This window comes from Cryptomeria japonica, chromosome 8 (genome assembly GCF_030272615.1).
Source record: "Cryptomeria japonica chromosome 8, Sugi_1.0, whole genome shotgun sequence".
Lineage (NCBI taxonomy): Eukaryota > Viridiplantae > Streptophyta > Pinopsida > Cupressales > Cupressaceae > Cryptomeria > Cryptomeria japonica.
Genome location: NC_081412.1, coordinates 98,702,213 through 98,846,391, shown reverse-complemented (window position 1 = coordinate 98,846,391; position 144,179 = coordinate 98,702,213). Strand labels below are relative to the sequence as shown.

At 36.7% G+C, this 144,179-nt stretch overlaps 1 protein-coding gene across 3 annotated transcripts; it reads left to right on the top strand.

The window, feature by feature from the left end:
* Positions 1-24,818: 24,818 nt before the first annotated feature.
* On the top strand, positions 24,819-119,944 carry LOC131063810 (histone-lysine N-methyltransferase ASHH3). Of its 3 annotated transcripts, none has more exons than XM_057997754.2 (16): positions 24,820-25,491; positions 27,768-28,097; positions 42,335-42,464; positions 44,705-44,813; positions 45,045-45,144; positions 52,434-52,512; positions 52,627-52,798; positions 52,938-53,018; positions 53,203-53,383; positions 83,731-83,761; positions 83,874-83,967; positions 84,229-84,280; positions 84,377-84,460; positions 84,598-84,650; positions 119,027-119,081; positions 119,237-119,944. In XM_057997754.2, exons 1-15 carry the CDS (start codon positions 25,216-25,218, stop codon positions 119,040-119,042), a joined length of 1,788 nt encoding a protein of 595 aa, XP_057853737.1. In that variant the 5' UTR covers positions 24,820-25,215; the 3' UTR covers positions 119,043-119,081; positions 119,237-119,944. The 3 variants fall into 3 exon arrangements, with proteins under 3 accessions (XP_057853735.1, XP_057853737.1, XP_057853736.1); XM_057997753.2 differs by having other exon boundaries at positions 119,220-119,944; XM_057997752.2 differs by lacking the exons at positions 119,027-119,081; positions 119,237-119,944 and adding an exon at positions 118,130-118,178 and having other exon boundaries at positions 24,819-25,491.
* Positions 119,945-144,179: the final 24,235 nt, after the last annotated feature.

The window sequence follows — 144,179 nt, the reverse complement described above, 5'->3', positions numbered from 1 at the left end:
ATCCAATCCCACACAATGCAAGATTGGATGCTAAATGCGTTTCAAGGGTTAAGAAAGAAAGGCTACCCTCTTTTGTAAAGAATGTTGATAGAAGAATTAAACTAGGCATGCATAGAAAGTGACAAAGGTTCGCTTATAAACTGAGATAGGGATATAGGATGAAGCTGCGGACCTGGAATTAGCAGTAAAATGTCGATACGACGCTGTCTTGCAAATTTGAGCAAAAGTTGACGGGACGATGGCGCCCGACGTGCACACGGTCCTCCGAAAAATCCGCGAAATGAAGGGGGATCTGTTCGTCTCTGCACAAGGATTCCAGATCCTCAATTTCAGCCGCGTACCTGCAACCTACACACAGAAAAGCGAAGATGATTGGGGGGTTAGGGATTAGGGGTTTGCCTTTAGGTCAAACCCCGGTTTTGGAATTAACCAAGAAATGAGAAATTGCTGTAAATGTAATGTAAAACAAGTACTAATACCTTGTTGTAAGGATGTTTGTATCCTTATGTGCGAAGGTATAGATGTTGTTGTTTGTTATATGTTGTATGTTGTATGTAGCATGTAGTATGTGATCTCCTCTTCAATGGTTGAATCCTTGTCTTGAATGCAACACTTAGCCTTGAATGGAGACTTGAAATGATCAATTACTTGAAGGAATGCTTGAATGCTTGAATGCTTGAGTATAGTTTCCATGCTTTTTCCATCATATCGAATGAAAGAGGAAAATGTAGTTTATATACTTGTCAATTAGGGTTAATAGACTGATTTTCCCGACCTTAGGCCGACCAGGAAAGTTAATTTCCAAATTGCAAACAAAAAGACCCGAGACCCCATAGGAGACCAGGCCCAAAATAAGGCGCTGGGCGCTCTGGTCCCAACTCCCGGGACAGCAGGGTGCAAAGGAGGTTCAGGCCAGGGTGCAAGAAAATGCAGTTTTTGGTGTCATAATCAAGTTTCGGGGTCTCCATTCAGGTTTAGTGTTGCGTCGCCATCGTGAAGACCCAAATGCGGTCAAAATTGCAAGTGTCACAATTTTAGGACGCTACAGGTTTTCATTGCTTTGGTTGATCATCATATCTAACGACCCCGAAAATTTGGTGAAAAGTTGGTCGGACCATGTTGAAAGTGCACATGGTCCTTGACTTTTTTCCCGAAATTTTGCGAGCATAATCCTATGATATAATAATTCTTAACCCCAAGATATTTGCAGGAAATTCAAATCCTAGGTCAGCCTAGAAACAAAATTAAGATCTAGGGTTTCATACTTAAGAGCTCTCTTTCTTCATTTGAAGGGGTCTTCTTCTAAGAATCTAAGAGCAGGTTTTTGGAGCATAAAGAGCCTTCTTTACAGTGAAAGAGTAGATCTTTGAAGTCTTCAACAACATTCAACATTCATCCACCAAACATTCATCAAGCATCATTTCATAAATTGGGGGCTTTTGAAGATATAGATAAGCAATAGGAGATCACTGACTGAAGATTGGCTTGTACCTCTCCCTTGGGGGTTGGGTATGGTTTCATGTTGTTTTCATGTCTTTGTTTAAGCTTCATTTTGATTCATATTCATGCTTTATATCACTTTGCATCATGGATTTGGAGCATTTACTTAGTAAATTATAGGCAATTAGGGTTTACTCTTTAAGGTTGCTCTAGATTGTTTGCTTTCATTTTAGGATCTTGCACACACACAAGGTTCTAGCACACTCATTTTTCAGTACATTATCAACTATTTTTTGTGGTGGAAATCACCAAAATAGGGGTTTGACTAAGGAAAAACCCCATATATCCACCCAAAACCCTCTTTTTCATCTACAGGTACAGGTTTGGATCCAAGAGTCGCTAGAAGTTTCAGGAACGACAGAGCGCACAAAGATTGTCCTGGGGTACAAAACTCATCATAAACCCCTAGGACAGGGGCATGGTGCCCTGGTCCTACCCAAGACAAGATCATGGCACCTTGGTCCTGCCCACGACATGGGCGTGGTGCCCTGGTCTTGCCTATTTTTAGCATTTGACAGTGCAAGCAGGTTGTAGAGTCCAAAATCTAGTCTCTCAGGTGCAGCTTTAGACTTGCAGAATCAGGACAATGGCGTGGCACCCTGGTCCCGGTCATTTTGGCTCAGATTTAAAACATAGGTGCAACTCTAATTTTGCCTCCTAATCTGTACTTTTCAATGGTTTATCAGTTATTTTATGTTCTGCATTTCTAGATTAGGGTGTGTTTGCTTACTTGCACTTTAAGTTAAATTCTATTTTGTATCATTCCTCTCTCTCATTTACAACAAAGGAATAGAAACCCTAAGAGGTAATCCACAACTCTCTCTTTCCCATAAGAAGTAGCCAAAGTGTGTTACCTCCCTAGGCTCTTTCATATTCCATTAGTGTGTATGAGAGTGGGATTAGGGTTTCCATACTTAGTCTCACTTTTCCCCTTACACATTCTGGTGAACCTAACGTGAATCCAATTGCATTTTCATAATTGTTAGATCTAGGTTTTGTATCTTTTCATTTTTCTTTATGAACATAAAATTCCAAAAAAAAAAGTAAAAAAAAATTAAAAAAGAAAAAGAAAAAGATTTCCCTTTATTTGCTTGCATTGTGTGTTTAAATTTCATTTCAATTTCCATTTCAAAATGTTAGATTTTATTTGCAAGATGTTCATGCTTTTGATGATGTATGCAATTTTGTTGATTATGAGTTTAGTAAGGATGAATTAGATGAATCTCTAGATGAGTTTTTGAATCCCAAGCCTTCTAAACCCTCATTTTGCCAAAAACTGATCAACCTTGTTACTATGTCATTTCGTAGTGATGAGAAAGATAAGTTGAATTATTCCTCTCATGGGTACATTCCTATCAACTCCTCCACTAAATCTAATGGCATGGTTGACCTTCACAATTCCCTTTATGAGGTATGTCTCCTTTTTAGTCCAAAGATAAGCCTTTCAATCACTATGACCATGCTTTATTGGAAGATGCCCTTGATGAATTTATGTCTTTACCTAAACCTCCAAACAAAAACAATACATCTAAAAGGTTAATTAACATGATCAATGTGAATGAACATAGTAAGCCTCTTTTTGTGGTCCAAGGTGCTTATCCTTCCCCAACCTCACCTATTTCTAATCAACCCCTTTTCACAGTTCAGGGAGGATATAGTCATGATTCATTTAGCACTCCGATCAAACCTATCATTACTGTGCAAGGATGAAATCCCACTAAGAGTCCTTATAGCCATGCTAAACAATTAAATAAAGAGAGTTATAATGTGATTGCCCGTACCTATAACACGAGGAACAATAAGCAACCTAATCTTCCTTCGGTTATCCCAACTTCTCTTCCTGATCCTCAACCTATTCTTCCTCAAGAACCTCACATTTCACAAACTCTTGGTGAGGAGTACGATCTTGTTGAACAACTTAAAGCCACTCATGACAAGATATCCCTCCAGGATTAAATTCAAACTTCCTCAACTCATCATGGATTGCTACAAGATGCCTTGAAAATATTGAATGTCCCACCCACAGTGATATCTAATAATATGGCCTCCTTGATTAATTCTATCATAGATCTTAAGGTTCAAATTGTGTTTACACAAAATTAACTACCCACTACTAAAATTCAACATCAATATGATCCCTTAATGATTGTGGTTATTATAAATGATAGTGTTTTAAGACGAACACTAGTGGATAATGGTTCTAGCCTTAATGTTTATAGCATTAACTTGTTGCATAAGATCAATGTCAATACATCTCTTATTAAGCTTGATTCTCTCACTACCTGAGGCTTTGATAATGTTGCTAAATCTTCATTAGCTATCATCACCTTTCCTATTAAGGTAGTTCATGTTACTTTACCCACACCCATCCATGTCATGTCTGGAGAATTAACATACAACTTGTTACTAGGGAGACCTTGGATTCATAGCATGCAAGTTGTCCCCTCTACATTACATAGGCAAGTTAAGTTCATTTACAACAACAAGACATATACCCTGCTAGGTGACACAAATCTCCAGGCTTGTCTGCAAACATTAACTTCCAAATCCTCTTCAATTGGTTCTTCCCCAACTATCCTAGATGATTCCTTTAAAGCTGCTAGTGTGTCCACTTCATCAAACCAATATCCTATTTCTTCCTCAAGTGGACCTAAAGTTCTTGAGGAAGAGTCTTCTCAACCTTTTTCTACTTTTAAGGACACTTTCTCTCCTGAAAAGGTTCTTGCAGAAGACGATTGGGGGTCCCTTGATTTTAATCCTACCTTCGTAGGGGAATATAAAATCCTCCTAGAGAACCTAAGGTCGAAAGGAAGGAAGAAGAGGAAGAACCTAAAAATAAATCCACTTTGTCTGGGCCATTGAGTAATAACTTTGTGGTGGCTTCCTAGAATTCATCTCCCTTAGTTTCTAACCTAGAGGACTTTGACCCTTCACTTTATGAAAATCCTCCTTCTCTCTCAGAAATGGCTAACCTTTATGGTCCTGGTTTTCACATCTTAGCTAGGTGTGGATATAATGGTAATGGATGCAGTGCACAAGAACAAGGGATAAAAGTTCCCTTGGAAAATAACTTTTGTGATATGACATTTGGGCTTGGTTATGATCCTTTTAAGCATACTAAAGCCTCTAAGAGACCATCTATTAGTGTTATTGTCATTTTCGCTTCTCTCTTAATAAAATATTTAGAGTATATTGACCATGACTCTTATGGTGTCGATGCTTTGGATTTTTTTCCTATTGATGATTCTTAGCTGAATTATTAGGAGCTCATGACAACTTTCCTCGTTATCACCATAACCGTGACTTTCCCTTTTGTCTAAATGTGGAAGCTTACTTTGGGAAAGAAAGAAATAATGATAAGATAGTTAAATAATTTCCTCAGATAAAAGATGCTCCTCAACAAAGCAATCTCCTAATAAGTGACACTATTGATATCAGGATAGATCCTTATGTTGAAGATAAAATCATTAAGATAGGGAAATGTCTTGACGAAGAAAGAGCAAAAATAATATTATGAGTTATTACTTGAATTTCCTGAAATCTTTGCTTGGATAAACTCTGATATGCCTGAGATAGATCCTAAGATTGTCACTCATAACATTGTCCTAATTCTTGATACTAAATATGTGAAGCAAAAGATCCGAAAGATTCACCCTAAAGTGGCATTACTTGTTAAAGCTGAGATTGAAAAATTGTTGGATGTTGGATTCATTTGTCCTATCAATTATTCCCCATGGATTTCAAACATTGTGGTTGTGTCTAAGTCTGATAATAAGATTAGGATGTGTACAGGCTTTCATGATCTAAACAAAGCCTCTTTAAAATATGATTTCCCTCTCCGGAATATTGATATGATAGTGGATTATGTAGCAGGTCATGCCTTATTATCCTTCATGGATGATTTATTTGGATATCATCAAATCTTCATTAATCCTCAAGATCAATACAAAATTACTTTCACCACCCCTTGGGGTACGTTTTGTTAGGTTATGATGCCTTTTGGATTGAAAAACGCAGGCCCGCAACCTATCAACCTGCTATGACTCTCATCTTCTATGACTATATGCATAAGACCTTAGAAGATTACATTGATGACATCGTAGCTAAATCCGTCCTTCGTACAGATCATGTTAAGATCCTTCGTCAGGTCTTTGAGAGAATTTGTAAGTATAACATGTGCTTGAATCCTCACAAATGTGTTTTTGGTGTGGATAGTGGAAAACTGTTAGGATTCATAGTTTCACATCGTGGAATAGAGGTGGATACGAAAAAGATAGATGCCATTGTTAACATGCCACCTGCTAGAAATGTCTCCTAACTCAAAAGTTTGCAAGGAAATATTCAAGCTATTCATAGGTTTGTATCTCATCTTGTGAATTGTACCTTTCCTTCCACTCAATTGCTTAAAAATAATATCACCTTTCAGTGGAATGAGGATTGTCATCAAGCATTTGAAGACCTAAAAACTTATTTGGCCAATCCTCTTGTTCTTCAACCCATTGACCCTTCTAAACCCTTTTTTATATACACAATTGCTTCTCTTCATGCTCTTACAACTTTATTGGCACAACGTGATAAGGATGGTGGAGAATGTCCACTTTATTATATAAGTCGTACTCTACTTGATTACGAGGTCCGATATTCTGTGATAGAAAGGCAGTGCCTTGCTTTGGTCTTTTCAACCCAAAAGTTAAGGCATTACCTTTTGAATGTTGAAATCCATGTTATCATTAAATTTGATCCTCTCAAGCATCTTTTCTCTAAATATGATCTTTTAGGATGCTTGGCTAATTGGGTTATAATGTTGACTGAGTTTGACCTTAAGTTTGTCTTGCAATAGGCAATAAAGGGTCAAGCATTGATCGATCACTTAGTTGAGGCTCCCTCACCCTTCTCCATACCTAACCCGAAGTCTTTTCCTGATGAATGCATTTTCTCTATTGAGATTGATGAGGTTTGAGAATTATATTTCTATGGCTCTAGGTGTTGTACAAGATTAGGGGCAGGGGTAGTCTTAATTTCTCCTAAAAAGAAGCCTATTCACTTATCATATCGTCTCAATTTTTTATGTACCAACAACATTGTTGAATATGAGGCTCTTATAGATGGAATTAATGCAGCCTTAGCATTAAATATAAAACATCTACATATCTATGGAGACTCGCAACTAATCATAAGACAAGTAACACGAGTTGATCAAGCTAAGAAAGATAAACTATCGCAATATAGAGATTTAGCTATATCTTTGTTGCAAAAGTTCGATTCTTACACCATGGAGCCTGTTCCTCGAAAAGATAATCAATATGCTGATGTGATGGCATGTGTAGCCTCTCTTGTATCTTTAGAGGATCCCTTGGTAGATCTTAAATTCACTATTCACAACCTCACTACCCCAACTATTGCTGATAATCCTAGTGATGTGACATATTATTGCATTATAGATTCTAACAAATGGTACTCACATATCATGATATATTTGAGTGATGGTACCTTTCTCAACTCTTCAAAAAAAATACTAGGGCTAGGATTCGCATGTTGGCTGCTAGATACATTATCCTTTCTAATGTTCTTTATAGAAGGGGTTATAATGGTCTTCTCCTTCGATGCCTTAACAAAGCTGAAATCCCCATTGCTTTTGAGGAAGCACACTCAGGCACTTGCAGGGGGCATTTTGGGGGCAGATCCTTAGTTTAAAGATTGCTTCAAATGGGATACTATTGGCAAACCATGGAAAAGGATTCCTTTGCGTTTGTTAAGAAATGTCATCAATGTCAACAACATAGTAATTTGATCCATGCTCCCACCCAAGAGCTTTGATCTCAAGTAGCATATTGGCCCTTTTCTACATGGGATTTGGATCTCATTGGTAAAATATCTCCTCCCTCATCCCAAGGATATACTTTCATCATAACTGCAGCTGATTACTTTACGAAGTGGGTGGAAGCAGTTCCCCTTCGATCTACTACCGCTGAGGTAATTTGTCAATTCATCTTAGAAAAACTATTTCTCGATTTGGAATACCTTCTACCTTAGTTTCAGATAATGGAACCCCATTTAAAAATAAGGATTTGAAGAGGTTCCTCAAGAAATATCAAATTCAACATGAATTTTCTACACCCTACTATCCTCAATCAAACAGTCAAGCCGAATATTCTAATAGGATAATTGAACGGATACTTTGAAATACTGTAAACAAGCATGAAAAAGATTGGCATACTCATTTAACCTACACTCTCTAGGCCTATCAGACGAGTGTATGTGTTGCTACGGGTTGTACCCCTTATAATCTTGTTTATGGCGCTGATGCCATTATGCCTTTGGAATTAGAAATTCCTTCTTTAAGAGTTTCTCTTAGGGGTGTAATGGACGATGATTCCTATAGAGAACAAAGACTTCAACAACTTGAGATGCTCGATGAATGACATATAAACACTCTCGAGCATATTCAAGCATACCATAAAACTTTACAACAGAGCTATAATGATAAAGTCATTTCACGTTCCTTCTCAGTAGGTGATCTAGTGCTTTATGAAAATCATCATAACGTGAATGCTTTACCTGAGGAGAAAGGAAAATTTAGTCCTAATTGGCTTGGACCATACATTGTTATCAAAGTCTATGGATCGGGTGCTTACAAAATAGCAGATGTGGAAGGTACGCCTCTCAAGGAACCTATAAATTCTATGCGCCTTCGTCGATACTGTTGATACTATACTTAGCCTCTATCTCTTTCTTTCTCTCCCTCCTTTTCTCTTTCCAGTTTGTCTTCTCTCTTCTTTGTACCTTCTCTTTCTTCAAAATTGGATAATTTGTTAGCATATCTTCATTAAATTATGTGGTATTAAATGATATTGTATTGTTTAGTCTACGTTACTTTATTCTTGACAAGCATGTTTCTTTACTTTATTGTTTGTCTTGGATTCATTTATGTAAATTGTCATAGATTTACATTTTATATGTGCTAGCATGTTATACAATTCTTATGTGTTAAGTGGGATTATATCATGTTGTGTTTAATTAGAGTTAATCAAATCACATTAGTCATGTAGTTCTTAAACTTAACACATTTCTCTTTTACATCATCAAAGAAGCATTTAACTAAATACTTAGTTATATAATTAAATCACACAAGTATCAATTTAATCATGAAGCATTGAGAAATCGATCACATGGAAATTAAATTAGACATACATGTTCATCACCAAATGAGTTACTTTTAATCTAAGCAATGCATACATTGTTTAAGTATTAAAATAATATGTTTGAGATATAACATGGGCATAAACACATACATATCCATGAGTGACATATACATCAACAAAATGTCTCATAATAAAGCAAAGTCATCTCCTATCCCTAGGACTAGTAGATGGAGGATGGTGACTAGATGTCCCCTCCTGATCTGGTTGTGGGGGTGGGCCCATGGGTGTGTATCGCGATATGAAACATGAGTGACTCCACGAGGAGCTCCTGTGATCCCTCTCCATCATAATCTCGTGGTATGTGGTTGCCTCTATCTGAGACGCTGCTAGACCATGCTTTGTCTACTGTAATCTCTCTCGCAAAGATCTATCTGTATCTTTCTAGACCTTCATCTCCATCTGAATGGGGGTAAAAAGGTCCTCATGTCATCTTGCCCTTCCCTGTGATCTATGTGCTATCCTCAAGGAACTGGGGATGTGTGCAGACATGATGAGGTTTGTCATTGTATGTTGGATAAGAGAGCACCATTCCTGGATGCTAGCTACAGAGAGAAAGAGAGAAGTTTTTATCAGTAACATTCTATTTCATCAAATCTAAGTAAATAAGATGCATAAATTTGACAATCATAAAACACCTTACCTGGATCTCCCTCTCGCCAATAAAGGTCGTGGAAAGGAACTGCCTGAGACTGGGACCCACTAGGATCTCTGTGCTTGTATTGTCTCTACACGGTAGCCATGGGCTGGTGGGGACTAGAATTAGGACCCCTTATAGGGTCCTTCTCCTCCTGCGATGGAAGGCTCGATGGATCTAGTGCTATGATATCGTCCCAAGAGTGATGAGGAATTGCATTTGACTCATCCTCCTCGTCCTCCTCGTCCTCATCCTCTTCCTCCTCTCCTCCATCCTCCTCATCATCTCCATCATGATCTCCCTCTCCTGTATTTGGATCATCATCGCTAGCCTGATCATTTGTGGCCTCCTCAGATGTATCGGGTCCCTCCTCGTTGCCCGTCTATCTCCATGGTCTGGAATTCCCTCTAGGATAGTCTACTGGAAAGATGGCTCCAGGGTATGTCCTCCCCCACCATGAGCTATATCATCGGTGCGCGCCCACATCATCTCTATAATCCGTCGTGACATCTCGATTTGATCCATTTGAATCTGCAATGTCAATCTCATCGCTCGTCAGCCTCATAATAGCTCTCAGCCTAGGAGTCATGCATGAAGTGTCAAATGTAGACAAGCACGTCAATAGGAAAACACTGCTCAAACCCAAACTATGTGACTATATCATCCCTTCAGTATACAGTTCCTCTACATGCAAAATAACTACCTATGTACCCCTCCCCACATATACATCCTGAGGTAGGGTCTCCATATGATCATACCCATTGTCAATATATCCAGACTCAATCTCTAGTGCAGTAGATCCTTGAACCACCACTCACGGGTAAGTGGATAAGCAAATACCCTAGGTTGCTTTGGAACTAAGTCTGTAGGGACTCCAATAGGCCTAGTGCATATAATATGCTCAAATATCCACACTTGTGGTAATGTGTAGGTCATCAAACTGCACCCCTGTCCAAACACATACTCTTCAAGGTCGTGATAGAGATGTGCAAGCATGCTCCAACTGCAAGAGTATACTCTTCGATGTCTCTCCATGGCCCTGATCATGTCGATGAGACCTCCATGCATGTGGGCGTCGCGCCCATTAGGGTACACAACTAATGCAATGATAGAGATCATGAGATGCCTCACCAGTGGAACCTTGTCGATAGTGTGTAGGAGCCAAATGACCATGATGCGGCCCCTCATCTCATCAGGAATCAATCTCCCTATGCAGTTGACCTGCTCCCTCCTGAACTCAGTAGAGGAGCAATCAACTTTATATCTGATAGTCTCTCCTTTGATGAGAAGGCACAAAATACGGTATACATCCTTAAGGGTAATCGTCATATCCCCCACAGGTAGGAGGAATGTCGAGGTATCTGCATCCCACCTCTCCATCAACGCCATCAACATCACAGAATGAAACTTGATGGTGGGCATATTCATTACATACCATAAGCCTACAACATGCAACAACTCTCTCTCCTCGAGGGTAAGCCTTGAAATCTGACCTCAAAGGCTCTGACAGGTGTGACTGGCAGTGTGCTCACGAATGTATGGAAGAATCTGCAAATTGAAACATCAAATCATCAGTAATGCATCATCAATTGTAATCATCCAACAATAAATACATCATAAATCTATTCTATCAGTTTGATGCCTGATCCCATGCACCCTTTGGCTGCCCCAAATAGGGACCAGGACACCCCCTGGGACCAGGGCGCCCTAGGAGGACCAAGGTGCCCTCGTGGGACCAAGGTGCCCATGGAGGACCATGGCGCCTTATGAGACCATGGTGCCCGAATAGGGGGCACGAACATGATCTTGGTGATGACATCATTCAAACATCAAATTAAATGCAAACATAAAAAGTCAAAGACAAGTCCATGACAAGTCAACTCACCTTATCCAAGGGTCAGTCGACGAGTACGGACCGATGCACGATCTCCATCCACGTAGGTCACTCGGGTCAGTGTTGAGGCATGATGGCAAATAAGTGGGCTCCTCTGCAGTGAATAGCGCCAAAAAGTTAAAAAGTGACAAATGAAGTTGTCACTTTCATATTTATGAGGTATGTACTTTTTTATTTTTGTGATTTTAAGTTATTAACCCTAATTTATGCACTTTTTATTCAATCTATCATATCTTGAGCTAGAGAGCTTCGATTTTCACACCGTCGATGTTGTTGGAATCGTGAATTTGCTCTCTTGCTCTGCATCGGTTCCATAAAGTGTTTAGATGTACAACCAAGCCTTTTTTCTGAACATGTTCATCAAGGTTTTCATTCCAATTCATTGTGGTAAACATGGTACCCTGTTTCACCTCACTAATAAGCAAGCCGAAATAGGGGCATATAGCTACCCGCGAATTTCATCACCTTCCTTAGTAAACATTAGGTGATTTTGTGATCTACAATGTGGTTTTGTAGGGTGCAGATCCTAACTGTGTACTGTAGATACCATTGGGGGCTTCATCCGACAACTTATGGATATATCCTTTTTTCAAATGATGTTTAATTTTTCTATACTTTAGCTTGCATATGCACATAGTGTCATATGACCGCTAAAGTGGGGGCTAAATGTAGTGTCATAAATTGTACACCCTTGCTAGGGTGGTACAATTTCACACTTAGTTTAGCACTCAGCTTAGTATGTTTTGCATCTTGCATTTCCAATCTCTTTTAAGCATTTAATTAATTAATTTAATCTAATCTAATTCATATTTCACCTCTTCGCATGGTATAAAGTTGGGTCCTTTACCCTAAGCGCGCCCCTTTTCATCCCTTCAATAAATCATATAATCATAAACCCTAATTATGTCTTATTTCGATCTTTAAGGCCCGATTTCGCATATCAAAACATCTTGAAATCAACTGTAACTTTGGGATTCTCTCTAATATCATCATACCTAATGGCCCCGAAAATTTGGTGAAAAGTTGGTCAGACCATGTTGAAAGTGCACATGGTCCTCGACTTTTTTCCCAAAATTTTGGGAGCATAATCCTATGATATAATAATGCTTAACCCCAAAAGATTGGCAGGAAATTCAAATCCTAGGTTGACCTAAAGATGAAATTAAGATCTAGGGTTTCATACTTAAGAGCTCTCTTTCTTCATTTGAAGGGGTCTTCTTCTAAGAATCTAAGAGCAATTTTTTGGAGCATAAAGAGTCTTCTTTGTAGCGAAAGAGTAGATCTTTGAAGTCTTCAACAACATTCAACATTCATCCACCAAACATTCATCAAGCATCATTTCATAAATTGGGGGCTTTTGAAGATAGAGATAAGCAATAAGAGATCATCGACTGAAGATTGGCTTGTACCTCTCCCTTGGGGGTTGGGTATGCTTTCATGTTGTTTTCATGTCTTTGTATAAGCTTCATTTTTATTCATATTCATGCTTTAGATCATTTTGCATCATGGATTTAGAGCATTTACTTTGTCAATTATAGGCAATTAGGGTTTACTCTTTAAGGTTGCTCTAGATTGTTTGCTTTCATTTTAGGATCTTGCACACACACATTTTCAGTACATTATTGACTATTTGTTGTAGTCGAAATCACCAAAATAGGGGTTTGACTAAGGCAAAACCCCATATAGCCACCCAAAACCCTCTTTTTCAGCTACAGGTACAGGTTCAAATCTAAGAGTCGCTAGAAGTTTCAGGAGTGACAAAGCGCATAGAGACTGTCTCGAGGTGCATAACTCATAAAAAACCCCTAGGACAGCGGCATGGCACCTGGTCCTACCTATTTTCAATAGGATTTGATAGTGTAGTAGGTTGTAGAGTCTAGAATCCAGTCTCTCAGGTGCAGCTTCAGACTTGCAGAATCAAGACAGTGGCGTGGCACCCTAGTCCCGATCATTTTGGCTCAGATTTCAGACACAGTTGCACCTCTGATTTTGCCTCCTAATCTGTACTTTTTCAGCAGTTTATCAGTTTTTTTTGTTCTGCATTTCGAGATTAGGGTGTGTTTTCTTACTTGCACTTTAGGTTAAATTGCATTTTGTATCATTCCTCTCTCATTTACAACAAAGGAATAGAAACCCTAAGAGGTAATCCACGACTCTCTCTTTCCCATAAGAAGTAGTTGAAGTGCGTTACCTCCCTAGACTCTTTCGTATTCCATAAGTATGTATGAGAGTGGGATTAGGGTTTCCATAATTAATCTCACTTTTCCCCTTACATAGGGGTCTACACCAATATTAGAAGTTGCATCGAGTTTTTGTTAGGCCCTTCTATCTCTCAATGTGAACCACATTATGTTAGTTCTTTTAGATGGTGTGTTTTTGGGCCGACTGGTAAAATGCTACACATTTCATCTACATGTTACCTTATTTCTAACTTGGGAAGATGTGTGCCTATATGTTTGATGTTTGGAGCTACATGGAAATGTACAATAATTTTTTTAGGTCCAATCTATCTCATATCTTGCACTGCTATCCTTGCAATATGTTTTTGAGGTTGACTTGTTAGGATCAGTACTCATTTTGTATTGTAGCTGATCTAACTGGATGTTTTCTTTGCTTATGGAGGATATATATATAATATAAAAGTAGTTGCAATGGTGCTTATTTGTGTGAGATGTGAATCATGAAGTAGTAAATGTGTGGTGGAAGTTTTGGAGCTAAATTACTTAATAGTTTCTTTAGGCAACAAATCAAGAGCAATTGCATTCTAAGGAGATTACTATAGGTTGTGAGTTGAAGGCTTGTTCACTATAAGCCAAATTTTGTTGTATCGTGCATTGATATAGTGAATCTTCTCAGCATGTCCTTGTATCTTGTCGAACAATTCCTTCAAGGAGCAGTGTGATTCCTTAGGTAGCGAGCTTTAAAATGAATTAGAATCTTTTTCATATATTGTGAGTTAACTCTCACCATGGTTTTTCCCTTTTTGGGTTTTCCATGTAAATCTAATGTTTTATTGTGCATTGGTGTTCATTACTTTACCTTTCATTTCTTCTAATTTGTTTAAGAGTTTTGAATTTGAATCGTGTTAAAGGATTTAGGTTTCAAGATATTAAAAATACTTAAAACACCTTGACACCCATCATCGTGTTGACACAAATCACAAGACATAAATGCAAATACTCCAAGTCATCTAGTCAACCATTTAACCTTCCATGATGAACTTATAAGGCATTGAGGGGGGGGGGGAGGGGGGGGTGAATCAATGCAAGCAAAAACAATATAAATTTGATCACCAACTTTAACAACTTGAAACTTATCAAGCATATAAGAAATATCACCACATAAGCAAATGCCTGATAAAACAAATTCCACATAACACAAGAAATTATACGTGGAACCCAAAAGGGAAAAACCGCGGTGGGAGTTGGTACCCACAAGATTCACTATCTGTAGAATATAAATCTTGACTAGTTAAGGTCTAAAAACCATGCCTTGTTAGGAGTAGACCTGGTTAAGAGTCACGAGCTTAATGGATTTGAATGATAAGCCTTGTTAGGAGCAATGACTTGTTAGGATCAACCTCGCAAGAGGATTTGAGACTTTGATTCAGAGCTACCCTATTAGGGGATTTATAGATTAAGGCTTGTTAGGACATACCCAGTTAGGGGATTTTGCTGCTGCAAACTGTTAGGAAAACAACAGCGATAAGATCTTCAAGTAACACCTTCTGTGTCTGATAAGATCCACTTCCGATCCTTAAATCATCAACAACACTTCATTACAAAACTTCTCTAAACACTGCACGATCACATTCACAATATTCGCTCATGAATTTTCTCTTCACACACATGCCAACTTTATACCTCATCACACTTTTTATAAACATTTACATTTAGTCGGCTACAACCTTGGAACAATTTCCTAGGTTCAATGAATCTAGACAAACTTACATCATACGCTTTACAATATGTCGGCCACCAACATAATAAATTAAAACTTGTGTTGTGTTACCGATTTAAGTGACTAAATCACTATCGGCTAAGTGTTCTACTAGTTTGTCTATTTTGTACATCAAATCTTGCTCATCCAGTTGAATCTGCCAATGCAGTTGAGAACATAGCTCCAAATACCTATCACCATCATTGTTGTAAAACTGCATCATCCAACTCTTCATGAATCTCCTGTACCGGTTGTCGGAATACAAATCTGTGTCAGTTTACCGGTTGAGACCCTAATTACCGATTCTCTGTAAAATTGTCTTTTGTACCGGTTAACCCTTACCGGTTGGCTACTAAGACTTAGATGACTACAAAAACATTGTTGCCATCAATGACAACACAAAACTTAGTCATCAAACATGAATTGCAATCTCTTCATCACATTTACTAACCAATTATATACTGGTTCAGCCAAATGCCAACAATCTCCCCCTTTGGCATTGATGGCAACACTATGAAATTTTTTGTCAACTAAGTGTGCAAAACAAAAATTGACTACATGACATATACTCCCCCTTAGCAGTTGTATGCCATAGCAAAATAAATACAATACTCATACTGTTACATACAAAATTTTGACTCAACTCTTACTCCCTCTTTGACAACAATACTAAATGAAAGAAAATTACATGTGATATCAAAATTTGCATCAGAGCATGTATATAGATATAAGAGTCATAAAGTCTTTACACAGGAATTCTGGAAAAAAACATCACTAAAATGAGACTTCAAAATTTTAAAGTCATTATGCCATGTCTCTAAAATTATGCCTGCGATATCCACATGAGTCTTGATTTGTCCAGCTAGCTCCCCCGTAGCATCAACAATGCTCATTTCCAGTGTGGAAAGAATGGCTTCACATTCCTTGTATTCTCTCTATAAGACTTCGACCTTCAGTATAAGCTATATTTTAAGTTCCTACAAGGATCTGACTCTCTTCACCTCTTCTTGCTCATATACTTTCAGCTTGTGCTGAAGTTCTACATGTGATCTTCCAAAATTAATAGAAGAGTCATTAAGAAGCTTGAATAGAAGAGTCATTAGGAAGCTTAAATGACTCACTTACAACCTCGAGTTAATGGTCAACTTCTTCTCTTTTCTTCTTCAAATCAACACAAAATAAGGAAAATGTTGAAACAGTAGAGAGGATTTTACATTCATTTTCCAGTGCTTCCTTCAAACAATCCTTATTAATAGTAAGAGTCACTTTACCTTTATAAATTTCAGAAATCAAGTGCTCTATCCTCTTCTTCTTGTAGTTTTTCTCCACATTGACATAGGCTGCATCCTCTAATGACTTCATCTTCTCTCCGGCATCAGAAACAAGTTGTCCAAGTTTATCAATAGGTGTGGCAAAATTTCCTGTATCAGTCTCCAGTAGGAGACTAGACAAAATATCTACATCATTCCTTATGGTCTTGACCTCATTCTGTTGTTCTTTCATCCTCTTCTTTTTATCTCAGGATTGCATGGAAGTTGCAATCTCCATTAACTCAATAGAACTCAGTTTATCCATGTCAAGGGGTCCTTGAATGCTCAATGCATCATCATCATCATCATCTTCTTCATCAACAACTTTCTTTTTGGAATCAAGTGACAAAGGTGTCTTTATGGGTTTAGTCTTTTCTACCTTATTCTCCTCTCTTCCCTCTTTGTTGTCAGTTTTCCCTTCTTCCTTTTCCTTTTCAGTTTCTTCATTCTTCTCTTCTTTCTTATCTTCATTAATGTCCGTTACCAATGGCAGTTGAGTATCTACAATCTAATTATCTTCTAGTGGCTCCTCATCCTTATTTTCTTCTTCATCTTTCTTTCCTTCATGTTCTTGATTTTGCTCATATTGTTCAGACATCTGAGCATCTACATCATACACATCTATATTACCATCAATATTATCACCAGTATCATCATCAGGAATAAACACTGGTTATGTTTGTGTGTTCATCGGTTGGTCATCTAACACAATGTCATCGGGCTTAAAATCAATAGGTTTAATACCTTCTGGAAAATCTTCACCCTTAAGCTTTACAGGTTCAACATCCTTATCATATTCCTCTTCGGTAGGAATTAGACCCAAAGACTTCTTTAGCAAAATTTCAGTCTCTTGCTAGACTGATTGAGTCTCACCAATTAACATCCTTGTCAGTCTTTTCTTAGATCTAAAGGAAGATTTTGCATTCAACAAAATATCATCTAATTCTTCCTTTGTGGCTTTCGATTGAAGACTTTTGAGTGTATTATCAACAAATTCTCTGTCCTACTTCATTGTAGCTTGCCACCTTGCATCAATTTTGTTGTATAATGAATTTGATATTTTCCCTTGCAGCTCAATAAGGGCTTTACTATATTTATTCATCATATACACAACTGCATCTTCTATTAACCTTTGTTCATTCTCACTAAGATTATCATACACTTTATTCAATCCCTTAATAACACCATATTCCATAATACTTCTTAACAGTTTATCAAGAGTAGTAGGTTTATTTACCAGTTTCTCCATAGATTTGACAGTGGAGGTTCCAACAACCTTAAATTTCCTGCGAATAGTTCTTAGGACTTTCTTCTCTTTCTCAAATTCAATGTCTTCAACATCTGCATTTGTTGATGCTAGTTTATGAGCTTGTTGCTTCTTTCTTTTACTAGTTTTAACCGGTTCAGTTGGAGGATCAACAACCTTTCCTCTTTTCTGGAACTAAATCTTTGAAGATTTTGCTGTTGGTTTCTCTTTCTTTACAACTGCTGGTTTTTCTTTTTATGCAACTTTCCCTTTTCCAGCTCTTGTTTGCATGCCGATGGAGGTGTCAGTTGGAGTATTAGATGTTCCAACCTATTGAGCAATATGCTTTGCTCTAGCTTCAACAATGGCTTCCTTTGTGAATCTCGCTTTCTCAGCAAAGGCTTCAACTTCCTTTCTAAATTTCTTGGCTATAATCAGTTGGTAAGTTCAGAGTGCACTTGAAGGGATTTCTCCTTGTAAGTGCCAAAATGTTCTGCTGTTGAATCAACCGATTGTCCAAGTAGATGGTTAGCATGTGCAATTAATAGTTCTTTATCAACTTCATACCCCATGGGTATAACCCAAGTAGTCTGGGGTTCTACAACTTCCATCATACAAGTATTTGTGTCCACCATAAAAGAAATTGTTTTTTCATAGTGGTTAACTACCTTTGTCGGTATCCTTTCTCTTGCATGCATTTTCTTCTGAAAATCCTTAAAGTATCCCCATGCAATCTTATCAAAATAATTACCTAGCATCCTAATACTATTCTTCATTTTCATCAAAGTAGGAGTGCCTCCAATCTATTGAATATCACCAATACTAGGAAAAGAATTTTGAAAATAAAAGAATAGATCAAGAATGAGTTGACCAAATTTGAACCTCAATCTTTTGTCCTTCTTAATAGCCTCTAGATTTAGCATCAATTGACTTCTCAATGCTTCAGATAGATCACAATCAACATCTTCTATAATCATTCGGTAAGCAGTATGAATAGCAGCTACCGGTACACTATTCATCTTACTTGAGTAGTATATCCTGTAACCAATCACTATTGAAGCATATTTCACTGTCGGATCATTGGTATTGTTTATTGTCATAGCTCTGCCATCCCATTTGGATCATGTTAGCTTTTCTACATCATTCTTTGGAACGGATCTTAGTAAAGGTACCTCACTAGTTGCACAAAGTCCGGTGACTGCGTGAATAGCTTCCTTAGAGATTTTATGTGGTCGGTCAAGCCACATAAACTGATCATGTATCCTGCTAAGCACGTATCTAACATGTTCATTTACAAAGTCATTAATGAAATTGAGTGCATGATGAAACCCTTTGTCGGTAACCTTCTTGTATTGATCATTCAAGATACCATTTTCATTACACAGTGCTTTATATTGATAAAAAATAGCAACCATACCCAAATCTTCCACTTTGCAATGGTAAAATGATCTAAAATCTTCAACATGTAATACACCATAGGGTACTCCGGATAGGGCTCCGACGGGATCAGTTTCTTCAAATTTAAATGGATGTCTTTTGAATTCAGGTCGTGGCCTATAGGTAACATCAACTAGATGTGGTGTATCTATTTTCAAAAAATCAAACTTCAAAGATAGCAAGATCTCTAAAAAATACCTTTTCCCACTTCTGCACTAGGGTTTCAGACACTGACGAAGTTCTCTAAACCAATTGTCGATCACTTCGAATATCTGTCAAACAAGTTAGATGCTACAAACAAAATTATGATGTTCTCTATTCGCTCTCTAAGTGCTCATACAAATGCAACATGACAAATAAAATTCAAAAACTTCCTTTTATTTACCCATTATCTATCGCATCAAATGCCATTACTAGTAAAACCCTAAAATGTCTTAAAACACAATATCGGTTCACATAACACATCAAACCTACTGGTTTGATCACATAATCACTTCTTAACATCATATAACATCAAAGCATGCAGATTTAACATACCTCATGGTCCTTCAGGGGGTTCGTAAATAGATGTAACATTAAGTTCCCCCTAAGCTGTATAAACAACTTAGTTTGTCGGTGAAGGGTTCTCCACACCAGGTGAAGAAATAAGATCTTCAGATGATTTTACTTTAGTTACCTCATCATCCTTGTTTTTCTAGATTCCATTCATTTATGCTCTGGTCTCCTCCACATCAACTTTCATCTTCCCTTTTCGGTCACGTGATTGATTCACCAGTTTGTTCAATTTAGATTTGTAGAACTTTGCCATATATCCTGGTTTACGACAATGATAACAAACCATACCAGAAGCTCTCCAAGGTCCAACATTGCCTCTACCAGTCCTTCTTCTGCAGTTCATAGCCACATGACCAAAGTTATTATAGATTGTGCATACCACATTCATTCTCTTCTCCATCTCATAGGGACTAGACCGGTTAGCATAGGGTCTTTGCCAATTTGGACTTCTCTGGTCATTGAAATTCCTTCTCCAATCAGCAACATAACTCTGATTCATGTGAGGTGTTGGATTATTAGCTCCATACCTGTATTCAATAGATTTATGCCCATACATGTTGCATGTGTAACAATAACCTTCAAATCTTCTAGGCATATATCTCTGATTAGTATTAGGTCTATAACCAGTATTAACATTAGATTTGCTTCTACAAACATTAGCAGTATGTCCTGGCTTATGGCAGTTGAAACAAACAAATTTATAAGATTTCTTACCAGTGGTTTTCTGAGTCTTAGGAGAAGGTTTACCTTCATGCATGTTGACCTTAGTATCAGAAGGTTCTCCTTTCTCAAATGTATTGCATCCTAACCCAGATGTATCACCATTCATCCTCTGAGATTGGATCTGTTCATCCAACATGGTAGAACTCTTGTTAAATTTTGCAAGCCTCTCATTAGCTTCTGCAAGCTCTTTAGTAAGATCTTCATTATGCTTCATAAGAGTCTCTCTAAGAGACATTGCCATATCAAGGTCTGCTTTGATTTCTTCTTTTTCTTCTTTCTCCTCGTGCCAATGTGCATATAAAGTGCCATTTTCTTGATTTATCTTAAAGATCTCATGATCTTTCTCTTTGATCTTGTCTTCAACTGCCCTCCTTGCTTCAAGTTCCCGACTCATCTAGATTGTAAGGGCTTCAAGCTCTCTCCTCAAGATAGTTTTCTCACCATTTAGTTTCTCCACTTCCTCAACCAATGCATCTATGTTTGCTTCATCAGAAGAGCTTCTTTTAGAGACTTCCAACAGTTGTTCAGTAAGCTCTTTCCTTTTAGCCAGTGAATTTTTATACTTGCCTCTCAAAGTTTCTAGGGCATCCTTAGTTTCAACAAGTTTAAGAGACATCTCTCTATAACTCATGTCCCCCATGTCTGCCTTTGGAATCCTTCTCAAGTGGTTAGTCCTCAAAGAAGGTTGGCTTTGATACCAATTGATGAACTTATAAGGCACTGAGGGGGGGGGGGGTGAATCAGTGCAAGCAAAAACAATATAAATCTGATCACCAACTTTAATAACTTAAAACTTATCAAGCATATAAGAAATACCACCACATAAGCAAATACCCAATAAAACAAATTCCACATAACACAAGAGATTACACGTGGAAAACCCAAAAGGAAAAAAACCACGGTGGGAGTTGGTACCCACAAGATTCACTATTTGCATAATAGAAATCTTGACCGGTTAAGGTCTTACAACTATGCCCTGTTAGGAGTAGACCCAATTAAGAGTCACCTGATTAAGGGATTTGAATGATAAGCCCTGTTAGGAGAAATGACCTGGTAGGATCAACCTCACAGGAGGATTTGAGACTCTGATTCAGAGCTACCCTGTTAGGGGATTTATAGATTAAGGCTTGTTAGGACCTACCCGATTAGGGGATTTTGCTACTGCAAATTGTTAGGAAAACAACAATGATAAGATCTTTAAGTAACACCTTCTGTGTCTGATAAGACCCACTTTCGATCCTTAAATCATCAACAACACTCCATTACAGAACTTCCCTAAACATCGCACAATCACATTCATAATATTCGCTCATGAATTCTCTCTTCACACACACATGCCGACTTTATAACTCATCACACTTTTTATAAACATTTACATTTAGTCGGCTATAACCTTGGAACAATTTCCTAGGTTTAATGAATCTAGACAAACTTACATTGCACGCTTTACAATATGTTAGCCACCGACATAAAAAATTAAAAATTGTGTCGTGTTACTGATTTAAGTGACTAAATCACTACTGGTTAAGTGTTCTACCAATTTGTCTGTTTTGTACATCAAATCTCTCTCATCCAGTTGAATCTGCCAATGCGGTTGAGAACATAGCTCCAAATACCTGTCACCATCATCATTGTAAAACCGCATCATCCAACTCTTCATGAATCGCCTGTACCGGTTGTCAGAATGCAACTCTGTCTCAATTTACCGGTTGAGATCCTAATTACCGATTCTCTGTAAAACTGTCTTTTGTACCGGTTAACCCTTACTAATTGGCTACTAAGACTTAGATGAATTCAAAAACATTGTTGTCATCAATGACAACACAAAACTTAGTTATCAAACATGAATCTCAATCTCTTCATCACATTTACTAACCAATCATATACCGGTTCAATCAAATGCAAACATTCCATACATCCACTTTATCCAACAAACTACACCAAAGAGATTGGGAATCACAATGTCGAGCTCATAACAACATCATGCTTTGACCCTTTTTTCACACTAATATGTTCAATTATTGAAACTAATCACCACATGCACGCAAAGCAACATAGTCTCGAGATATAACAATTAGGTACTTGAGGTACCCTTGAACACCTTAATTTTTTAACCTAACTTTAACCCTAATGCTAACTTTAATCTTATTTATATATCCAACCAAAATCCTAACCCCAACCTTGTAATTGTATCAATAACCTAACTCTAATTTTAACCATATTACTAATATTTATCATAACCATTTCCTTACTCTAACCCTAATCCTATTTCTAACTCTAACCCTAACACTAGGCCGTAAGCCTTAAAATTAAAATTATATATCATATTCATAACCATAGCCATACCCCTTTTATATCTCTAATTCTAACCATTATGGGATATATCTTGGAGTTAGAGTTATAGTGTTAGGATTAAATTATGTTTAGGGTTTAAATGGTGTCAGGGTTAGGATTCAAGTTTAATTATAATTAAAGCCAAAGTTAAATAACATAACTATCCTAATTTGATAATCAATAATTTAATACGATTATTATATTAATAATATAATAATCTATTAATATAGGATATGATCAGAGTAAAATTATGGTTAGGACTATATTAAAATAATGGTTAGGGATCATAATTATAATAAAATTACTGCTTTTTCATAATATAATAATCTATTATTATATATTAACTTTTATAATGTCTTCTATGTTGAGTTCGAGTGCTACTAGCTTATATATATATATGATTCAAGTTTAACTATAATTAGAGCCAGAGTTAAATAACATAATTATCTTAATTTGATAATCAACAATTTAATACGATCATTATACTAATAATATAATAATCTACTAATATAGGATATGATTAGAGTAAAATAATGGTTAGGACTATATTAAAATAATGGTTAGGGATCATAATTATACTAAAATTATTGTTTTCATAATATAATAATCTATTATTATATATTAACTTTTATAATGTCTTCTATGTTGAGTTCGAGTGCTACTAGCTTATATATATAGAGAGAGAGGAAGAATATATATATATATATATATATATATATATATATATATATATATATATATATATATATATATATATATATATAGGATTCAAGTTTAATTATAATTAAAGCCAGAGTAAAATAACATAATAATTTTAATTTGATAATCAATAATTTAATACGATTATTATACTAATAATATAATAATCTATTAATATAGGATATGATCAGAGTAAAATTATGGTTAGAACTATATTAAAATAATGGTTAGGGATCATAATTATAATAAAATTATTGTTTTTCATAATATAATAATCTATTATTATATATTAACTTTTATAATGTCTTCTATGTTGAGTTCGAGTGCTACTAGCTTTTATATATATATATATATATATATATGATTCAAGTTTAATTATAATTAGAGCCAGAGTTAAATAACATAATTATCCTAATTTGATAATCAATAATTTAATACGATTATTATACTAATAATATAATAATCTATTAATATAGGATATTATTAGAGTAAAATTATGGTTAGGACTATATTAAAATAATGGTTAGGAATCATAATTATAATATAATAAAATTATTGTTTTTAATAATATAATAATCTATTATTATATATTAACTTATATAATGTCTTCTATGTAGCTTATATATATATATATATATATAAAATTCACATTAGACCAGTTGTACAATTTTATTAGTAACCTAATGTACGATCATTGAAACATTTATGCATAGGTATTGGTAAAAACATTTATTAGATGAATATGTATCAGATCAAGGTTGCAATTTTTTTAGTGATTTTAGTATACGATTATTAGGGCTTTTATGAATAGGTATCAAAGGTAAATGCTTACATTTTGACCTTTCTGCATATAAAGAATCCTCCCACATTTGTAATAACTACTAAAAAATATGAATAAGTATCAAAGGTTACTTGTAAATGTTCACATTTTAACCTTGCTGCACATAAAGAATCCTTTCACATTTGTGATAACTACCAAAAAAAACTGAAACAATAGCATTGAACTCTTAAATCACATACAAAGAAAATCCAAAAATAATCAATATAAAAGTTTAAGATACACAAAATTAACTAATTAACTTAGGAATCACTACTAGGTAATCAACTTTCAATTGTTGAAAACCTTCTCACATGTGTACTATATATGATACCTAGTTTGCGATAAACATCTTTTCTTAAGTTGGATACTTGTACCCGCAATTTCAAATTTTTGGCTCCAACGGATAACGCAATTGGATCTCCGTATCGAATGCCCATCAAAGCCATTCACCGCACATGTACATGATCATCCATACATGCATTCCACCATAATCTTTAAAAAATAAAAATAATATTTAATGTGACATTAATTTTAATTTTGGCTTGAATTTCTCACGCAAGGAGGGAATACAGCAGCTTATGCATCTGCTTGAGCTCACTTCAAGTCCAGAGTTCTTGCGGCTTTTTACCAGCATGGCCATCAGGACGTAATCTCCGGGTAAACGCTGGTTAGCTTGCATTGATGGCCGTGGGATCTCTGAATCTTTTTCCCAGTGCAGATCCAATTTTAAGCGCGGTTTAGCTCTTCCACTTTGAAGCTCTGCAATTCTAACTTCAAAAGTTATAACCCTCAGGAGGGCTTTGAATCCTTTTCGGACTCTGTTTGGTCCATTTAATTCTATACCGTGTTCTTTATTTATTCATTTTTAGGTGTATTATGCATTTGAACAAGGAAGTGTATTTTAGTTTATAGTAGGGGAGTAATGGCGAAACGGGACGGTAAAAGAACCGTGAAAACGGAAAATGGGAAGAAGAGTTTAAAGACACAGATTAATGATGGAAAACAGCAGGGGATGAAGACGTCAAGAGAGAGGAAAAAAGATTTGGACGAGGTTTCGGTTGTTTGTTCGGTTTGTGAGGGTTTGGGAGAATTGAAGTTTTGTGATCAGTGCAAGAAAGGGTTTCATTTGAGCTGCTTGGGATCACAGGAGGTGCATGGAATCGATCCCTGGCAATGCCACAGTTGTCTCCAAAATAAGGTTCCTATTTTTTTAGGGTTTACATGATCTTGAAACGTTTTTTTGGGTTTCTAATTTGTTTGTATAGTTATATTAGTAAGTATAATTATTTTCATTAAAGTATTAAAGTTATTAATTTATTTAGTACTTTAAAATTTGAACTTCGTTGAAAATAGTGCCTGTACAGATTTTTCGAATAATTTTCTCGTAGCTTTTAGGTTTCCTCTTGTATTTTATTTTTTCAATTATTTTTTCTCGTTTCTAGAATTTTAATTTTATTGAAATTAGTGTCAGTCGAAGCTTCAGAATTTAGTAGTCCTGATATTTATAGATTTTTTTGTGATAAAAAAATATAATGTTTTCTTTGTTCTGTGATATATTGATATTTTTTTTGAATAAGGACGGCATTTAATAAATGTTTATGAATTTTTAATGCATCTTTGAAGTATAAGCGAGCTCTATGTTTTTAGCATTTATGGAGAATAATGTTAGTATAAATTTCAGAAATAAATTTTATTGGCATTTTAAATTTAAATTTTGATTAGGTGAACAAAAAAGGGGACTTCTAGCCCAGCATATAAATCATGAAACTGCATTTTTCTCAGGATTGAGAAGATCCAGAAGGAAATAGTAATTTGGAAAATTTCGAAAACTTTAGCATTTTTTTGGAATATCTGAGATCACAGTAGACATCCTCATTCATCTCGGGCACCACAAATTCTGTCTCTGTTTCATTCAAATCTCATTTTTTCCTAGTAAAATAGGCTCTTTATTCATTTGTTTCTAGATTTTAAACATTATTTCAAATTTCTTTCTGTTATCTTAACATTTCTAGTATTATCTGAAAATTATGTCTATTCGAGTTTCAGAAAATAATGTTCTTGTCAACTAAGGGTTTCTTCTGAGCAACGGAGTTAACTGTTATATTCCAGGATGAGGTCTGTTTCGAACTGGGTACCAGTTCTGGGCCTGTTCTCATAAAAAAATTGCCCGGGTTCCTCTGTTTTTACATTTTTGTTGCTCTGTACGGGTTTGCTTGAGATGAGCCCAGGCTCTACTCAAGTCCATAAAGCCCCTTGAAAAAAACTACTTATTTACAAAAAAGGTAAAACCCAAATATAAAGTGTATTTTTTTAGATCTTTTGTACGGCTGTATACAAGTTATAACAAAGTGGGTTAAAACAAATTGGTGAACTGTCTTACTCGATCCCTGTATCCATACCCAAACATGTACTAGGACTGGCAACTTAGGTTTTATTTGCTATTCGTCAATTTAGATCCTTTGCTCAGAAAAATAGTGAAAGACATATAAGAAAATGCCCATGAGCATGCAGAGTAGCTAAACAAAACAGCCGTACGACCAAATCATGATGTACAAAAAAAATCCTGAAGCAACAAGCTCTAATAGGGCCATAGGACCAGCACCCAAAACTACAAACTAGTAACAAGAGAAAGGAAACCAAATAGGAACCTAAGTAGGAAGGTAGAAATGCACAATTAGAAGTTTGCAAATTTAAGCATAACCTCCAAATGATTCCAAGGGATCTAAGCGAGTTTGTCAAAAAGTGGTTGTATCTAATTAAATTCATGTTTATGATTTTAATTTTTTTTCAACAGGTTATCGCCTTAAATGCTGGTGGAGTTTATATGATTTCTTGTGTAATGTAAGATTTTTTTACATATATTTTAATTTGGCTTATCCCACATCAATTTGAGTTATCATGCAGAAAGCTCGGCTGCAGTCCAATATCTTTTGTGGACTGTGTACATTTAAGTTTTGAACCTTTTTAACTAGAAGCTATTTGAAATTTTGATCCATAATAAATTTTATCACATTTGGCCGTACACTGTTTATTTTTTATGTTACTTTGTTTAGATTCTCTATGAGGTGGCTATTGGAAAGGAAAAATACTTTTTCTTTTTGCAGTACTTTGATTTTGCTTTTTAAGTTGCTAAGCTTTTTCTGTTTCTTTGGCCTGTTGAATACTTGTTGAGTTTGAATATACTTGCCTTGATTTAAAAAAAACGTCCTTTGGGAAAGTAAAGAAAAAATAAAGAAAAGAAAAGAAAATACAACTAGATAAATAATTTGGGATGGAGCAGTCATACTGGATAGCCTTTCTATAGGATTTCTTTTGCTGTCAGTTTGATTACATTTTTTTAGGAGAGCAATACATTCATTTAAGCACACTAATTTTGAATGATCATCTTGCTGTATGGTGAACTTTGCGTTATTTAAAATGGTATGTAAGTAACTGTCTTGCTAATGATCATAACTCCGTGCTCTTTAAAAACAGGTGTGCTGCTTTGACTGCAAGGAATATGGTCCTCTGACAGGTGGAACAGTAAGATGTTCGTATAAGAACTGTCAAAATTACTATCATGAAGGGTGTGCTAGGAAATGGGAAGCATCAAGAGGAGCGTACTCAAACATAACAAGGAGAGGTTATATATGCCCACATCATTTTTGCCATTCATGCCGCCGAGGTAACAACTGGGGTGCATGGAAGCTTATCCGGTGTCTGCGCTGTCCAGTAGCTTATCATATAAAATGTCTTCCAGAGTCTGCAGATCAGCTTGAGAACCTATCTGGTTTCATGCTATGCCGGAGCCACGATAGAGGCCAAGTATGCACTATCTTAAATTACTTTAATCCTCCTTGATTGATCTTTATGTTGTTGCTAGCTTTGTAGAATTGAGTGTACTATTGCAAAGTCATTGCATGATATTGAAGCCTGCACATGACACAATAGAATTTTCAAATCATTTTTAATGGATACATTTTTCTTGTGTTCTGCAAATCGTATATCTAAGGCCACTGATGTTATTTGATTACTGTAGCTGGTTGGCATCACAGTTCTCTTTTATCTGATATATCTGATTACAATTTTGGCATCCATGTTTGGCTGTATAAGTGTTAAATAATTGTGTACATGAATACAGGCTTGGAAATTTCTCCATTGATTTGAAAAATAGTTCTGCTTCCTATAATTTCCTAATGATTGTTACAGTAAAAGCTGGTTGAAAATAGACTAAAGCTCATAATGTGGGACTTAATAGATGGTAGGTAACAAAACACCTTAAGCTGAAATCTGATAAAAAATAATAAAATATAGGTTAAGCAAGGTGCTTTTGCAGTGGAAATTCTTCATTTAATGGAATCATGTCCATGATGACTGCAATTCAATCACCATGGTTCTCTTACCAAATTTGGTAGCATTGAGCATAAAACATGAATCACAGAAACAGTATGACCATGTATATGTTTTATTATGTAAGAATCAGCTAGCTAATGACTTTCTTTTTTTATAGCAAATTATATCATTTGCATAGAAGCTAATAACACTTGCAATTTGTAATTGCATTAATCATCCTTAATGGTTTTCCAATTATATTGTTATACTACTTAACAGTCTGGTGGCCTTGCTTAGCGTAAAGGTCCCATAATTTAAGCAAACTACATAACTGATTATGTAGAAGAGAGGCAGTGGCATTGCAATTAACAGAAGTCAATTCTGATTGTTTGTTTAACTAAAACTTAAAAGTATGCATTCTGTCAGAAGTCTTTCCAGCATGACAGTAGTTGCAATGAGAAAAGGGGTTTTATAAGAATTCTGAACATGTCAATCCTTTGTCATTTTCTTTATCAGGGCTGATATTACTTGTTACAGTTTTGGATATGCATGAGAGTTCTCAGAGGCAATTGCTTTTTTTTGAAGCTTACTACATAGTGTTTGAAATTGTGTCAGTTTCAGTTTCTTTTCCCAAAATAGCTGGAAACTAGTCTGTTGAGATTACATATGTAAGGCGACAGAATTGCTTGTTCACTAACATTATTCTTTCTCAATTTCACCTTGAAGATATTGACGTTATCAACCCTTATATGCCTAAAAACATTTTCAGAAAGCATGTTGTGGTCTGATTCACATTTGCTTGGAAGATTTGACAATCCTAGGACAAAAATCTGCATTTCATGTTTGCCTTCAGATGTAACTGTTGTATAAATCCTTAGTTTATAACAAAATTTTGCTTTGCCAAAAACTTGCATTGAAATCATCTGTTTGCCTTATTTGAATATAATTATGCTCTTAAACGTGGCCGATTCCTTTCTTTATTAATGAGATGTTCTGTACCCGATAATGTTTCCTGTAAGGAATGACATCTAAAAATTGTGTTCTTGCAGTTGGCAATGTTACCCTGTTGTGTCTTATGTTGTAAGTTTTATCATTAGGTACTCCCTAGGGAACATTATTTCAGTGGGCAATAATTTAATACTTTGGAAACAGTTAACTTTAAAACATGGCAACACAATCTTCTTTCTGCTTAAATTGAGGTACCATTATGTTTTGTAATATGTCATTTATAATGCACACTTTCAGTAACAAAACTATTTATATGCTACTTTTGTTTCTCAGAGTTTGTTTTCAACTAGAATGGTGAACTGTGCAAATAACGAAACTTTCTTCCATTTGGACAAAATTATCTACGTACAAAATGTAATTACGCTCTTAAGTGTGGCTGTTTCCTTTCTTTACTAATGAGATGTTCAGTACCTGATAATTTTTCCAGTAAGAAATGGCATCTAAAATGTGTGTGCTTGCAGATGGCAATGTTACCCTTTGTCCATACTTTGTAAGTTTTATCATTAGGTACTCCCTAAGGAATATTATTTCAGTTGGCAATAATTCTTTACTTTCGAAACAATTTTCAACTTTAAAACATGGCAGCAAAATCCTCTTTCTACTTAAAATTGAGGTACCATTATGTTACATATCTGCTTTCTAACTCTAGTTGTAAACAGTGATATTTATATGTCATATACAATGGCATACTTTCAGTAAAAAAGCTATTTAAATGCTACTTTTGTTTCTCAGAGTTTGTCTGTTTTCAACTAGAATGGTGAACCATGCACAGAATTAATTTTTTTTTCCGATTGCACTAAAGTATATCATCTATGCACAAGAGATTTCAACCTTCCAGCATTGGTGCAATGCTAGCAATGCCTCCAGATCTGAGGACATTTTCTCTATGTTGTATAGCGTCTCTGGAACGGATTATATATCCTGTCATCAGGATGCAGGAACTTGAAACTGCTCAATTTGGAGACACATCTTTGGAAATCATGGGGGACAGTGATGCTGGGATTGTTGGGGGAGGGGAGGGGGTGGCATTGGATGCATCCCATGTCACATAGCATTTTCCTATTGAAAATCTGGTTTGTTATTATTACCATAAACTTCCCAAAATTACAGTCACCAAAATTGGTTTAGAAGTAGACCCATAGACTTCATTACTAAAACCTTGAAAATAGTAAAATCTAGGATTCTAATTTCTTGATGTTTGCAAACATCACACCTAAGTAAACTCACGGCAGGGTCAGAGTTTGCCTTCTTGATGTTCAAGCTCTTCACGCAGACAGAAACTAGCTTTAATGCATCCTACTTGGATTGCAAACAAGATTGTCCTTCCATTATGAGGGTACCTAAAGTTCCAAATGTTCATGAATATTTGACAATTCCTTTCTAGTACTCCACTCTTCAATTCTGAAATTGCATCGGCAGGATGATCCATGTCAACCTGATTCATTTTGATGTTGTATTATTGTTCCTCTTTTCCTCTAGCTGTGTGTCACTCTTGAGTTCATGTAAAGATTTCCAGAACAAGTTGAGCTACCCTGTACAAATCATCTGCCTTATGTTTTATCCAATATGCTGTATGGCATTTCTTATAGTAATATCATTGACTATCAGGAACTACTTTGGTTCCCACCACCCTTGTGAGCTCTTTCTTCTATACTATTAAAATAAAGCCTTTGCAATACAGTAACGTTCCCTTTTGGGATTGCCCTAATTTTTGCCCTAGAATCACAAATTCCATTCAAATAAGAGATGTAAGGTAGTTAGAGGAATAACTTTATCATTGAAAATGCCCTTTTAACAAGATAAACCCTGATTTAAGTCCTGCAACCACAATCAATAATACTGGATATATCTAAATCTCAATTATTCTCATTAGGGTTAGTAATCAGTAATCACACATATGAATGCATATAACTATCCTAATTCATTAGATAGGTCATATCTATATTTATTATCTATTATTCAATCACAATAGGGTTTGAATGATGGAACATGATAGGATCGGCTCAAAGCATTTTCACACTAAGCCCAAGAGCGAACACTCACCTTCTTCGCTCCAAGTGGTAGGCACATTGGACATCCAGCATAGAGTGGTTTACCTGGTGGATCACTTGTATCCGCACCCCCTATCCATGTTTCCTTTGTCATCTTCCAACAATCAACCAATCCACACCATGGAGTCTGTCATAAAATCATATAAGGCACCTTGAGCCTATCCCTTCCCATCAAGCCCAGGAGTACGGAATGAACACCCAATCATTCGGCCTCCTGGCCCCACCCGGGGTTGGCGTACTTGATGGAACTCAGTGCTGCTGCCTCCTTAACATGATATTTCATTCTCCCCTCCATAATGTGATGGTTGGTTGGATAACCAAGCACCTGTCAAAGTCTGCTGACTATCCTTTGAATATTAATTCTGAAATCACGTATGAAGTTCGATGCTCCCTTGAATGGATTGGTTGGTCTTCTTGATGGGTCGATGATGAATGGCAGATCTCTTCTTAAATCTAGCAATCTTCTTTTTGTCTTTCCTGTTGTCTGTTCCACTTGGTTAGTTGCTGATTTAAAATACCTATTTTGTCTTGTTTGATTGATCACTTGATAAGTTTTGTGAAGTGGGTTGCTTGATTTGCTTACTTATATTTCTATTTCTCCTTATTTCTCCTTCCTTATTTTTCGATGGGTTGGAGAAACCCCTTCAAGGCCATTGTAAGTATTTACTACAGAGGGCATTGCTAAGAAAGTTCTTATAATTGTTATAGATTACTATCAATTATATTGGAAGTCTAATACAAATAAAATAGGAATCATTGGGCTATCAATTTAAATCCAAATGGCGTGGAAGCCCTAATTTCCACTTTATCAAAACTAGATCAAACCATAGTAGCAAAAATCGTTTAGGGAAAAAATCGGCAAACCAAAAGTAAAAGATTTTTTGAAAAAATCGGCAAAAAATCGGATTTAAAAAAAGCATTAAAAAATGTAGAAAAAGAGACAAAATTTTTTTTAAAAATAATTTCAGGGCATTTCCATAACATAGAGATATAAAGAGCAAATAAAATAGAGTTTAACTTGTGAATTGTAGAAAATAATTTTTTGTTGTTTATATTCATATTACTGATTACATAGGCAAATAATCAGTTAACTTTTTAAGAGGGCAGTCACCAAATACACCAAATAGTTGTCTAAGTATTAACTAAGTCTATGAAGTAACTGAGATCAAAAGTTAATAGACAAATAGTAAAAGTAAAAGTCATTTTGAAGTGATCCAAGAATTTCATTGTGATTGAGGCAAGGAGTTTTGTAGGGTTAATTCAATATTTTAGAAAGCTTCTCAAATCATATTCCACAATTACAATGCTTTTTATCATAGTAACAAAAATCATTTGGGAAAAAAATCGGCAAACCAAAAGTATAAGATTTTTTTGAAAAAATGGGTAAGAAATTGGATTTTAAAAAATCGTAAAAATTTGTAGAAAAATAGACACAAACTACTTTTGTTTTAAAACTTAAGGGTATTTCCTTAGCATAGAGATTTAGAGAGTAAATAAAATAGAGTTTAACCCATGAATTGTAGAAAATAGATTTTGTTGTTTATATTCATGTTGCTGATTACATAGGCAAATATTCCATTAACTTTTTAAAATGGCAGTCACCAAATACACCAAATAGTTGTCTAAGTCAGAGATCAAAGATTAGCTAAGTCTATAAAGTAGCTAAGATCAAAATTTATCAGACTGAGATCCAACTATTGTTAGGAATTTAGTAAAAGTGGAATTTAGTAAAAGTGGAAGCTATTATTTTTACTATTTTCAGATTAATATAAACTCAGAAATCAGAATTTAGTTTGATTAGCTGAAAGATTTAGAGATTTCTAGATTTAGGCATGACATAGAAATGAACAAAGAAATAAGAACAACACATGGTTACCCTGGGAAAACCTCCTAGGAGGAAAAACCCAACTAGAAAAGATCCTCAGATTTGATTATGGATTATATTCATATAACAGTTACAACACTTATCTTAGGTCCTTGAAGATGTCTGAAGTGTTTGCTCTTAGGGCTGATGGAATCAACCACAGGTCTGCACTTTCATGTATATCAGGTCTCCTCCTTCAACACACCAATTAACACTCAGACTCAAGCCCTAGATTTGCACTCTTGATGTGTCTTAGATCTGCACTGATTCAGTAACCCTGGCACTTTAATTTTGGAACAGCTCAGCCTTCTTTATGACAGCAAGAACTTGATGTTTGCTTCTTTAATTGGCAGGGATGATTCGCATAAATTCCTTCACCAGCTTTTGCATTAATCAGATTGTATACTTTGCATCATTAGGCATGTGTGAACTCAGATGTATACTTCGCATCCTTAGGCATGTGTGAACTTCGCATCATTAGCAGATATGTATTTCGCTTGAAGGATGTTTATTAATTGTATTTTGAATGAGGCAGATATGTCTTATATATATGTGATGCAAAATCCTTTTTATGTCGGCCTAATATAAATTAAATTACTTTTAATTTAATTTGAATCTCTTTAATCCGAAATGCCTTGATAGATAGGGTCGGCCCTATTTAAGCAAGCACGTTATTATGCATGTAGCGTGGGGTTTCATTATGTAGCGTGGAGTGAAGTGAGGTATAGGGCCCAGCCCTACACGTTGGAGAAAGGGGCTGGACCCCTTGGGCGGATTCCAATGTTGCCCAAGGCAATTGGAATCCGCCATTCCCTAATTATAATCAATACTCCCTCTTAATTAGGGAGAAAGATAATCTTACAACTAGGTTACAAGATTAGGGCCCAGCCCTAAGTAATACATACAATGTTTAAATTGTAATCCGAACTTAGCTGTCAACTTCAAATTTTCCTGAGAGAGGATCACAACAAGTATCCCATAGTATCCATCTTGTACTGCCTGTGGAGGGTGACTTCAAACTTTAACATGCACACTTGCAAGTCATGAATACATACACAATTATTCATGCACATCATGGAGTCTTTCCATGCCATCAATCACGCATATCCATCGTTCATTGTCTTTACCTCAGTCTTCTCCCAAAGAAGAATGTAACATCATGATCTTCCATCTTGCACCCAAGCATAGAGTGGAGATACATAATCATTGCTCTCCATAAGCATAAAATGAAAACATAGTCCTCCATCTTGCACACAAGCATAGAATGGAATCTAATAAACATAATCCTCCATCTTGCGCACAAGCAAGAAATGGAATAGACATGATCAGAATATTGTAGTCTTCCATCTTGCACACAAGCATAGAATGGAACTACATAACATAGTCTTCCAGCTCGCACACAAGCATAGACTAGATCCACCTTACATTGCCCGTAGAGGGTGGTTGATACAACACAATGTATCACAGAGGTTGAGACTCCCTCTCAACCAAGGCAGTGTTCTCCACAGCTCCAAGTCTATCTCAAGCTTCAAGAGACTTGGTGAGAACATCTGCAACACAGGATTGTTCTGCCATAAAACACTGAATTGTCAGGTATCTCTATACAACCTTGATAATAAACCAAAACAACATAACAAGAATTTTGAGAAACCACACTGCTTCTCTTGATGCAACACTTGCAACAATGTATTTAGCTACAGTAATACTTAATGCAACTGAGGATTGTCCCTATAGGTCCAAGAGATTGCAGTGGGTGAATGCTTGAAGTGTTTTCCTTGTCCGTAACACTTCTTGACCAATCTGAACCTAAGCAGCTTTAGCCCATAATCAATTGTGTCTTGCAAATATCAAAATATGCTTGCTTGCAACAATATGCTTAGTTGAAGCACTCGCCAATCAACCTGCCTCTATTCAGATGAATCTGCAAGATCATAGTTGGCTGCAAACATATTCAACTTCTTCAAGTTAGTTTTCATGTAAGTTTATAATCCATAATTCTAACATAACAATAGAAAATTTGACTTAGAATAATTTCATTAGATCCTTGCCACACTTCTAACCTAGAAGTAATGCATTTTAGGTTTAGATCTTCCATCTCAATTTTGAGCTAATTCTTTCTTATATTAAACCATGAGACTATCTTTATCAGTCAGAGTTTGATCATCAGAATTAGCATTTCAAATACTTAAAGGAACATGTTAGAATCTTTACAAAAACCCTAGGCTTATCAAATACTCTTTCATACCAAGAGTTTTATTGAAGGTCATAGGGCTCCCTCTTAATCCTCAATATCAGACTGATAGCCAAGCATCATAGATCATAAGTATTCATAAACAAGGATGAGAAATGCCAACTTCACCTTTTATGAATTGGACCCATGGTGCAATTATGATCAGGACATATCCTCACACTTCTTCTAATTGAGTGAGAAGATCCTTATGCCTTATTTCAAAGCTCCCTCTGAAGCCACATCATCCAAGCTTGTGGATTTCTGATGTTAGCAAGGCCTAGGCCTTCGACATACATCACCTACTATATGAGGTTATATAAAAATGACCCTGGGTGAGGATCACAACATTCATGATAAGTTAGATGCGTTCTTTTAACAGTATAACCGATGATCCATAGAATGCTGAGACAATACTTATGTGACACAAATTAAAAGAGCCAGCTTGTAACACATAACCTCGAAAACTTGTACATCACCATACTTCAGACTTCATGATAGTAAATACTCAACTGAAAAGTCAGTTTTATGTAACTATTATAGAATCATTCAATTGATAGTCAAAACTCAATCAGATCATAGGTGAGGAAGTATTGATAGAACGTTTACAAGGAGTGTGAAGTATACTTACCAATGAAGATACTAACCAAGCAATGATAGTGAGAGCCTATACTTCCATGAATCAATAGCAATTAGTAAGCTACAACATATAATAATAATAATAAAAAAAAAAGGATTTTAGATCAACCTCTAGATATCCAACAGCAAATACAAGCATTGTGAACAATAAATTCCTAACTCACTTATTTATGACATTAATGAATACTTCATTTACTCAATTAGCAGCGATACTTATGTAACTGGCTTATTTTCCCTTATGCACATAGATAAAGGCACACACGAAGTTCAAAACAGAGAGGAAATATTCAAGTTCGCAATGTCTTTACAAATATATGAAGTTCAACTTTTCTTCTTTGTTTTGATCTCACTCATTGGAACAATTAAGCACCAGATATTTAATGTGGGCATACATTCCATATTTAATTTTAGTATTTAATTGATCAGGTCACAGACAAGCATGTACACAAAATTTCCCCTACTAGGTTTAGGCCTGTTTTAACCATAATTAATCTATTTCAAAATACTTATGACTTCAACTAAATTGATTAGAAGACAAAATCTATCTTAACATGAATCAATTTGTGATATTCCATAGTTCAATTTATCAATTATTAATAAGTAAATTGTTCATTTACCATACTAGAGAACTAATTATATAATACTAGATATTTAATTTTATCATCCATAATTCTTAATGCAAGTGTCAACCTACGTTACTACTTCAGTTCTAAGGAAGAAGGGGATGGCCATGTTACCAAAGCGCTTAGAGACCAAGATACAATAGGCTCCCTCAAGGTTTACGGTTCCAAGCCCTTACCCTATCTTGGGACCATACCCTCAAAGTCTACGGGACGCTGATCCTTACCCTATCTTGGGAATCATCCTATTGATTGGATTTAGACTGCCCCTCTTTGGAAACAACTCCATTCTCAACTTTCTTAAATACTGACAGTAGTAACAAGCATTAGGCTATAAGTATACTAACTTGACATGTATTATGAATATATATGAAATTAAGTATAACTGTCATACATATTGCAGTCCATATTAATATTATTATTAAATTCTGCATAAGAACATTATCAGGTATTATATATTAAGCACACATTAAGCACATCCCCATGCATACCACCTAGAACAAATATGTTACTGCCTGTAACTTAATAACAGTTCTGATCCGATCCGATGTGATATCACTGGATGCTTTGATTTCTTTCCTTTATGTCTCTCAATATGAGGGAGAGGTCACACCTCCTCATCATGTATGTTCTTTGGCAAGAGACACACCCTTTCACAATCAAATCTGCAACTTTTATTTAAATCAGATCTTAACCACTACATAAAGTTGCTGCCCAAAATAATAAGCCCTTAACAACAACCTTAATTAACCAAACATCCTCTTATAATATTCGGTTTAACAAGGACTAAAATAGAAGATTCGTTCATTTAACATTTAATGTTTTCATTGTTATCAAAGTCGTCTTATTGAGAGATCCTTATATTTACTAACCTGTCACCAAAGAAGGAAAGGGCAAGAGACTGAAATTACATGATTAAATCTGATCATTGGTTAGTACGAACCTATCTCTGATATTTCCATCAAGCCTATCTTCAACTTTCAGCCCCATTAACCTGACCTGTGAATGAGACAACAATTTGGAAATAAAGGAGTACTAAATTCTGAAAACTGAAAGTTGATTTAGCCTATAGCTCTGATACCATGTTATTTTTACTACTTTCAGATTAATATAAACTCAGAAATCAGAATTTAGTTTGATTAGCTGAAAGATTTAGAGATTTCTAGATTTAGGCATGACATAGAAATGAACAAAGAAATAAGAACAACACATGGTTACCCTGGGAAAACCTCCTAGGAGGAAAAACCCAGCCAGAAAAGATCCTTAGATCTGATTATGGATTATATTCATATAATAGTTACAACACTTATCTTAGGTCCTTGAAGATGTCTGAAGTGTTTGCTCTTAGGGCTGATGGAATCAACCACAGGTCTGCACTTTCATGTATATCAGGTCTGCTCCTTCAACACACCAATCAACACTCAGACTCAAGCCCTAGATCTGCACTGATTCAGTAACCCTGGCACTTTAATTTTGGAACAGCTCAGCCTTCTTTATGACAACAAGAACTTGATGTTTGCTTCTTTAATTGGCAGGGATGATTCGCATAAATTCCTTCACCAGCTTTTGCATCAATCAGATTGTATACTTTGCATCATTAGGCATGTGTGAACTCAGATGTATACTTCGCATCCTTAGGCATGTGTGAACTTCGCATCATTAGCAGATATGTATTTCACTTGAAGGATGTGTATTAATTGTATTTTGAATGAGGCAGATATGTTTTATATATATGTGATGCAAAATCCTTTTTATGTCCGCCTAATATAAATTAAATTATTTTTAATTTAATTTGAATCTCTTTAATCCGAAATGCCTTGATAGATAGGGTCGGCCATATTTAAGCAAGCATGTTATTATGCATGTAGCGTGGAGTGAAGTGAGGTATAGGGCCCAGCCCTACATGTTGGAGAAAGGGGCTGGCCCCCTTGGGGCAGATTCCAATGTTGCCCAAGGCAATTGGAATCCGCCATTCCCTAATTATAATCAACATAAGCCATTTTGAAGTGATCCAAGACTTTCTTTGTTATTGAGTCAAGGAGTTTTCTAGGGGTATTAGCTAAGTCTATGAAGTAGTTGAGATCAAAATTTATTAGACAGAGATCCAACTATTGCTAGGAATTTAGTAAAAGTGGAAGCCATTTTGAAGTGATCCAAGACTTTCATTGTGATTGAGACAAGGAGTTTAACCCATGAATTGTAGAAAATAGATTTTTGTTGTTTATATTCATATTGCTGATTACATAGGCAAATATTCATTTAACTTTTTAAAAGGGCAGTCACCAAATACACCAAATAGTTGTCTAAGTTTGAAATCAAAGATAAGCTAAGTCTATGAAGTAGCAGAGATCAAAATTTATCAGACAGAGATCCAACAATCGTTAGGAGTTTAGTAAAAGTGGAAGCCATTTTGAAGTGATCCAAGACTTTCATTGTGATTGAGGTAAGGAGTTTTCTAGGGGTAGTTCAATCTTTGAGAAAGCTTATCAAATCATCCATAGTTGCAATGCTTTATATTGCCTGATGGCAATTGGTAAGTCTTTTATATGTGGTAGAATTCAACAAAAGGCATTTGTTTAGCTGAAGTAAAAGATTAGCAGGCCACTGGTTTTGGCAATATGTTTAGTGTTGTGGTAGAAAAACTCCATTGGTGAGGTAGCCACCAAGGTTCAAACCCCTACTGGGCCATTGAGCTCGTGGGCTTTCTACCTTTGTTGGGTTGTTGAGCTCGTGGGTTTGAACAAGTGTGGGGAATGATGAACCCCCTAAAAATGGACAAAATAACAAACTTTTTTAATGTTGATTCCACATTGACTCTGATTTTGTCTCAGGCCAACCCTATTTCTAAGCAATTCAATAATTTAATGCGGTTTTCTAGGGTTTTGCAAGTTTTTTACAATGTTTTTTTTCACTTTTTTGCCATTTCTGGGGTTTTTAACATTATTTTAACGTGATTTAAATGCAAAAAATCTTTGAAAATTGGGTCAACACTTGGTCAACGATTTTTTCACGGAATAAATCGGCTAGCTCCAGGATTCAGGATTAATCGGGTATAATCGCGATTTTTTGCAGACAATTGCTTCATACTCATCAAACAACCATTTTGATTCATTCCAGCACATGCCTCTAGCATTATCTTACCTACCGACTACTATAACCTCAATGCCACCATTCTTGAAGACATGATTGCCCAAAAACCAACCAGTAGTCAAACCACAATGATGGCCCCTCGATATCATATTGAATTAGGAGCACCAGCGAGCACAAGGAATAATAGCCAAGTAACACATGACATAAATTTATCGAGTTCAATAACTTGGTAGTAGTTGCCAGTACAACAGCCAACCACCCATTTCCTATGTGTACCCTAGCAATATGATAATATCTAAGTCTACATATAATACATTGTAAAGTGTAAGGATGCATTTTTCCAAGACACTAAAAATTACCAGCCCTTATCAATCAGTAAGAATGATGTCCTCCTGCCATGGCCATCATTTTGGTAATCTTCAACCTGAGTTGTTCTTTTGTGGCACTCTTAGTCCCCTAAACAACCATTTCTTTGATTGCTTTGAAAGTATTCTAAATTGACACACACATTTAAGCTTTCAGGGCAAAAAATTAATCTTTGAAGGAAAGCAGAGAACTAGCTTTAGCACTTGAGGTATTCCCCATATCCATTAGTATCTTCTTATCGTCCATCTTAACTTCCAATGGTCCTTTGGTTTAGTCTTTAAGAGAATTCGAGTCTTCTTCCAGAGATTAAATTATGATGATAACCAACCTAACAAATGGACCCGGACTTCATGATTTTCTCAGCACTCTTTGTTTTTGCTTTAACTGGTCTTCTCATAGTTGCAGGTTCTCTAGGACCAATAAAAACACCCAAAATGTTCAACCATCCTGACAGTAGGGTTCAAGTGAGTGTTCCTTGTAGTTATTAAAGAAATTGCTTTGAATGTAGTTCAAAAAATTGGACTCAACAAGGCTGGCCCAAATTTTTCAAAATCTTGGGGGAAATCTTGTCAAATTTTCTGAACAAAAAGACATAAATCTGTAAAATAATATTATAAACATGCATGAAACTGAATTTACAAAGGACATGAGTAGTTTTTCCTTCATTTATAGGTCAAAAAATGAGTTCAATTTACATCAAAGTGTCATATGATTATAGATTACATATCCTTATCAATATTTTACAAATTTCATTTGTGGAAAACTTGGGCCCAAAACAATTTTTATTTTTTGATTTTGAAAACTAAGCTGGGGGTTTGGGAGCAGCAGTGCATAGTGGGGTTGAGGGGCAGTTTCCCTCGCTGGGGTCTGGGGGCAGTAGGCATAGTGCCTTAGGTGTGTTCCTTCTTGTGATATAGAACAAGGTTGAGGGGAAGTGCTCTAGCCGCTAATCCCAAATTAAAGTCATTGAGAGATAACACAAACCTTCATGATGCATGCTCAAAAGCTAAAAAAATGGATTTGAAAATGAAGTTTTCTTTTTTTTGTTTGGTGGACAGACTTATTACAATGTGACCAAGTTTTTCTCTGCATTTCATGAGTTATTGCAGAGTTGTCATTACTTGCTGGTAGAATATTCTCGTAATTACTTGGTGAGCCATTAAGTCTTTGCCTGTGAACTCTAACCATATGACCCCTTTCCTTATTGATTCTTGTTACACCTCATGGAAAATTTCAAAAATGGAATATTATTTAAGGCTAGACCAAATGCTATAAGGGAAGTTTAGTTTTTGTTGCATGTTAGATTTTGACAGATAAGGATATTATGACGTTTGCCTTTTTCAAAACAAACTCCCAAGGTCCAGTTTTTAGTTCCTCGTATCTTTCAATGGTAATGACAATTAGGACAGTGCTTTTATGAATTTTGAGGCGGAGTTTAGGAGCAGTTATTAAGGCTAACAATGTTGCTTTGTAGTCTTGCTCTAGTTTTTAATATTGATTCTTCTCTTCTGTAGGGCATTATATATATTAGTAATAGGGTATATTCTATATTGACAATGGTGTTTGCTATACATAATGGTTAATTCTTAAAATTTGAATCTTTGATTGCAGCTTTCTCTGTTTCTTGTATGTTCCATACATTATCTTGTGTTTTTGATGCGTTGGTATACTAAGATCTTGATATCATTTTCAATTGTGTCATAGACTATTATAATAGTGGTATGACTCTTATTATTCTGGCATGCCATTGTTTAATTTTTCTTAACCAAAAAGAACTCTATTTTGGAATTTTTACTTTTCAGCAAACAAGATTATTTGTTGAACCATGAATTTTCAGATGTTTTGTTTCAATGATGCTGCATCAGGATGCAGGGCAGAAAAAGAGTCCAAAAAATATATTTATGCAGTTGTCTGTGCCTGAGACTCCTGTTGATTTTGATCTTCCAGATTCCTTGAAGAAGTGGAAGCCACTTTCATATACATACATTAAGCGCAGTATCCTTTAAAGCTTAAAGTCTCAAAGGGTTTTTGTGTCTTGCTAAAAATTTGCATCGGTTATTCTTTATTTTTTGTAGATATATATTCCTGTCGAAATAAGTTACACATTAGAATGTTGAGATACCATCCAGAATTCAAGAATACAATGAAAACTGCCATTTATTGTGTAAACACATTCCTCTCATGATGAGCATAGTAATTGATCTTTTTAACATGCTCTCCTGTTTCCACTTTTTTCTTTCGGCTTCTTTGAAACATTCATTTATATATATAAAAATATGCATGGGGCTTATTTATCTTCTTTTAAAACTCACTGTGCTGAAATATGCATTTTTTAACATTTTCTGGTAATATTAGAGAGAGTTATATAGGGGTCCCTGCCCAAGAAAATGAATTACAAAATGAGCTATTTTATAATCAGAGCAAAGAAAAAGCCAAACTCAAACTCAGGTAGGGGTGGTGGCAACCAACAAAAAGAAGAAAAGACCGACAACAAACCAAGCACCAGTAGCTCATTATTACTTAAAAACAGCAGACCCAAAACCAATGAACACTCAAGAGAGTTGAGATGCACCCCAACCGCTTTTACTGTTAGTAGCACCAGCACCCACATCCTCACTTTTTATCCTGCCACACCTTTCTGCTGCTGCCAGGATTTTTTGAGAGCTTTCAATTTGACACGATGAATAATCTTCAGTCCTATTCACAACCCTAGTCAACATACCCGTAGGCAGTGACAGCAATGTGTAAGTACTTGAAACCTCTAATGTCCCTTGATCATGGGACACAAGCAATTGTTTGAACACAAGGTGTAAACTTGGCAAAAGGAAGTAAGCTCCTCAATATCACCTTTACCTGGCTGTAGCTCCTCTCTCAAAGCTTCATTTTCAGACCCTAATTCCATAGTGATGATGGGAGACAAAACGCCAACTTCCCTCCTCTATTGTCCAATTTGGGATCACCTTCCACCTTCACTTGTTGCATTGAAATCAATTGCTTGCTTCCTCCTACAGGATAGCCATATTCAACTTAGCATAGAAATATGCCAGCCTAGAGGCTCCAGATCTCACAAAACCATTATCTTCAATACCTCCTTTGCCTAGAGTAGTCTTACAAGATTCAACAACTGAAAATTTTGGTAATGAAAAATCTTTCAAAGCTTGTGGTCAGAGATCTTGTCTTGACACAAACTCTCTGCAAACCGCCAGCAAGCACTTGTGAGCCATACTACCAATGATAAAGAAGCTTATGAATAGGAAGAGCCGCCAACAGCACCACCAGATGCCACACAAAGCAGCCATGCCAACAATGCATCGCATACTGGCAAACACAAAATCATAAAGTGAATGAAAACCATTGCAGAAAAATGTAGCACACACATTTCACTCACCATCCTAATTAATACTCAAACTTAATACCACATGTCACTCACCACCCTAATTGATATTTGAACTTAATGCCACATATGGATGATGCCAAGGGAAGTAGTGACCTTAAAACATCATATCAATCCTATCAAGAGCCTCACATAATTTTCTGAAGGCTACTTGAAGGCCCACATCTAAACAATCACAGAGGCTTTTCCTTTAATAAAGAGGTTCAAGGTGTTCCCACTCTTTTGCTTGATTATTGATCATTGCTGGAAAGGCATTTGTTCTATCTCAGCATTGGCTAACAAGTCAGTCACACCATTTCCTTCTTGATAACAATGAATGATAAAAATGTCCTTGAAATCCTTGCAAATAGATACCTTCTAAAACTAATATGAGCTTCCAGTTTGGGCAATATATTTTTTTCTAGACTAGAATAACATTAGCTGAGTCCCTTTCTAATAATTTCTTGCATTCCATAGCCCTAATCAAAGAGAGACCAGTCACCATTTCTTCCCGTTCTGCCTCCTTATTGGTTCTAGAACTAAGAAAAAAAGAACCAACTTTTAACAAAGGTCCAAGATTCATCTCTAGGCACCACACTGGCTACAGCCAAGCCCAGATTTCCCCTAGAGGCCTAATCAAATCTAACATGAGGAACCTTTTTTGGTGGCAGTTTCCAACAAACATTAATTCTATCACTTTTTTTAGCTATTACCCAATGAACATGGGATAGTGATGAAATATGCATTAACAGAATTCTTATATATTGAATGAAGTGTTTGGTCAAAATTCTCTAAATTTTTTATATTTATGAAAGCCATATTATTGCTTAGTGTAATTCTGATCATCCTTGACTACAAGTAGATATGTATTTGACTAAGAGAAAGCGTGTAGATGATGATGGTATGCAGTGCTCTTGTAGGTCATCATCCTTGGGCGCAGAAAAAATCTGTGATAAAGATTGTCTTTGTGCGTAAGTTTCTTGTTGGTAGGCTGGAAAATCTTTTTATTCTAGCCTTTGAAGAAAATGCTGCTGTAGTATGCCAGACTAGATTTTCTCTTGTACTTGTTAATTCTGGAAGGTTTGCCTTTGATTGCCAAGCATAATTAAGATTCAATGTTAAGTTCTATGGGTGTATTCTTACTTTGGAGTTTGGATGTTAATATCTGGCATATATTTGTTTGGCATGTTTGAATATTACAGGATGCTAAATTTTAGCTGTTCCTCAAGCTGTGGTTGTGGAGAATTCTGTGTCAATAAACCATTCCAACAAAGGACGGTAAAAAATTTGAAACTGTCAAAGGTGAGACCTATTTATTTTACTTAAAACTAAAAATGTCAATAAAATACTATTGCTTCTGAATGCTAATATCTTTTTCTATACTCTTTCTCTTTCATAAACATACCTTCTGTAAATGGTAGATAACTCTTTGGATGCTTCTGCTTCGTTTGTTTGGAACCTTTCCAATGGATCTCTTTGTTATATTATTTAACCCTTAGAAAGTTAGAATATGATAAAAACATCATCTTGCACATATCCATAATCGTAAAAGGAAAATTGGGAAGGTCACAATGCTATTTTCTTTTTTCCTAAGGATAATAATGATGGAAGGGAAAAGTGTGATGATGCTCAAAATATCAAATGCAAAGTTGTTATCCAACTTCCTGTCCAGGTCATCAAATAAAAAATTGATGATATTTCTTCAACAAATGTAGTAGGTGACTAATGATGCCGGTACAAGAATTTCTTTTAGTATGAAAACCAACCTTTCTGGAGTGACACCTGTAGCCCAAAATATGACAACAATTAAGAAAAAGGTGGCTTCGTACTACAAAAAACAACTGTAATACATAGTATTTTTTCCTGATATTTATTGGTGACAACTGGTTTTAAAATATAGTACTAATCTATTTAATAGCAGGCCACAAGTTAGCAGTTAGGTAAGCCACAGATCATGTTGTCATTGTTTTTTTTTTGATCGATAAAAGGCCGAAGCCAAAATTTTATTATTTTTTATAAAAAATATTACATCTCCATTCAGTGTGGGCACCGGTAGGAAAGAATGGAGATAAGAAAACCTCCGGTCTAGCCCAGATCCCTTCTGGGATCAGATAATATAAACAACTGTACATTTTTACAAATCCTCATCTGAGGATGTAGGCTGACATAATAAGACATTTTAGATTCTTTCCGTACATAATATCTTTCAGCACTTTCCGGATGGATCCATCTTCTCAGATATGGCTAATCCACAAATGCTTCGAGCTTTAACTTTTGTCCTGTTTCCTGAATCTGCAAAACCTTATTGCGACATACTTTGCCAGACTGTTAGAAGCATAGTAAACTTAATAATTTGTATCAAACAGTCAATGAATAATTACATCTTTCAATTAATGTAAGAGGATTATAGCCTGGATATCCCTTAGCTTGAAACCATCCTAACCTTTTGGGTTTCAATTTAAGAGATTATCCAGGCTACAATTCTGCCTACAAATGGAAAGAATCTAATTCTATCAGATTCTTAAATACATTTAACTCTGCAGAAATCAGTTCTCCAAAACATAAACATAAACATAAATAATTTCATATGCATATGTCTGTGTATTTAAATGCCAATATGCAAAATGAGTCTGCCATGATCATGAGAATATACAGATGCACATAGAAAAAAATATGCCTGGGGAAAGGAGTGAAACCACAAAAGAGCAGAGAAACTGACCAGAGATTTATCGTAAATAGAACCAACTAATAATCTGAATCCATGACTAAATCTGGGATTACCTCTACTACCCTCCACAAAACCTCAACAAAAAATCTGCCACCCATTCCTCAATCATTTGAAAGAATCCGAATGAACCCCACACGAAAGATACAGGGAGACACAAAATCAAGTTAAGTCGAATGCAAAGCAATTCTGTAAAAACCTCTACTGTCATGTAAACAACGAGACAAAAGCCAACATTATCTGTCCCAATTTTAAAACAAGGCTTATATCCTAAGTTAGAATTGTTACCAACTCTAACCGATATGTAGAATCTTGAGTACCAAGAATTAAAAAAACCAGTAACCATAGCTCAAGGACACAAAGCCTGGCAGACCCAAATTACCATTAGAAGAAAAGATTTAATTCGTATTGAAGTCTATACCTTCGCTGCCCAGGACAGTCTTAACACAGATAACATGCATTGGAGGGATAACCTGCAAGTGCCAGAACAGAGAAACCAGTCTATTGCCAATCTCCTCTTAACACGACTGAAACACCCCTGGCACCCACCCACCGAATTGGTAGTCAAGGGATCGGATAGGAGAATGCAAGCATATATGAAGGTTCAGATAAAGATATATATAAATATATATATATATTTATATATATACATACTCATATATATATAGATTCTGTATATATATATGTAAATATGCGTGTGTGTGATTGTGAAATTTTCTAATTACACCCACACATACACACACATATACATATATTTGAGGATATATATATATGTATATATATACGATTGTATATATATACACATATCTATATATATGAATATATATATATGTATATATTTATAAATATATGAATACATCATATAACATGAATCCATCCGATGAGTATGGGATTGTCTATAAATATATACACATATATATATATATATGTGAGTACATATATATGTATATGTATATATATATATGTATATATATATATCTGAATCTTAGTATACCAAAATGCTGAAATAAGGAGACTGTGGCCACCCTTCCTAGAGTTTTATAAATGAGGAACTAGGAGAGGACTTGGAGAGGAGTGATATGAAGGGGTGACACGGACATCACCTAAAATTATCCATGGGGCTATCCTTCCTAAAGACATACGTATTACCATCTGCCCCTAAATTGGCTAACTTGTCTGCAATAGAATTGCCTTCCCTATAAATATGTTTAACCGAAGTTTCCTCAAAGTATTTGATCAAGTCCAGAATACTTTTTAGTTCCGCTTTCAATTTCCAGTTTGACACTTCCCTAGTCCTGACTGCATTTATAGTTAACGACGAATCCCCCTCAATTTCTAGATATTTAATCTTGAGTGATTTAGCTAAAATCAATCCCTCCCGTAACGCTGAAAACTCAGCCTTGTTATTCGAGGCCAAACCAATAGGCTTATTAATGCTAGCTATTAGTACACCGTTATCTTGGTGAATAGCACACCCTATACCTGCTATACCAGGATTTCCACGAGAGGCACCATCGAAATTAAGCTTAGCCTAGCCCTTTCGGGGGGGAGCCCACTTTGTTAGCTTCCTATCTATCTCAGCCTGTTTACCTCCACTCCCCATAAACGGGGGAATTATCAAACCCATCCATTTAGATCTAAGAACCTCATCCCATCTGGTTAAATTAATAGACTTTTCCTCTGTATGTCTTAGCCTATTATTGATTTTTTCCACAATTGTTGCCTCGATCTTATTTAGAAGGGATTCTACCCTCAATTTTGATTCTTTAAAGATCCGCCTGTTTCTCTCCTTCCATATTTCCCATATGAGGATTGTCGGTGCTATTTGCCATATTAAGTGATATATATCCTTAGCGAGGGGAGGTTGCCAACTAATCAGCCATTCTGAAATGTCCCTCGGTCTCGGAGTCGGCCAACCAAGGCTTGAGCAAAGCCAATCCCAACATCTCTGACTGAAACTACAATTAAGAAGCAGGTGATCCACATTTTCTTCCTCAGATTCGCATAGAGGGCATCTCGATGGTCCCACGAATCCTAATTTTGAAAACCAATCTGATGTAAGAATCCTCTTTTGGGAAGCTGCCCATGAGAAGATACCAGCTTTGGGAAGACCCACGTTATTCCAGCATAGGCTAATCGGAATATTAGGATTGGTTACAGCTCTTCTGAGTTTTAATAGTGAGTAACCTTCTTTGGCTTTATAAATGCCTGAAGAACTACCTGCCCAAATTATCCTGTCTTTCCCACTATGTAATGAAAAATGCCTATGCCTCAAATTATTCCAGAGGATTTCCTTGTCTGCATTTGCCAAGTTAATCTCGTCAAGGGGTTTCCACTCCCAACCCAAAGCGGGGTCATTGGAAACAAGCTTGATATAATCCTTGACAAACCTACCCCTGATTGATTTGCAATGTTCAATACCTTCTTCACTTATTCCTATTTTGTCTAGGGCTGAATAACCCCCCCACGAGTCTTCCCAGAACAATGCCTCAGATCCATCCGCAATATCCCAAGTCAGATAATCTCTGATCACCCCTCTACATTCTAACATAAAATTCCAAACTTTGGATCCCTTTGGTAGTAACTCCGTCCTTAGTATACTATCAGGATTGGAATTAGTGAGATATTTAGCTTTGAGGATCCTTACCCATTTAAGATCCGGTTCCGAGTACATTTTCCAGACTAACTTCGCCCCCAGAGCAATGTTTTGAACCCCCAAATCTTTGATGCCAACTCCCCCTATACTGATAGGCTGGCTAATTTTATCCCAAGAAATTAAAGCAAATTTCTTTTTGTCTGAGTTCATATTCCAAAAGAACTTCCTCATCTTTTTTATCATTTCTACTCGAGCACCTTTAGGTAATTGCTGGCAGGACATCTGGTATATCGGAATAGCCGCCATTACAGCTTTTAGTAATGTTATCCTCCTAGCCGAAGATAGGCATTTGTTTTTCCAAGAATCCAACCTGAGATCCATCTTTTCAAGGATTCCTTTCCATAATGAATTAATATTGTTTCCCTTATCCATCGGAATCCCTAGATATTTACAAGGAAGTTTCCCTTTATCAAACCCTAAGATATTACAAATATCTGTCTCTATGTATTGCGAAGTGTTAAAGAAGAAGATTTCCGATTTATTCTTGTTCACTTCCTGTCCAGAAGCTAATGCATAGATGTCAAGAATCCTTTTGAAAGCCATGGCTTCAGACCTATTCGCACATCCCATCAGCATTGTGTCATCAGCAAACTGCTGGTGGGTTATGGCCTCCATTCCATTAGTAATTTTAATACCTTTGATAATCTGATTCATTCTAGCACATGAAATGATTCTCCCAAGGCCCTCTGCCATTATGATAAATAAAAAAGGGGATAAAGGATCTCCTTGTCTAATCCCTCTAGATATCTGGAAGAAGCCTGCTGGGGAGCCATTTATAAGTAATGATATCCTGGGAGATGAAATGCATTCGAAGATTAAATTGATCCATTGTTTAGAAAAACCAAAGGATTCTAAACATTTACACAGAAATCTCCAATCGACCTTGTCATATGCCTTCTTAATGTCTAGCTTGATCATCATAGCAGCTGATCGATTCTGTTGTAACGAGTGCATGACTTCTTGAGCAATAATAATGCCATCAAAGATAGATCTACCTGGTACGAAACCGGTCTGTTCCTCAGAAATTATGCATGGAAGGATGCCTTTCAATCTATTTGCTAAAATTTTAGTAAAAAGTTTGTAAATTGTGTTACATAAGGAGATAGGTCGAAAGTCTTCAAAATTTCTTGATTCCTCCTTTTTTGGGATCAAGGTAATGAAAGTGTTATTGATCTCCCTTAAAATACTCCCAGAGTTTCTAACAGCTTCCAAAGCTTCCACTACCTCTTTACCAATAATGTGCCAGCATTTTTGAAAAAAGCAAGCAGGAAACAGATGTCTAATAAGAATTGTAAAATCATCATTGATTAAATTTGGCCAAAGTCTGGGAGTGAAACAGATGTCTAATAAGAATTGTAAAAGGTACATACAAAAAGGCTAATTGGAATATACAAATGTTATATTTAGATTAAATAATTTTTTAAAGCAGCTGTCTAATAGAAGATTGGAAGTGCATATAAATAAAGGCTATTACAGCAGGCACATGTCTTTTCACAATAAATTATTAAATACTGAGAAGCCCTATATACTAGTTTGGTTTATTACATGTTTTCTGCTTCTTGGAAATTATTTTGTACAAGCATGCTGAACTTTTTGAAACTTGTTTCTGAGTTGTGCTCGTTAGTTTGTATGATTCTATAGCTTCCCAAAGTACCACAATGTTGTTATAACATATTCTCTGCTTGGAAAATTGAAAATCTTACATTATATTTGAAAGGGCAGTTACATGCTTTACAGGATTTCTCTCATTTTTGTGGAGGGGTGTTTACAGATTTATCAGAATATCATAATTTATAATCTTGAGTCTCTTCTCCATAACTATTTCTGCTACACCCAAGGAACTACTATAATTATAACCATTAACAACATGGAAAACCTTGAAGGCATTCAGAATGTGAGGAATTGCCTACAACAGATAGCAGAGGCAGACATAGAACTGTAGAGAAGCACAAATATTGTGACTAATAAAACTCAGAGAACCATAGATTCTGATTAAATTACTTGCTTGTGAAACTCGAGAGCAACTCCTCCTTTCCTCAGCATTGCATTTGACTTTGAGACCTAGGTGAATTTGACACAGAATATAAGGCTCAACTTCCAAGTACACTCTGTTAAAAAGGGTTAATTCCAATTTAGGGAAAAAGTTCCTGATCGTTGAAGGACCAATGCATTTTGATGATGTAGAAGCATAATACTAGAGTTTAGAATATTAAATCTAACTAACGGTCCTTATAGCCTTCATTGTAAAGCTCTGAGTGGAGCTACTGCAATTTAGTAGGAAGGTTATTGGAGACAAAAATTGGGATATAGATGCTTATATGTGGCTTTTCCTTACAGACTGTACAAATTGAGGCAATACATCTCACATTAAAAACATATAATCGAGCTCATAGAATCTGGAGCTACTAACAAAATCCTCCCTTGTAACTCCTAGAAATAGCTCTCTATTTTTGGTATAAGTATCTTTGCACATGGAAGAAAAACTAATTGGTATATAACTTTGTGAATTGCAACACCTCGTCTATGAGACCCAGAATTACAAGAAGCCGTAATAGCTAATTGAGTGTGCTACAAGGACTCCAACAATAAAAGAGAAAAGTATCTAAAAGTAATACTAAATCATGACCTAGATCTAGAGAGGAAGGGAACACTAACATAAGTATATGTAAAGCTCATGTACTTACAAAATAGTTGCATGAAAAGGTGGTCCCAAGCTGAAAGGAAGAGCCTGATGGGATGTTTCTAGGAGGAAGCAGGAATCTTCTCCCAATTCCTCCCTTACATACATGGTCCTCAATAATTTAGGTGTAGACTGCAGAGTGAATCTTTTGTATTATATACTATAATCTTGCCTTGAGAGCTCAATGAAATATTAGGAACAACTGACTATGTTAAAGACAGGAAATTTGTTGATTTGATAATGTGTAGTCATTCAGCTGCACCTCTTGGTATTGTCTCATATATATTCTTTAGAACACTAGACATGGCCTTTCATAATTAGGAATGGGTATTCCTTCACATCTGAGTGCATTGTAATTTGATGTCTGCATATATTGACATGTTTCATGTGGGAAATATTGTATCATGTTCAATGGAATGCTTATATGGTAATCTGATTGATTTGAAAGATGAGATTGTGAAAATAAAATTTAAAATTGACATCAATGTGTGCTGAATAATAGAAATTTTCACTGAATTTCTCACTTGCAGACTGAGAAATGTGGCTGGGGAGTGAAGGCTGGTGAAGATATTAAGGCAGGGGAATTCTTAATAGAGTATGTTGGAGAAGGTAATTGTTTAATTCTTTTTCTGTTATAATTTTTTTTGTATGAGCTTTGTCGTTGTTTTTGTATGTGAATATAAACTGACTAATTTCTTGTTGGATTTTTTTTTTCAAATCAAGTTATTGATGACAAAACTTGTGAAGAAAGACTATGGAAGATGAAGGAGCGGGGTGAAACCAATTTTTACTTGTGTGAGATTAGTCGTGAAATGGTCATTGATGCAACACACAAAGCAAACAAGTCACGATATATCAATCATAGTTGCCAGCCTAATACTGAGCTTCAGAAATGGTTAGATGTTTGGATCATAGCAGTTCTATTTCATATGCAGTTGGGATCATATGCAGTTCTATTTCATATGCTGTCGGGATCATACATTTACATGGCATTCAGTTGTTACACATGGAATTTAATGTAACTACTATTTCAGGCAGAATGATGGTGAGACGAGAATTGGGGTGTTTGCTAAGACTGATATAATGAAAGGGGAATTTGTCACATATGATTATCAGTATGTGCATTACTACTCTAGTGGCTTTGGCTTCGTATATGGAGATCACATTTTAATTCTTAGCATTTAAATGTTAACTTTTCTGTTTGCTTATAGAGTATAAATTTATTTTTGAGCTCAATATGGCATCTTTTGTGTTGATTAAAGATTTGAACTAAATGTACTTTAAACTTACCTGCTTCAGGTTTATTCAATTTGGCACCGATCAGCAATGTTACTGTGGTGCAGCCGATTGTAGACGTATTCTGGGAGCAAAACCTAGCAGACAGAAGTTGTCATCGGATGCGGCAATGAAAATTGTGGCCCAGGAAGTTATTGTTCCAAGATCCTCGAAGAATTCACATCTATGCAACGATTATGGTGTTGTAAGTGCCATATAATATTTAGTCTGACTAATCCAATTCTTTTCTGTAAATTTATCTTTTTATTTTTTGGTGCATTTCCCTGATTATATTGGATATATTCTACCCTGCAAGCACTGTAGCATTCCATTCAAATGGCATTGACACATTAAACAGATAGAAATTGATTTCAATTATTCAGGTTTAAAACTGGAAAACTTTAGCAAATTAAATTTAATGAAATATTTGTAAAAATAACAAAAACAAAGCTAATATTATTGTTTAATGCCAAACATAGTACATTCAGATAGAAACTAACACAAGACACAAAAATAGAATCTGTTGAGTATTGCCACTTACAAATTGTAATTGGTCAGAAATTCTCAATCAATTTGTAATGCCCCCTCCTTAAAATTAATACCAGATTAACCCAATGCCCATCTCTTATTTTCTGTGGGTTTTGGAATGTTATACTAAAGGGATGAACTTCGATTCAAATTATAAGAATCTATCTTGGGCACACCAGATATTCTGTCTTCTCTGCGAAACAAATTCAACAGGTCACCATTGATGTCAGAAATGTCCATAAATGGCTGCTGCAGCTTGTAGTCTATGGATTAATCAATCAAGCACTGACATTTCTACATGCCACAATCCTTTTATGCAACATGACATGCGATTTCCAGCTTGTCGGCGGCTTCTGTTATTAAGGGGATAGTGCCAGTCTTAGGGAAGGATTAAATAATAATTATAATTAAGTTTATTAATTAAAAGACATTTGAAAAGTTGTATCCATTAGAGGAGAAAGGTATTTAATAAAGTCACAGCAAGGAGAAGGGAGGCTTATATAGAGAACACATTTTATATCTGATTATTACTCCTCGTGGAGTGTGGACTGTGGCTCAAACAACCTGAGGACAAAATCCCTTTGGTTTTGAATATAGAGGATGAAATCCCCTGATTAAGGTAGATTTGGAGACGTTTCAAAGGCATTTCATTAAAAGTAGATCACTGCAGTCTTTGAGATAAATCAGCAGCTGCTACAGAGATTAATTCAGTCATTTTCTGGGCTGTACTCCCAGTTCATTTCTTACAAAAATATTAATAGTAATTTGTGAATTGTCAATTAAATTAGAAGTTAGTAATTATAAATAATTGTCCCAAATTAATGTTTTTTTTGGTTGGTAATAAGGTATTCACATTTTATTATACCAGGTTTTTGACCTGCCCTGAACCAGGTGGGGCTACATATGAGGAGCCACCTCCCCACAAACACACTACTCTAAAGAGTGAAGACCCATTAACAGCCAAAGCATTACAAAACTATCTAGCCTTATCTTTAGAGTTAGATCATAGAAGCATATGACATGATCCATCTTGCTTCCGTCTTTTGTGATGCTTCCCTTTCACCCAGTGTTCCACTGAAATGCGTTTCCCCCTCCCAGGCCCAAGTCCCCCCGTCCCCAAAACCCGTCCCCGAAACTTTTTCCCTTTGTCCCTCTGTACCCGAAGCCCGTCCCCGTGTCCCCCCGTGTCCCCGTCCCCAACGACCGTGGAACACTGAGTTTCACCACATGCCAGCCCTCTTCCAGCTCCTATCTAGCATGCTGAACCAGCTCTCTTCAAGCTTCTCTCTAACATGCTGAACCAGCCTTTCAGCATACTTACCCTCATTCCCATTGTCTTGCGGAAACACACTTCCTTTAGTTTCCAAGAACTCCGAAACTAATGGTCTTTCAACATGCTTCAACTCCAAATCCTGACCGGTATTAACACTGTTCAATTCTGGATTTAAAGCCCCATCTAAGGTTCCAGTAGAATGGAGACCTATGACCGGGTCACTGAGGTTTAAATACTTTCCACTGGAGACCTGTGAACCCTTCTGAAGATTCTCAGCTTCTTTCTCCACTGAATAATGGAGAGTTGACACATCTTTCCACCAAGTGGCTGTTTTTTCCAATCTGCATTTGACACATTGACTAGTAATGTGTCCTGTTTGAATACATCTTCTACATCTAAAGGGGACCCCCTCGTAGTCCAGTGGCTGCACAAAACAGCCTTTTGAAGTTTTAATAGAAATCTCCTCTGGAAGCACTGCAGATTAGATGAGCCCTCATCGATCTCCACTAAAATATGAGCATAAGTTGTGTGCAGCAGATTAGATGAGCCCTCATCCACCATCAAGAAGCTTCCTAAAGAGTTCCCCAAAGTTTCAAAGCAGGAATCAAACCAATATTGAAGAGGAAGATTCGGTAACCTTACCCAAATATGAATTTGATCAAAGGATTTGGTGATAGGATTGAAAGCAAAGTGCTATGGTTTCAACATAAGCAACTAATTGTCCTCCCAGCACCATTGATGGTCATAGAATACCTAATTCCTATCCTCCACAGTTTCAAAAACTACAACAAAGAAATCACGGGCATTTGAATAGATTTGAATGCACCCATCCAAAATGGGTTCTTAGCTAACAATGATCCACTTGTGGAGTTCTCTTAAACTCAGCCAAATATCCTTAAAGTGCCCTATCAAGTTCAATCCACAAAAAACTCTTTCATTATACTCCACCTCCTTTTCAATCTCCTCAACAAGTGTAATGTCCCCCACTTGGAGGCAGGATGTTTATCAACAATTAATCCATATTATTGATTGCATCATTAAATATTATAACATCTCAATTTAAATGTTTATATTAGTAGGCATTTACCTTTAATAATACAATTCCAAAACCCTATATATCAAGGTCTTATCACTGTTACTTCTCTAACCCAAACTAAGGAGGGAAAAATTATTGTGCTAGGACGCTTAGAGACCATCTACAAGCAGGTTCCCTCAAGGCATTGGGAATGCATGTTTGTACCCAACATGGGACTCTCCCTCAAGGCATTGGAAATACATTTCCTAATCCATCTTGGAATTGCCCGACTTGTGAGGATTTAGACCGCCTTTACCTACACAATCATTCCAATCCTTACGTAGGCATTAGCAGAAGACTAAGGACTATATATATATATATATATATATATATATATATATATATAGTATGACTGTCATACATATTGCAGTCTATATTAATATTACTATTAAATTCTCCATAAGAACATTATCAGGCTTCATATATTAAGCATACAGATTAAGCGCATCCCCATGCATACCACCAAGAACAAGGATGTCACTGCCTGTAACTTAATAACAGTTCTGATCTGCTCTGATCGATGGTGATGTCACTGGATGCTTTTGATTCCCTTTCTTTATATCTCTCAATGTGAGGGAGAGGTCACACCTCTTCATCATGTATGCCCTTTTGCAAGAGACACACCCTTTCACCATTAGCACCCTTTGAAAGAGTGCAACTCTTCATTATTTCTGCCCTTTGAAAGGGACACAACCTTTCACAATCAGATCTGCACTTCTGATTCCCCATTATCCCTTCTTCAAATGAGTTGTCCTATCCCTTTTATACCTCATATTTGGGGGAGTCACAAGTTATCATTTCATGCCTTTTGACCATTCATTAACTTTAATCAAATTTAAAATATATTTAATTATGTTCTTTTATAATTTAATTTAATTTTTATGTTTTTATTCTTTTGTATTTTAATTTTATTATTATTATTTATTATGAAATTATATTTCAAAGTGGGGACATTACAGATCTACCAAAATCGCTCTTGCCAGGGAATACTCAGCATTTTTAGAACATGCCTCACCGCGCCTAGCCTAAAAAACCCTTGCATAGCACTAGAGGACATGAGTAACTTGGAAGATTGCCCAATTGGGCAAGATGCACTATGTCCAGAAGGAAGACCCTTCTCGAACCAAACTGAACAACCTTCATCCTCTACCTTTGAGAGTAAGACCCTTTGATCTTGATCACACCAAGGCTAGTGACCTCGACTGCGAAAGCCTTTGTAATCCCCTCTGCGCACAGCCACAAGTTAGACCCTCTGCGTGCGCTCTAATGCAGGTGCCATCACCTTCCGGGGTAGTCCATCTCTAACCATTGACACCCAGCCGCCTCTCCCTCCATTCTGTAACACACGCTCAACATTCTTCTTCAGCCAAACCCTAGCACCTACAGATGCCTGCAATGGCTCCATCTCTTGGTTTTTTACCAACAGTAATATCTTGCTTACACCAACAAACAAATATAGATTTTTGTCCCATAATTAATGTTATTGTGTGCTAGGGTTTGGAATATTGAAAGAAAATTAATGAGATATTACAAAATTACAACTTTAACTTGAAACACGGATCAAATTTTAAATACGCACTAAGCCTATGATGCTAGAAAGCCTCAAAATATGTTTTGATTGTGGCCATGATCGCCCAATGTATCCTCGAAGATGAAGAATCCCCATCATCAAGTAAAGGTTCATCATTGGCTGTGAGCCATTCTGATTTTAGTTAAAATGCCCTTGCCTCTTTTGCATAGTAGATGGCTGCTATGTAGATTTTAGATGGAACACAAAAAAAAAAAAACTACCGAAATGATGGTGCCTGATTGTTTTTTATGTTGCCAGTCCTTCATTATTAATTTCCAAATTGCTTAGTGCCCCTGGGCTTTGCATATTTCTAAATCTTGAGTGTAGAAAATGAAGGTAACTGCAAAAAAATGCTTGTAGGGCAAAAAGTCAGTCATTCAAAAACTTGGGGTTTTAGTTGACATTTGACCCACTTTCAGGAATAACTCAGAATATCAGGTCAGATCAGCATGAGGCGGTGACAGATTAACAATGAATCATGAAAAGTCATCTTTTTTTCCTGATGTATGCTTGTGTAATAAATTATGTGCACTGTATAGAATCTTGGATTTGTATATGCAACTATACTGTATAATAATATGTGGTATACATGCTTATTTTAAGAATGATTGCATATCATTTTTATTTAGGTTACCATGGAGAGCATAGTTACCAGGTTTGGAAAATTTAATTTGTTCAGGAGGCCAAAGGTTCCAGAAACTCCGATTTTGAATTATGTATAATATTGAAATAATTAAAGATTGTTGGAATATATTATAAATTATAATTTTAGAACTTTATAAGCATTAGTTATAAATGTACTATAGCTTGTGGAACTCTAAAGCATAATCTTTTAACCATTATTAAAACATGCTTTATTTAATTACATATAATTTAAACTTTTAATTAATGTAAACAAAGGGACATTTAAAGCCGTTAATGACATATTGCAATGGGATGGAGGTGGCATTGCTTCAGCCATCACCTGGGTTCAAACCCCTGCCCACAAGCATTGTGGTCTTGTTGGGCTGCTGTGCTTCCAGGTTTGAACCCTTTTTTTGTTAGTGATTGGGGCCTCCATGGTGCTGTAAAGAGGCAGAGGGACCAGTGACTCCCACCAATTAACCTATCAGCAAATTAAAATAAAAGGACATTTTTTTAGGATTTATTTATTGTTTGAATTTAAATTAAATGGTATAAAAAAGTTAAAATTATATAATTGAAATAATCTTTTTTCTTTTGCTATATATAACTTGGGAGTGGTGCTCAAGAGCTGAAAAAATAGTGTCTAAGCATGGGATTCTAGTAACATAAGGATTACTAGGTAAATTTAATTAAAATTTATCCATCACAAAAATTTATCATAGCACACTTCCATTATTTCTGCCAATTGCTTATAATCAGCATCTGAAGGTTGCTCAAACCATTGCTACCTGTGGTACGACTTTTAAAGGGAGAGCGCCAGTCACCAATTACCAATTATCTCATCATTGTAGAATATCATTTGAACATTTATGAAACATACGGTTTTAACTTGCCCATAGAACTGAATCATGATTATTAAAAATATTGAGGGAAGGGGGGCATTATTGCGCTAAACCCCTTATCAGGTTAAAAACTCCTTCAAAAACCTTCAAATACTTTGCCATTAGTTTAATTGCCTCATGAGGAAAATCCAATTGTGAGACCTTGATACGAAAACTACTTCTACTTCTTAAGATTGACACCCTCATTTGCAGCCTAATCTGCAACAGCATTACCAGTTTGTCTGATATAGAGAATTCTATTTGATTAAAGTGCCTTATTTCTGATCTCGCTTTATCTAATATTTTATTTTAAATCTAGGATTTACCTTGATTTCTAATCATCAAGTCAGTGCCTTCTTAGATTTAGATCCTATCCTTACTCCCCTTCCCCTTCGTTACACCTGATTGGGTTTTACAAACAAATTCATCATCATGTATATGTATTTTATATTCAGCATAATAACAGATTATATAAATTTTAGCATATAGTGCATAGGTTAAAATAGGATAGTACAAAAGGATATGGAATGAAGAGATGAAGAAGGAAGGAAGGATAGGGATTAAAGAAGGTTAATGGAAGAAGAAAGGAATGGGCAGAAAATAAGGAAGTGGCTTTTAAGGACAGAAATGATGAAAGGTTGTGACCCTTTGATAGGGTGGTAATTGTGAAAGGTTGTGACCCTTGCCAAGGGAAGGGCATGATGTAGGGGTGTGATTTAAAGGGAAGAAAGTTTCATTTGAGGAAAGGGAAGAGATATATGGAAGTATACTGGACATACACTAAGATAGATATCGGAATATAATCAGTAGATCAGATTTATATAAGCATCGAATAGAAAAGAAGATTATAGAATACTGAAAGCTGTAATAATCAGATCAGAATATAACTTGTGAATATTCCAATCTACAATGGTAGTATAGAAATTGTTATATAGTTTTATATACGAATTTATTGCACCTATCTGTTATATATTATCAAGCATTAAAATATACATTTAACACTACAACAGTCTGTCAAAGGGAAGGAAGGAAATCTGCAATTAAGGGAAAACAGCTATATGGCACCATGCTATAGTGGCAAATAGTGAGAGAACAGCTATTAGGGCACCCTATTACACTGTGAAAGGGTCCAACTCCTACGTTGAGGGATTGTTGATGAACCCATGATTCTCCAGTCATGGAACAATGGAGGGGGATTAAATGGAGGAAGAAACGGCTGTCTTAAGTCACCCTATCATGCCTCCTTATTCCATATCTTGTATGATTGAGATCCCACATACAAATCAGACTCAAATTCAGAATCAGGATTCAAATTCAAGATCACATTATTTAAAGAGATATTTTACTTTCTATGATGTAACCCTAACCCTAATTTGTTGCAATTGCAATTATAGGGCAAATTAGGAACGGGACATTACAAAAGGTGTGATGAGAAATTGGCATGTAACTCTTGAGTGTGTTGACTTAAGATTAGTAGAAAAGTTTTGAGCTGAGTGAATGGGGAAAAATCCCATATGGGCTATTAGTATGAAGCCATCGATAGGGCAAAGGACGTGACTCTAATGTAAAATTCATAAATTGTTAACATCTAGGTATTATTTATGCAATGTAACGTATGTTTTGTGCAATGCAATTTAATCAACCTAGGTTATTGAATCCTTGCATTTACAGGCCAATTTTGGGTATGAAATGTCTTGGAATTAGGTCCTGGCTTGAGTTGCCTATGGATTCATCCAGGGTACGGATTTTCTTTGCTTGAAATGTGTTTAGTTTTACATGTGAAATCTGACCGATCCTAGTGACAAATGGGGATTCAAAACCCAAAATTTTGTGTGTATCAACTACAAGCATGAATATTTGAAGGGTTTATTTTTCTCCATAAACATTGTTGCCTCAGGATTCATTGTCAGATACCTCATTCTAAATCTGTTTCAAAAAGGAAAAGCATTTGAATCATCTGCTTTTCTAGCTTGTAACAAGAGTTCTGAGCAAAGAAACGGGACTTGGACTCGGCTCGGGCTCGGCAAGGCCGACTCGGACTCGGACTCGGAACTCAGCTGGACTCGAGAAAGTGAAAAACTCAAGAAATTTAGAGATTTTAAAGATTTAAAACTTGTTTCAGACACCCTTTATTGAATACACCTTAAAGACACAAAAACATCATTAAACTCGGCTCATTTGATTACATACACAAGTATACATCAATCACATAAGCATAAACGCAAATTGTAGTTGAAGAAAATAACAAACATAGATATATAAATATTGTCAAATGTATACAATATTACAAAACTCATGGAATAAAAAATCCATGTCATCATATGATCATCATCAAATGTTTCATACAAATACCAAAGGTAAATAGTAAATACTAAATACAACTACAAGTGTACAAGCCTATGGCTCAGAGGGCCATGCACCCTCTCGCCCTGGACCCCTGCGAAGGCGTTTAAAGTAGGTCCTGGATGATTCAGCAGCCATAGTCGCTCCTCGTGACACCATGCCATGCTCACCAACATCAGGAACGGCTGTGTCATGCTCACCAACATCAGGAACAGCTGTGTCACTCTGAGTCTCAGTATTTCTTGTCTTTGCTCGTGCTCTCTGCTCCTCCTCTGCCATGGCTACAGCCTCGGCCTCTATATCTACCTGGTCGATCCAATCAATGTCATCATCACTAAATACAGCTGTAGGAGTCCCAGGAGCTGTCTAATTCTCATTGGCCCACTCTGCTTCAAGATCAACCTCATCTAGAATGATAGGAGACATGTCAACTGTTGCATTCTTTCTCATTCTCAGGCGGAGGTTGTAGTGAACAAAGACGAGATCATTCATCTTCTCCACAGATAATCTATTGCGCCTCTTGGAGTGTATGTGCTCAAACATACTCCAATTGCGCTCACAACCTGATGCGCTGCATGGTTGGCTCAAGATGCGAATGGCCAACTTCTGAACATTTGGCGTCTCTGGGCCAAAAAAGTTCCACCAATGATCTGAGTTTGAAAAAATGAGAAAAATAAATAAAATCAGTCTCACTCATGAACTCATTTAACAAGTTACAATATAGTATTGAATAAAACTAAAATTAAGCCTAACAATTTATTTTTACTTGGCATCATAGTTGTCCTACCGTCTTTGGCGATAGGACAAGAGAAGGTCTCCCCTTGTGCATCTGAGAACATCTGTAGCTCTCGAAAAAGGTCTATCTGTGAAGTACAAGCAGGTCCCATCTTCTCCATGATTGCATATAGCCCATTAAGGACCTCCGCATCAGCCTTGAAAGAAGGGATAAAACGAAATGCTGGATTTAGATAATAGGCTGCCGCATGGATGGGCCTATGAAGCTGATGATGCCATCTCCTATCAATGATCTCCCAAATGGGACCATACTTGCTCTCATCTGCTCCATAGACGAATCTGATGGCCTCCTTCGCCATATCCATGCCCTCATATATATAGCCCATTGTGGGCTTATCTCCATCCGCAACTCGCAACAAAACCGCCAAGGGCTTAACAAACTGCAAAATTGAAAATATTGTGTAATTTAGAAAAATGAGCAAATAAGAGAATACATATAATAAGTTATAAAACATGAAGTTAAATTGTAGAATTTATAAAAAAATTACCTTCACTATCTCATCACAAGGGACCCAAAAGCCTTGCTCATCAAAAATGCAGTCTGCCATCTCTATCCCTGTAGGGGTGGTAGCATAGGATGAGGAAGACCACTCCTCACCAACAATCATACGTCTCAAGGCAGACTAGACCTAAGCATGGACTGCAATGTGAGGAAGTTTGTGGCAAATCTTGTGATTCTTGGACGATACAACTCCTTCTGCTCTGTGTATTGTCTCATAAGAGCCAACACCCATGAATGATTATATACAAATTTGCAGACATTTCTTGCCCTTTCTACACATCTCTTGACCCATGGGATTTTTCTAATATCCTCCAACATGAGGTCAATGCAATGAGCAGCACATGGAGTCCAAACTATAGATGGGTGCCTCTCCATCAATAGTCTACCTGCAGCAACATAATTTGTTGCATTGTAAATTGTAATTAATGGAGTTACAAACTACAAGATAGTAATTAATTTGCAAACAAAATTAGTTTGTAATCAAAAGTTTACCCGCAGCAACATAATTTGCTGCATTGTTGGTCACCACCTGTACCACGTTCTCCTCACCCACATCTTCAATCACCTCCTCTATCTGCTCACATAGGTAGGTGGCATTCTTGCAATGGGCAGAGGCATCAATGGACTTGATGAAAACAGTGCCCCCTGAAATAAAAAAATAAAGCTAGGTCAATGATCATTCAATAAACCATTAGATAAAAAATAAAAAATTAAAGACTATATGAAACTAAAATTAATCAATCACTTGCGGAAGAAACAAGAAAATTAAGGAGAGTTCTATTTCTCCTATCCGTCCAACCATCAGTCATGATGGTGCAACCTTTAGTGCTCCATATGTGGCGTTGTTCATCTAAATCCTTTTTCACATCATCCACCATTTGAGACAAAATGGGTCCCCTCAAATCACTCTCACTAGGGGCTTTGAACCCCACCCCGCATATGGTACCAACCATTTGTTGCCAATAAGGAGACCTGTCGCAAAGAAACTCAATGAGATAAGTTAAGTATAAAAATTCAATGAGATAAGTTAAGTATAAAAATTAAAACAATCAAAGTTATCAAACATAAAAGGTAGTAAAACATTCACCTGGCTACAAAGAATGGAATACAGCTGTAGCTCCAAAACCTGCCAACTGCCATTTTAGCAGCATCATGGACCTCCTTGTTCCAACCCATGCCCTCAAGCGACAGTTGGGACCCAGGAGTAGTGCGAGGCACAAAGAAGGAATCCAACCTAGATTTACGAATCCTAGGTCCAATGGTAACATTCCCACTACAACTACTAGTGGTAGGAGCATGAGAAGTGGCGGTGGCACTGCCACTTATAGAAGCAGAAGCAGAAATGGAAGCACCAACAGTAGCAAACTGAGTGGGACGATATGGAGGTAAGGAAGAAGGGCCTCCAACACAACCTAACTGTGTCCCTCTTCCTAAAAATGACTCTCTCCCAATGGCCGCTCGATCCTCCTTTTGTTTCTTTTTTCTTTCAATCTCCTCAACCATTACATAACAATCACGTACGGCCTCAGGGACTGCTTTTAGGCATGGTTCGGCATCATGTCCACACACACTAGCAATATGGTATTTCAGCCTATATATACCTCCATGGAATATTGTTTTGCAAAACATACATTTTGTTTGCCCCTTTCCTTGCCCTGGAAAATCCTCATGATATTTCCAAGTAGGGTCCTTTCTAATGGCGGGTCTAGAAGCTGAAGTAGACATTTTAGGATAGTTTTGGGAAACTTGAAGTTGAGGCAAATAATAAAGTGAAGTTTGCTGCAATAAAACATTACAAATACAAAATAAAATTAATACATACATTCAAAAAAACTAAAGTAGGGTTTGTAATTTTTTTTTTTTAAATTGTAGGGTTTGTCAAACCCTACTTTAAAAAAAAATAAATTTACAAACCCTACATACAACCCTACATAGTACAACTACATACTACATGCTACATACAAATTGCAAACATACAAAAGATCTTGCATACAAGAAAATGTAAAACTTTCAAAATAAATGAATAGAAAATGGAATTTTTGCATACAAGAAACAAAATAATGTTCAAAAAAACAATCTTACCTCTTACAACAAGCTTGAAATGAGCTGCAAACTCTTCCTATCCAACTCTTGATGCACCAAATCGAAACACAATGCAGCTCCAATGTGACAAATTGAAGAAAATTTGAGCTTCCTCCTTGCTGGTTTTTCTTCTATGCACCCTTGTTTTTCTTCCCAACTCACTTTACTCTTCTTTTTTTTGCAAGTGAATGAAATGAAAGTCACTTTTAGGGCTAGAAGACAATTAACATTAAAAAACGGATTTAAAAAAACTTTACAAACTAATTTTTTTTGTGTTTTAACTTATGCCAACGCCGGCCGAGTCCAGGGCTCGGGACTCACCGAGTTTGGCGAGTTTGGGCCAAACTCGCCAACTCGGCGAGTCCGAGTTCGAGCCCTTGGGACTCGGCAGGCCTGACTCGGACTCGGACTTGCTGAGTTTGGGCGAGTCCCGTTTCTCTGGTTCTGAGTGACAAGAAGAGAAGCGGGACTTTTTGTGAACCCTATTAACACAAAAAAATATATTTTTATTTAACATTATCCTTTATACATTCTTCACACCTAATTGAAAGAAAATATTTAGATAATTTTTTTGTTATTAACTTTGGAATGTTAACATTAATTGTATAAATTGATTTCCAATGTTGTTTTTGATTTATTCGAGAGTTTTATATTTAGAAGTCTAAATATTAAACTTTTGATTTCAGGGTTTTTTTTTCGCTTGGTAATAATGATTTGTATATTAAAAAAAGTCATATAAAGTCTTACATCAGCAACATAGAGCCATCCTTCAAAGATTTCAAACATACCAAAAATCCATCCCTCAGATCATAAATTGATCACTTCAAACAGTGTCTCAAAATAGACGGCTATGCTAATCATAAAACAAATACCCGCAACCCATACTAGCCCTACTATCTAGGCAGTTAAATAGAGAAAGACAAAAAAATTGTAACCAAAAAATCCCCAGTTAACTACAGTGATATCAACTCACTGGCCTCGTCTTCGCTTCGGGCCAGAGATCTCCTCTAATTTGCTCGATTCTGTTGCTTGCTTTTCCTCTGTCTCAACACCCTCCTCAAAGAGCTTGCTTCTTTAGCTTTTGCAATTGCAATTATCACATCCAATTCTTTGATCTCCACGACCAATTTTAGCGCATCCCATCCACGCCTCGCTTCTAGCGTACGGTGCATCCTACACATATCCCTCGAACACCTCAAAAACGAAATCAAACCCTTCCCTCGACCACGGTCCTCCTCGCTCCGGCCTTCTCACACATCAAATCCCACACCCAACTCAACCCACTCCAAATAGGATTCCAACCCGACTAAAAAATCCTAATGTATGATCATTTGCATGACCCGCCTCAAAGTTCTAGTGCTCTCCCCCGATTCCAATCCCCAAGCCAATATCAGAGAATAAATGTTCATATGGGTTTTGTGCCTGTGTTTAATTAGATTGAAAGCATCCCCGACTATGATAGCCACACATTGTGCCAACAACTCATCTGAGAACTTGAACATTCCACGAAGCTTTTTAATGGTCACGTCCCAATAAAATGCATAGAGATTTTTCCTACTCTTTAGACTGAAATTGGCTTCCATTAGTGCCCTTCGCCGCTCTACCACAACCCTCAACTCCGCTCTCACCTTCCTCAAAAGATCTTTGAAAGAAACTCTAAATCCTTCATCTGCAAGTTTCAATAAAAGGCAGGGCACAAAACTTAATGGTAATTTCAATCCTCTCGGCAACCTTACTAAATGTGGCTCCTTGCCTTCATTGTCTGCCGCCTTAAAGCCCATAGCAATTACTCTTTGTAGATCATTTACATGCTTCTTCATTAAATGCAAAGCCCTTCCATTTCATCAACCAAAACCTGTCGGAAATCTTCGATTTTTAATTCACCGTCATCATTGAAAGACAAACCTCACTTCGGAAGTATGTCCGCTTACACGTTCCCCGTATGTCTAACATGACTGACTTGATACTCATAAAAAAACTAAGTTCTTCAATTATACTATTAATCCTGTTCTGCAATTACCACGCCTCTATATCGCCTTTCATAATAGCTTGAATAATAATCAGTGAATCCCCCTCTAAATGTATTTTCTTGACCCCCAACATCTTGCCCATTCTGACCGCTAACAATGCTGCTGACGCTTCTGCTACGTTATTAGTTCCTTCATCCAACTTTTGGGCTCCTATAGCTATTACCTCTCCCTTCCAATCCTGGACAATCATTCTTGCCCCTGATGGACCTGGATTGCCCTTAGAGGCACCATCAAAATTTAATTTCCACCACCCCTCCAAGGGTCTCTCCCATTGCTGATAAACTTGTAAGGCACTGAGAGGAGGGGAGTGAATTAGTGCAAGCAAAAACCTTAAGAATCTGATTACACCTCTTAACAACTTTAAAATCAATGGGCATGCAAGGAAAACAATCACATAAGCAAACACTACATAAAACATGCCAACCATAACACAGTGATTTATACGTGGAAACCCAAAAGGGAAAAACCACGGTGGGAGTTAGTACCCACAAAATTCACTATCTGCAGAGTAGAAACCTCTGACCGGTTAAGGTCTTACAAATATGCCCTGTTAGGAGCAAACCCTATTATGGGTCACCCGATTAAGGGATTTGCTATGATGAGCCCTGTTAGGAGCTTTGCCTTGTTAGGAGCAACCTGGCAAGAGGATTTAAACTCAGATGTTGAGCTACCCTGTTAGGGGATTTACCAATTAAGGCTTGCTAGGACCTACCCGGTTAAGGGATTTTGCTGCTGTAACTGTTAGGATAACAACAGTTCAAATGATCTTCATATAACACTTCTGTGTCTAATAAGATCCGCTTTAGTTCCTCCAAAACCTCAACAATACATCAATACAGAGCATCACTAATCACTGCACAATCAGAATCTCAATATTCGCTTTCGATCTCATACATGCATTCACAACTCATCACACTTTTTATAGACATCAACTTAGTCGGCTCATAACCTTTGAACAATTTCCCAGGTTCAATGAATCTAGACAAACTAACATTACACGCCGAACTTATGTCGGCCACCAACATAACAAACCAAAAATAAAAGATAACTGTACCGGTTTACCAATCTTAGTGACTTTATCACTACCGGTTAAGTGTTCTTCCAGATAGCCTGCTCTGTACATCAAATCACGATCATCTTGTTGAATCTGCTAATGCGGTCAAGAATATAACACCAAATACTTGTCTCCATCACTCCTGTAAAACCGCATCATCTAACTCTTCATCAATCACCTGTACCGGTTGCTTGAATGCAACTCAGTCCCAGTTAGCCAGTTGAGGACCTATTTGTCGGTTCATTGTTAAACTGTCTTCTCTACCGGTTAAGCTTTACCGATTGGCTTACAAGACTTATGTGACTATAAAAACATAGTTGCCATCAATGACAACATAAAACAAGTCACCAATCAACTCTTTACACCAAAACATCAACATCAAGCCAACAATCTCCCCCTTTGGCATTGATGGCAACACTTAGGAATTTTTTTGTCTAAGTGTGCAATACAAAAATTGACTCTATTTGTGATACAAACTCCCCCCTAGCAATTACATGCTTTTACAAAAATTTAAACCATGACAAGACTCATACTGCTACTCCCCATTATGATTACAACAAAATTTGACTAACTCTTTTCAACAACTACTACCCCTTTGACAACAATGACAAAGGAAAGTAAATACATGAAAAGATAAATACATTTACATCAAAATTGCATAGCATATATAGATATAGGAGTTCAAAATGTTTTTACAATGCAATTTTAGAAAAAGCGTCACTAAAATGAGATTTCAACTGCTTCAGATTATTATGCCAGGTCTCCAAAATAGTGCTAGTTATCTCCACATGTGTCCTCATCTGCCCAGCAAACTCCTCCATGGCATCTATAGTGCTCATATCCAGGGTAGCAAGAATAGCTTCTGACTCTTTATACCCTCTCTGCAAGATTTCAACTTTCGGTATCTACTGTGTTTGTAGTTCCTGTAGGGATGTTATTCTCTTTACCTGTTCATTTTCATAAGCTTTCAGCTTTTGTTGAAGTTCAACAACTAATCGTCCATAGTATATTCTAGAATCATTCAAGAGCTTAAATGAATCACTTATAGCTTCAAGTTCTTTTTCTGTTTCCTGCTTCTTCTTTACCAAATCATCACAAAATAAAGAAAATTTTGCCACAGTAGAAAGGATCTTACCGCCAGTCTCCAATGCTTCCATCAAGTGGTCCTTATTAACAGTTAAAGCAACTTTAGTTTTATCTATATCTTTCATTAACTGCTCCGTCCTTTGCTTCTTATACTCCTTTTCTACACAAACATAGGCTGCATCCTCAAATGTTTTCATCTGTTCACCATCATCAATAATCAATTGACTTAGCTTATCAATCAGTGTAGCAAAATTGTCTGTATTAGTCTCCGGTAATAAGCTTGACAAAATTTCAACTGCATGTTTGATTGTCTCAGCTTCCTTCTGTTGTTCCTTCATTCTTTTCTTCTTTGCTCTAGATTGCATTGCAGTGGCAATCTCTATTAATTCTGTAGAACTCAGCATATCCATATTAATGGGTCCTTGTATACTTAATGCATCATCGTCCTCATCATCATCTATTTTCTTCTTAGAAGTAAATGATAGAGGTGATACTTTAGGTTCAGATTTCTCTGTTTTCTTCTCTTCCTCTTTCTGCTCTTCAAGTTTATCCTGTCTTTTCTTCTTCCTTATTCTTTTCACTGTCATTTACCGGTGGCGGATGAGTACCAACAGTCTGTGTATGTACTGGTGGCTCTTCAGAGCTCTTGTTTTCTTTCTCTTTCTTCTCTTCTTGTCCATGTTGTTGTTCAGACATTTGCACATCATCAACCTGCACATTTACATTATTAGTTGCATCAACATCATTAGTATCGGTGTCATCATCAATAATGACAACTGTCTTTGTCTGTGTGTTGACTGGGTGATCATCTACCGGTTGGTCTCCCATTACAATTTCATCAGGTTGAAAGCACTGATATCAACATTGTCGGAATATCTTCTGTCTCAAACTTCTTTGGTTGCTCTTCCTCCTCAGGAATCAAACCCAGTAATTTCTTCAATATCGGCTCAGTTTCCATGTGAACTGATTGGGTCTCACCAATTAACAATCTTGGATCTAAAAGATGATTTAGCCTTTACAATAATTTCATCTATCTCCTCTTTTGTAGCTTTAGGTTGCAGATTTTTAGGAATGTATTCAATAAATTCTCTATCCTGTTTCATAGCAGCCGGCCATCTTGCATCAATCTTATCATACAAAGAATTTGGAATCTGCCCTTGCAATTCAATTAGGGCTTTACTATATTTTTCCATCATAAAAACAATTGCATCTTCTATCTGCCTTTGTTTTTTTTTCAATAAACTTATCATACAGTTTATCCAAGCCCTTAAGAATTCCATATTCCTTAATATGCATAAACATCTTTTCAAAATCTGTAAGCTTAGTTACCGGTTTCTTGACGGATTTGACAGTAGACGCTCCTACAACCTTTGACTTTTTACCACTAGCTCTCAAAGCTTTCTTTTCACCTTCTGATTCAGTTTCTTCTTCATCAGTTGCCGGTCTCTTTGCTTGCTCCTTTTTCCTCTTTCTGTAAACTTCTTTCACCTTGGGTGCTTTAGGTGCAGGGGGCTCAATGACTTTACCTTTTCTCTTGAATTGTATCTTGGAAGGTTTCTCCTTCTTTGCCTTTTCAGGTGTCTCCTTCACCATTGTACTCCTTGTTTGTCTATCGGTGCTGGTACTTGTTGGGGCACTAGATGCTCCTTCTTGTTGTGCTGAATGTCTTGCTCTTGCTTCTGCAATGGCTTCCTTTGTAAATCCTTGTTGTTCAGCAAATGCCTCCACTTACTTTCTCACTTTCTTAGCCATTATCGGTCTACTTAATTTAGAGTGCACTTGTAGAGATTTCTCCTTGTAGGTGCCAAATCTTTTTGCAGTTGTATCTATCGGTTGAGTTAACAAGTGATCTTCATATTCCACCAAAAGATTTGCCTCGACTTCATAACCCATAGGCATCACCCAAGTTGTCCTGGGATCAACTGCCTCCATCATACAAGTATCTGTATCAACCATGAAACAAATTGTATTCTCATATTTCTTGACAATACTCTCCGGTAACCTTTCTCTTGCATGCATCTTCTTCTGAAAATCTTTAAAATAACCCCAAGCAATCTTGTCAAAACCATTACCCAACATTCTAATGCTGTTCTTCATCTATAGTAGTGCCGGTGTGTCATTAGACCACTGAACATTACTGATACCGGGAAAATAGTTATGAAAGTAGAAAAATAAAACAATGATCAACTATGCAAATTTAAACTTCAATCTCTCATCCTTCTTGATGGACTTAAGATTCAGCATTAGTTGACTACGCAATTCCTCAGACAAATCATAATCGACATCTTTCTTTATCATTCGGTATGCGGTATGAATGGCTGCAGCAGGGATGTTGTTCATCCTGCTAGAATGATATATCCGGTAACCAATAACCATTGAAGCATATTTAACTATTGGATCGTTAATATTATTCACTGTCATTGCTCTTCCATCCCATCTTGAATTAGTCAGCTTTTCAACATCATTCTTAGGAACGGATCTCAATACTGAAACCTCACCGGTGGCACAAAGTTTGGCGAGTACATGAATAGCTTCTTTTTTAATTTTATGTGGTCTGTCGAGCCACATAAATTGGTTGCGAATCCCGCTAAGAACATATCTGACATGTTCACCATCAAAATCATCAATGGAATTTAGTGCATGGTGAAAACCTTTCTCGGTAACCTTCTTAAACTGTTCCTTCAACACTCCGTTCTCATCACATAGCAATTTATATTGGTCAAAGATTGCAGAAATACCAAGATCCTCCAATTTGCAATGATAAAAAGATCTAACATCTTCTACATGTAACACTCCATAGGGAACTTCGGATAGGGCTCCGATGAGATCAATTTCAATAGACTTAAACGGGTGCCTTTTAAATTTAGGACGAGGTCCGTCTTTAACATTTACTAGGTGCGGGGTATCCATTCTCAAAAGATTCAGACTTCAGATACATAAAATAGGATTTGCCGGATAAATACCTTTTACCGCTTTCACAACTAGGGTTTCGACACCAACAATGTTCACTCGTCGATTGCCGATCGTGGATCACCTCAAATCTTCTCAAATCTCTGTCAATCCAGTTAGATGCTTCAAACACAAACTTTTCTCTACTCTTTTTGTTCTCCGAGTGCTCACAAGAATCCAAAATGACAAATGACATTCACAAGGTTCTTTTTATTTGCCCATTATCTACCTCATTAAATGCTATTACCGGTAAAACCCTAAAACATCTTTAAACATACTACCGGTTTGATCATAAAATCACTTCTCAATATCATAATGCATCAAAGTATGCAGATTTAACTTACCTCATGGTCCTTCATTGGGTTCTGAAATGGATCTAACATTAAGCTCCCCCTAAGCTTTTTAACAACTTAGTTTGCTGGTGAAGGGTTCTCCACACTAGGTGAAGAATTAGGATCTTCAGATGGTTTCTCATCATCCTTCTTTTCCCAGATTTTGTTCATTTCAACTCTGATCTCCTCCACATCAATTTTCATCTTCCCTTTTCGGTCATCAGATTGATTTACCAGTTGATTCATCTTTTCTCTGCAAAACTTTGCAATATGTCTCGGTTGATGACAATGATAACAAGCCACACCAGATACTCTCCAAGGTCCAGCATTGCCTCTACCAGTCCTTCTTCTGCAGTTCATAGCTACATGACTGTAGTTATGACAGATTGTGCAACATCATCCTCTTTTTCATCTCATAAGGGCTAGACCGGTTAGCATAGGGTCTTTGCCAATTAGGACTTCTTCGGTCATTAAAGGTTCTTTGCCAACCACCACTTGACCTTTGACTTATGTGAGGTGCCGGATTATTTGCTCCATACTTGCACTCAACAACTCTATGCCCATGCATGTTGCAAGTGTAACAATATCTATTAAAAGTTCTAGGCTTATATCCTTGATATGTATTAGGTCTATAACCATTAGTAACATTAGATTTGCTCTTACAAACATTAGCAGTATGTCTTGGCTTATGACAATTGAAACATATAGGTTTATAAGGTTTCTTACCAGTGGGTTTTGGAATTTTAGGTGCAGATGTACCTTCTTCCATGTTGACCTTTGTACCGAAAGACTCACCTTTCTCAAATGTAGTATAACCCAATCCAGTTGTGTCACCGTTCATCCTTTGTGATTGAATCTGTTCATCAAGCATGGTAGAACTTTTGTTAAACTTAGCAAGCTTTTCATTAGCATCAACAAGTTCCTTTGTAAGATCTTCATTCCTTTTCATAAGAGTCTCTCTAAGAGACATTGCCATATCCAGTTCTGCCTTTATTTCTTCTTTTTCTTCTTTTTCCTCATGCCAATGAACATACAGGGTACCGACTTCCTGATTCAGCTTAAAGATCTCATGGTCTTTCTCTCTGATCATGTCTTTTACTAACCTCCTTGCTTCAAGTTCTTGACTCATTCTGATGGTTAGGGCTTCTAGCTCTCTCCTCAAGTTAGCCTTCTCATCATTCAGCTTTTCCACTTCATCAACAAATGTATCTATGTTTGCTTCATTAGAAGAGCTGCTCTCAGAAACCTCCAACAGTTGTTCAGTTAGCTCTTTTCTCTTAGCAAGAGAAGCTTTATACTTGCCTCTCAATGTTTTTGGGGCTTCCTTAGTTTCTGCAAGTCTATTAGACATCTCTCTATAACTCATATCCCCCATGATAGCCTTAGGGATCTTTCCCAAGCGGCTAAGCCTAAAGGGAATTAGGCTCCGATACCAATTGATAAACTTACAAGGCACTGAGAGGGGGGGGGGGGGGTGAATCAGTGCAAGCAAAAACCTTAAGAATTTGATCACACCTCTTAACAACTTTAAAATCATTAGGCATGCAAGAAAAATAATCACATAAGCAAACACTACATAAGACATGCCAACCATAACACAATGATTTATACGTGGAAACCCAAAAGGGAAAAACCACAATGGGAGTTAGTACCCACAAGATTCACTATCTGTAGAATAGAAACCTCTGACCGGTTAAGGTCTTACAAATATTCCTTGTTAGGAGCAGACCCTGTTAGGAGTCACCCGGTTAAGGGATTTGCTATAATGAGCCCTGTTAGGAGCAACCTGGCAAGAGGATTTAAACTCAGATGTTGAGCTACCTTGTTAGGGGATTTACAAATTAAGGCTTGCTAGGACCTACCCGGTTAAGGGATTTTGCTGTTGTAAACGTTAGGATAACAACAGTTCAAATGATCTTCATATAACACTTCTGTGTCTGATAAGATCCACTTTAGTTCCTCCAAAACTTCATCAATACATCAATACACAACTTCACTAATCACCGCACAATCAGAATCTCAATATTCGCCTTCGATCTCATACATGCATTCACAACTCATCACACTTTTTATAGACATCAACTTAGTTGGCTCATAACCTTGGAACAATTTCCTATTTTCAATGAATCTAGACAAACTAACATTACCCGCCGAACTTATGTCGGTCACCGACATAACAAACCAAAATAAAACAAAACTGTACCGGTTTACCGATCTTAGTGACTTTATCATTAACGGTTAAGTGTTCTTCCAGATAGCTTGCTCTATACATCAAATTATGATCATCTTGTTGAATCTGCTAATTCGGTCAAGAATATAACACCCAATACTTCTCTCCATCACTCCTGTAAAACCACATCATCCAACTCTTCATCAATCGCTTGTACCGGTTGCTTGAATGCAACTCAGTCCTAGTTAACTGGTGGATGACCTATTTGGCGGTTCACTGTTAAACTGTCTTCTCTACCGGTTAAGCTTTACCGGTTGGCTTACAAGACTTATGTGACTATAAAAACATAGTTGCCATCAATGACAACATAAAACAAGTCACCAATCAACTCTTTACACCAAAACATCAACATCAAGCCAACAATTGCTCACTAGACACACACGCCTTACTGGTTTGAACCTAGCTAGGCCCCTTAATAGGCCTTTGATTTGAGGTTTTTAATTTAATATTTCCACTACCATTACATTAGGGTCGTGGGAAACAATATTTAGATGGTTTTTAATTTATTAGAATTTTATTCAGTAAAAAGAAAATATTTAGATGGTTTTATTTAATACTTTTTCTTTATTTATTCGATTTTTAAATTTTTTTATATCTTTTTAAATATATATTAATTTTATTAATTATTACAAATGAAGATTATTGTTTACTAAACTTAATTTATTGGAATATAAAATACTTGTTAAATATATAATATATATTATTTATATTAATTATTAGTAAATTGGTTATCTATTAAGTTTAATATTATTTAATATGGATGTATTACTGAATGATACCTATATTAGAAATTTTGAAAAGTAGTTTTATCTATATTTGATATGGTATTCCTATCTTTCTATGATTTTGTCAATATTTATTGTTAATTTTTTATGTTAAAAAATAAATTCAAACTTTATACTAATTTTTATGCTATAAATATTTATACATTTGTAATATATATATATATAATTTTTTTTTTGTATGGCTGTACCCAAAACGTACCCAACCTCCCCAAAAAAATTGTTGTACCGGTGTACCGTTCCCATGTACCCGATTCCGATTTGGCAACTTAGTAATCAACAATATGAATATAAGCAATAAACATGTTTATACTACAATTTATGGTCTGAACTCTCAATTTTAGTTGCTCTCTATGTTTCTATTCTATGTAATGTGCCTTTAAATTTCAAAAACAACAAGATTTTGTCCTTTTCTCAACATTTGTTTATGTTTATTTTGAATCTGATTTTTCCTGTTTTAAATCCAATTTTTTGCTCAAAAGATTTCTGCTGCTATGGTCAAGATGTTCTCAGAGATACTGAGTATATATCATTCACCAAATTGTTTTAATGAATGGGGATCCTTTGCTTTCATCTTGTAATTTTCCTGTTCAAAGATCCAGCTGACATGCAAGCTATTTTCTGCTGCACAATTTGGGTCAGGTGCATTTGTTTATTTTGCAAAGTGCTCCATGAAGCTGATTTCCAGTTTTCTTCATGTTATTCTCAAAAAAATCTAGAGCCAACTCATGGTTTTTGATGTGTAATTCCAAGCTAACTTCTTTGTCCATGTATCTGCCATAAGAGAATTTGCTTTTGTCTTGAGTCTCCACAGTGTCATGACCTCATTGATGGAAGAATGAAGTAAACAATATTAAGTTTAGCCTAGCGATGATCAGCAATCAAATCCAGCGATCGATGGACAGCGATTCGTTTAAGAATATTTTAATATTAATTAAAGACTAAGGAAGTGATACTATAGCAATTAAAGACAACGATCCTTCTTTAGGTTAACAGCGATTAAAGGCAAGGCAGAGATCATGATTAATTTATCAGTGGTTTTGTTAATGATGAAATTGAAATGTTAACTTGAAAGATTGCGATTAAAGAAGCCATTCTTTAGATAGAAATTGACTAAAAGATATCCAAAGGACACGTTCCCTCACAAAGGGGCACTTATCTTCAAGAATCATAAGACAGATCAAAGAAGTAAATCAGTAATCATTCGATCTGCGAAGAATTTGCAGAACTCAGAAAATATATATTAACCAGTAGCTTTAATATTTATCTAATAGTGTGGCATGAAGTATAATGCATAATGATTTGGCTGATTTATTATTGAGCTTTCATTTGATAAGATGTAGAATATGGCATAAATAACACATTGATACTGTTATATCTATTTCTATGTGTATTATTGTTCTTGCTGTGATTCTGCATAATAGAATGGTCATTAAGATTCCCTTAAAGTTCTCATCCAATTGGCCATCGCATTTTGTTGGGAAGATATTGTATATGAGGAAGGCTCAAGGCGCCTTGTATGATCTCCCAATTGGTGCTTCATAATGACGATGAGTTGTTTGGGTGGAACCTTAAAGCAATCTCCTATGTACATTTTGAATATTATAGTGATTGGAATTCTATTTGTAATAGTGTTGGATTATATGTCTATTTATGTTTTGATAACTAACCTGATTGTAGGCTCTAAATCAAGGTATTAAGTTGACAATCTACCTTTCCCAGCATCATCCAGACCTCATAAGGGAATTCTAGGGCAATATTAAGTAAAGTCTTATTAGGGGACATTACACAGAGTCATTCAATATTCTCCTTGACAACCTGCTTCACTTTTTTTTTTAATTCTGCTCTTGCTTCATCTCACTCACGTTGCTAGTATCTTGAGAAGGAAATTAAACCCTAATTAAAACAATCTATTAAGTTCTAAGATCAAACTAAATATTTTTTAGTTTTGAAATTAAATTATAAAAATGAATATAACTAATTAAAATCGATTAAATGATATTTCATATATTCAACGATTATTGAAATATTAATAAATTTTAATTTCGAAATTCTATAAATATATGTTCCATATGTTTAAGATTGTGTTGTCATTGATGCCAACGGAGTCGGTGAGAATTAAATGCAATTGTACTTCATTTCATGTGTGGTAGCTACAACATTTTTAGTTATTTTTGATATGACATGTTTGAGCATTTGAGTTCTGGAAGGACAAATGACAAGCTATGTTGATAGCTCTCTTGAAGAATTTTAGTAATATCATCGTACATCTATTCAAGTAGTTGAAGGTTATTCGTAAATGTTTGTGGTTTGTTACTCAGACACTGTGTATACGCTAGCAACTTGATGTGTCGGATTCTATTGTTGTACAAGCTAAGCTTACATCTACAAGAAGATAGAAGTAACAGAGTGATATATGTGACAATTCATAGTCTATAATGATGTTCCGGATGTATACATAAGAGTATTGCGCTGTGCGCCAACCATATGAAGTGTGTGGATGTTTATTTGGGCTAGTTGAGTATGTGTTGGATAACACATAGTGTGGCCTTGCTCTTGGAGTAACGTGTGGGCTTTAGGACCTAGTTGACTACACATTTGATCAATGGTTTTTCAAATGGTCGACTTGTGGATATTTTTGAATATGTTGTTGGCAGATATTAAGTAGCAATTACTATATATATATATATATATACTATGTCACCAGGTTTGGCCGAATTTCATCCTTGAAGTTTGAAATTCGCCAAACTTCAAAAAAAAAAAAATCGTTGAAATTCGATTTTTTTTTTCCTTTTTTTAATTTTTGGCCTTCTTATTTTAATATTTTTTAAACACATCTTCAGTCTGTCATGAGTCGCGGCCTGCAGGAGAAGTAGTCGCGGACCTGTGATAGTCGCACCCTGCAGACGGAGTTCACCTGCAATTTTTGCCTGTCGTTTTTGCCGCGTTCGTGCCCTAGCATGTGTTTCCTATGGTTTATATTTTATAAATATGTCATCTTTTTGTAACGATTTCAAATCTATTTATCAATGTTAAACCTAAGTTACCGGTTCGGGTTCAGATTCGGGTACGGATTCGGCAAAAAAAATAAATCTTGGGTACGGGTATGGGTTCGTCGGTACATATATATATATATATATATATATTTTAATTATATATATATACCCATATACTATATATATGGTCAATATATACAATCCATACAAAAATAAAATATACAATGTGACTTTCCATACATAAATGATAAATGATAAATCCATAATTATTAATTGCCAATGCCAATAAATATTCATATATCACAAATGTAATTAGTAAACTAATAACTAAAGTCTAATATCATATTCATAATTTGCAAAAAAGATAATATTCAAGTTTCAAGTCTTTTTTAAAAAGTCATAAAGGGGCGAATTATAGTTTTATTATAAAAAAACTATTTGAAAAAGTCTTTTTTAATTGTTTTTTTGACCCGTGGGCCCCGTTTTTGGGAAACCACGAGCCTGGGTTCATGCGGGTCCTCCTGGGTTCGACCTAGGTTCCACCCGAGTCCTTCCCAGGTGGTCGGGTTCCCCGTCGCAGGATCCACAGGGAACCCGGCCACCTAGGAAGGACCTGGGAGGAACCCAAGGAGAACCCGGGGAGAACCAGGATCGGGCAAGAACCAGAACCAGAACCGAAACCCAGGCCAAAAGGGGAAGAATCGGTAACTTAGTGTTAAACTATTTAGGCAATTTTATAGATATATTACACATATTTATTAAAACAATTTAAAAATTACGTATGGCGAATTTAATTCGAATTTAATACATTTCAAATTTTTCCCTCATCGAACTTCATTCGAATTTCAAAGTTGTCGAACTTCGAATTCAAATTCGAACTTGGTGACTTAGTGTATATATATATATATTGATGATCAAATTCATTCTAGTGTGTGGTTGCTGATGTGTGAGTATGTGGGTGATGATATTGAATGAGTAGAATGTTAATATTGGCAAAACTTGTGCAAATTATCGTGTGCAATTTCATTTGAAGATCTTATGCATAGTGTGTGAGAATGTTCAAAAGTTGACTAGATCAGGAAGAAGTTGAGTATCCAGTCTCGAAGGTCCTGATTACATATCTCTTATATACTGTTTGAGATTGGTGTCTCACATGCTGAGTTGGAGCTCAGATCTTGGATTAGTGGATTGGTATCTCTTGTAGGATGGTGCCTACAAATATAATTGGGGATTGGTGTCTCTGGTAAGTTGGTGCCTACTTCCTGTTATAGATTATTATATTTTTGTGAGGCTTGATTTGGGCAGTAGTTCCAAGCAGTTGTTCTCACCGTGCTTTTTCCTTCTAGGTTTCCACGTCAATTTGGTGTCCATTCATGTGGATGTGTGTGTTTATGTTCATCATTTGATAAGTTGCTTCATAATTAAGGAAAGATTAGTAAATTCTACTAATGATGATTTGGATTTGAGGTTAGTAGTGATGCTTGGAGATGTTACTAATTTTAATTAATGTTAAATCAATTTGGAATTGGCATATGCTGATTCACCCCCTCCGCCCCCTTCTTAGTATATTCCTGTGCTTAACACTACATAAATATATATAGGTTGTTGGTTTCTATTGAGGTCCTCATCCTTAGAGAAAAGACATTATTAAATTCAAAAGTCTAGGATACAAATGGTAATTCTTTCTAACCATAAAGGCACTCATGAGAAAAATCCCGAATGAACCAAGTTACCAATTATACAAAAACAAATTCAGAACTTGAAGAAACAAAGAATGACAACAAAATGTGCACTAAAACATAAAAAACTATTTCTAACTAAGCAACGACAAAGAAAAATAGATTAAATCAATCATTTATTGTAGACATGGTTTTCATAGTTCGAATAATTCTGTATTGTCATTTCTAGTTTTAGCTGCGTGCATTTCTTTCCTTGACGTTTCAGATCAAATTTCATGATCCTTCATCATGAAGTAAAACAAAAGAGAATTGTGAGATAGTTTGTAGACCAAGCCAAATAAAAGGTGGGAGAAACGTAGTTGGGTCCAAAAACCAAGACGACCAAAAAGGAGGGAGACACAATAAATTAATAAAACCCAAAGGAGGATAATGAAAGAAGATTAAGAAAACTAAAATAACAAATAAAAAAAGAAATTAAGAAAAAAATCAATGAGACAAAATGATGAAAAACCTAAATAGATTAAAAACAATGAAGAATAATAATAGAATAACCAATTAGCAAACAAACAATAAATCAAAAAGACAAAAAGAGAATGAAAGACAAAATTAAGCTAATAAAGGAGGGGGGAAAATAAATTAAGAAAAAGAATGAAAAAATTGGAAAAAAGGAACATGGGAAGTGCAATAAAAACAAATGAGTAGGAAGCTAAGGGAAAAGTAATACTTAACATAAAAAATACAAGAATAAAGAATATAGGAAAAGAGGTAAAAAAGAAGGAAAAAAGGGAAAGAGAAAGGATAAAGAAAATTAGAGAATTTTTTTTTTATAAAAATAAGAGGGAAAGTGAAAGAATATAGATAAAAAAGTATAAATAATAAAGGAAAATAGATAAAAAAGAAAATGAATAATAGAAAAAAAACATTAGAAAAGAGTATAACATTGAGAGAGAGAGAGAGAGAGAGATCTCTTATCCCTGTGGGATAAATTGAGACTCTTTTTTTCACCTCCATTGCTTCCTGCCGCAATATGTTTACTAGCGATTTTCATCCTCCGTGTTTCTTTTTTTTGCATGTTGTGAAAAAATCCTTTTTTGCCAAACCCAAATCCTTTTTGTCTTATTCATAAAGACCAAATCATTGTCATCTGAAAGCTGACACAATCTTTCTTAACCAATCCCAAATTGGCTTCATGTACTTTGTAGGTCTAAGTTGAGTTTGAGCTTTAGTAACATAAGAGTAATATTGGTTCAGATATGGATCATGGAGGGATTTGTATCAATGTGTTCCATAAAGTTTTGGCAGATTTGTGATTATTTATAATTGCTCTTCTTTACTTATTTCACCTATTGTAAGAACTTTCAGTTGGGTAAGGTACATGATAGGTCATTTGAGATATTGAAAGATGTGATTAACCACTCTCCAGTGTTACCCTTCTCCAAAATTTACTCACCCTTTATGGTTGAGACAACTATTTATGTTGTCTTGCCGCAAGGTGGTAAACCTGTTTATTATCATTAAGGTTCTTACATCAGTGATAAGGTCTTGCTACAAGATGGTAAACCTGTTTATTATCATTTAGAGGTTCTTACTTCAGTGGTAAGGGCATATTTAGTGTAGTATATGGATATTTATGTGCTAATACAGGCCATCATGAATAGAGACACTATTGGCTTTACCATTGTTCATCTTGGCCATAAGGTGTTACAGTACTTGCAAGCCCAAACTAGTTTGCAGCAAGCAAGACATTATAAGTGGATGGGATTTGTAACTGTTCATTTGGTGATCAAATTCAAGGAAGTAAGTACTAATACTAAAGCAGACATGCTATCTATGCCACCAATTTTGAAGCTCATATTAACACTCACAAATTGCTCAACATCAGCCTTTAATCTAAGTTACCAGTTCGGGTTCCAAGATTCGGCAATTTTTTTTCTTTCTTGGGTACGAGTACGGGTACGGGTTCGTCCGTATATATATATATATATATATATATATATATAGTAATTATATATATATATACACATATATTATATATATGTTCAATATATACAATCCGTACAAAAATAAAATATACAATGTGACTTTCCATACATAAATGATAAATCCATAATTGCCAATGCCAATAAATATTCATATATCGCAAATGTAATCAGTAAACTAATAACTAAAGTCTAATATCATATTCATAATTTGCAAAAAAGAGAATATTCAAGTTTCAAGTTTCAACTGATTCAACTCTTTTTTTATTGTTTTTTACTCAAGTTTTTTATTGTTTTTTATTCAAAAAAGATAATTTGCAAAAAAGATAATATTCAAGTTTCAAGTCTTTTTTTATTGTTTTTTTGACCCGTAGGCCCCGTTTTTTGGAAACCACGGGCTTGGGTTCACGCGGGTCCTCCTGGGTTTGACCTGGGTTCCACCGGGGTCCTTCCTAGGTGGTCGGGTTCCCTGTGGGTCTTGGTACACAGGACCCACAAGGAACTCGACACTAGGACCCACAGGGAACCTGACCACCTGGGAAGGACCCGGGTGGAACCCAGGTCAAACCCGGGCCGAACCAGAACTGGGTGCGAACTAGGACCCGGACCCGGCCTGAGGCCAAAAAGGGAAGAACCGGTAACTTAGCCTTTAATAAGTGAGACCTTTGGATATGATTATGGACAAGTGATTCTTTCATTTTTAGCAACATGGGTCTTCTTTATTTGTAGCATCTACAAGGAAAAGAAGTTGCTAAATATGAATAAAAATTCTATCTCAAGGATGGGCCCACAGATATTCTATCTAGGCCACCAATTTTGAAGCTCATATTAACACTCACAAATTGCTCTACATGAGCCTTAATAAGTGAGACCTCTGGATAAGATTATGAACAAGTGAGCCTTTCATTTTTAGCAACATGGGTCTTCTTTATTTGTAGCGTCTACAATGAAAAGAAGTTGCTAAAAATGAATAAGAGTTCTATCTCAAGGATGGGCTGCTAGATCCATTCAACCCATTGCTTAATGAAAATCTTGTCGATCCATTCATTTTTGACAATAGTCCTGAAGTCATGTGTTTCCTATTCAGTTGGGCCACTAGGTCTGGTCCTCAAGGAAGGACAAACACTCATTGTTTATTGCATGGATTAATTGTTATATTTGTACAAGTGAATTCCATTTCTATATTTCTTTTACATGTTTAACATGTATTGAAGTAGTAGATTGCATGATTTACAAAGTTAAGTTGTAGTAATGAATGTAAATGCTCACATAAAAAATGTGTTTCTTTTCATCATGCATATTTAGTTATTAAATCGAACGTTTGATGAAATCCATTCATAGAGAGATGGTTTTCTGAATTTTTATCTCTAAAATTCTATGGTTAGCTTTAGTTTTTAAAGATGGATCAACACTGTTCCTTTCAAATGATATACCACAGTTCCCATTATAGTAAATGATCTGTTTAATTTGTTTTTTTCTTATGTGAGTTTAGTGTATCTTTACTGAGGGCATTATTATTCAACGAGATTTCTTTCTATTTGCTTTTACTGGACCTGGACAAACACATACAATTTTTTTAAGTATCTACATAATAAATGGTCGAATTGGAAGTTCTCCTTCCATATTGGTCTAACATATATAATTTGGACAGATCAAGTTGGTTTCCAACAGTTCACTATTTCTATTTAATTTTTTCGTATTTTCTTCTATCCATCAGCTTTTCTTTGTATAGTGTTTCTTACTATTGTTCTCCTTGTCCCAGAAAGAGACTTCAAATGGAGCTTCCACCAGAGGTATTTATCTAATTGTTTGGTTTTATTTTTACAGCTACATGCTAGATTGACAGGGGAATGAATTTTCATTATTATATTCTTTGATATCTTAAGTGCATGTTTTTTCATGTAGACCTTTTATTGATCTCTGGTGATCATAATGGGAAGATACTTGTGCCCAGTTGTATTGGTACACGTGTGCGTGTATGGTGGCCTCTTGACAAAAGGTGCAAGTTCTTTTTATAATCATGTTGTTTGTTATGTGCAAAAGGATTATGATTCTCACATTATTTTTGTTGGATATCTTGCATCCTTCAAATTTACTTAAAGAGATGACTTTATGCTCAAAGCCTTTCTTTAGGCATAGTTGAATTCATTAAATTTCTAAATCCACTAATTATGTGTTGAACACATCAAGTAGTCAATGCAGATCAAATTGATTACATTGTCGTCACTAATTATAATATAATAAATATGGATTGTCACAGCTTTTATCCTGGAAGAATCATAAATTATATTCCAGCTACTCAGGAGCACACTGTAAGTTGTGAAACACTGTTTTCTTTTTAAAGCCATTATGTATGCTTCTGTTGCTATCCAGTATAGTTAAATTTGTATGAGTTGATAATGTGCCAGATTTTGTATGATGATGGTGAGAAAGAAACACTTATAATGTCGAATGAGAAATGGGAATTGGACCTCACCATTCCTTCAATTCAGGTTTTGTTAACTTCTAATGTTTACATGAATTCAAATCAAAGTTGTTTCTTCCATACTTTGGAAGTGATGTGTTGATGAGCACATGAGCATTTAAATATTGTAACAACTCTGTTCATCTCTGTTTGGTGTGTTTATAGACAAAAGGGCTGGATACTAATGAATTTGTAGATTCATTTGCCGAAAATATCAGGTTCTATTCTTTGCTACTATTCTGATTTCTAAATTTAATTTATAATATTTAGAAAATTACTATGTACTTTTTATTTTTTATATGCTAACCTTCATTTTTTCATGGTTATTTAGAAGTTAGTAGTAATTCCATTCTTTTCTGTTTTCTTTTTCAATAGTCTTCTAGTAAGCATTTTTTACTATTGAAGCAACTACTATTTTACTGTTTTCCTCTAAAAGCCCCTCATACTTGTATCGGAATGGTATGGTTTGGGTCTGTGTCTTGGGCTGGTTTCCCATTGGGTTCACCCAGGGTCCCTCCTAGACACCCCAGGTTCCTTGGAGGGACCTTGGGCCGAACCCAGACCAACCCAAGGGCTGCTAAAAAAAAACAGTTATTTTTTAAAAACATTTTTTTAAGAAAAAAAGTGCGCGTGTATATAATTTACCTTTAAGTAATAAAATTATGAAAATTGTGTACATCATGAAGTTTTGTGGGTTTCAAAGGCTTTAATTCGGGTTTGTCTGCCCATCAACTTAATTGGGGGGTGTTGTCCCCAAATCCCTATGAGGGTTGGTGCCCCTCAACCCCATTGGGGGTGCTGCCCCTGGACTCCGATGAGGGGCATTACCCCCGGACTCCCACGAGGGCCATTGCCCTTCAACCCTGTTGGGTGTGTTGCCCCCAAACCCTCATGAAGGGTGCTTCCCCTCAACCCCATTGGGGTGTCCACCCTTAGACTCCCTTTGGTTATTAGTATCCCTTGTCATGTAAAAAACTTGATTACAATGAAGGGGTGACAAGGAATTGGTATCTAACTCTTGAGTATGTGAACTTAGATGTTATTGTACATGGCTACATGGCTACATGTTTTAGATGAGGTTAGCTTCTATAGTACATGGCTACTGGAAGTGGCATTATAACTATGGTTTCTGTTTGCTTCCAGTTTGTTAATATAACTTGTATGATTAATCGCAAAGTATAAAAAAGTTCAAATCCTATTTGACAAAATGCGGACAAAATACAGCCCATAGAAATAGCAATAACACCTCACATCAGCCAACAATCCTATTGATGCGTGTTTTGTGACATCCTACAACATAGAATAAAATACTAAGTATTCTATCCTTTCTTGAATAAGGAAACATTGAATGCTAAACAATGTGATCAAATAAGGCAACCCCATGGAGCACAATGTGACTTTGCAATGGATAGACTCATTGACTGATTTTATTTTGCTGTTTACACAAAGGGACTTACACTGTTCACTGGAATACTAAATTGAATTGAACTTCAAATATAAGACAATGGGGATAAGGGTTAGGGAACCTAATCTAAACCTAAGGACAATGAAGATAATGGCTACTAATTTAGATAGACGGATTCCTTATGGAACTACTTTCTATTTAACTAGAGATAGCTCACAATGCCATAGAAAGAGTGCAATCTTCTAAGGTAGTGAAACATTTTCATATTGCAAACATCCATCCAAATACCCAATGCTGGCTAAATGCGAATGAATATCCACAATCAAACTATTGCCAAAATGAGGTTCAGACTAACCATATACTACAATTTACAATCAACAAACTACAAATGGTATGAAACAAGAAATTTATCAAATATTATCACATTTCTCCATCAAATCAAGGAATTTTAACTAAATTTTGAGAAGTCGAAACCATGCAAAATGTCGAAACCATGCAAAATTTTGAGAAGTCGAAACCATGCACATAAATGAACACCATAACACAGAGAGTTTATACTTGGAAAACCTCAATGAGGAAAAACAACGGTGGGATTTGTGACCCACAATATCAGTTCACTGGCCATATGAAGAGATATTACATATAATAAGGGCCTACACATGCAGGAAGGCACACTGCCTAGAGCACAGTGCTCATCACAAAGAGCCTCACTAACTACAATTACTTTCTCATACAAAACAACAAAACTGAACTCATATAATGCATCTGCTATGCCTGATTGAGTTCCGGTTAAGGCTCTGACTGTTCCGGTTCTTAAACCCTAAACCCTTGCCGATATAACATACACCTTATGAGTACCTTAGAAATCATCTACAAATCATTACAGAATATTGCTTTCACATACAAATGATCTCGCAAAAACTTCGCATGTTAGATCGTATCTCTAATGTTATTTCTTAAATGACCTAATAGACTGACTTATATACCCTTACAAACATTTATGCCATATGTCGGCTTACACACAAAATGATAACACATGTCGGCTCATTACAAATACATATGAATTATAAAATGCTTTGCCGGTATACTATCCTTTGCCGGATCTCAAAGTGATGTCGGCTTCCCATACTGGTACCTAGTTTGCCGGTTACCTTTGAAATCCTTGATGTTGGTGAAGTGTCTGGTGGTGCCGGTGAACCAAAATATGTTGCCAATGTTGCCATCAATGACAACATAAGAAACCGAATGAGTGTCAATTGCCAACAATCTCCCGCTTTGGCATTGATTGCAACACTCGTGAAAAATGGTTTCTATTAGCCCTGCCTATCCTAGAATGTGATACTGCTCCCCCTGAGATATTTATGCCATCTGAAATCTGATCCATACATATTTCTCCTTCTATTTTTCACATACACCACTCCCCCTTTGGCATCAATGCCCAAAAACGGTACAAAGAATGAATAAATCAATGAAATTTTGTACAGTGGAATGTCTCCTAAAAATACTTACTGGAGTTGGATGAGCTTAAAGATCTCTGGGTAAGCATTCTTCAAAAACTCGAAGTATGTATCCCAATTGGATTTGAATGTCCCTGATATGGACACAAGTCCATTTAGGGCACATGCATGAGATTCTTACTCCTTGAGTTCTGCCGGTGTGGGCTTTCCCATCATAACTATACACTCCTTATGTACATACAGTGTGTCCAACCGGGGACTCACTAACCCTCTAAGCTCCTTAACTCTTCGTATGATTTTATCTCTGTCTCTTTCAAGAGCTGAAATCTGGATTTCTAACAACAAAATTTGACTATCTACAGATGTTTTTAAAGAATTTATTCCATCAAAGTTATTTGTAATGCCTGCAATTGTATTTTGAACATCTTTAATGCTTTTGTCTATACCTGCTGTGAGTAAACTTGAATTGCAGCATACCCGGTAAATATTTGTACATTGCCTCAAAGCATTATCTATACTATTCAATCTATCAGTTGTCTGTAACTTATCCGATTCAATCAACGGATTAAAAGTGGCCTTCTTGGCTTGAGCAAACCGGTCCAGAGCATGCCGGTTAGAGATCTGCTTTAGTGATTGAAATTCCTTTGAGATATGCTCAATCAGCATCTTGAGCTTGTCGGATGGGCTTGCTCCCTTATCAATTTGGTATTCCGGGACTAACAGGTGCAAGATTGGAATGGAATGCTCAATTATTTGCTTTTCCTCAGTTCCTTCCTTGATCATTTTTTGAGCTGCAATCATCATGAGTTCGGTTGAACTCATCTCTGTTATGCTCTTCTGGTTAGCATTAGCAGTGTAATTGCGAACAATGTAGTCCTGGTTGTCGGTTCCCTACCGAATTTCTCTGAAGGTTGTGCAGAAACACTTATCTCAGTCTGAACTTCCTTTTCCTTCTCTCCTTCTTGATTTTTCTCTTCATCATTCTCTTCCGGTTTGTTTTCTCCTATATCATCTTCTTTTGCACTGGTGGCTTTGCCACTTGGTGCAACATCTGTTACTGCCGGTTCCATATTTGTTGTATCCATAACCTGTTCATTCTGATCCGGAGGACTATTGTCATCAACATCTATAACCTGTTCAATATGTACACTAGCCTTCTCTGCTTGTATCTCTTCTTTATTTTGTACGTTTGCTTCTGCCGGAGATTCTGCATTCAATTCCTTGGCATCTTTCAAAATTGTGGATGGGCTATCCACTACACCTTTGCCTTTGCCATCAACCGAGATGTCTGAAGTGTCAGACTTACGATTAGCTTCTGGTGATGTAAAGAAATCAGGGTTGTCAATAAAGAATTTAACTCATGCCTCATTGGTTTCACTGATGATTTCTTTGACTCTACCAACCATAAGGCTAACTGTCTTGTGCCTGCTTTTGAAAATCGTTCTATTTGCAGTTTCAAGGCACGTATCCATCTCCTCCGGGGTAATTGAACCACAATTAGTTAAAAATGCTTGAATCTTTATGTGTCGGTCTTCCTCCATAGCAGATAATCTTCTAGCATTTAGATTGTTATACAATTGTGACAGTATTTGCTTTGCAATCTCTAATAAAGCCTTCTTATATATGTCCAAGTATAACAAAACAACTTCCTCAATTTCTTTTTCTTCATTATCATCCAAATGTTCATAATAATGCTGAATGTTCTTTAACATACCATCCTTTGTTATCTCTTCTATTAACTCAGCACAAGACATAGGTGGAATGATAGTTATACTACCGGTTTCAATAGCTTCATCTATGTCTTCCTTCTCCTTCTTCTTGTCGGATGATGCAGGAGTTTCTTTCACTGGCCTTTTCTTCTGAGTAGGCTTCCTTTTAGTTGGCTGACTTGCCGGTATCTTAATGGTTACCTTCCTTGCCGGTTGCATCCTTGTCTTCTCAGCTTTCTCCTTTGGATATTCTATCTTCTTTCTCTGCACCCTCTTGAAAGATAGAGGAATTTCATCCTCAGGCTCAGTATCTAAAGTAATTGGTGCAAGGAGAGCTTCAGGTTGTTTCCTCTTCTTGACTTCTCTGGTTGATGATGCATCAGTAATAGTCTAAATGTCTTTTGAGACCTTTTCAACAAACTGACTAACTTTTCTCTCCTGCCTCTCTCTCTTCTTCTGATTGAATTCAGTTTTAACTTCAAGTTCATTTTGCTTTGCAGTCCCAAATGATTTTTCAGATTCATCTGCCAGTGCATCAATAGGTATCCTAGCATATGCATCCAAGATGCTTGCATCTACCTCATAACCCATTTCCTCAATCCATATCTTCCGGGGTATTACAACTTCCATAAGAGTTTCATCCTTTTTCACCATGAAACATATTTCAGTTGAGTATTTCTCAACTATGTGCTTTGGAATTCTTTCCCTTGACTTCATGGCTTTCTGAAATGATTTGAAGTATCCCCAAACTTTGTCATCTCTTAAGTTTCCCAAACTGGTGATAGCACCCTTAATTTGCCTGCCTACTGGTATATCAAAGGCCCATTGCCTTTTGCCCAAACCTGGTATCTGATTCAAGAAGAAAAGCATTAAGCACACTATCAAATTTCCATACCGGAAAACTCCTTTCTTTTCACCCTTAATCTTGCCTAAGTTCGTAATCAACTCTTCTTTCATCCATTCACACAGATCATACTTTTCATCCTTCTTCAACATTTGATATGCAGCAAAAATGCAAGATCTAGAAATAGAGTTAAGTCGGTTAGATTGGGTTAGCTTGTAACCTATAATCATATTGACGAATTTGACATCTTTGTCAGTAATGGTACTGACTCTCATTGATCGATTATCAGAGGTTGCACCTGTGAGCTTGTTGATCTGATCATTTGATATCTTCTTCTTTGGTTTCCGACCTATTTGAGGTAAGCCGATGATGGCCCTGACTGCTTCCTTGGTGATCTTATGGTGTCTATCCAATTAAATAAATTCACCATGAACTCTACTCAGCACATATCGGATTATCTCATCCTCAAACTCAGGAATATCCAGGATTCCGGTTAACCCTAGGTCTGCAATATGCTTGAATTCGGGCTTGATGATTCCAAAGTCGTTCAATAGTTCAGATATGTACATTGATTTGATCTCAGCTGTTCCCAAGTCCTCTAGGTTGTAGTTGATGTAAGCTCTGACATACTCAACATAGACCATGCCTTCAGGAACCCTCGAAAAAGCGTCGACTGAATCATCCAGAGTTCCAATATGTGGGCATCTCTTGAATATTGGTCTCGGACGGTCCTTAACCTCTACTACAGTGGGATTTGCAACAAAAATGGGGACAAAAGAAGAACCAGCCTCCATTTCGAATGATTGAATTGCGAAAAATACTTGGAAATAGTTGCCGGTGACAAATCCTAGATATCTCCTTCGAATGCAGTTGAAATCGCTGATTGCTTCTGATCGCTTTGAATCGCCTCTAACTTGCTCTGTATTGCTTTGAATGCAAGGTGAACATACTGAAGTGAATTCTTCCTTTTATCCTTCGAAAAACCCCAATTCGCCATCGACATAAATGCCTTCCGGTGAGACATATCGGATCTCGATTCAACATATATATGCCAGATAAACTTCTTAGAAGTCTGGAACTTCCTTCCAGATCTCTTTCCCGAGGAATATGCAGGATTTACATGAAATTTACCTACCCCTAAGGCATTTGCCTCAGTTGCTGGACGAGCTTCTTGCCGGTGCAGGAACATTCTGCTCTGTCGGTTGAGTAACCAGAGCAGTTTCACTTCCCGATTGATCATCAGACTTCCTGACCCATCTCTTGGTATGATCATGCCGGATCTCATTGATCTTTTGCTTTCCTTTATCATTTGATCCATCATTGCTAACCTGTGGATTTTTGCTTCTACAAAACTTGGCTATGTGTCCAATCTTGTTGCATGCATAGCAAGTAACATTGTTCATTTGAATTGCTTTGCTATATCCAGAATAATTGCTTGATCTGCACTGATTAACCATGTGTCCAAACTTTCCACATGCATGACATTTTACATTCATTCTGCAATCTTTTGTCTTATGACATTTTACTTTCCATACTATTTGCATTTGGAACATTGACCGGGGACAGTGTTATAATTCTGATTTGCTCTACTTCTACATTGTCTAACCATATGACCAAATTTATTACAAACAAAGCATCTACCATTAAATTTGTGAGCATTGAATTGTCTTATCGGTGTCTTCTGGTTTCGGTTGTTCTGATCATTCTCCTTACCAGATGTCTGATCTTCATTTGCAGTACCGGAGCTCTAGCCTTGTTCAAATCCAAGTCCTCTGGAATCTTTATTCTGCCTTTGACCCTCCAAGAATTCGTTAAGCTGTGTTGAACTAGCCTTGAATTTGTCCTTATACTCATTTGAAATAGTCAGATCATCTCTGAGGATTGTCATCTGTCTTTCAAGTTCTTGTTCATTGTTTTGGAATTGCACTAATTTTGTTCTTAACACATCATTTTCATGAGCTAACCTGATGCATTCTTCAGATTTGTCCTTCAATGATCTAGCAAGGTCTTCTTCCTTTTTCTTTCTGTCTTCAATTTCTTTTGCCTTCCTCATAGTTAGGGCTTGTGTTTCATTCTTCATAACTTCATTTTCTTGACTCATCTTCTGACATAGGTTCTTCAGAGTGTCCTTTTCTTCATCATCTTGATCTTGCAATTGTTCCCACAATTCCTTCCTTTTGGCTTGAGCACTAGATAGCTTTTCTTGCAGAGTGATAATGGATTCTTTTGCAGATTTAAGTTCATCTTCTATCTTTATGTTCTTAACCTTTTCAGCTTCAAAATCTTCAAGAGGAACTTCAAGCTGTTGTCTCAAACACATCTCCATGGATTCCAGATTCAAGATCTCCCTCAAGCTCTTAGGCTTCCTCCAAGGCACAAAGCTCCCGATACCAATTGTTGGAATCCAAGAACACTGAGAGGGTGGGGGGGGGATGAATCAGTGTTCTACCGACAATGAAGATTTTAGCCTTATCAAAATATATATTCATCAACCGGTAAACATAAATACATGTAACTGAAACAAATAATGCAAGCACATAAATGAACACCATAACACTGAGAGTTTATACGTGGAAAACTTGAATGAGGAAAAACCACGGTGGGATTTGTGACCCATAGTATCAGTTCATTGGCCATATGAAGAGATATTACATATAATAAGGGCCTGCACATGCAGGAAGGCACACTGCCTAGAGCACACTACTCATCACAAAGAGTCTTACTGACTACAATCACTTTCTGATACAAAACAACAAAACTGAACTCATATAATGCATCTGCTATGCCTGATTGAGTTCCGGTTAAGGCTCTGACTGGTCCGGTTCTTAAACCCTAAACCCTTGCCGGTATAACATACACCTAATGAGTACCTTAGAAATCATCTACAGATCATTACAGAATATTGCTTTCGCATACAAATGATCTCGCAAAAACTTCGCATGTCAAATCTTATCTCTAATGTTATTTCTTAAATGACCTAATAGACTGACTTATATACCCTTACAAACATTTATGCCATATGTCAGCTTACACACAAAATGATAACACATGTCGGCTCATTACAAATACATATGAATTATAAAATGCTTTGCCGGTATACTATCCTTTGCCGGATCTCCAAGTGATGTCGGCTTCCCATACCGGTACCTAGTTTGCTGGTTACCTTTGAAATCCTTGATGCTAGTGAAGTGTCTGCCGGTGCTGGTGCCGGTGAACGAAAATATGTTGCCAATGTTGCAATCGATGACAACATAAGAAACCGAATGAGTGTCAATTGCCAACACTCGATACATTTAATGTCCTCCAATGAGAAAATTACTACTTCTTAAATGCATGCCCTTTTGAGGAAAAGGACCAATGGAAGTTAACATAGGCTCAATGGCACAATTTTCAAGGAGTAGATGATGACACTTCATTCAATGCATCCACATGTCGACTTGTTCTTCTTTGGATGAGTTAGGTTCAATGAATTTGGACATGTTGACCTTGATTTGTTTGATTGGTTGGAGATGAGTGAATACCACATTAGCTTGCACGTTTCTTGAAGTGTTCTTCTTTCTTTGTATCTATTTCTTTGTTTCAACTCCAGTTTTATTTCATCATAAAGAAATCTTTGTATTTCTAGCAATATCTCTTGATACTCAACATTATCTAGCTTTTTGATTGATTGTGATGGTTCAAATTCCCAAATTGCATCATCTTTATATCTCCACCAGACGAGTTTCTAAGTTTGATTAACTCTTCTGAAACTTCAAAATGCTTTCCTTGAGGCTTCATTATGCATTTCATCTTCATATTTTAGATCCTCCATATTCTTCAATATCTTGAACCTTGATCACCTTGTCGTTCTTTAGTCCTCCATGTTGTAATAATCTTCCTTGTCATTTTCTTGCAAATGTGGATCTTGTCTTTCCTCACATTGATGTCTTTCATTCTGCTCCATCTGTTTCCTTGCAATCATTCCCTGGAATCTTGATCTTCTTGTTGTAGACGTATCCTCAATGTTGTGATTGCATTGTTGAGGTTGTGATGTCCTTCTCTTTTTTGAGTTCTTTTTATCTTGCGTGATTTGGACTGACTTCTTCATGTTGTTGAAACATCTTTTTACATCCTTCACCATCAGTCCATATGCTTCCTTCATCTTCCTTGCATCAACTTTCTCGCATCAATCCTGGAAAGAGAAAGAACACTTTGAATCATGGCTGTAAATGAAACCCCAAGTTAATTCCTAAACACATAAATGAAATGCAAGAGGACAGTGAGTTCAAGATCTTGGATTATTAATTCATATTAAAGAATTTCATAACAATCATTGCTCATAGAAAAGTTGTAAGCAGATTTATCTTAAAACTACATCAACAATTTACAAGAAAAATGCTGCATGAGTCTCTCCAAGGTCTCAGAAATGAACTTGGAATTTTTAAAAATGATATCTCAGATCTGGAAATAATCCAAATCGGAGATGAAAATCTTTAAAATCTCTATGTAGAAGACTTGCATTTTGCTTAAGAAATCACCTCCGTTCAACTCACAACATCACCCTGCTCGTGCATTCAAGTTCTTCAAGCTTGTTTGAATCTAATTTCTTTGCAATGAATTTTTACTTGTTTGCCGTGATGGAATTCTGCTCAGATTTGATCCTTCTTCAATCTGCTATGATCTGAGTGCGTTTTCATTTGGTTGTGATCTGACTGATTTATGCATAAAATTTGCGCTTGATCAATTCCTCCTGCTTTGAAACGTGATTCTCTTGCACAAGTTCGCCTTCATTTGATGGACTTCAATCCTTAACTCTGTCGGAATTCGCTGACCTTTGCTTTTGCTATGATTCACTTTGAATTGGATTGAGATTGATATGAAATGACCTTGTATAATTTTGCTTATATAGGCACTCAAAGGGTTTTTGGAAAGGAGGTTGGCTAGGTAAGTTTTTGCCTTGTCTTGAATGCTTATAAACGCAAGTTGAGCACTCTTATCTTACCAAGAATTCTTGACTTTGCAAGGAATTTTTGGTGGGATTCTGCCCTAGACAAGGATTTCTGGGTGGGATTTTCACTTTGACAAGGACAAGTGGGCTCATTTTCAGCTCGTGCAAGGACAAGTGGGTGCGAATTATATGTGTTCTTTGATTGCTGAGTGCAAAGTCAAGGTGGAGGAGGACTCTTGGGCGCGAATTCCATGTGTGCAAGGACAAATGAGTGGGTTTGAGGCCTTGTGTTGGATTCTTGGGCGCATTTTAGACCTTGAGAGGGATTTTTCTAGTGAGATTTGAGAGTGGAGGGGGACAATAGAGTGAATTTGCAAGATTGCTAAGGACTATCAAGCGCCAAATAGCCCAATCCATGGATTTTGAATGCAATTATCTCTCAGAGAGGGATTCTTGATGGATTTTCAATTTCAACTTAGGAATTCCTTACTTCAACCCCAAATTTTACATTCTAACATAGAAATTCCTTATTTGAATTTAGGATTTTACATTTCAATTTTAGATTTCCACACCTTCAACAAGGATTTCCACATTTGAATTGCAGATTTTAACATTTGAAGCTTGAATTCCACATTTCAAACAAGGATTTTAACATTTCAAGCTTGAATCAACATTTCAACTTTGAATTGAAGTGGATAATCGATCTAGAGCTGGATTTTTGAAGTCAATCCTAAAATCTTCTTTTATTTTCCTTCTTGTCAAGGTTTGAATCCGACCTTGATAAGGAATTTTCTTTGTCTTGATCTTGATTTTCATTATCTCAACTTTTCCTTGGCAACTTGACAACTTTCTTCTTGACTTTTGCAAGGTAATTTCTCTCATGATTTGCAAGGACGAACTTTGCACTCTAACTCAAATTTCTCATAGTTTCCTTTGCTCTTTTTCAAGATTGCATCTCTAAGGCGACCCTAGGCAGGACTTATGTATCATCACTGGGACTTGACATTTTGACAAGGAATCATGCAATTCCCACTCTTACTCAAGACAAACCTTTCACTCCACACGTTCCATGTATTGATCATTATTGGGACTAAAAGGATTTACAATCTTTCCAAAGGCTAAGAAGCTAAAGAGACCAAAAGCATTGTCGAGCCAAGCAACACAACTAAGCTAAACAACTAACTTAACAAACCAAAAAAGAGGGGTGCCCATTTGCAATGGGGCGTGTGTGTACAACACAACATTGGCACCAATTCGAAAAAATGTGCTTGAACATTTCAAGGATAAAGACTCCTACATCTAGAACCTCTGGATAATTCCTTCCAACCTATCAATTGACAATGTTATTGCTGTAATTCCCACGAACATTGCTTTGTTGCGATCTAGGCGTGCATAGCCCTAATGGAGATATTTGCATCTTCCGAAAACCAAAATAATTGATACTTCTCTTCATTTTATTTTTCTTCTTTATATATTGCTTTTCTCACATTTTTGCACTGTCTCATAAGCTGTAAAGCTCATAATTGGTTTGAGAATTATAGTGGCGCTGAAGTAGGATTTAAGATTTTTCACTAGCCATGATTTCTCCTAAGAAATTGCAATGACTTAGAGCAAGTTAATTAAGTGTGAAAGATATAATAAACGAAAGATTTCAGTATCAAGACACAATAAATGATTCCCTTCCAAGTCGAGGACAAAGCCTAACCAAGTGAAAATGATAGACAGAACTAACCTTGGATTCTAAAGGACTTCATAAATAATTACCCAAGAAATGGACCAAACATAAAATCAGAATTGATCTTGAGTATGTTGAAACATAACACCCCCCTCACAATCAAAGTTCCCACAAAGGAAACTAAAACTAAGAAACAACTAACACTAAAGCAAACTAAACCACAGAAAACAAACTAAAACTGCTTGAACCAACTAAGCCAAGGCAAACCGACAACTAAGCTAAGCAAAGCAAACTAAATTAAAATAGACGAAAAGGAAACATACTCTAAAGCTGAAAAACAAACTAAGCTATGTACAAAACACCTAGAACGAATAAGACTCGAAGGACCTAAATATATACAAGACCTTACATGATTTTTCAAAATGTTCAGCAGTAACAAGGTATAAGTTATGGTTGAAAATTTTGCGAATTTGTATTTGAATTCGGAGAAATAATTTCTCACAATGCGACTTTCATATTCAAGAAAAAGATCATGCAATATCAACAATTGTGGCAATTCATTGGGTCCGTGATTTATCCACACACAAGTTGTTTTTCCTAAACTTCCATAATCAAATTGATAATCTCCAAAACTTGGGGTAAGTGACAACTGGGTGTGCTTTGTCCTCAGATGGATATTCTTGTTTACCATCCACATCTTTAGGAGGTTAAGTTGATGTATCATTCCTCTCGCATTTGAAACTGGCACATTTAAATTACAATCATTAGTGGGAATATTGTGATGAAAACTGGATTCAAATTGAAACTTGGAAAAAGAAACATGGAATATTTCACCTATTCGTTTGTCATGATGCAATTTTAGCAATGAATCCTTTTGTACTTTCGCGGTCGCTTCATTCAATTTTAGGGCCACTATGAATTGTTCTACATTCTTTGCCTCCTTTCTGACAACGTGCTCATCATTTTGCATAAGCCATGCATCTTTGTGCAGCTTTGTAAGCATATCCTCAAAAACTAGGGCCTCTTTGATAGGTTGATCTTCAATTATCTTCTCTAGTTGTTCCTCAAATACAATCTCCATGGATGAAGATTGTTTATCCTATGAATTTCTTTATCCTAAATAGTTGGTAATCTTCATTTGAATGTTCATAAAGGATTGCTTTCTCTTGACGTATATATAAGCCACCTCGTCCTTCTTGAAATTGATTTGAATTACACCATCTTTCTTCCTTGGTTGATGAAGCAGCCATTGATTGTGAATCATGACAGTTTTTCAAGTCACTTACTCCTTTTGCTAAGTTCGTCATTTTTTATTGTAGATCCCTCATAAGAACAACATGTAGCTCTTCATGCTCTAATGCATCCAAACATTGCTCATTACTTTGGATTATTTTGCTTGCTTGGATATCTTCAATTGCCTCTTTGATTTTGACTTCCACGCAATCTTCCTTTGGCGTTTTGCTTGAAAAGTTATCTTCTACTGCAATACATTGATTATTAGGCTCATTTATGCTACCCACTTGCAATTCATCTCTTTCATCGTCAAATGATGCGGCAATACACTCTTCTGTTGTTCTTTTATGCTTCTCAGCTGCAAGGTGTGTTCTCCAGATTTTGTCTGTAATGCATTGCTTTGATGGCTTTGATAATCCCAATCGATGCTTGACTTGGTTGATGGCTTCTTCAGATAATGTATAGGTAAATGCTGAATGGGCTGTGTTATGAATCTTGCACCAGCAAGGTAGCAACATGTTTTCTAGGCATAAACCAGTATCAAGACTTACTGATTTCAGCCTTCTGAATCTTGTGAATGTTTCATTTATCACTTCTGGAACATTGAAATCATTGGCTTCTTCAAATATCACTGGTTTAGGTATATCCCAAAAGAAGAGCTTTCCTTGTAGTGCTAGCTCAATTCTTGACAAAAAAGCAAAACATTTCAGCTCATGATGCCCAGTGGTGCCATGGATTATGTATTTTCCTATAGATGCAAACTCAGCCAAATTCCTGGGGTACAACTGTGCATTCAAATCTCTCTGTGTTGTTTTTAACACTGTCAGATTAAATAAAACTCAGAAAATCAGAATTTGTTTCTAACTAGATTAATTAGATTAGAGATTTATAGTTTTGCAGATTTAAGCATAGCAAAGAAAGAGAATGAATAAACACAAGACACAGTTACCCTGGGAAAACCTCCTAGGAGGAAAAACCCAGCCAGAAAAGATCCTCAGATCTGATTATGGTTTTAGATTCATATGATGATTACACACTTTTCTGGAGTACAGATGTTGTTGTCACAAGAAAGATGGCATAGCAGTCTACAAGATTAGCTCACTGACAGAGATCATGATTTGCAGTCCTTCTAAACTGATTTGCTGTGCATAAACAAGGGTTCGCTGCACCTTTCAACTGGTTCGCAGTCCTTCTATAGGGTTTGCTGAGCCTTCAATGGAGTTCGCTGTTTTCTAATGATGATCTGCTGCCTTCTATGTGTATTTCGCTGAACATGAAGATGTTTGCTGATGATATATGTAATCGCTACCTCAATGTATATATTTCATATCCATTTGAAAACTGAATGATTTAATTGTTATGTGAGGTATATGCTTATTTATATGAGGAGCAATACTTCTAAACATGTCGGCTTGCCTTGTAGATTAAAACCTTTTAATTTATTTAATGCGAAATGGATAGGGTTGCCCCTATCATGATGGCGTGTTGGACTTGAGTGTAGCGTGGAGACTTTTAGGAGAAGCCGAGAGGTATAGGGCCTAGCCCTACACATTGGAGAAGGGGCTGGCCCCCTTAGGCGGATTCCAATGTTGCCCAAGGCAATTGGAATCCGCCATCCCTAATTACAAACAACACTATGAAGCTGAACAATATCAACTTGAATATCATCTTGGCCACAAGAAACATGAAACTGCTGCACATCCATTGAGAAATCTTTTTGGATTTTCTGATTTTCTAATTGTTTTTGGATTTTTCAAAATTCACTTTTTTTTTTCTTGGGATTTTTCAACATATGAAAAGAGATCTAGCATATCTCAAGTTTAGCTTTGGAAATCTCATACTGGTTCCAGCCTGATTTAGATATGAACAAGAACATACCTCCTGTCTTTGGCAAATTTGGTTGATGATGTGCATAGAGGAGGAATTTTATCAACCCCAGAAACCAACTTATTGTTTTGCTGCCTTGGCCAACCATCCTCGTGATATGAAACATCATAAGAGATAACATCCAATTGCACACTCTAGGAATCCGGGAGAGGCAAGCCATCATATATAAGCTCTTTGTATTTTCAATCCTTTAGTGAACCTGCAAATCCATAATATTTGAAACAAGAGTTATGGTGACTTTGTGAGAAAAGTCAATGAGCAATTGTTACTCCCCTGGGAAATCACAATATGTTTTGTAACCTATATAAACCAAAAAATTCGGAAGACATCAGCAGGCACAACCCATCTAAAAGAGCACAAGGTAAATACATAAAATTCTTCGGAAAATAATATGATGCCATTCAACAGAATACTCACTAGCACATAGCGACCAAGTGGGAAAAAAATATTGCCGCACCCTTTCAGTATAAGGACAGTCATTAAACAAATGAACAATAGAGACTAAATCTCGAGAAACAAGACAATATCTAGACCCAGGGCTTTACATGCTAGCATCAACAGCTAATTTATTGAAGAACAACAGCCATCTAAAAAATGAATTCTTGGGCTTAAGAACATCAGACTATATTCACTAGTTTGCGGATCCAATCTACTGAGAAAGGCATTAAAGCATACAAGTATTTGGGAGTTACATTCATAAATTTCTTGCCCCCCACCCAGTGGATCTCATCCCGAGGTTTATCATGTCAAAGAGTGACCTCAAACGTGCCATCTAAACCAGCCTTCTCAACCATAGCATACAACTTGTTGTACTGATTAGGAATGCTACACTTGCTTTGAATAAGCTTCCAATGCATTAAACTCACATCAAGAAGAAAATTGCCAATCAAAATAATAACCATATTATTTGAAAACTTAGCTGAACAACCTCTTGCGGAGGTTAGAAGAACATTCTTGGTTTGAATAGGCAGCCACAACGATCTGAAGTCAAGAACCTTATTCTTATTATCAGAAAAAACATATTGCCCTTTAGTAAATCCTTTTAACACAAATGTATGGCTTCCAAGTAGAGCTAAAAGCATTGGTTCCAAAGGGTTTAATTTTAAAATTGCCAAAAAAAAAATCCCACAAGTGTAGGTCTCTGAATTAGGATTTAACTGAGGAACACAATTAGCCATGTTATATCTGAAGAGTAGCTTCTGTGGCTCATTACCTTGCTTCACTTTGATGACCCATTTAAAAGAAAGAGAAACACTGTTTTAAAATGTCCATCAGATCCATCACTCCCCTTCCCCCTGCCCATTCTACCCAATGATTCTTGGTTTAATATATTGCCTTCAACAAACCATATGTCTCTTCCTATTACTCTTCCCATTAGACCAGAGAAAGCTTCAAATAAGATTACTTAATTGACTAACATAAGAAGAGGACACAAGTCGACAAGATGAAAAATGTAGGGTGCAGAAGAGAACACTTTTTGGCATACCTGAAATATTCTTGCAAGACATAGCAAGTTCCTTTGCCTCTTAACAATTTCACTATTTACTCTCTCCATAACTCCAGTATTCCCAAATACCTAATTACACCACTCAGGTTGAGGCAACACTATATATATCCAATTTGTATTCCAAATATCTCAATTTAAGCTCATCTATTTCAGCTAAATATAGTTTTATCATCAGCAAATTGCTGCTCAATTACTAAGTCTCCTGAGGGCTAGATTAGCCCTTTAATTGGGGGCCCTAAAGAGCAATCTCTTAATAAATAAGGATAGCTTTTTGGTTTCGAGTTCGACTCTGAGGCTGCTACTTGGGAGGGTGAAGCCATTCTGCAGCATCCTGCATTGAGATTGCTTGAGGCCAAGCAATTTCAGGAGGGGCGGACTGTCATGTCCCCTCTTTAGTATGACATGACACTTTACGTGGATTTGCCTATTCCAGACTCTCGTAGGCAGATGGTTGTGGTGAGAGAGTCATTTTGGCGTTTATTTGGTGAATGGATGGCTCATTATGCTCTTGGAGACATTATATTTTATTAATTGGGGCCAAGATGTTATATTGAGGTGCACTTTTTATTTTATGAAGTAACTTTTTATCTAAAAAGTGCAATGAGGCTTCTAGAAGATTCTATTATGGATACTTCTAGAAAGTCATGGATACTTCTAGAAAGACTAAGAGGCTTCTAGAAGATTCTATTATGGATACTTCTAGAAAGTTATGGATACTTCTAGAAAGACTAAGAGGCTTCTAGAAGATTCTATTATGTGTATAAATAGACCCCATGGGTCTCTCATTTGGCATCCAAGTTTATTTTTTCTCTAGTGCATCTACTTGAGCATTTGTGGAGCTTGAAGGTCTACAAGTATTCAGCTGAATCATTGGGAACGATACCTCCCAAGTGATTGCATAACTGAGGGGGTGAAAGATCCTCTGAAGGGTTGCTCTTCGGAATTGGTACTCAGCCAATTCAGGTGTGCTTAATTGGAATACTATCTTGTCAGGGTTCGATTTAGAGATCAGTTGCAAACTTACATCTTTGTTCATGTATCAATGAATGTCATTGTCTATCATTAGAAAGTTTGAAATAGTGATCAGAAATTAATTGCAACAGTTGTATACTTCAAACTCCCATATTTCTGAAGCATGTATGACATCTATTTGACATAATGTCAATTCTAGAATTGATGAAAAATTGAGTTGTTCCCTTGGTAGTTAAATTGATATATGTTTCCTATATACTTTGCAAATCAGTAAAGTGCTTAGTTGTAGATTGTATGTAACTTGTTGGACAATATTCCTTGAATCAAAATCATCAATTCTTCCATACATAAGCAAGGGATACTATAGTGGTATCAGAGCGGTTTCCTGCCAGCCTGATAGGGTTTATGCGGTCACCGTACAATCAAGTTTACAACAGAGGTAGCAGGGCTCTATTTACACCAGGTAAGGACATGGGTGATAGGCAATCACAAAGCCCACCTAGAAACAGGAGGGATGATGAGATTATGCAACGTTTGGAACAAATGGCCACAACCCAGGATAGAACCCTACAGAACATTGAAGCTTTGATGCGCCATTTGGTTAGGGGGAATAGGAGAAATGACCATAATGATGACCGTGATGACAGGAGCATAGTAGGATCACAACACGAACAGGGAACACGGTCTACCACAGCAAATAGACCCACACGTCCTACATTCCGTCCGGAAACACCACCACCCACACCTAATGATTTGGAAAGAGATATTAGAGATGAGCTCAGACTGGCAAGGCAAGAGTGGGAAGATTTCCAGGATATGTACAGAATGGGTGGACTTTTGACAGGTATCTGAATTATAGGGCTAACAGACAGAAACAGGTGGAAAAACAGAGTGAATCGCAACAGGTCACTAACAAGTTGACATTACCCACATTTGATGGAAGTGGGAAAATGACTGCTCGGGCATGGATTCATAAAGTGGATACCTTTTTATCTTTGAAGACTATGACAGAATTCGAAGCACTCAAGTATGCCACTTTACACCTGGACGGGGCAGCTCATGATTGGTGGATGCACGACATGATCACGTTGCAGCACAATCAGGTAACCACTTACCAGGAGTTCGTGGATAAGCTGATAGAAAGGTTTGATAAGAAGGATCCTGAGGTATATTTCCGGGAATTAGCGCAGCTCAGACAGACAGGAGGTTTAGAGCAGTTTATTAATGACTTCCAAAAGCTTGCAGTAATGGTACCTGATATTTCAGAGCGGAGGCTAGTCATTTTATTTACAGAAGGGTTGACTGAACCACTCAAGGGGTGGGTTAAGGCCTTTGATCCTCTCACATTACAGGAAGCCATGAAGAAAGCTCGTAGCATGGAACTTGCAGCGCCAGCAAATAGGTTTGGTTCGAAGGGCTCTTCATCATTCAGAGATAATAGAGGGGGATTCAACAAAGGTAAGGAAAAGGTTGATGACACAAAGGGCAAGTCAGCTGCACCTCTGGATAGGGAGACACTTAATGACTTGCGTAAGAAGAAGTTATGCTTCTTTTGCAAGGGTCCCTATGAGTTTGGACATGACTGTCCTATGAGGCCTAAGGGAAAGGCCAACAGGGTGATGTGGGCTTATTACGAGGGCTCAGACTCAGATAGCTCAGAATACCATGATCCTGATGATGCAGAGCAGGAACAGGAGGTAGATAATGCTGAACAGAAGGAGGAACCAGAGGCACGTCTATCTGGTATTCAGAGAGAGGGATCTTTCAGACTTAGAGGTGTCTTGGCTGGACAGAAGGTTATTACACTATTAGATACAGGTGCCACGCATAATTTTATTGATGCACGCTTTGTGGAGAGACGTGGACTCATCACTGAGGAGTTTGAGGGATTGAGAGTTAAGGTGGCTGATGGATATACACTTCAATGTGACAGGATGGTGTGTGATCTACCCCTACGCCTAAACAACTATGAGTTCAAGGCGGATTACCATGTGGTCAACATGGGTGACATGGACATAGTACTTGGGATACGGTGGCTACATTCTTTGGAGGAGGTTACCCTGAGACTGAAGGATATGGAGATACGATTCGAGGTGGATGGCAGGACTCACGTGCTGAAGGCTATCCGTAATGGTGATATCAGGACTATCTCATTTAGGCGGATGGAGAGATTAGCCAGGCATGATGATATAGAGTGGGCGGCAATATGCACCTTGATGCCTCCCCAGGAGGGGCAACATAAGACTGAATATCATCCGGATATTCAGAAATTGAGAATCAAGTATGAGAAGGTATTCAGCGAGATTCCACCAGGCAGGCCACCAGACAGAGGCATTGAGCACATTATCGAGCTGGAGGAAGGCGCTAAGCCTGTCATGATCACACCATACCGGCACCCAAAGCGACTCAAGGATGAGATCGAGAGGACCATCAAGGAGTTGCTAGCAATGGGACACATCCGACCCAGTAAGTCACCTTTTGCATCTTCTGTTGTTTTGGTTAAAAAGAAGGATGGTACTCTTCGGATGTGTACTGATTACAGGGTGTTAAACAAGAGAACCATTAAGAACAGATATCCTATCCCACGCATTGATGAGTTGATAGATGAATTGCATGGGGCTTGTTATTTCTCAAAGATTGATTTGAGATCAGGATATCATCAGATCAGAGTGAGAGAGCAGGACATTGAGAAAACTGTTTTCAGATATCACTGTGGGCATTTTGAGTTTGTAGTCATGCCTTTTGGTTTGACTAATGCACCTGCCACTTTCCAGTCCACGATGAACAAGGTTTTTCACCATCAACTAAGGAAATTTGTACTGGTGTTCTTTGATGACATTTTGGTATACAGCAGATCATGGCAGGAACATCTTGAGCATCTGGAGATAGTATTGAGCATATTGCAGAAGGAGTCCTTGTATGCTAAGGAGTCCAAGTGCGATTTAGGCATGACTGAGCTTCTATACTTAGGACACATCATTAGTGCGGATGGAGTGCAGATGGATCCTGAAAAGATCCGCGCTATTGTTGATTGGCCTCCACCAGAGAACCTTACACAGTTGAGGGGGTTCCTTGGTCTATGTGGTTTTTATCGCAGATTCGTCAATGGCTACTCACAACACGCAGCACCCATGACGGCTTTGTTGAAGAAAGGGGCATTTGTGTGGACTCTGGAGGCACAAGATTGTTTCTTGAGATTCAAGGAGATAATGACTACATGCCCAGTTCTAGCACTGCCTGATTTTACGAAGCCATTTGAGCTTCAATGTGATGCATCGGGAGAGGGAGTTGGTGCTGTACTCATGCAGGACAAGCACCCTATTGCTTATGAGAGCAGGAAACTTAGGGGGCCTGAGCGATCATTTATCATTTATGATAAGGAGATGTTGGCAATCATGCATGCCTTGGCCAAATTCAGACAGTATCTTGTGGGCAGCAAATTTTGTATTAAAACTGATCATAACAGTTTGAGACACTTTTTGGGACAGCGGGACCTGAATGATCGTCAGCAGAAGTGGGTGAGTAAGTTACAGGCCTATGATTTTGATATCACATATGTTAAGGGGACACAGAATGTTGTTGCGGATGCTTTATCTCGTAGGCCACACTTCACTTCTATGATTCAGATATCAGAGGATTGGCGACACTTGATTGTAGCAGAATATGCCAAAAACACATGGGCCTCTGATATAGTGGAGGGGACAGCGATTGACACCAGGTACACTCTTGTAGATGATTTGATCATTTACAAGAACAGAATTTACTTAGTCCCAGAATCGAAAGTGAAGCTCATTCTGCATGAGTTTGGTTAGGTACATGGTGAAAGTGTCAATTGCTAGCTTGAAAGAACCGGTATTGTGGAGGTGCAGCTGAGGATAATTCTCATGAACTTTCAGTTGTGCTGGTCCGCAGCCCATAACTCCCTTTCCAGGCAAACCATCAAAAGCTCACATCCTTGCAAGCATGTAAACTACGCAGCAGCTCATGTAGAAGGATTGGGACTTGTTTTCTTTCAAATCTTTCAGCTGTTCATGCATGTAGTGGATGATTAGTTTGGCCTAATCCACCAACCCATTGGAATTTATAACCTCGCTGATCTAGAAGAACATCCATGGCTCAAAATTGATGGTATGTGAACACCCCATTATTCTGCTCATCATTATCAGGTCCACATATTCCGGCTTGAATTCAAAGATAGTGAGCGTCTTCGACATTTTGGAGATGTGCAGTCTAGGCTTCAACAACCAATGTTTGTTGATGGTTTCCACACATCTGTCAGGGCCGGTATCATATATCACCTTTGCGCCATTCATGGTCCAATAAGTTATCGAGTGATGTGAAGGAATCTAAAAAGCTTCACCGATTGATTCCGAAGTCAAAGTGGCTTATAACTTGCCATCTGATGTTGAAATTGTCCTCCGCTCCGGATTGTAGTGCTTTGCACATTCGAGAATCAAGTCTGGACACTGGATAGCAAGAGGAAAACCAACTGCTGCAAGGATTTCACTTCTAACAAACTTGATAGCTGTAGGAGATGGATTATGCCCTGTTGTTCCAAACATCCTGATTTTGAATGCAGCCAAGTTGAAGGTTCCCAAATTTGTATCGCTGATCTCCTTCTACTTGGACACAATCTTGGATTGCAGAAGGAATCCCTTCAGCTCTGCCTTTATCTGCGCCTGGCTGGCGACGGTAGTCGCCTTGCTTGATTTTGCCATCTTGGAAAAGCTTCTTGAAAATGATGAAAATTTCTCTAAGTATGACTCTCCTCTCCAACTCTTCTTTCTTAAATCCTACATGTGAGAAATGAAATGCATCCTCATGCTTATATAGAATTTCCCTTATGTGTTGCTAAGTTGGGAGGAATCTAATTCAGCAATTGCATTCATTGTGCGTCATACTTCCCCAATCACTGCGCATGCAAATGGAATTTCCTTTGTAGTTGAGTACAAATTTGGAAATTTCTCTTAATGCATTAAGTCATGTGTCACTTGGTAACTCATTAATTTCCATTTTTCAAATTTTGGAGGGAAATTGGAATATTCTTCAAGATTCACCTAATTCATCTCCTTGGCTTGAGTATTCTTGCTTTGGATGGAATTTTTCCATGCTTTTCCATCATCTCCTATTTTTAGGGATTCCCCTAAAATTTAGGACTCGGGTCCAATGGAGAGGGAATTCTCTCATGATTCCAAATCTGGAAAAATTTTCGGATTCTGACAAGATTTGGTGCCTAAAAATGGAAATTTTTAAATTTTTCCAGAGGGAATTTCCGCTTTGCCATTCCTCCTTGACCCTTGGATTTTCCTTATCCTTGGAAAAAATTTCCTCCTTTGGTGTGGAATCCACTATGTGAAGGAATTCATCATTTCCATGCCTTAGCCATTTTGATATCCTTTCCTTGACTAGAGCGTGAATTTCATTATATCATGGAATTTTGAGTTTTCCAAAATTTTCATGCTAACCCTTGTTTGGTGCCTTCTCGACACTTTGGGCGCTATTCTGCATTGAAGTAGGAATTTCCACTTCGTTTGATTTTCCATCATCTCTTGAGTTTGGTGCCTATATTCTTCCTTGGGCGCTATTTGCACTTAGGTTGGGAATTTTGAAGTTTTCATGATTTCCAAGGCACCACAACCATGAAAACCGTAAGGACATGCTATTATTGGCCTTCTCTATTTAGTGATGCTCAGAAGTGGGTCAGGAAGTGCAAGGAGTGTGCACTCTTTGCAGGCAAACAAAGATTGGTAGCTCTGCCCCTTCATCCCATGTCTGTTGATCAACCTTTTGCACAATGGGGGCTTGATTTCATTGGCCCTATCAATCCAATGTCAAGTGTAGGCCACAAGTGGATTTTGGCTGCCACCGACTATTTCACAAGATGGACGGAGGCAGTTGCTTTGAAGGATGCAATTGAAAATTTAGTGGTTCAATTCCTTGAAGGAATTGCAACCAGATTTGGAGCCCTTTCCACAATTATACTAGGCAATGCTAAGGTCTTAGTGGGATCTCAGATCAATCTATGGGCAGTCCAACATGACGTGTTTCTGAAAACCTCATCAAATTATTATCCCGAAGGCAATGGCTTTGCTGAGTCCTTTAACAAAAATTTCATTAGAATCATCAAGAGGACTCTTGAAAACAATTAGAGGTCATGGCACCTAAAGTTGGGAACAGCCCTATGGGCTAATAGAATCACTCCGAAAAGAGCTTTAGGCAACTCACCTGTCATGCTAGTATATGGAAGGTAAGCAAGGCTTCCCTTATCCCTTGAGTTGCCATCTCTAGACCTAGCATGAGTTGGAGCTCTTGGAAAATGATGCCTTATCGGTGAGGTATGCCGAACTTACAGAGCTTGAAGAGGTCAGAGAGAGCTATGCAGATCCTAAATGTCCATCAGGGATAGGTTAAAAAGTATTTTGACAAGAAAGCCATTTTGAGAACCTTCTAGGTCGGAGATCTTGTTCTAAAATGGGATGTTGACAGAGCAAAAGCAGGGAGACACTCAAAATTTGATGCAATATGGAGTTGTCCTTATGTGATTACAAGCTGCAAGAAGGCCAATTCTTTCAATTTAGCCAGGCTAAACGGTGATGACCTCCCTATTATAGGTAACGGTATACTTCTCAAATCATGTGCTTAGGGTAAATATTGTGAATATCTGTAATTTATGTTCTGTTTTCCATAAGTGCTCATGCACAAGTCAATCCCTTCAGATTGGCCAAATTTTGATCTTTTACAGATGCAAGGAGGTTTCCCTTTTCTGTTCTCCTTTTGTGACCTTTTTTGGCCAACTTAGTTGTAGATCCAATATGAGAAAATTCAAAGTTTTGCATAAATTGTGTGTTATGTGCACTGTATTGGCAACATGCAGAGGGACCTTTTCTTTCGAGTTTCAATTGTATTTTTGTGTTGATCGGGTCGGCTAGTCAACTCACTTAAGGCTACTGGCTGGAGGGTTCCTTATCGTTCGCTGGCCGGTTTCCCTTTATTTCCTCTTACAGGCCGATGGCGGTATCTTGTTATGTTAAGGGCCCTGCTACCTCGCAAGATTTTCTAAGGCCAACAGATGTTGTTGTGGGATAGCGGGATGGTGAATCCGGCCTATGATATCATCCACCCCGCACAAGCAAAAGAGAAGGACGAAGTTGTGCGTGAGATAGCGGGGGAACAAAGAGGAAGTCTCTTCCCCGCTACCCTGCGAGGAAGGATAAAGCACACAAAGGACACTGCGGGGTAAACAAGGCTAGGGGCAGATGTCATCCCGCCATCTCGCATGCCACTCCAAGGTTTTTCAGCATAGCTTTCCGGGGCGATGTGAGGGTTATTTTGTCTAGCCGAAAGGCGATGTCTTGGCGAAATATGGGGGGGCTTCCCCATCACCCTGTAGGCATTTCAGAGTGCCTAATGGCGGCTTGCAAGGGAAGAGCAACAAAGAAAAACAAAGGGCTTCCCCGCCATCCCGTAGGGCGAAGCCGGTTAATTCATGGGTGCCGTGGGGTAAATTGTGGGTTGGCCGGATAGTTATCCCGCCATCCCGCAACGGTTTTCAAGGATGCAGAGGGACTGTGCAGGGTAAACAACAAGAAAAACAAAGGTGCTCACCGCCATTCCACGGTGAATTTTCAAGGCGATAAGTGATGCTGGCGGGCGACAGTCGTGGTTGGCCCCGAGTGGCAAAGGCCTTTTCGGCCTAACTTTCCATGCTGCATGATGCTTTTTTAGGTCTTACCGAAGTGCCTAGTCTCAACAAAATGTGAGATGCAGTGGGCCCGACCTTTTTTCACAGTTGATGATCACTTAATCCCGATCCGACAAGCGTAACTTGATCTCCAGTTGGGCTTTTAAGCGATTATGTGGGAAGATCTCGTGCGTCCATCTTCACGTGAGATCTCTTGATTGATGGTTGACATTCAAATTGCGGTGACCGTTAGAATTTTAAAGTTCTACAGGTGGGTGGTTGCCGACCCAATGGTCGAGGACGTTTTTTGCTAAGTCGGCTCCTAATATCTAATCCTTTTTGCATACAACCACCTGGGATTTTCACCATTTACTCCAGAAGTGACCTTGAGGCCGATCTCAGACGCCACCCCATGCCTCTTTAATGCATTTTGAAGAATTTTTGGCTTTGTCATGCCTCCACGATGCACTTGTGCACAAAGATGTCTTCTCCTGTAACCCCTTTTGCCTCTTTTAGAGATGATGACCACTTGCAGAGCCGTCCTTGCGCAATGCATATCAGATCAGTCGATCTGATCTTCTCCTCTTTGCTATTTTGTAACCTAACCATAGGAGGGTTAGGGTTTCCAGCTGTGGTTTTCAATTTTGAGTTATGCCTCAGCTATAAAGGCAATTTTTGTATATTTTCTCAGGATATTCTTTCTTTTCTATTGCAGAATTCTTATTTCTCGGCAATTGTAAATGTTGTCTTGCTTTTGCATTAATAAAGTTAACTATCTTGCCTACTTTCAGTTTTGATAATCTGTGTAATATCTTTTACCTCTATTGAGATGCATTCTTGTTTGTTTTTTGAGTATGTGCAACTGTGTTGATCCCTCTTAGAACTTCATTTGTGAGCTAAGTGCACCTTCTTTTGAGTTTTATAAGAATTCCAACCCGCATTCATGCTTTGGGAAGCTAACTAGGATAGGAAGTTATGCATATTCTTGGTTGATTTTCATTAATGTCTTGTGTAGTTATAGGCAAGAAGATCAAATTTTCGATCTAGGTGTGAACCTCATTTCCCTTCTTTCAAGCATCCCTTCTTTCTCCCTTTTCCCTGTCAGACCAGTAGAATAGATATTTCAGTGTTGGCTTAGTCCAACACTTGCACTCGGATTGGAAAGGAAGTTGGCTTTCTCCAGAGACTCAACCTCACTTCTGCAAGTCCCACTTTGGGAGGTTGTTTCCACGTTGCACAAGGTTGATGATCAAGGTTGTTCATCAAGCGGGTTCAACTTTTGTGACAATAGGTCCTTTAGCTCTTTGATAATCCTAAGCATGTCCATATGGAGAGCTTGAATTGATCCTACATCATTATCACTTGAATTAGAATCATTTGTGTTAGTCAAGAAAAAGCATATCTGGTTTCACTTGCGACATGCATTGCATGTTTATATGTATCCTCATAAGATGAGGGTGGAACTACCTTAATCTTCCTTCTTAACTAGGGTTCAACCCATTGATGAACTTAAAGTATTCAAACCATTGATTGTTTCCTTCTCAAATTTGCTTAATAGTTCTTTGAGCCTCCTATTGTAGGCTCATAGTTTCTATGTTTAGCCTATCTGCTATTATAGATTTTTGTAACAATATTGTGTTCTTTTAAAGGGGTAAACACTTTTGACTCAGGGCTATGAACCCGTAAGGTCACAAATGGGGGACATCATCCCCAACATAAACATTGAAGAATAACACCCCAATGAGGTTTGAAGCATTGAGGCAAGAACAAAAAAAACACATTTAAACCTTAACTCTATGCCAATACCAACAACAACAATATTGTTGTCATCCCTCAAGTTTGAATTGTTTCTCAAATGCCTTACTTTGTCTCATGTGGCTTTCTTAGGATTTGCAATATTAATATACCAATCAATTGCAGTTCATTCAATTGTGTTTGGAAAGCATCTGAACTAGTCTTATCAGTCTGTCTAGCCATTGGTAGCCCATAGGGTATTGCATGGATGCATGCACTAGAATGATGGATGAGATCTTGAGATCAATCTCCAATAAACTTTCGTAACTTCTGTTTTTGAGGAGGTGGAATAGACAGAATATCCATGGAATTTCTTTGAGGTGACCCTGCAAATACAATACTTCTAGGGAAAGTCTATGCTAGAAGTTCCTTACCACTATCAGACACATCCCTATACTCAATGCTTTCTTTGGCATTGATGCATACCTTGTCTTACACAATTGCAAGTTCCCTCTCAATACTAGTCGCTCCTACTATTTGTTCAGCTTGCCTAGTGTTATTATTTGTGGATCTCCAATTAGTAGTTCTCTATTCTATGTATATTTGTCTCATAAACAGCTTGTTCCTTTGTTTTGAAGAAACAAATGTTCAAGTTTGCTTCAGAGTCAAGACTACTTTTCAAAGGGAAGAACTCTCTTTAGGCCTTCTTTGGAGGGGCTATTGTCACGTGATGTCCACCCACTCAATACTACTATGTGGTGTATTATGTTTTGATACCAGCTGAATGCTTCCTTGGTTTGGGCTCCGTGTTGACCCCTACTCTTGCTTCAACTTTTTGTAATGCCCCCTATATATGTAGCATTTCCAACATTTTTTAAAGCTCCAACTTTCTTGGAGAGCGCCAACCTTTTCGGATTGAAATTTAGTTATTGGCATTTTGTTCAGGAGATCGAGTTGAATCTATTGGTTCTTTCATGGAACAGTTTCAAAAATCCTAATGCTACAGTTTTTGGAAAAGTACTCTATTATTGGAAAGTATCAATTTTTTTTATGTTGGATATCCAGTGAGCTTCTGTGTATGTTGGCATATTCAGAATTACCTTTGGGTTATTTTGTATTTTTTGCAGCTTTGGGCATGTTGGCATTTTCAGAATTACCTTTGGGCTTTTTTTGTATTTTTTCGCAACTTTGGGCAAATGAGTGGAAAAATAATTAAAATATTATATAATGAATATTTCAGTTGTAAAAAGGTTAATCAAAAGGCAACTTATTTTAAGTATTTATAAAGGTGAATTTTAAGTGACTGAAGTGTTGGAAAATCAAAAAATTAAATTCTCACTTATTTGGAGCTGAAAGTTATTATTAAAAAGTAATTCAAAATTATAATTTTCAGAATGTTTAAAAAGTGTTTATAGGAGAGAGATTTGGAGGAGAAGAATATCAAGTCTTGTTTTCTTTGTGAGGTTGAAATCCTAAGGTAAAATTGGTTTTGGGGTGAAAGATTTCTCCTTAGCCAATACTGTGCGATTCATCCAGAATTGCAGTGTGTGAAGAAAGGATTTAGAGGTGGATTCACTTAGAATTCACATTTGGGTTTAATGTTTGCAAAATAAGGGTTTGGAGCAATGTGATTTATAGGATATTCAGGTTTGCCAAGTTTACAAGTAATAAATTTATAACATTTTTGTAGGCAGTTATAAATTTGTGAGTTCTCTGTGTGCAAGCAAATATATTTAATAGAGATTGTTGTGCTGTGCATGTGAAATGAGCAAAAAAATTAGTGCATTGTGTGTATTGAAAATATGAATTAAAAATTATATTTTACTGTAGTTGAAATCTACCCAGCTGTACTATCGCAAGGCTCCCAAAAGGGGCCGTACCATATTATAGCCCCATAATGAAAGGTGATGCATCAAGGAAGGCTCTAAAGGTCTTGTCATCCTCCAATGAATCTTCCAAAAGTCTGGCACAGCATTTACTTGAAGAAGCACATCCCCTTTGTTGCTGGCGTAAATTGATCAATTTACCCCTTTAGAAACTCATTTTTGTTAGTGGCTGCCACATTCGTTTCTTTAATATGAATTGTATAGTGGCTGCCTAATTCATTTCTTGCAACACCATCTTCCCAAGAAGATGATAGCCCTTTTTAGCAAAAGAATTAGGGGTGCAAGCCAATAGAGAAAGTTGTTCATGTTGTGGTGAGCAAAATTGCTAATGAGCACATTACATGCATTTATCCTAATAGATCTCTTTTCAACCTTTAATGGTCACTTTTGGTGTCAATTGGTGAGGGTGATTAATGAGGCACCCATAAGATATATAGGTCCTAGATATGAAAAGGTACACAACACCTTATTGGCCAAGGAATTGTTTTTTGTAGATACTTAATTGCCATCAGTAGGAATTCAACGATTGAAATAGGAGTATCCATCACTTTTGATGGATGCAAAATATTCCAAAAATAGATCCCTATTTAATATCATTTTAGTGTTGCCTAAAGGGGCTTTGTTTCAAAGATAGTTGATTGTGAGGGTGATTTGAAGGACACAAATTTCATTGTGAATATTTTGATAGAGTCGATTGACATGGTGGAGCCATGAAATATTGTCCAAGTTATAATAGAAAATGCAAAGAACTATAAAGTTGTAGGGTTATTGGTTGAAGCAAGATATGAGCACATATTTTGCATACCAAGTGTTGTCCATTCACTATAATTGATGTTTCAGAAGCTTGGCACGTATGTCACAAGCCATCAACAATGCCACTAAGGAGATTTTCATGTTTGTGACTGATCATCATATGTCAACAACCATCTTCATGTTCTCCAAGTAAGTTGTTGAATGTAAGCTTATTATCATTTTGTAATTTATGAATTTGCTATGAAGTTTTAATCTATATTTTTGATAGTTATATTTGTATTTTACTTCTTAATACTTAGCATATACTTTTTTAACGCGTTCTAAATTTTTTAACATATTAGGTTGTGGAGACTCAATTTGCCTCACATTCAATTGTTTGAAGACAACTTGTGAAGGTGGGATAGGCATTGATTGCCATTGTAATTAGCAACCTTTGAAGTGCAGGAACAGGCGGGAGAGACATCGCGTGCCATGGTAATACAAAGAGACCTTCAATGGTCAAGATTAAAGGCATGTCATAAACATTTTGAGAACAAGTGCAAACAATATTTGAATAGAGGAATGAGGTGATCACACATCCTACTCTTTGTCATGACCCCCAAGTATTTTAACACAGATACTTTCTTTGCTTGAGAGGGTGAAGTTAAAGAAGGTTATATTGATTGACTGCAAAAAGAAGTATGTGCATTTCAACTTGTACCACCTCTCACATAAGCAAAATGAGGACAAATAGGGGGTGATGGGAAATTGGGATGTAGCCCTTGAGAATGTCGATTGGGATGCTTTTGTTGTACAAATTTCCTTGCATAATGAGGGGCATGAGGATACTGCATAGAACTTGCATAATGGAACAAGTGGGAATGGTGTTTGGACTGCTTGTGGTTCTAACAAACTAGTTGATGACATTGATGCTCTTGACAAAGATCAATATGATTTGATTTGATATTAGATGTATTCTCAATTCTATATATATTTTTGAAATGCAAATTATAGTTATTTTAATGAGCTAGGGAGAAAAGTTGGCTTAACTGCTGAACTTGTACTTGAACCAGCAACATATCTTGCTTCAGTACAAGTTGATGAAGTGTGTCTTCAACGTGGAGGATCTAATATCTAGAGTAGGTCATCGACAAGGATGATGTATGCATCAACTGAAAGAAAAAATGGGTCATTAGAGACTAGCTAGCCCAAAAGACTCACAACCTAATGGGTCTCTTTTTTCGGCTAAAGTGAGTGAAGGAGCCTCTCATGATATTTATTCAAAAAGATAAGATTACATTTTGATTAATGACTTGTGTAGGCAGATTTACAAAAAGGCCAATTGAGCAGGCCAGGATAAACAGATTCAGTTTCGTATGATTGACCAATTGAGGAAGCCAGGATAAACAGATCCAGTGAGTTTCTTAGGATTGACCAATTGAGCAAGCCAGGATAAATAGATTTAGTGAGTTTCTACTAAAATATCATGCTTAGGTTCTGCCGCATTTCATTGCCTCTAAACTAGGTGATGCATGGAGTGAAAACCAAGTTTATTTGTACAAAAGCAAAACATCGATCATATGTACAACTGAAGAGAGGTTTTGTTCAGCTTTACTCTTTAATGGTTTAACCTATCAAATCTAAAATAATCTCTTGAAGTCAAGAGGTAACTATGCACTTGGTGTTGTGCTCACCTAGCATGGGCACCTAACTGCCTACTATAATGAGACATTCATCACATTGAACATGTATTTGATATATGACAAAGAGCTCTACATTATCATTACATTTTGGGTAAAGCACAATCATATCGTAGATCACAAGCCTTTATAATTTAAGCAATTCTAAGCAAGTTGTAGAATGATCGTCAGAAAAGATGTTCTACCTATTTGTGACTATTCCACCTCAACATCCAACATATGGGATGTGGCAACTAAGTTGCTGCCTGCCTAGGTCAACCATTTGTGGCATTGGCGATGGTCTGACTCTTCTGGGCACGAGACATCAAAGTGGGGGGCGATTTTTATAAAATCACAGAACCTGGTAAAAATCACATTTTATTTTGCATTGGAAATCACATTAAACCACAAAAATGAATCTAATTTTTCCATGATCTGCGAACCCATAAGACTCCAAAATAGAGCAAAAAAAATTATGCTTTTTCAGGTCTGTCTTGGCTTTGGCATCGGCGGGGACTATATGCTTTCTGCAACAATCATAGCCGAGTACACAAATGACAGAAACACTAGGCAAGCCACAAATTCTTAATATGGATATTGATGAAGATGAGTCGGATGTTTTGAGCACCAGAACTTGGTGCCCACAGTTCAGATTGCTTTTTATGGTTTTTGTGAAGCGGCTTAAGTTATTATTTAATATTGTGCGTTTGGCATTATATATTATGTTATATTATTAATTATTTTGTTGTATTAATATTATTTAATAATATAATATAATCATATGTTATAATTATATTATTATTGTAATATAAAAATAGAATTATTAATAATAATACGGAGCAAAACAATAATAATATACCTTTTTCCTTAAATCCGAATTTTTCATGATCTTTTCCCGATTTTTCTCCAAACGATTTTTGCTGCTATGCAGTTGTACTTGCCAAAGCTTGGGCATTATGTCATGTTGTATATAAATTCTTGTTCATCTTAGCAATTGCAAAGATGGACAATCAAAAGTAGGGTCTGAACACAGCTCATAAGCACTGATTCTGTTTTTGGTGTGGTTGATAGATTATTGAATTGGCAGATGCCCTGGAAAAAAGTGAATCGTTTAAAATGGAACTGCCAAGCTTCTCCTTGTGAATGTGGCCATTGTGGCTTGACACAAGTCATTGCTTAAAATAATGCAGCATGCCCCTTCAACTTTTTTGGTATTCTTTATGGTATGTGATGGACTCAAAATTGATGATGTCCTCTACGTTCCATTTCTAGACTGATGGACAGATATGTGGTCAATTCCGTGATTGTGCATGTCCTTTGAATGTACCTTCAGAGGACATGCGCAATCATGGATGAGTTACACACATATGGGATGATTTTCATTGATATGTCCAACACAGCAAGGTGCCATTCAAAGGACATGCACAATCATGGATGAGTTACACACATATGGGATGATTTTCATTGATATGCCCAACACAACAAGTAAGCCTTTGGCAAATCCACTGGTCATAGCCCATTTTAATTATGCCTTTGGTTTTAACCATTGGTCCCCAATGATGTAGTATTTGACGAATTCAATAGCATGCTTACAGATTTTATTATTGGACTAGTAAAAAATACAAGCAGTGTCACAATCAACATGGTTTTCCTAATCAGTTTCAAGTGTCAGATTGTATATGGTTGGATTTTTGCAAAGAGTGGCTAAATGCTTCAAAGAAAAAGCTAAGAGGTTTGTGATATGGGACATGAACATGTGGGAGAAAGTTATATGGGAAGCAGTTTGGGTCACCCGAATGATAGGTTCTCAGTAGAATTTTAAATTTTTTGGAAAATCAATTATTTGCAACATCCTATACATTTTCTTGTTTTGCATGTTCAGGGCCCTTTGAAGTGAGTTTGGCCTTGGGGTTCCCTTGCACGTAGTTTCAGAAATCAAAATAATCTATGATCTGAGCTTTTAAATGCAAATACGAAGTTCAGATTCCAAGTTTCCATTAAAGTGTTGTGACCCCAGCAAGTGGTACTATCACTTTAATAAACTCCAGCAATTATTTTCTGTATTCTTTTTTGTTGTCCTTATTTATTGATAGTGCATTTTTGCTTCCAAGGACCACAACGTTGGCAGGTTTGGAAGAAAAACCCTTAATATATTACCGTTAAAGCTATAAAATAGGTAAATTTTGAATAAAGAATTTAGGACTTCAGGCATATGTCTCTCCACTGAGATTGCTCTTTTGTACACTATATTTTTTTACAATGCAATCCTATTGTTTATTATCTTTGTTCTTTCAAAATTATTTAGATTCTGTTCTGTGTATAAATTTCATAGCTAGTATTTTGTCTCATCAATTGCAATTGTTATTCAGATCAAATTATATCTTGTTTGTTCCACCTATTTGAAGAGTTTCAACCAAGGTGACTGCTGACCTAATGTTCTCTATAAGCAAAAATTATAGTTAACATTTTATCAATTACACAATAGTTGAAACTTTAAACAACAAAAGCATTAAAAAAATACACAGATAATTACACTATCAAATCAGCTTCTCATTCTCTTCGAAGAGCTTACAATAAACCTCTGCACTGTTCACAAGACAGCTGCACTGTATTTTCCCACTGTATATATTTCTTTTATTTTGTGCTTATCTTTATACTAATTAGCTGAAGATGAGTTGAAGATAAGTCAAACCTACTTTATTCGACTTAATTAGCTAAATAAAAAAGACTTCCTTAACTTTTTACTAAAAGTGAAACGCAAAATATTCGACTCAAACCACTTCCTACATGTTCACACTGAACCTGTGTGTAGGTTCCTATCCAAGATTAGAAAATTAAACACTATTTAGACAATGCACTGACTTCAACTTGCTATTTATTTTTAAATGAGAGCGCAGAAGAGCCTTTAGTGTCCATGAATTTTCCATGAAGCAAGCTTAAAGTAGGCGTACATGTATACCGTATTTTTTTTCAGAAGAATGCATTTACATTATTTAATAGTAAAACTGTAAATTTATATTGGAAAATTACTTTTTCAAATATTAAATGTCTAATGGAAAAACATTGGATGTACAACTTCTCATATTGCACGAGAATTTTTTCTAGGAATCCTGCACTACGAACATTATAATATAGATTTATCTGTTTCTATTCAGACAAAAGCCACATCTGTATAATGTAGATTTGCCTTTTCTATTCCTTTGCATTGCTTTTTTAAAATTAGAAGGTTTTGACCTAATGTTGATTGTCCTGCAAATTTGGGACAGCAATGAGGAGAATTAAGATGCAAATGCAGAGTGAGTTTTTCAACTTAAAGCCTAGGTGAGATTTATTTAATCCAAACGAGCCCATGTAGTGAGCTCATTCATATTGAAATCAATTATACCAACAATTTTGTGTTTATTTCTGATTGATTTTCCACCGTGACTTGTTGTTTTGCTGTTTGTTTTCCTCTTATAGGGTGCTTGGCCATGCAGGCAAAATTCAAAACCAACATTGTTTTTACTGGTAGTCTTTATATTTCCCTGCACAATTTGAATTTCAACATGCCCTATGCGTCTTTGAATAAGCTGTACCAGTGAGGCTGTATTAGAATCAAGTATTAAATCTGTGCTTGGATGATCCCCAACAATAGAAAAATCACAGGGTGATCCAGGAAACTCATGATTGTGTCAGGGACAGCTGAAATGTGATCGTTACTTGTGTTCTTTGTGATTCATTGTTTCTAAAGATCAAGTAAACTATTGTCCTAGATATGGAACTATCTGGTGCAAGCCTTACAAAGTTGTGGAAAGAGCATTCTGAATTCTATTCAACATTTGTCCTTCGGAAATACAACGTAGGAACAGATGTGTACATTTAGATATCATTTTTTAACCTGCGAGAGAAGAGAACTTTTTTGTTTGGCAGGAATGCTAAGTGCATTCCTTGTACAAGTAGATGCTTCAATGTTACATTATTTTATATTCCTGGTGCCTGTTGTATTTGGGTTGACTTCAGGTACATGGAAATACCAAACAAGCGACTAGCTATCAGACGATATTTGGTCTGTAATGACTAAAAATAATGAAGGCAAAACTGCAATTATTGATGTCTTTTGAGTAACAATTAGATGTTTTGTATGAAGGCAGTCTACCATGTTTATGTGAAAATAATAAGAGCAAAAATACCAATTTTAATGACAAGAGGATTTCTGACTTCAAACCTTTGACTATAAGTCGAAGGTGGTAAATCCAATCCCTTTATAATTACCTTGATGAAAGCCATCAATTTTTGGCCATAAAATTTTGGATGCATAGATATGAAAAACAGTGGTTGCTCAATCCACCACAAAAATTCTAGAGTAAGACATGATGATTTAAGTCTCACTTAAATTGCCTAGAACTTTTAAGCCCAACAATCTTCGGTGATTGATCTAATTTATTTTCTTTAAATGTTTGAAATGTTTGTACAAAATTTAATGTAAATATTTTGGACTATTTTATGATTTTAGATGAAAGTTCATGTAATTGAAAGTGAAGGAATTTTTAAATTAATTTTTTTTTGTAGTGTTTGTATTAAAATAAAATATGTTTTGAGATTGACCTTATGTGCTTAGTTCAAGAATCTTCTAATTTAATAAGATATATCAAACATGATAAAGATGAATATTAAATGTTTGAGCTCTTAAATCCTTATTGTTTTTTTGTTGTTTGGTTGGGCTTTCATGTCTACTTTATCTTTTCTTTTAGAAGGTGGTAAAATCTTTTAAAAAATCTCATTTTCATTCTTAATGAAAAATTATCAAATAAATTCAATCGTCCAGTAAATAATTAAGAGATTAATGTTACTTTAATAATAATATCTTAATGATGTTCTAATTTGGAGCTTTTTTATTCAATTCAAAACTAGAACACTTAAATTACTTAATTGAAACATCTTATCCTATAGAAAATGGTTATAAATTTCAATTTGTTTCATGCGTCTTATAAAGTAGTTATTCTTTACTATCCAAATATATGTTTTGCTAAGGCTGATTCATTGATGGGTTAATATTTCAATATGTGTTTCTCCATTGTAAGGGACATTACAACAAAAGTTGAACTTGAAAATTACTTCGTTGATCTATATGACAATTTGATGGTTATTATCAATTGGTTTTCAGTTACATTTTGTTTATTTTCTTTAAATAGGTTAACTACATATTACCTTTGTAATCATTTTTCTTGAAAACCTAAGTTAAATGATCAATTAGAAACTTGAAAAGGGTGATTATAACGTGTGACTAGCTTTTATATACATTTGTGGCAACAAGGCGTTGTTCAATTTTCTAGTTAGAAATATACTAAAGGTAACTTAACTCCATTCTCTGACTTCTTCATATATTTAAGCATGATGATGTTTAAGCATAAGTGGAAATTTTCCAATTTGCCTTGACATAATATAACATTTTTAATGCTTTGGTTAAAGTAAACAAGATATATTTTTTTTTCTCGAAATACTCCATAAATAAGTTTGCATCCATAAGAGAAAAGTTCTTTTGTTCTCCTTGATTCTTGAGTTGTTTGTCCATTTGGTTTTACTTTTGGCCTTTTTGCTCTTTGTTTGTTTTTGTAATGCAGTTGTATTTTGTATAAGGATTTTGGGCCTTTCAAAAACCTATTTTTATTACTAACATTTTTTCTTATCTTGATTGTGTTGTCAATTGTAATTTTTGTCATAACATAATCTTCTTAATGCATGACTTTAAGTGAAGAATTCAAAGTTTTATCTTCAAAACTCTATATATGAGTTAGTGTCTATAAGAGACAAAGGTAAGCCATTTAATAATTATGTATCTTTTCAAATTTGTGATGATAATCACTTTGGACAAGGGATTGATTCTCTCTTTTGGTTTAAAAAAAATGTTATGAAAATAAAGAGATTGTTGGAACATTTAAGCAAGCTAGAAAAAATGTGAAAAAACATAAAGAGTGTCATTTAATAATTATGTGTCTTTTCAAATTTGTGATGATAATCACTTTGGACAAGGGATTGATTCTTTGTCTTTTGGTTTTAAAAAAATGTTATGAAAATAAAGAGATTGTTGGAACATTTAAGCAAGCTAGAAAAAATGTGAAAAAACATAACGAGTGTCAAGAATCATTAATTGCTTTCCTTACTTATATCAAGGGAATTTGTTAAAAGACCTAAAAAGAATTCAAATAGAAGTGCTTTCATACCTCAGAGCAAAATTTGAAAATGTTATTAAATCATTAAAGAAATGCCATATTTGCTTTGAAATTTTGGGTAAATATTTTACAAGATGCAATCAAGATGATTTGGAATTTCATAGCACTTGCATCATCTCAACAATGATGAGTTGCAATTGACTAGCTTTTGTGATGTTTTTTTAATTTAATACAAAATTGAAGAGTAAATAAAAGTTCTTAATAATTATTATGGTGTTACAATTATTTGATATTTCATATATTTTAGTAGATCTTTTATTTTTGACATTAACTTATTATATATTGAGTTATTATGTACAATACTAAAAACTTTTTCATTGTGATAATGTTACATTCTTCAATCTTAAACATTGATATTGAAGTCGTCTTAAAAATTTGTTGAAATTTTTATTTTTTATAATTGTAAAAAAATTATGCTCTTGATGTGGGAGATTGTTAAGAGGTTAATAAATAGACATTTCATAATAAGTAATATCATTAAATTTGGTGAATTTTGATGAGACATTATAAGGTGTTTTGATATGAATACAATAATTTTGGCACTGATTAACGATAAAGTTACATTTTGTCAATCCATTGCAAAGTTTAGTTATCTATAGGCATAAGTGATATGTAAGTTAGTAAAGATATGTTGGAGTAATTAGGACAATTATCTAATTATTTAATTAATTAGGTCTTTTAATTACTTTATTCACTTAAAGTAAACTTAGGTGCTTTTATTTTTATTCAATTAGACTAATAAGTTGTCTCATTCATTATGACTGTGACACTTGGCAGTAGCTAATTTAATCTTGCTTTAGGGTTTTGCATCTCAGGTTTCATTCATCCTTTAATAAGGATTCATTCATTTATTGTAATAATATTCTTTTGTGCAATCAATATAGAATTCTACAGTTGTGTTGAGCAAATTATCCTTGCTTGATTTCTCTTTGTGACAAGTGGTGTGCTTGTAGAGGATTCTTGGCCTGTGAGGTTGAATCAACAAGTTTTGCATGGTATCAGAGGATCTACTAAATTCGTGTCCATATTCTTGAGGGGCTCAACCTTGAGAGATTTTTTTGTGCACATTGGGCTCAAACAAATCTTGCCACCACGTTTGTTGTGTCCCATAGCCTATAGATCGACTGTTATTTTGTCAAAAATTGAGTAATTGAAGTTTTTAGGTCAATTTGGCCGAGGAAACGAAAATCAAGGCAAAATTCAAGGTTTAGCAATATATGGGCACTTTAGAGTAAAACAAATGTCACTAATGCACTCAAAGCGGCCAAAAACCTAAGATCCCCTATCCAAATGCCAATTTTGGTGACTAGAAAAACTAGGGTGATTTTTTTGAGGGTTTTAGTTTCGTGCACAAATTTCGTACAATTGATATGGATCCATACATTTTTACCACTTGCATGAATGAATGAAAACCACATAGAAAAAAATTGTAGGTTAGATAAACAATTTTTGCAAACTTTCTTCAAAAATAAAAAGGGCATTAAATTGCTTGCACAGGCCTACACTTGTTGTACCTTGCACTAGACCTAAATGTGCGTGATGTCAACCTCTCATTTTGGTGGTGCCTCTAAATTTGGTGTGATCTCTATTTATAGCACTACTTCTTTCGACAGTAGGGAATATTTTGGAAATATTCTATTTTTGGACCTAGTTTGCCTTATGCCCTACTTGTCATTTTTTCGCTATAACTTGGTCATATGGATTCAATATCACACAAACAAGATATTGTCAGAAAGTTGATTTCGACACCAATCTAGTGGTGTTGGTGATTTTTTTCCTGAAGAGCATACGGTTATACTGACGGGGGTAGGGGGAGGTGGAGGGGGTGAATGAGTATAACAACAAATTTTACTAATTTAAACTCTTTCAACTTCAATCACAACTATATAGCTTATCTTGTTAAAATATTCATTGCATACCAACGTTCATATGTGATCTAACTAATATAAAGACAAGATATATACGTGTTGTGAGAGAAAATCATGGAAAATCAATGCTTTTATATGAATATCTTCTTTTACAATGTTCATAGGCAGCAACCTACTAGAGGCACCAACCCATTGGAAGCACCAAACCGATTGGAATACCAATTCCCACTTCAGAATTCGTGAGCACCAACTCGCTTCAGATAAATCTGATTTTCCACCTTGACAATGTTGCTATAACAACAAATGATAGACAATTTGATCTTCTCAAATCTGCATATATTTTTTCCTCGCATACATATACTCTTTCTCATGAATCTGCAACTATTCCTTTTACAACTGAATCTTCTTTCATTGACAAATCTGCATATAACTCTCTTCAAATCTGCATATATAAACTTATATATCTGCCGCCGTACACTCTGAAATCTGCCTTTTCACATACTTTTCTTCTCAAATTTGCTATTTGGTGCATAAACTTTGATTGTTTTTTCTATTCACAACATATTTTTCTGTATGATATTATACTTGGAAAACTTTATCACACATCCGCTGTTCTCTTTTTGTTCGAGAACTTGGGTGTGTACCCGAATATGCACTTGTTCATCATACACTGCACTCCTTCCTTCAAATATTCTCTTCTTTACACATAAGACTGCTGGGGCATATGAGATATATCCTTTTATCACACCACACTTCACTAGTCACCGTTCACACATAATGCATTTTTTCACACACTTTTAAAACTGATATCTAATCTGTATATATATCTCCTCCTTACCCTTACGTGAAAGAGTTATATCTCTTCATCTTACTCATACGTGAAGAGGCATGTCTTATTGATGAGTTTATTCATAACCATCGGTTATGTTTAGTTTGACATTATATCGTCATTGATTGTAATTATAAATTACCAAACTATATGATCAAACTATATTATATCACCAAACTAGAATACCATACTATATTATAGATCATCGATTATATTATTCTTCAATATGATATGATCTATGATAATTATCATTTGCGGTCTGTTTTTATCTCTTCATATCGCTTTAATAAAATATGATACGATCTGTCATGATTATAATTTGCCGTCTGTATATCGTATTTCTCACATCCAATATTCATATCGCTGTTTTCTCCAATTTAACCATCGATCAATACTCATGAAAGATTCTGAAGTTGAAAGAATCAATTTTGATAAAGTTCCTTTCAAAAGTATAGACGCTGTCCCAATATAAGTCTTCTAAAAATTGCTGTATATAATCACTGCATTCAGATGACCATAATCGCTGCCTTTCTATAGTCGATTTATCTTCTATGAAAAGTGGCACTTCATTTGAATGAGAATCTCTCAATAAAATCGTTCCATGTAACAATACAATCAACCAACATAATATGAAATGCACATACCCCTTAATGTAATCTTGAGTAAACAGCGCTGCCTTCAAATTGATTTGATATAATTACATCTCCTTCCATACTGTAATTGCTGTAGTCATGGTCGCTACTTGACCATCGTTGTTCTGTTCATGCTGTCAACTGTTCTCTGAGTTCTATTTGCCAATACTAATGGACTATAATATGCCTTGTCAACAGTCTCCATCGTCTTTATTCATTTGCTTTCTTCATCCATTATAATAGTTGTATATATTGTTTGTCTTTGGGCACTTGACGTTTCATTTGTATTCTTATTGTTAATCTGATCAGCCTCTTCAGATTCGATAATCACAGAGCCTGTTTTGTATTACTGTTGTTTAAGTCTAAAGATCAACGTAGCATGGTCCAAGTATTCTACCATGATCATGTTCAGTGTGGATGAGGGCCTCTTCAATGATCTGCAACAATGCTTTGTAACTTACTCCTTGAGATTAATCACAACGGAATGGCTTAAACATCACACAATAAGCTTGCATTTTTAGGCTTAAAAGTATTAAACATCTAAAGTTGACTGACATTTTCTAGGATTAATATTTTTTTTGGTGTAAATGGTCACACTAAGAATACACTTCTAAGCTTAAAAGTGTTAAACACTCAAAGTTGATTAATATTGTCTAAGCTTAATATGTTGCTTAGTGTGTGTGGTTTAAGACTGGCCAATGACAACACCTCCAACATTTTCAAATCCTGCTACAATTTTTCATATCAATTTTGTGAAGTTAGATCTTCAGTTTTGCACTTTTGGGGCCATAACTTGCACATTCGAACTTTATTTTTTTGCAAATGAGTAGACGTTGTAAAGCTGGTGGTGTTCTTTACAATCTCAAGTCCATTTTTGCAAAATATTCACTAGGAACTTAGAGACATTAGATCTTGTCTTTTGAATTCTTTTCTTGGAAATTGTGTAAATGAGTTGATTTTTTTTAGATTCACGTGATTTTTTTCTAAATTGAGAGGATCTATATTGTTGCATTTGTCTATTTTTGTATCATTTCTATTGATTTATCATGGATCCAAATCATATTACTCCCCTAGCTCCATTTAACTACTATAGTTGAAAAAAATAAATGTAGACTAATCTAAAGAAATATGGGTTATACAGGGTGACCATGGGTACAAAACTTGGGCCTACAAGTGTTCTGAGGAGAGAAAATGGTTCAATATGTGTGATGAGGCTTTTTGATCATTATGCATGTCTTTGTCTCCATCTCTTCTCTTTCACGTTGAGTCTTGCACCATATCCTATCCAATTTGGACTACATTGGAGTCCTTGTTTGGGAAACAAGATGCATTGAGTGGATTTCAGTTGGAGAATGAGCTTATTGTCTTGAATCCTACAAATTTTGATAGCATCTAGGCCTTCTTCACCAAACTCAAGTCTTTGAAATTATAATTGCAACAATGTGGTTTTCAAAAGGAGGACTCTCAATTGATTTTGTTTATCCTTGCCAAGCTTGGTCTTGATTATTTAGGTTTTGATTCTACGTTTTACACCACCAAAGATGCACTTGGTACCTATTACACCATGCCTTCACTTGATGATTTTTCTTCTCAACTCACTTGAGAGAAAACCAAGTTGGTTTAAATGGATCAATTGAAGTCTTTTAGATCACAAGGTCTCCTTGCATCCCAGGGCACCGCATAACATAAGGCTTCACATGGAAAAGGCAAGAAGCATAAACACAAGGATTCCAAGTCAGATGAGTAGCCCAAGGACACCCAATCACATGATTCTTCAAAGTCTTCTCCGTCTTCTAAGAGGTCACCATTAAAGAAGGACAAGGCAAATTGTGCATATTCAACCCCCTTCATCTAGTGCATCCTCTTCTTCCACTTTAGGACCTGCACATTCTGGGTCATCCTCTATGACATGTAGCAAAGACAAGATAAAAGGCCATGCTCTATTTGCATCGATACACCTTCATTCCTTTAGGTAGCTTCTTGATTTAGGAGCCTCTCATCATATGGCTTCATCTATGGGCATGTTCTCTTCATATGATCCTTGCACTTTACCACACATCTTGTGTTGGCATTATGTGAACCGACATGAAGACATAATGATATTGTATGTTGTCATTGATGTCAATATGTGACATGATGTGAACCGGCACATGTGATAGGTGAGAAGAGAGAACCGACATATGTATGAACCGGTATATATATGCCAAAGTGTAGCGGCATATTTGTTCAAGATGAACCGGCATGTAGTTATGGGAACCGGCACATGGAAGCATTGTGTGACTACCGGTTGGTAGGTAGTTTCCACTTCAGGATTTTCGGTTGGAGTACTTCAAGCTTGTGTGACTCAATCGGTGATCTTTGTGTGATGAGTTAGCAGTATAACGAAGAACAGGTCGCGTTGCCATGTAAGCTCTGTGCGCGTGAAGGATCTTGCATGAAGAAGACTATTCCTATCTACCTCGGGAATGTGCGAAGTTTGTCAAATGGTGATAACGGATGATGGGTTATCAGCCGCCATGAAATTGGTGGATAATGGACAATGGAGAATGTCTTGAGATCGATTCAAGATTGTTGCATTTAATGCAGTATGATTCAACGGTCAGGATTGAACCACTTGAATTGCTTAACCTAACAGGTTTAGGGTTTAGGGTTTTTGCTATCGACCTGTCTGTTTCCTATAAGGTCGATGATGTGTTTCTTTCTAAGTTTGTTGGCAAAAGTTGTGAGTGTGTATCCAAGGGAAGTGATACGTGATTCTTGCCAAACCAAAGGAGAGAAGAGATACCTGCAAAGTGAATGTGCAGAAGGAGAAGAGGAGCCAAAATGGATCTGCATTAGCATTAAGTGTTGTTACCAGATCATTGTAATTCCTATTGATCTTTAACCACTTCAATAGTTGTGAAATCCCTTAACAGGGTAGCCTTAACTGGGCTTGATTCAAATCCCTTAACAGGGTAACTCGAAGTTAATGAGTTCTGAGAAGCTAAAGAGCTCTGGAGATCCTTTAGCTATTGAGTTCTTGAAATCCTCTAACAAGGTAACCCTAACCGGGTTTAACCCTTAACTGGGTGATCCCTAACAGGATCGGTTCCTAGCAGAACCTATTGTAATGTCTTTAACCGGACAAGGCTCCTAACAGAGCGGACTTCTAAAGAGTTCAAAAACAATTTGTGGGTATTCATCCCCATCGTGGTTTCTTCCAGTTGGGTTTCCACGTGAAAAATATGTGTGTCATGTGTAATGCTTTTATCTTGTGATGCTTTGTTTTTACCTGTTGAGCATATGATGGTTTTATGTTTTATGCCTATCTATAAAACATATTGATCTAACTGTTATGAAGATTTGATGTTAGTTTACCTGTCCATGCATGAGAGTGTAATGGTACTATAGTATTGAGCTAAGAGGAAAGCTTAGTGAGTGACCGGTTTATGATTGTTTGAGCTGTTCTGGGTGTTACCGGTTGCACTCTGTTTTAACCAGTATCCCTGTTTGCCAATCATTTGGAGTATTTGCTGTCAAACCGGTTTTGGACTGTATTTGTGTTTGTTTAGATTCACCCCCCCTCTTAGTATTGGTTTGGTACTATTGGTTCATCATTGAGTTATCAATTGGTATTAGAGCGCTGTAGGTCCTCTGTGTTGTAAGCTTAACCACTTGAGGTAAATATCCTAGTCAAATGATGAAGAGGGAAGGTCCAAAGTTTAACAGGGAAAATTTTGGTATATGGAAAGACATGATGAAGATATTCATCAGAAGCATGGGTGTTCAACACTGGAGTTATGTTGAGAATGTATATGTTGTCCCTACCGGTACTCTCACCGATGACCAAAAGAGAGAGATACAAGAAAATGGGCAACTCATGGAAGCCCTCATTAGTAGTCTATCTGACATTGAGTTTATTGATGTTCAGGACAAGGCAAATCCCAAAGAGGTATGGGATGCTCTTGAAAATATCTATGGTGGTGATGAACATGTAAAACAGGTTAAGGAAGAAAGCCTGAGAGGGAAGTTTGAAGATATGCGGATGGTTGAAGGTGAGACCATTCAGCAGTATGGAATAAGAATCAAAATGGTTGTTGGAGAAATCAAGAGTGCAGGTGGTAAAATAGAAGATTCCACTGTGGTAAGTAAAGTCCTGAGATCTCTGTTGCCGGTCTATGCAGTAAGGGTTGCTGCTATTCAGGAGCTGAGATCAATAGATAAGTCTAAAGTATCCTTGGACTCCATCATAGCCAAGTTAACAGCCTATGAGCTAAATAGTTTTGATGGCAGTGTTCAAAAGACTGAATCAACATTTAAAGCCTATGCTATACCATCCATAAAAGGAAAAGAGGCTAGCACTAGTGGGGAACCTAGTCAGAGCAGAGAAATGAATGATGAGGAGATTCTGATGGCATTTGAAGCTCTCCTTGCCAGGAAGCTTCCTAAAGGAACCGGTAAATACAAAGGTAAGCTACCTTTGAAATGTTTTTCTTATAACTGGATAGGACATATTGCTATAAACTGTCCTAATGGCGATAACAAGGACAAACTAGAAAGGTTCAGGAAATTCAAAGGAGGAAATCAGAGAAACTATTTTGTGGCAGTTGATGAAGGTGTCACAGATGAGGAATCAGAAGATGAAGAGAATGAAGACATTGTGTTTGTTGCTGTAAAGGAAGATGTGGCAAACAAGAAGGCTCTTGTCTCCCGGTTTGATAATTCCAATGAGTGGATCATTGACAGTGGCTGTTCTCACCATATGATAGGTGACCGGAGCAAGTTTCTATCCTTGGAGGAGTATGATGGTGGTGTGGTTCGCTTTGGCAATGATGCACCATGCATGGTCAAAGGCAAAGGGTCCATCTCTCTAAATGGAAAGAGCAGTGCTGACAATGTGTACTGGGTTGATGGTCTCAGACACAATCTTCTAAGTGTTGCCCAGCTAAATGACAGTGACCTCATTCTGGAATTCAAGAATGGAGTTTGCAGAATCAAAGGAAAAGATGGTAAATTGGTGGCCACCGGCATGCAGACCAAAGGTAACCTATTTCATTTGAATGCAAATGTAAGTACATGTCTTATGGCTAAGCTTGATGATAGTTGGATATTGCATAGGAGACTTTGCCATGTAAACTTTGATAACATTGTGAAGGCTAGTAAGATCAAGGTAGTTAGAGGGTTGCCGGTGCTAAGCAAACCGGATAATACCTTGTGTAGAGAGTGTCAATTGGGGAAAATGTCTTCCTCAACCTTTAAAGGTAAATCTTTCATTGCTGACAACTTGCTTGATCTTGTGCATACTGATTTGTGTGGTCCTATGAAAACTAGAAATGTGTAGGGTGATAGGTACTTCATGATTCTCACTGATGATTGCTCAAGAATGATGTGGGTCACATTCTTGAAAGACAAGTTTGAAGCTTTTGTGAAATTCAAAGCTTTCAGAGCATTAGTGGAGAAGGAAAGCGGTAAAAGGATCAAGTGTCTCAGAACTGATCAAGGAAGGGAATTCACTTTCGGTGAATTCAACAAGTATTGTGAAGAATTTGGCATCAAGAGGCAGCTGTCTGCCCCCCGGACTCCACAGCAGAATGGCTTAGTAGAGAGGAATAACCAGACTGTGGTTGAAGCAACTAGAACCATGTTGATTCAAGGAAAGGTAGCTCACACCTTTTGGAGAGAAGTGGTGAGCACTGCAGTCTACACTATGAACCGAGTACTCATCAAGAAAGGTAAGGACAAAACTCCTTATGAGTATTGGACCGATAAGACACCTGTGGTTAGCTACTTTAGGGTATTTGGTAGCAAATGTTACATCAAGAGGAGTGAACATCAGGGCAAATTTGAAGCCAAATGTGATGAGGGAATATTCCTAGGATATTCCACCAAGAGTAAAGCTTTCAAATGTTACAACAATAGGACTCAAAGAATTATGGAAAGTATCAATGTAAGAGTTGATGAATCCTTTGAGAAAACTGAGGAAATCGACAGTGAGCAAGCTGTAGATGAACCGATTGCAACCTTCTGGGAACTGGTTGTTAGTCAACCAAGTACCAGTAATAGTGTTCCTAAACTAGTGAATGCTGATACTGATAAAGGAGAGGATGAAGAGGAAAAGCAAGAAGAACTAGTCAAGACCATTCCTCGGTATGTCAAGCTGAATCATGATCCTAAGCAGATCATAGGAGATAAGGATACAGGAATCCTTACAAGAAGAAAGATCAGAGAAAACTCATGTATGATCTCTGAATTTGAGCCTAAATCATTCAAAGAAGCTCATAAAGATGAAGACTGGATCAAGGCAATGGAAGAGGAACTTGATCAGATAGAGAAAAATGGTACATGGTCCCTGGTACCCAGACTGGAGCATAAAAATGTCATTGGCACCAAATGGGTGTTCAGAAACAAGCTAAATGAGAATGGCACAGTGATTAGGAATAAAGCCAGATTGGTGTGCAAAGGATATGCTCAAGAAGAAGGAGAAGACTATGGAGAAACCTTTGCTCCTATAGCCAGATTGGAAGGAGTTCGTATGCTTCTTGCATATGCAGCTTTTAAAGGGTTCAAAGTATATCAAATGGATGTAAAATCTACATTCCTAAATGGTTTACTTGAAGAGGAGGTGTATATTGAGCAACCAGATGGGTTTGCCCTATCTGAAGACAGTGACATGGTATGTAGGCTACATAAAGCCTTATATGGTCTAAAGCAAGCACCTAGGGCATGGTATGAGCGCCTACATTCCCATCTTGTGAAGATTGGATTTGAGAGAACAAGTGAAGATAGCAATATCTACTTGAAGTCTGAAGGAGATCAGATCCTGGTCTGTGAGGTTTTTGTTGATGACATTATCTTTGGAGGAGATGACAAGATGAGTCATGAGTTTGCTGATGAGATGAAGAAAGAGTTTGAAATGTCACTCATAGGGGAGATTAAGTTCTTCATTGGACTGCAGATCCAGCAGATGAAAGATGGAATCTTTATCACTCATTCCAAATATGTCAAAGAGGTGTTGAAGACCTTTGGCATGGAAGATAGCAAACCGGTTGGTACACCGATGGTGACAGGTTGCAAATTGACAAAAGAGGATGATTCCGCACTGGTTAATCAGAAGGAATACCGATCAATGATTGGTAAGTTGCATTATGTAGTGCATAGAAGACCAGATATTGCACATGCAGTTGGCATTACTACAAGGTTCCAGAAAAGTCCAAGAGAATCCCACTTGATTGCAGTCAAGCGGATTCTTAGGTATCTGACGGGAATAGTTGACTATGGATTGTGGTACCCATACATCAATGATTTCAATCTGAAAGTGTTCACAGATGCTGATTGGGCAGGTAATGTGGATGACTGGAAAAGCACAACTAGTGCTGCATTCTTTCTCGGTGGTAGACTGGTCTCATGGATGAGTAAAAAGAAGAGTTGTATCTCTCAATCTACAGCAGAAGCGGAGTATGTTGCAGCTTTCATGAACTGCACTCAGACAATTTGGATGAAGTATGTACTGGAAGGCTTCAGAATCCCTGTATCTAAACCGGTAAGTATATTTTGTGATAACACAAGTGCTATCAATATCTCAAAGAATCCGGTTTTACATTCTAGAACCAAGCATTTTGAGCTTAAGTATCATTTCTTGAGGGAAAAGGTTCAGAATAAAGAGATTGCACTAGAACATGTTTCCAGTAAGGAGCAGTTAGCAGACATATTCACCAAGCCTCTCCCAAAGACTACATTTGTGCATTTAAGAGGTGAATTGGGGGTACTGCCCCTTCAGGAGGTGAACTAAAAGTATTTGTTCCACATCAGTTAGGTATTGCATAGTCAAATTTTTGTTGATTGATGTGTTGAAGGATGCTACTCCTCAGGCGGAGCAGCATAATGGAACAGAGATGCTTCTGCCTCCACTTTGGCATTGTTGTCAAAGGGGGAGAAGGAGTGAAGCGGAAAAGATATCTACAGCAAATGGGGGAGAAGATGTGAACCGGAGAGATATCTTTGTATATTGCCATCAATGCCAAAGGGGGAGATTGTTGGCATTATGTGAACCGGCATGAAGCCATAATGATATTGTATGTTGTCATTGATGTCAATATGTGACATGATGTGAATCAACACATGTAGGTGAGAAGAGAGAACCGGCATATGTATGAACCGATATATATATGCCAAAGTGTAGCAGCATATTTGTTCAAGATGAACCGACATGTAGTTATGGGAACCGACACATGGAAGCATTGTGTGACTACCGGTTGGTAGGTAGTTTCCACTTCAGGATTTTCGGTTGGAGTACCTCAAGCCTGTGCGACTCAATCAGTGATCTTTGTGTGATGAGTTAGTAGTATAATGAAGAACAGGTCACGTTGCCATGTAAGCTCTGTGCGCATGAAGGATCTTGCATGAAGAAGACTATTCCTATCTACCTCGGGAATGTGCAAAGTTTGTCAAATGGTGATAACGTGTGATGGGTTATCAGCCACCATGAAATCGGTGGATAATGGACAATGGAGAATGTCTTGAGATCGATTCAAGATTGTTGCATTTAATGCAGTATGATTCAACGATCAGGATTGAACTGCTTGAATTGCTTAACCTAACAGGTTTAGGGTTTAGGGTTTTTGCTATCGACCTGTCTGTTTCCTATAAGGTCGATGATGTGTTTCTTTCTAAGTTTGTTGGCAAAAGTTGTGAGTGTGTATCCAAGGGAAGTGATACGTGATTCTTGCCAGACCAAAGGAGAGAAGAGATACCTGCAAAGTGAATGTGCAGAAGGAGAAGAGGAGCCAAAACGGATCTGCATTAGCATTAAGTGTTGTTACCAGATCATTGTAATTCCTGTTGATCTTTAACCACTTCAACAGTTGTGAAATCCCTTAACAAGGTAGCCTTAACTGGGCTTAATTCAAATCCCTTAATAGGGTAACTCGAAGTTAATGAGTTCTGAGAAGCTATAGAGATCTGGAGATCCTTTAGCTATTGAGTTCTTGATATCCTCTAACAAGGTAACCCTAACCGGGTTTAACCCTTAACCGGGTATTATAGCCATCCCTTAACCGGGTGATCCCTAACAGGATCGGTTCCTAGCAGAACCTATTGTAATGTCTTTAATCGGACAAGGCTCTTAACAGAGCGGACTTCTAAAGAGTTCAAAAACAACTTGTGGGTATTCATCCCCACCGTGGTTTTTCCCAGTTGGGTTTCCACGTGAAAAATATGTGTGTCATGTGTAATGCTTTTATCTCGTGATGCTTTGTTTTTACCTGTTGAGCATATGATGGTTTTATGTTTTATGCCTATCTATAAAACATATTGATCTAACTATTATGAAGATCTGATGTTAGTTTACCTGTCCATGTATGAGAGTGTAATGGTACTATAGTATTGAGCTAAGAGGAAAGCTTAGTGAGTGACCGGTTTATGATTGTTTGAGCTGTTCTGGGTGTTACCGGTTGCACTCTGTTTTAACCAGTATCCCTGTTTGCCAATCATTTGGAGTATTTGCTGTCAAACCGGTTTTGGACTGTATTTGTGTTTGTTTAGATTCACCCCCCCTCTTAGTATTGGTTTGGTACTATTGGTTCATCATTGAGTTATCAATTGGTATTAGAGCGCTGTAGGTCCTCTGTGTTGTAAGCTTAACCACTTGAGGTAAATATCCTAGTCAAATGATGAAGAGGGAAGGTCCAAAGTTTAACAGGGAAAATTTTGGTATATGGAAAGACATGATGAAGATATTCATCAGAAGCATGGGTGTTCAACACTGGAGTTATGTTGAGAATGTATATGTTGTCCCTACCGGTACTCTCACCGATGACCAAAAGAGAGAGATACAAGAAAATGGGCAACTCATGGAAGCCCTCATTAGTAGTCTATCTGACATTGAGTTTATTGATGTTCAGGACAAGGCAAATCCCAAAGAGGTATGGGATGCTCTTGAAAATATCTATGGTGGTGATGAACATGTAAAACAGGTTAAGGAAGAAAGCCTGAGAGGGAAGTTTGAAGATATGCGGATGGTTGAAGGTGAGACCATTCAGCAGTATGGAATAAGAATCAAAATGGTTGTTGGAGAAATCAAGAGTGCAGGTGGTAAAATAGAAGATTCCACTGTGGTAAGTAAAGTCCTGAGATCTCTGTTGCCGGTCTATGCAGTAAGGGTTGCTGCTATTCAGGAGCTGAGATCAATAGATAAGTCTAAAGTATCCTTGGACTCCATCATAGCCAAGTTAACAGCCTATGAGCTAAATAGTTTTGATGGCAGTGTTCAAAAGACTGAATCAACATTTAAAGCCTATGCTATACCATCCATAAAAGGAAAAGAGGCTAGCACTAGTGGGGAACCTAGTCAGAGCAGAGAAATGAATGATGAGGAGATTCTGATGGCATTTGAAGCTCTCCTTGCCAGGAAGCTTCCTAAAGGAACCGGTAAATACAAAGGTAAGCTACCTTTGAAATGTTTTTCTTATAACTGGATAGGACATATTGCTATAAACTGTCCTAATGGCGATAACAAGGACAAACTAGAAAGGTTCAGGAAATTCAAAGGAGGAAATCAGAGAAACTATTTTGTGGCAGTTGATGAAGGTGTCACAGATGAGGAATCAGAAGATGAAGAGAATGAAGACATTGTGTTTGTTGCTGTAAAGGAAGATGTGGCAAACAAGAAGGCTCTTGTCTCCCGGTTTGATAATTCCAATGAGTGGATCATTGACAGTGGCTGTTCTCACCATATGATAGGTGACCGGAGCAAGTTTCTATCCTTGGAGGAGTATGATGGTGGTGTGGTTCGCTTTGGCAATGATGCACCATGCATGGTCAAAGGCAAAGGGTCCATCTCTCTAAATGGAAAGAGCAGTGCTGACAATGTGTACTGGGTTGATGGTCTCAGACACAATCTTCTAAGTGTTGCCCAGCTAAATGACAGTGACCTCATTCTGGAATTCAAGAATGGAGTTTGCAGAATCAAAGGAAAAGATGGTAAATTGGTGGCCACCGGCATGCAGACCAAAGGTAACCTATTTCATTTGAATGCAAATGTAAGTACATGTCTTATGGCTAAGCTTGATGATAGTTGGATATTGCATAGGAGACTTTGCCATGTAAACTTTGATAACATTGTGAAGGCTAGTAAGATCAAGGTAGTTAGAGGGTTGCCGGTGCTAAGCAAACCGGATAATACCTTGTGTAGAGAGTGTCAATTGGGGAAAATGTCTTCCTCAACCTTTAAAGGTAAATCTTTCATTGCTGACAACTTGCTTGATCTTGTGCATACTGATTTGTGTGGTCCTATGAAAACTAGAAATGTGTAGGGTGATAGGTACTTCATGATTCTCACTGATGATTGCTCAAGAATGATGTGGGTCACATTCTTGAAAGACAAGTTTGAAGCTTTTGTGAAATTCAAAGCTTTCAGAGCATTAGTGGAGAAGGAAAGCGGTAAAAGGATCAAGTGTCTCAGAACTGATCAAGGAAGGGAATTCACTTTCGGTGAATTCAACAAGTATTGTGAAGAATTTGGCATCAAGAGGCAGCTGTCTGCCCCCCGGACTCCACAGCAGAATGGCTTAGTAGAGAGGAATAACCAGACTGTGGTTGAAGCAACTAGAACCATGTTGATTCAAGGAAAGGTAGCTCACACCTTTTGGAGAGAAGTGGTGAGCACTGCAGTCTACACTATGAACCGAGTACTCATCAAGAAAGGTAAGGACAAAACTCCTTATGAGTATTGGACCGATAAGACACCTGTGGTTAGCTACTTTAGGGTATTTGGTAGCAAATGTTACATCAAGAGGAGTGAACATCAGGGCAAATTTGAAGCCAAATGTGATGAGGGAATATTCCTAGGATATTCCACCAAGAGTAAAGCTTTCAAATGTTACAACAATAGGACTCAAAGAATTATGGAAAGTATCAATGTAAGAGTTGATGAATCCTTTGAGAAAACTGAGGAAATCGACAGTGAGCAAGCTGTAGATGAACCGATTGCAACCTTCTGGGAACTGGTTGTTAGTCAACCAAGTACCAGTAATAGTGTTCCTAAACTAGTGAATGCTGATACTGATAAAGGAGAGGATGAAGAGGAAAAGCAAGAAGAACTAGTCAAGACCATTCCTCGGTATGTCAAGCTGAATCATGATCCTAAGCAGATCATAGGAGATAAGGATACAGGAATCCTTACAAGAAGAAAGATCAGAGAAAACTCATGTATGATCTCTGAATTTGAGCCTAAATCATTCAAAGAAGCTCATAAAGATGAAGACTGGATCAAGGCAATGGAAGAGGAACTTGATCAGATAGAGAAAAATGGTACATGGTCCCTGGTACCCAGACTGGAGCATAAAAATGTCATTGGCACCAAATGGGTGTTCAGAAACAAGCTAAATGAGAATGGCACAGTGATTAGGAATAAAGCCAGATTGGTGTGCAAAGGATATGCTCAAGAAGAAGGAGAAGACTATGGAGAAACCTTTGCTCCTATAGCCAGATTGGAAGGAGTTCGTATGCTTCTTGCATATGCAGCTTTTAAAGGGTTCAAAGTATATCAAATGGATGTAAAATCTACATTCCTAAATGGTTTACTTGAAGAGGAGGTGTATATTGAGCAACCAGATGGGTTTGCCCTATCTGAAGACAGTGACATGGTATGTAGGCTACATAAAGCCTTATATGGTCTAAAGCAAGCACCTAGGGCATGGTATGAGCGCCTACATTCCCATCTTGTGAAGATTGGATTTGAGAGAACAAGTGAAGATAGCAATATCTACTTGAAGTCTGAAGGAGATCAGATCCTGGTCTGTGAGGTTTTTGTTGATGACATTATCTTTGGAGGAGATGACAAGATGAGTCATGAGTTTGCTGATGAGATGAAGAAAGAGTTTGAAATGTCACTCATAGGGGAGATTAAGTTCTTCATTGGACTGCAGATCCAGCAGATGAAAGATGGAATCTTTATCACTCATTCCAAATATGTCAAAGAGGTGTTGAAGACCTTTGGCATGGAAGATAGCAAACCGGTTGGTACACCGATGGTGACAGGTTGCAAATTGACAAAAGAGGATGATTCCGCACTGGTTAATCAGAAGGAATACCGATCAATGATTGGTAAGTTGCATTATGTAGTGCATAGAAGACCAGATATTGCACATGCAGTTGGCATTACTGCAAGGTTCCAGAAAAGTCCAAGAGAATCCCACTTGATTGCAGTCAAGCGGATTCTTAGGTATCTGACGGGAATAGTTGACTATGGATTGTGGTACCCATACATCAATGATTTCAATCTGAAAGTGTTCACAGATGCTGATTGGGCAGGTAATGTGGATGACTGGAAAAGCACAACTAGTGCTGCATTCTTTCTCGGTGGTAGACTGGTCTCATGGATGAGTAAAAAGAAGAGTTGTATCTCTCAATCTACAGCAGAAGCGGAGTATGTTGCAGCTTTCATGAACTGCACTCAGACAATTTGGATGAAGTATGTACTGGAAGGCTTCAGAATCCCTGTATCTAAACCGGTAAGTATATTTTGTGATAACACAAGTGCTATCAATATCTCAAAGAATCCGGTTTTACATTCTAGAACCAAGCATTTTGAGCTTAAGTATCATTTCTTGAGGGAAAAGGTTCAGAATAAAGAGATTGCACTAGAACATGTTTCCAGTAAGGAGCAGTTAGCAGACATATTCACCAAGCCTCTCCCAAAGACTACATTTGTGCATTTAAGAGGTGAATTGGGGGTACTGCCCCTTCAGGAGGTGAACTAAAAGTATTTGTTCCACATCAGTTAGGTATTGCATAGTCAAATTTTTGTTGATTGATGTGTTGAAGGATGCTACTCCTCAGGCGGAGCAGCATAATGGAACAGAGATGCTTCTGCCTCCACTTTGGCATTGTTGTCAAAGGGGGAGAAGGAGTGAAGCGGAAAAGATATCTACAGCAAATGGGGGAGAAGATGTGAACCGGAGAGATATCTTTGTATATTGCCATCAATGCCAAAGGGGGAGATTGTTGGCATTATGTGAACCGGCATGAAGCCATAATGATATTGTATGTTGTCATTGATGTCAATATGTGACATGATGTGAATCAACACATGTAGGTGAGAAGAGAGAACCGGCATATGTATGAACCGATATATATATGCCAAAGTGTAGCAGCATATTTGTTCAAGATGAACCGACATGTAGTTATGGGAACCGACACATGGAAGCATTGTGTGACTACCGGTTGGTAGGTAGTTTCCACTTCAGGATTTTCGGTTGGAGTACCTCAAGCCTGTGCGACTCAATCAGTGATCTTTGTGTGATGAGTTAGTAGTATAATGAAGAACAGGTCACGTTGCCATGTAAGCTCTGTGCGCATGAAGGATCTTGCATGAAGAAGACTATTCCTATCTACCTCGGGAATGTGCAAAGTTTGTCAAATGGTGATAACGTGTGATGGGTTATCAGCCACCATGAAATCGGTGGATAATGGACAATGGAGAATGTCTTGAGATCGATTCAAGATTGTTGCATTTAATGCAGTATGATTCAACGATCAGGATTGAACTGCTTGAATTGCTTAACCTAACAGGTTTAGGGTTTAGGGTTTTTGCTATCGACCTGTCTGTTTCCTATAAGGTCGATGATGTGTTTCTTTCTAAGTTTGTTGGCAAAAGTTGTGAGTGTGTATCCAAGGGAAGTGATACGTGATTCTTGCCAGACCAAAGGAGAGAAGAGATACCTGCAAAGTGAATGTGCAGAAGGAGAAGAGGAGCCAAAACGGATCTGCATTAGCATTAAGTGTTGTTACCAGATCATTGTAATTCCTGTTGATCTTTAACCACTTCAACAGTTGTGAAATCCCTTAACAAGGTAGCCTTAACTGGGCTTAATTCAAATCCCTTAATAGGGTAACTCGAAGTTAATGAGTTCTGAGAAGCTATAGAGATCTGGAGATCCTTTAGCTATTGAGTTCTTGATATCCTCTAACAAGGTAACCCTAACCGGGTTTAACCCTTAACCGGGTATTATAGCCATCCCTTAACCGGGTGATCCCTAACAGGATCGGTTCCTAGCAGAACCTATTGTAATGTCTTTAATCGGACAAGGCTCTTAACAGAGCGGACTTCTAAAGAGTTCAAAAACAACTTGTGGGTATTCATCCCCACCGTGGTTTTTCCCAGTTGGGTTTCCACGTGAAAAATATGTGTGTCATGTGTAATGCTTTTATCTCGTGATGCTTTGTTTTTACCTGTTGAGCATATGATGGTTTTATGTTTTATGCCTATCTATAAAACATATTGATCTAACTATTATGAAGATCTGATGTTAGTTTACCTGTCCATGTATGAGAGTGTAATGGTACTATAGTATTGAGCTAAGAGGAAAGCTTAGTGAGTGACCGGTTTATGATTGTTTGAGCTGTTCTGGGTGTTACTGGTTGCACTATGTTTTAACCAGTATCTCTGTTTGCCAGTCATTTGGAGTATTTGTTGTCAAACCGGTTTTGGACTGTATTTGTGTTTGTACTGATTCACCCCCCCCTCTAAGTAGCGGTTTGGTACTATTGGTTCATCATTGAGTTATCATCTTGAAGGGTAATAATACTTATATGAGTGTTACTAGTAGGGGTTCGATTGAGATTAATGATGACACATTTGATGTTGTACTATGTGTTCCTTATTTATCATTCAATCTCCTTTCCATATCAAATTACTCATTGTGGGCAAGATAAGATAATAGAGTTCACACTTGATTCAGTTCTTATCAGAGACTTGCATAATAGAGATATCATTGTAGTTGGCAGTGTTGATCATGCCTCTTGATTGTATGAGTTCTTTCGTTTTGGTCCCACTAAGCATGTAGTTCCATTCACTCATCTTAATTCCAATTCATCTAGAGTGGCTTAGAAATTTGAGGAAAGTTTTGGTCACTTAAACCTATGTGTGCTTCAATTATCCACCATTGTTCCTGAGACTTGTGTTGAGCCTCCTCACCCACCTCTTGCTTATCTTGAGATTAGTTTAGTTCAGCTTTGTGGGATGAGTACTTGCCAGTTATTACAAGGTTGTTTGGTACATCACACACTACATACATTATGGACTTGATTGAGGATATTTCATTCCTCCTCAATGGTAGTTTGAGTATTCCTTCCATCCTATCTTGAGTGCCTTCAGAGGATCTTCATTATGTATCTTCAAAATTGTTTGGATTTACTTCAGATAATTTGGCATCATTTGATTCAGACATGTGGGTAATAAAACAATATTCCACATCATGAGACTTATTCTTCCACCTCCTTTTATGGAGTTTCTTCTACCTTGGCCATTTGATTTGTTTCTTCCCAAGGGGAGGAATGTGGTTTGCCTCTCTTTGATCTTAATCAACATTCATCCTTGAGCCTTTACCTTTGACATTGGAGCTTCTCCCATATGGGGGGGATACATTGTCTCTTTCCTCTCTCCTTCGGGGGATATTGATTGTACGACTGATTCAGTACTTGGGGGGATATTTGGAGTCCTTCATGATTAATCACATGTATTCTTTTTCATTTCTTTTTCTCTTTTGGAGAGAAGTTTTCTTCCATTGGGTTTTTCTCCCTTTCTCCATTTGTGAGAGTTGTATTAGTTTTTGCATGGGAACCTAATCAAGCCTTTGTTGTCAAGACCCATTCATGATTGTATCTTTGCATTCATTTTTGCTCATTGGCTTATCCTTAAGTTTATCTTAAGGGGGGGTGTAGGAGTGATTAGGACACTTATCTAATTATTTAATTTATTACATCCTTTAATTACTTTATTCACTTAAGTTGAACTTATGTGTTTTTTCCTTTTATATAATTAGGCTAATAATAGCTTAAGTTGTCTCATTCATTATGATTGTGACACTTGACACTAGCTAATTTAATCTAGTTTTAGGGTTTTGCATTTAAGGTTTTATTCATCCTTTTATAAGGATTAATTCATTTATTGTAATAATATTATATTGTGCAGTCAATACAAAATTCTCAAGTTGTGTTGAGCAATTTATCCTTGGATGAGGTTGAATCATTAAATTTTACAAGATATACCTCAATTGGCTCAGTAACTAGATAGAAAATTGATTGAAAAATCTTGGGCAAACTAAATAAAATAATAAATAGTATAAGAGAGACAAATAATCCTGAATGAGACCAATATGTTTGTAGGAAACCACTTTAAGTGAAAAAACCCACGTATTGTGAATATACAAACGCTTAAACACTTCAAAATGGCAACAAGATTGCTTCATAACCTCTTATGCTTTCTATAAGATATTTGGTAATTTTTTAAAGTTCCCAATACACTATCAAAGTTCTCCCAAATGGACTCTTGATCCTTAATGGTTCACAATACTAGTGCATTCTATATTTAGGAAGCATGCTTCTTTAGCTTAAGTTCACTTAGTTGAGCTGATTATAGTTTCATAATTTTAGTTTAGGGCTTCTCTAGCTTTCTATAAGAAAGTCTTTAAGTATTGTTTTATTCATTCTATAATCCTTGCTTTTGAGGAACATGTCAATTATTTCTTGTTGCTTTCTTTTGTGGAAGGTGTTCTTTGTTTGTTGTTTGATCTTGTAGGCTAGTGTTTTAAAATTCAACATGGTATTAGAGCGTGGATTTAGAAAAAAACCCCTTCTCAATCTTTGAGGGTTTCTTTTCTTGAAAGCATTACAAAGTCATAAATCTTGCCTTTTTGTGTGGATCTAGAAGTGGGTAAATTTTTAGCACTTTCATGTGCCTTTTGCATCTTCAACTAACGAATATTTGCTTTTGATTGACATCAGATTGTTTGAATAGTGTCATTGGGGACACTCATGTAGATTGTTGTCTTCTTGGTCTTGATTATTATTCTTTAGACAATCGGTACTTGTATTTTTTACTAGCAATTTACTATTGCATGGTTGATTAGTTTCGTTGGGATCACTCGTATAGATTCATCTGTCATCTATATATTTGCTTGCCAAATGTTTTTCCTTTGTTGTTTGATCGAGTAGTTTTGTTGGAGACACTCATGCAGATTATCTTTGATAGACTATTATCATCTATATCTTTGATTGTCAAATGTTTGTGTTTTTTTGTAACTGATCATTGTTCGAGTAGTGTCATTAGAGGCACTCATGTAGATTGTTGTCTTATTTAATTCTTTTCTCTAATTCTAAGAGATTTTCCCCTTTTCCTTTGTTGTGAGATATTTTTCTCTTTTGTACATTGGTACCCATCAGACCTTGTCTTTATGCATTGTTTTATTCATTTTGTAATCTTTTCTTTTTTAGGACGATAAAAATTCTTTCTTACTACTCTTGTTTGTGGAAGGTGCACTTCATTTGTTGTTTGATCTTGCAATTTTGTGTTGCAAACTTCAACACATAATAGTCTTAAACACGAGACTCTTGCAAGAAGATAAACTCATTAAAGGTCTCCCAATAAGACTTTAAATAATTATTTTGAATACAAACATGTTATAAATAGATTGTCCTATTATTTGACAACTCAAAATGACCAACCATGAAGAAGTGAAATCGGAGAATTTCATGAAATGGAACATCATTAGATGTAAAAAACATGGATGATAAAAGTGTCTCTTCCAATAGAGTGACCTTTTTTACAACTCCATGGCATTTTTGAGATCTTCATGTCTCTTTTAAAAAACAATCAATATATGAAAAATCATCTTTTGATAGTCCTCCAATTTCGAGAAGCCATAAATTTTGTTATAAACTCAATACGCAGTGTCAATTTTGAAAATTACATAATTTTTAAAATATGTAGGCTTTGAAGTCATTAAAAATTATTTTTGGACTCGCAATACGAGTACTCTCCTTTCCATGAAGTAGAAACCAAATCCATTACAAATTACACCCTCACAATATATCTATTTTAGTCCCCCAAATCTTCAATATTTTGA

Coding starts and splice junctions, on each gene's coding strand:
- LOC131063810 (XM_057997752.2), top strand. CDS start 25,216: ATGGCGAAACGGGACGGTAAAAGAACCGTGAAAACGGAAAATGGGAAG. Junction 84,281..84,376: donor CAGCTACTCAGGAGCACACT/GTAAGTTGTGAA, acceptor ATAATGTGCCAG/ATTTTGTATGATGATGGTGA. Junction 84,651..118,129: donor TCATTTGCCGAAAATATCAG/GTTCTATTCTTT, acceptor ATTGTTATTCAG/ATCAAATTATATCTTGTTTG.